Source organism: Rutilus rutilus (assembly GCF_951802725.1).
Source record: "Rutilus rutilus genome assembly, chromosome: 10".
Classification (NCBI taxonomy): domain Eukaryota; kingdom Metazoa; phylum Chordata; class Actinopteri; order Cypriniformes; family Leuciscidae; genus Rutilus; species Rutilus rutilus.
Genome location: NC_140215.1, coordinates 15,979,569 through 16,112,609, shown reverse-complemented (window position 1 = coordinate 16,112,609; position 133,041 = coordinate 15,979,569). Strand labels below are relative to the sequence as shown.

Genomic DNA, 133,041 nt, shown 5'->3' with positions numbered 1-133,041 from the left:
TCAATCTATAGCTTGATGGCTTTAATCAACCTTGCCTCGTGTATTTACAATAATAACACGCACCACATTTCTTCCTTCTTTTCCTCCATTGCCGTATATCTGATCTCACGTCATTTTCGCCGAACTCGCAAGACTTCCGATTAAAACTCCGCCTACTCAACAGGCGCAACACTTGAATAGAATACTGTACAACTATAATATTAAAACAAATGTAACTTGACCATGGCCTTTTGCACAAATATGATAACTCAGAATAGACTCTTGTGATGTGAGATACTTTATATAAATATTTCCCATTTTAGAAAGGTGTGTTTATTTATTTTTTGCTTAAAAAAAAGAGAGATTCCAATAATGACAGGCTGAAACTGCTGTTTCCTGCTGTCCTTGTCACTTCCTGGCATTTTGGTCCATGCAGTTGTTCACAGCAGCTTATAAGATAACCAAAAAACAAAAGTACTTTGCATTAATACTAAAATCTAGAGTGCCACTTTATATTAGATGTCTTTAACACAACATTTAAATCAATAATTTGATACAATGTGTTCATGTGTTCATACATGTTTTACATTGTACATTATTATAATGACCTGTAATTACATTTATAATTCCACTGTTGACCCTTCCCTTCCCTTTTAACCCATCATCAACACAAGCACATTGTACTTATTTGTTTTAATGTAAGTACATAGGGCCTAGTTAAAGACACCTAATATAAAGTGTGACCAAATCTAGCTTTTGTTAGATAATTAACCTGTTTGTGCTTGTGATAGAAATATTTTATGTAATGTGTATTTTCAACATTAAATGTACACAGAAACGCAGAATAAGGATGCTCAGGTCAAAGGCCATATATACTTAACCAAAAAGTGCTTAACACAGTATGAACGAACAGTCATATGACTAGCTCAGATCATTACAAACCAATCACCAGAACAAATCACAGTGAAGAAGACTTGAGTGACATTGATTTTGACTCAACTGTATGCTATAAATGTACATGTATCTTTCTATTCAGGAGACTCACTTGGTTGTTGTGGCCAGTGATCTCCCGGCCGTGAATAAAACTTCAGTTCTACAAAGAGCAACTTGAGAGTCGTGTCAGGTAGATGCTGCGCAGCTGAGAAACAGATCCTACGCTCAAAAGAAAACAAAAGAACATCTATGTGTGAGGTAGTATTAGAAGTACTAAAGATTCTATGCTCAAAAGACCACCGTAGAGACAGTGATAGAGTTGGAAGGCTATAGAGCCGCCCTCGGGGTGAGGCTGTACTCTGAGTTAGTATTCATTATCCTGTGTCGGACCAGCGTACACCTGAGAAGGATGGTGAGAGTGTATAGATGCTAAAGACCTGTGTGCTCATGTGTGATTGAGGTAGTGATAGTAGCTTCTTGACGGGACGCCGTCACCTTACTTCAGGGAAGTATTGTATTGTAATTCAGGGAATTACCTCGAGATACTGTAGTTATTATTTTTAACAACTGCAAGTTGTTTAAATTGTCTGTGGTGAAGAAGTCAGATTAAGTAGGTTGTATTCGTATTAAGAATTTCCACGACATGCTCAACCAACTAACTTTTGGGCTTGTAATAAACTTTGAATAAAAGAAAACTTGCCCTAGCTTATATACCATAGTCCGTCTGAATATACTCAAAACTGCTGAATGCACAGTCAGTTTAATCACCGTTCTATATTAATGTGCTGTTTTCAGTATCCAGGTTTCCATCCAAGGAATACATTTTTTTATTTTCTTTTGCGAAAAAAGTTTTAGCGCATCAAAATGTTTACTGAAATAGCTGATAGAAATTCTTAATTATTGATCAAATTTTGCAAATGTCGACAATCTTTTTACGTTTGACTTTAGAGCATAAATTCTTGATACTTAAAATGTCACGAAAAACTAGTTTGGAAACAATTGTCGAGAAAAAGGGCTTTAACCTGAACATTTCACTGAACCAATCTTTTTATGCACCCTAAAATACCGCATACTGTACATAAGCTGCCCTGTGTTCACTGTACATAAGCTGTGCCCTGAATTCACTTCTGTGTTGGTTTCAAGAGAGAGACAGGGAGGTTGCCGCTTGGTCCAAACCCATGGGCTTTGTCACATAAAGGCATTTACATGGACTATCAGATAATGTCCCAGTCCCACTTCTCCAGTATCTTCTGATTTCCTAATATATCCTAATTTAATAATAGGCCTATAATTCATGAAAATTGTAAGCAGTAAACTGGCGAATTTCAATTGTCTCGTTACTTTCTGCATTTTACAAAAATGTGGGATGCAAAAAATGCGTATACAACAAAACTTATGCAACAATGCAGTTTTTTATTTATTTAGGAATTACATCATTATGCACAATTTTAATGGTAAAAGGCCAATTAGATGGAAACTAGCTGGAGACAGCAAATTTCACAAACTTTTTTTTTTACGCATATTTACTTTGTCTACAACAAAACAGCACAAAAAGTGGATGGAAACTTGTTTATTGAAGTGCACACACATCACTTGCACACATGCAAGTGATGCAAGAGCAGAGAATATGCTGCACACACACAGAAACATTCAGCAGCACAGAAACTTATCAATGCTGCCCCATGACTTTTATTAATAAAATAGCTTAGCTACTGAATTGGGTTGTTACCAACATCTGGTGAAAATTTCATGTCAATAGCACCTTTGGAAATATATTTACTGAGAAAAATGGTGACGTGTTCAATACTTATTTCACCCGCTGTATATATCAATATTGTTTCCCTGTGGTGTAAAAATGTCTCCCAGGATCGATCAAATTATCTGAAATTCCAAATAGATTCTTATTTGTGAAACATGAGGCTTTCGGTCTGTAAAGCATTGCACCATTGGTGATGCAATGTTTTTTTGTTTTTTACAAAACAGGTCAACTTATTGCAGAATGTTTTTGAAAACTAATTGTAAGTCATTTTCGTTCCTCCAGTTTATATCACAAGATTGGCTTTAAGGCATGAAGTATCTTGTTCTGCTTGACTTCATAAATGTTGAGCACACTCTAGCACACTAGATCCTGCTGTTATTGCAGTGAGGACTCAGAAGCATTCATTCCCACACTAATTCTAGCAGGTTCACGCAGTCAGTGGGCAGGATAAAGTCCTTAGGGAATAGAAGAGACACGGCTGATCGCTCGAAGTTAAACCCAGGAGAACCAAACCTGACAAGCTGTCTGTATGATAGCAGAGGTTTCTTGAAAACCTGAAGACATGTCCTGAGAAATCCTTGATATGATGTGACTTCTTGCAATAAACACAATGAGGCCCAGACTAACAATTCATTGGTTCTATCCTTAAGATATTTCATTTTTATTTGATTGCTGCTATAAAGTGACATTCAAGGTCATACTTATGCAAATTTAAAGTTAGCCAAATGATTTCTCCCTAAAGTTTTTGACATTTTTCCTTTAACTGATATTTAAAGCATCTATATTTACTTGCATAAAACATTATTTTCTATAAGTTACTGCGGAAAAGGTATTCTTTTAAGCAAATATTCACGTAATTAGTGTAAACGCTTTCTAACAGTTACAAAGACTTTAAATGATGTCTAAAAACTCTTGTCACTTTTGGCAAACTAGAGCGATAAGGATTCAAATTACTCTGTCCCATGTAGATATGGTTTGTGCTACTTGTGGGAGTGAATCTAATACCCATTTCTTTCTGAGTAATCACTTATGTACTTCCTCATTAGCAAGTAATTGTTTTTTTTAAATGTTCTAAATCAATCATTTTAATATTGCAATGCTTTTGTATTCGAAACATCCCCACAGAATGTTGTATTGGGAAATTTGTATCATTACAGTTTTTCTGCAGTCATTTTTGTTATCAAATTGATTTGCATTTCCTCTACATATGCCAGGCAATTTGAGGATTTGGAGTGATTTGCAATGGGCCAGTGGGGCGGCTGTTATGGAGACAAGCTACAGAAGAAAAAAAAGCAGCTTTTACTGAAGAAAATTTGAGTGGTGCAAAAATACCATGATACTGTGGGTGATTGCTGAGGGGTTGCTTACATTTTCTTTGAATTGCATAAATGTTTCCTAGGGCATACTGATATTCTGGCTCCTAAAAAAATGTCTTGGTTTCCTCTATCAATTCAAGTCTATGGGATTTTTGGCAAATATTTTTGGTTGCTAGGAGTTTGCTTGGCAGCTTGTTTGTTTGGATGTTGCAAGGATGCTTTTGACGGTTGCTAGAGTGTTGCTATACAAATGCTACAGGTTTTAATGCATTGCTAGTTAATACACTAGTTTTTAGTGATAGATACTGTAAACAACATAATGAAGTTTAACTTAAGAAGTACCATCAATAAATAATCAGCAACACAAGAGGAAGAGATTAGCTGTTCATAGCAAAGAAAAAAAATCATGCTACATTAACAGAAAACAAAAGTATGTAAAAACATATCAAGTTGAAATATTAAAAGTTTTAATGGAAAAACTTGCCTTTGCCAACAAAACAATATTCACATGTAAATATAGGCTATATGAGGGGTGATACTGATTTTAATCAGTGCTGCTACTCCACATTACTTTCCGCTGACTGAGCTACTCATTTGAGCAGATTAATCAAATCCATAAATGCTTAAAGCTGGTCTGGAAGAACCAGTGCGCGCACGCGCACACACACACACACACACACACACATACATACATATGCTACTGTATAGCCTGTGGACAAGCATATAAAGTTCTCCAACTTGGGTGTCAGAACCCATTCCAGTGTACATATGCAATCTGTTTAAGAGTACACCATATTATTCTGTATAATGATTTTCAGCATTTCCAAAAAACAAATTAAATAAAAAATAACAACCCATAGCCTTCTTCAGATTACAGTGCACATGGTAGACCAAACAATGGCATTACCACATAACTAGGCTCAAGAGGGCTTGTTATATCATATCACACTGACAGCAATGGTATCTGCACAGGGTCCGAAATTAACTTTTTGGCTCACCTGCCACGGGGACTGGTAGATGAAAAAATCCACCAGCCAAGCATATTTTTTACCGGCCAAAATAATAAACAGCCCTTTTTTTTGTCACATACATTCATTTCAGTACTTTTAATTTAGATAATAAGGTAGGCATATTATGTTGAATACAAACATAAAAAATTGTCCAGAGCAAAATTTGAAATGTATAATAAATAAATAAAAAATAATTATTATATACTGTATATATATATATATATATATATATATATATATATATATATATATATATATATATATATATATATATATTGATCAAAATAAGAGAAATATATGAAATATTACTATCATTGGGGTGAAATCAAAGGTTTTTTTTTTGTCAGTTTTGTTTCCTGACTCGTGCAAGGGAAGGCAGAACGTACTCGGCTAAGTTACTTACGTAACCTCGGTTCCCTGAGAGATAAGGGAACGAGTATTGCGTTGCAAACGCTATGAGAAAACTAATTTTATCGAGAAAAGACCGGCCATGCATGGTGTGTAAAGCAGAAGCAGCCTGGCCAGCGGCGGAGTATGCACGATCCGCGAGTGCTGAAGACGCTCTGCACGGCTTTGATGAGCAGGACACAAATGGGCGGCGACCGCTTCTTCCAGTGGCGGGAGCTTCACATATCCTTTTTCCTCAGCGCCGTCAACAGATAGAGCGTTAACTGTACGTACACAGCGCCGCCGACTTGAGCTGCAAAGAAGCTCTGGCCGCCCTGTCAAGGACGCTTGTCAAAAAGTACGGGGAAGCTTGACGCTTGTTCGCTCTGAATAGTGAGTGCGCGCGCGCGGCCGGGGCTCACTCACTCACTCACTCACTCGCTCTCTCTCTCTCTCTCTCTCTCTCTCTCTCTCTCTCTCTCTCTCTCTCTCTCTCTCTCTCTCTCTCTCTCTGTTCGTTAGGAGGCAGAAGAGCGCGTGCGCGCTGACAATTTTATTATTTTGGTATGAACATTCACCCGCCACTGTGGCGGATAGCCTTTTGAGATATACTCGCCAAACGGAAAATCTACCCGCATTTGGCGCTTGGCGGGTGTTAATTTCGGACCCTGTATCTGCATACATTCATTTGTCTTGGGCTAAAGTATGACAGAGGTTTAAATATTTATAAAGTGTTTCCAGCCAAGTGGTTTAGATCAGAATGCACATTTTTATATGGAGAAAACACACTTACTTGGCGTGTTCCTGCCACTGTTTTTCTATAATATATGATAAAATTAAACGAATATAGGCTGAAGTCTCTATCACTCAGTAGCGTAACGAGCCAACACCGGGCCCTTATGCAGGATTATCAAGGCGGGCCCCCCACCACAGCACATGATGACGCAATGTCCACGAGTAGGCTACCATGAATAGGACAGTTTACACTGCAGGTCTTGATGCCCAATTCTGATTTGTTACCTTTATCCGATTTTTTCGATCGTCCGTTTACACGTTCTTTTAATTGTGACCCATATCCGATTCATGTGTTTACACTTGCCATACTATCTGAAACATCGCACATGCTTAAAGGGGGTTCTTGTACAGATGGACGTGAAATATGCTTGATGCAAGCTTTGCGATATAGCCTATGCGAAGTTCGCCAAACATCACCATGATTTTGAGGTGGAGGAGGACGAAAAGGGCCATGCGCATATGCTTCAGCGTTTTTCACGTTAAGCGTTTTAGAATGTCCCGTTATTGTGTGTGATTGAGTTCTCAGGACTGGTGGGAGCATATTGCGGCGGGCTTTAAGAGCAGAGGGTCCGAAATTTTAGGATGAGCAAGCCAACCTTTATGTTGTGTCAATGTTGTAGCCTACCCTCACCGCTCTGATGAGGGGAGATATATGTATATATTAATACAGGACACGGAGCTGCTGCTGCTTCACTTATCAGAGTCTGTTTTTTATACAATGTAAAACAGTTCAATCACTCTAGGTCAATCAATGCCAGCGCATCACTTCAAGAGTAATCACAATATACATGTAGCTGTTATATACAGTATTTTTCCTTTACTACTGTGTCCACAGATTAAGCATATGTACTATGAAATATTTACTGATAACATATAACATTTTACACGTGAATAAATCCTAAAAATGTGTTCATGTTTGCTAGAATTATTCTTTCTGATACATTTTTAGTACACTCATTTTCAAAGTCATTTGGCACTTACAACTTACTCATTGCATTATTTCACCAAAACACATCTTATTTGTGGACTTAGGCTACTCTAATATTGCGCCTTCTCTCTGAGACCGCATGGTCTCCAACACTAGCATGAAATGTATAACTAACACGCGTGACGCAGCACACAGACGTGACTTGAAGCGAACTTTTACATGTCCGTCATAACAGTAAACTTAAACACTTTAAACAATGTAGTTAACATTTCTTAAACTCTTACATGTCAAAAAACATACTCTCATTGCTTTTATGTAATTCATACCTGATGAGGGGAGATATATGTATATTAATACAGGACACGGAGCTGGTGCTGCTGCTTCACTTATCAGAGTCATATTGTTTGAGCAGCGCGCGTGCGCCCCCTCCTCAAGCAGGCGAACACTCCCAAAAGGTAAAAGCAATCAAATAATCGAACGATTGAGCAGGGAACATTAATCGTCAAAGAAATAACCACTAAAAAAAACATTTAAGAAATACATTCTCTTTTCGTCTCATCTTACATATCATATATTTATTTACTACTATTTATCTACTTATTTATTTACAATTACTTATCTACTTTTGTAACCACCACAATCAACGTTTGTCCACATTCCTTTGATATGTTGTGTCAACATTTATCCATGTTTCGTCGGGCCATCCCTTTGCAGATGCGCATCGGGGTTGCTCTCGTCATTAAACCGCGGGGACTTTGCCCAATGCCTCAGAAAATCTGATCTGCCTATTTACATGACAGTCGCATTGGCACATAGCCTACTGTATCTGATTTATTTCCACATATGAATGAGGCCTGAAACCGATCTTTAAATATCCGAATGCATGCACTTTTTTCCTGTTTACACTGTCATACAACACATCCGATCTGTGTCACATATGAGCAAAAAATCGGAATTGGGCCACATTTCACATAGGCTGCGTTTACACTTGGCATTAACATGCGATTGCGAACTGTATCCGGATGTTGTCCACATACACATTGAAGAGACAAGTGTAAACGCACTTCTGATCGGAATGTTATCCGATCAGCAAGTCCAGGTTCAGAGGTAGTCGAGGACGCATTGTGATCGGATCTCTGTGTAATGTAAACGCAATCCAGCATTCACAGGTGGACGTCACACAAAACCCCGCCCACTGTTATTATTCCCCCTCCTCTCTCCAGGAATTGCTGCATGTAGCTTTGTGGTTTTGGCATACGCAGTCGAGTGCGAAGTACATTGCAAATATACTGAAATGTTAGCCTTCATCTATGAAGGCAAACAATGTTTGTTGTTCTAATCTACAGTAATTTTCTTTTAATATAGTTTTTCTGTATAAAATAAAGTTATGTATAAAATGCAATATTTACAGTATTAGTCATTAAACAAACACTTAACATCAAGATACGTGAATGATAGGAAATACAAGCTTAGTATATAATTTAGAACATGTAAAAATATCCACAATAAAAGGCAATTGCTGTATACTCTAATATAACTTATTATTTTATACATTTACAATTACATTTTATCCAAAGTGACTTACCAATTAAGAGAACAATAGAAGAAACAAGTGCAGTGACAAGTCCCAGGTAGTCTAGCACAGTACACATAGCAATTTTATATATACACTCACCTAAAGGATTATTAGGAACACCATACTAATACTGTGTTTGACCCCCTTTTGCCTTCAGAACTGCCTTAATTCTACGTGGCATTGATTCAACAAGGTGCTGAAAGCATTCTTTAGAAATGTTGGCCCATATTGATAGGATAGCATCTTGCAGTTGATGGAGATTTGTGGGATGCACATCCAGGGCACGAAGCTCCCGTTCCACCACATCCCAAAGATGCTCTATTGGGTTGAGATCTGGTGACTGTGGGGGCCATTTTAGTACAGTGAACTCATTGTCATGTTCAAGAAACCAATTTGAAATGATTCGAGCTTTGTGACATGTTGCATTATCCTGCTGGAAGTAGCCATCAGAGGATGGGTACATGGTGGTCATAAAGGGATGGACATGGTCAGAAACAATGCTCAGGTAGGCCGTGGCATTTAAACGATGCCCAATTGGCACTAAGGGGCCTAAAGTGTGCCAAGAAAACATCCCACACACCATTACACCACCACCACCAGCCTGCACAGTGGTAACAAGGCATGATGGATCCATGTTCTCATTCTGTTTACGCCAAATTCTGACTCTACCATCTGAATGTCTCAACAGAAATCGAGACTCATCAGACCAGGCAACATTTTTCCAGTCTTCAACTGTCCAATTTTGGTGAGCTTGTGCAAATTGTAGCCTCTTTTTCCTATTTGTAGTGGAGATGAGTGGTACCCGGTGGGGTCTTCTGCTGTTGTAGCCCATCCGCCTCAAGGTTGTGCGTGTTGTGGCTTCACAAATGCTTTGCTGCATACCTCGGTTGTAACGAGTGGTTATTTCAGTCAAAGTTGCTCTTTAATCAGCTTGAATCAGTCGGCCCATTCTCCTCTGACCTCTAGCATCAACAAGGCATTTTCGCCCACAGGACTGTCGCATACTGGATGTTTTTCCCTTTTCACACCATTCTTTGTAAACCCTAGAAATGGTTGTGCGTGAAAATCCCAGTAACTGAGCAGATTGTGAAATACTCAGACCGGCCCGTCTGGCACCAACAACCATGCCACGATCAAAATTGCTTAAATCACCTTTCTTTCCCATTCTGACATTCAGTTTGGAGTTCAGGAGATTGTCTTGACCAGGACCACACCCCTAAATGCATTGAAGCAACTGCCATGTGATTGGTTGATTAGATAATTGCATTAATGAGAAATTGAACAGGTGTTCCTAATAATCCTTTAGGTGAGTGTGTGTATATATATATATATATATATATTAAAACAAAGATTTAGTATTATTGGGTCAAGTGTTTATGAAAAAGATGGATCTTTAGCAGTTTCTTGAAAATGTGTTGAGTTGGGCAGGTCATTCCACCAGCAGGAAACAGTCCAGGTAAAGGTCAGTGAAAGAGATTTTGTGTCTCTTTGGGATGATGGGACCACAAGACGTTCACTTGCATAACACAAGCTTCTGGAGACACATAGATCTGAAGCAGTGAGTTCAAGTCTTGCTGCAGCATCTGGATCAGTTGCAGAGGTTTGACTGATGCTGGAAGGCCTGCCAAGAGAGCATTACAATAGTCTAGTCTGGATAGAACAAGAGCTTAGACAAGGAGTTGTGTGGCTCCGATAGGAAGGGCCAGATCTTTCTGATGTTGTAAGGCAAATCAGCAGGATCAGCAGCAAGTATGGTTTGGCTGAAACCATAAACAGTTCTGTCTTGGCAAGGTTGAGTTGAAGGTGAAGGTAATTCATCCAGCAGGAATTTTCCATCAGGTAGGCTGATGCGAGCAGCAACCGTCAGATCCTCTGGCTGGAATGAAAGGTAGAGATATGTGTCATTAAGATAGTAGTGATAGTAAAAGACATGTTTCTAAATGACAGAGCCTAGTTACAATACAAAAAAAAAAACAATAGATGGGTGGAATCAAACACAATCGTGGTCTTACTGTAGCAAAACCAAACCTTGTGCAGCCACAGTGGCCTCACAAGGATCTAATGAATATTCACATGGGGAAATATGTAAAACAAATAATTTTTTGCCACTTTTAGTGCAATCATATGGAATCAGAAGACTCGGCCATTACGAATTTTTAAGTTACTTCTTCCCATAACTTGTTTGCCATGATCATCTGCTTTCCACATGACCTGAAATCTTTTTTTTTTTTTAAGAAAGAAAAAAGCATTTTTAAAACTCAGTATTACATTTACACATGTCAGAATATGTTCTACTGGGACAACGCAAAACCTCAACTGACTATGATCTGGAAGCTGAGCAGGAAAGGCTAACAGTAATGTTTTGAGCTGCCATGTGATTTTAGCTACATTTATAGAAAGTAAATGTATATGATTTACTGTCTTAGCTGCTTCAGTTACACCTAATAACTGTCCATTCATCTGGATCAATGCCATCTTCAAAACCAATGATTAAGTATCCTATGAAAAAGGCTGCCTATGATGACCCCCAGGCCATCAGAAATGTAGATAAGTTAATTTCTTCATCAGAACACAAACATTCTATCAATTTTTATTTACGCAGTAGTTTACTGAATTCGATTTCTTAACGGTCTTGATAGAGTTAGCCACATAAACCATTACGAAAATTAGCTATGATTTAACTACAAAGAAAAAAAACAAACATGGTAGGCCTATTTGTAGTAAAACTGTGTAAGAGACTCTTACCTCCTCAGCCGGTGATCGGTTGGCATCATGATGTCCGCTGTGACGAACCAGGCTCAAAAGGGCACTATTTCCGAACGGACTGACTGACAATCGGACTATAACTTATAATAATAATAATAATTCGTTACATTTATATAGCGCTTTTTCTGAGACCTCAAAGCGCTTTACATATGGAAGGGGGGAATCTCCTCAACCACCACCAATGTGCAGCATCCACTTGGATGATGCGACGGCAGCCATATTGCGCCAGAACGCCCACCACACACCAGCTTACTGGTGGAGAGGAGACAGAGCGATGAAGCCAATCAGTATATGGGGATGATTAGGAGGCCATGATGGACAGAGGCCAAGGGGCAGATTTGGCCTGGATGCTTATGTATGGGGGTGGTGTGGCGCAATGGATAAGACACATGCCTTTGGTGTGAGAGACCCGGGTTCGAATCCACTGTGAGACACCAATGTGCCAATGTGTCCCTGAGCAAGACACTTAACCCCTAGTTGCTCCAGAGGCGTGCGACCTCTGACATATATAGCAATTGTAAGTCGCTTTGGATAAAAGTGTCAGCTAAATGAATAGGCCTAAATGTATTCAAAGCTCCTGCTCACCCTTCTCTTGACGAATACGATTGCTTTGAACCACTGTTGATCACAATCCACTTCACGAGCGTAGACTTCAAATCTCCCGCTTGACCTTGACACAGATCCAAACTTGACGACAGATCAGCTAACTGTTGTGGGCGGGACTAAAACAACGGAAAAGTAATGGCGGATAATCTGCGTCATCGCGCGCGCGCACAAACACAACAGTCACACGCACACAAAGCCACACAATGTGCAGCAATGCAGATTTGCAAAAATATTCATAAAAGACATAAAATATACATGAAATTAGGGGAGAATAAGACAAATGGTGATCAAAATGAGCATCTATTTGCAAGACAAGATTAAAAGACTATAATAATTCAATAGGCCTGCCTACTGTTACTGTACTGTATGTACAAATATTTTTTAACCTTAAAACTCACTTTAACCCACATGCTTAATGATCTTCAAGGAAAACATGTTAAATGACTGCTGATTTCTGCAGTTATACCTTCTTTGCTTTGTTTTCTAATTTCACAGAAAGAAACTGTAAAATATTACTTAATATTTTATGTAAATTACACATAACTCTGTAAAAATACAGACAATTTCCTTTAAAAAAAAACATAACATTTATGCAAAATTCAAGCAATTACCTGTAAATTTAAAAGTGGACCTTTAAATTACAGCAAATTACACAGTAAAATAACAGGCATTCACTGTATAATGACAAACCGGTAAAATTCGGTAAAAAAATTTTTTTTTACAGTGCAGAGTAGAACTACATGTAGTTACATGGGTTACCATCCTGTAATTACGGTAATTATGACATAACATGAATGCAGCTAAAGTCCAGCCTGGTCTCAACAGCTGATTGGTCCATTGCTAATGAAACTTATGATAAAGTGAAAGTAACAACCCAAGACTGTCAGATTTTCTTTTGCATTTGAAATAAATTTTATTAAATTATTAAAATGCATCCTCTGGAAAAGAATATTACAGGAAGTGTAAGACATTTTGTACAGTACCCCACCCCCCCACCCATACCATAGACCTTAATACAATTATTTATCCTGAGCATTGCTCCACAGTCTACACAATTCATGCTTTTGAATTAAATAAATCATTTGATGACAAATTAAAACCAGTATTCAAAAATAAATTGTTGGCAGAGTAATAGAAAATCTAAAAACTCCAACATTCACATTGTCCATTTGGCAGTTTCGGAATTGCATGAGGCAACCAGAAATTGTATGTATCCACCATCAGCATTTCCAGGGCCGTGATGGGTGGAGCTGTCTTGCCATGAACATATCAATCTATGGCTGTTTACACTTGGCATTAACATGCGATCACCATGGTCTGGTCAAGCAGATCGGATCATAAGCCAATCAGGACACGGTGCGTAGGCTACACCATATCAAGTGGCTTCTGTATCTGGATAACAGATCGGATCTCGCATTCCTGCAAAAAAAAAAAAGGATGGCTCCAGTGCAAAGTCGACCTGAAGTGGTGGATTTTCTTTTAAAAACAGTTTTCAGTCGGGGTACATTTTACAAATCTCACAAAATGAGGAGGACGGAGCAAGTAGGCTACTAATAATGTGGATAGATGTCGTAATGGAAACGGTATAGAGTAGCCTATCCGAGAACGTTGCCAGCTGTGGTGGGAAAAATGTGTGTTCTTTACAGAAAATGAATGGTTCTGCAACTTTAGGGTGCGAAAGCAAACATTTCAGTATATTTGCTTGGTACTTCGCACTCGACTGTATCGCAAAACCACGCATGCACGTGCAGTATTTCCTGGAGGGAATAATGACAGTGGGCGGGGTTTTGTGTGACGCCCACCTGTGAATGCAGACACGATGGCTGGATTGCGTTTACATTACACTGAGATCCGATCACAATGCGTCCTCGACTACCTCCGAACCTGGACTCGCTGATCGGATAACATTCCGATCAGAAGCGCGTTTACACTTGTCTTTTCAATGTGTTTGTGGACAACATCCGGATACAGGTCGCATGTTAATGTCAAGTGTAAACGCAACCAATGTTAAAAACCGTCAGTCAAATGTGGCCCAATTCCGATTTTTTGCTGATTTGTGACAGAGATCGGATGTGTTCAATGACTGTGTAAACAGGAAAAAATCGCATGCATTCGGATATTTCGAGATTGGTTTCAGGCCTCATTCATATGTGGAAATAAATCAGATAGCCTACAGTAGGCTATGTGCCAATGCGACTGTCATGTAAACAGGCAGATCGGATTTTCTGAGGCATTAGGCAAAGTCTCCGCGGTTTAATGACGAGAGAACCCTCAACGCGCATCTGCAAAGGGACGGATGGCCCGACGAAATGTTGTGTCGTCGTAGGAGAGGAATGTGGACAAACGTTGACACAACATATCAAAGGTTGGCTTGCTCATCCTAAAATTTCGGACCCACTGCTCCTCGTTAAATCCAACATTTAAACACGTATGCTCCCACCAGTCCTGAGATCTCTCTCACACACAATAACTGAAGCATATGCGCAGACTGCAATGATGGCACTTTTCGTCCTCCTCCGCCTCAAATCATGGTGATGTTTGGCGAAAAATTCGGATAAAGGTAACAAATCAGAATTGGGCATTGGGCATTGGGCATTAAGACCTGCAGTGTAAACGAGGCCCATGTATTACAGATTGAGCAGGAAGTGTCCATTGTAGAGGTGCTGTTACCATTCACCGCAGAGTGCGCAGCAGGTGATACTGTCATTTTTGTTCTTTAACAAATGCCATGTCTGCTATTACACCCAATTTAGCTGACTATCACCGCACCATTCTCTACAGAGTTTCCTCGTCATCCTCCAGGCCACTGCTTGGCCTTGTGGGCAGGGATTCCTTCAGCAGGATGTCATCGACCTGTTTTGCACTGTCCTCCGGCTCCTCAGGTATAGATGGTGGCAAGCTGTCAGCATCTGAATTGAGCACATAGCCTGGCAAGGAGGCGTGTGTGCTGATAGTTGGCCCCCCGTTGCTGCGGTAGACTCGGCTGGAGAAGAGCGTGGTGGAACGGGTGCTTGGGCCTCCGGCAGCGAGCTGGGATTGACTGCTGGTGCTATTGTTGAGGCCAGTTAATACAGAGCCATAGCGGTAGCTCCCGCACACCACAGGGCCCTTCCAGTCGAATGCTAGGTTCCACCGCGTCCATGTCTTCTTGATCTCAGTCTGGACCTGAGGATCAGAGTTAGATGATGTAGAACAGTTAAAAGGGTGGTTGAATATGATTTCACTTTTCTAACTTTAGTTCAAGACAGAATATGCTAATCAATGACTAGAAGATAGCTACACATAAGCAACATAAATTCACCAACTAACCATTCAGAAATGTTGTCTACATGTCACTTCTTCTTGAGTCACTCCATCTTTCTGACTTTGGTTTGAACATAAAAGGCTTAAAGTTTTTTTTTTAATTTCCAGTGCATGTCTGTGTGAGGTAAAAGGACACGAGCTCTTGTAGCTCCGCCCTCTCTGTGCTGGGAGCAGCAGCTCATTTGCGCTTAAAGGAACAGACACAAAAACGGTGCGTTTTTGCTCACTCTCAAAAAGTGACAACTTTAACATGCTATAAAAAAATATCTGTGGGCTATTTTGAGCTAAAACTTCACATACACACTCAAATGTTTATTTTACATCTTGTGAAAAGGGCATTATACCACCCCTTTAATTCTGAAATGCATGGTGACTTTAAAAAGCATGGCCAAGAGCCTTACTGCTTTACAGTTTTTCTCAGTTGCTTTGGCTCAACTATCAAATGAGAATTTATTTTTACTCATCAGATTTGAATTTCTTATTGATTTATGCAAATTTCATATTTTTGACGTGTACGAAAGACTAAGAACAATTGTCTACAATTTGCACAATAACTTAACGCACATGGCTTGTTGATCAAAACTGATGAGTTGATTCTCAGTGAAATTATTAAACTCTTCACAACTTCTAAATATTCTTTCATCACATGCAAAATGATCCATTCAGTGATCAAAATTCTGTCAGACATGCATGAGAATAAGTATTCCATAAATATCTAACATGGCAAATAGTCTGCTATTTTAATGAAATAGGAAACATATATATGGAGTTTCGCCCAGCACAATTGCTACCATTTTTTAACATAGAGGAATGTCACAACCCTAAACAGCTACATTTGTGTTATTTTTGTAGAAATGTGTTTCATGTAAACTGAAAATTCAGTTAGGGGAAGAGTATAAGTGTGTGTAAAAATAAACAAGGAATTGTGAATTTTCAGTTTACATACACTGTAACAAATTTCTACAAAAACAAATGTACTGTATAAATACAAAAGTTAATTTTCTTTTGTGTACTACAGTATTGACTTTTCCTAGTATATTTTTTACCTTCTGTTGAAATCCGTATCTAAAAAGCTCAGTATGATACACAATAGCATTCAGCTAGACAAATCTGACATTCTTCTGTAGTATAAAAGCAGTTAGTGTCAACAAAAAGTAGAAAAAACATGAAATTTGTATATAACAAATATTTCCATGGTGAAAAAGCATCTAAACATTTTGACCAGAGTGGCTCACACGATGACAGAAACACTTTTTTATTTTGGTGGCATTGGCCAATTTTCTGACACAATAACTAGGTTTTGAAGCATGTATTAAATGTTTTGGGTGAGTTACTACATTTTGCAGGCATGTAATAGAGTTCTGATGTTCCAGCAAAAAGTTGTTACAATTGCACTTACAGTTCAGAGAATATTAAGACTGTTTCGAAAATGTCAAATGGAACTGAAAGTGATTTTTAAATTTCAGTTAAATTCCCAAATTTAATTTACAGACAGAAATAATGAAAGAGAGAAGAATGGATGACATTTATAGTCATCTTTCATATGTAATAAATTCATTTTTGTGCAGGGTGAAATAATCTTCATTTCCCAGAATGCATTACCTACATTGAATTGATTTGAATTATAGTTCAGTAAATTCCTCTTCCTGCCATTCCACTGGGTGTGGCCAATTCATTTCAAATTCACACTCAGGAATTGAAAAGGAGATGCTTCTTCAATTATGAAATTTGCACACCACAATTCTGGCATTCAACAACTACTAGACAGAGCAAAACAGATTACAGAACAATAACCTACCCTGACAGTGGGAATGGTTAACACTTAAAACTCCATGCTTGTTCCACCCACAGCTTTTTCTGACTGTTTAAAACTAACATTTGTTGTGCTAAAGCACTTAACAATTATAACAGGAGTATGTTTAAATTAATAACAATATGTTACATTGAGAAGAGGCCAAGTGATGCAGCCAATCAGCTTAAAAGGCATGAGTAGGAGGCTATGATGGATGGATGCCAAAGAGCAAATCTGGCCAGGATACCAGGGTTATACTCCTACTCTTTTTGAGAAGCACCCTGGGATTTCTGATGATCTCAGAGAGTCGAGACCAGTTTAACATCTGTACACTTGTCAGACACACTGCAGTGAGTCGCAGGCACCTGGTTTACGATTATTTGTGTAATGTGCACAAAATCACTAGCACAAATCAAGAAACTGATTCTTTAAATGTGACAGGGCAACCATTTTCAGTCTTAAGTGTGCAATTGTCCTAAAAACAATGTTTCTATATTCCCCTAATTATTGTGATTATAAAGCAGCTTTGCAATTCCTCACCTCTCCATTACAGTAGCAGTAGATGATAGACACAAAGAAGCCCTAAAAACAGAAACGGATGTTAGAAGGGCAACAGCAGGCAGTCTCAACACAGAGCAAATTTCTCAAACAGCTGACTGGGGTAAAAAAAAAAAAAACTCACAAATTAATCTTAAACCTACTTTTTTGTTGTTGAAGAATACACTTAATATTTAACTTTATAATTGCTTTATAAGCATATTTCTGCCCTCAGCCATTCGACACCCCCCATGGAAGAGAGGGGTGGGGTGAGCAAAGAGACATGCACCGAAACAGGTCACTGTGACCAAAGCTGTTTTTGAGGAGGTAAAAAGGGTGTTGTTTTACACAACCATTGAGGAATTTTAACCAAAGTATATTACAAACTTTACATGAACACCCTAAAGAATCATACCAACTTGTGGAAAATGGGCATCCGATGACCCCTTTAAACACTGATGAAAACACATCTATAAAAGACATTCATTTGAAAGTTTGGTGACTATTCAGATGATATCTTAGGTATTTAATTAATTACAGTTGACACTGGCCACCTGTTTAGTGTATATAAAAATAAATTAAATGCTTTTGCATTTTCCCAGTTCTATCGAATTGTGGCTGTGTTTCTGAAGATACTGTGGGCCCTATTTTAACGATCTCTAAACGCATGGTCTAAAGCTTAGGGCGCGGGCGTTTCCGAATCCACTTTTGCTAGTTAAACGACGGGAAAAATGGTCGGCGCATGGTCTAAAAGGGTTGTTCCTATTCTCATAATGAGTAATGGGTGTGTTTTGGGATTTACGTGCGTTAAACCAATCAGAGTCTCATCTCCCATTCCCTTTAAATACCAGTTGTGCTCGTGCCATGGCAGATTCGCTATTTACATGACTGAATTTGATAGTGGAAAGACCGAAGCCGTCTCCAGAGCGCAAACGGAACTGCTCGTGCGCGAGGTAAAAGTGTGCAAGCAGACCATCTATGGGACAAGCCGGATTCCACCATATCTTTATGTACACAATAATCTTTTGCATTGTAATCCTTTTATTTTAAATATTTGGCATGTTGAAATATGTCACCTAACTTTTTAAACGTGCAAATAAAACTCGTGAAATGCATGTTCTCTTTTGCATAGGCCTACAGCGTAATTAGTGTAACATTTAATTAAAGCACACACACACATATACACTCACCTAAAGGATTATTAGGAACACCTGTTCAATTTCTCATTAATGCAATTATCTAATCAACCAATCACATGGCAGTTGCTTCAATGCATTTAGGGGTGTGGTCCTGGTCAAGACAATCTCCTGAACTCCAAACTGAATGTCAGAATGGGAAAGAAAGGTGATTTAAGCAATTTTGAGCGTGGCATGGTTGTTGGTGCCAGGCGGGCCTGAGTATTTCACAATCTGCTCAGTTACTGGGATTTTCACGCACAACCATTTCTAGGGTTTACAAAGAATGGTGTGAAAAGGGAAAAACATCCAGTATGCAGCAGTCCTGTGGGCGAATGCCTTGCCCATGCCTTGTTGATGCTAGAGGTCAGAGGAGAATGGGCCGACTGATTCAAGCTGATAGAAGAGCAACTTTGACTGAAATAACCACTCGTTACAACCGAGGTATGCAGCAAAGCATTTGTGAAGCCACAACACGCACAACCTTGAGGCGGATGGGCTACAACAGCAGAAGACCCCACCGGGTACCACTCATCTCCACTACAAATAGGAAAAAGAGCAATTTGCACAAGATCACCAAAATTGGACAGTTGAAGACTGGAAAAATGTTGCCTGGTCTGATGAGTCTCGATTTCTGTTGAGACATTCAGATGGTAGAGTCAGAATTTGGCGTAAACAGAATGAGAACATGGATCCATCATGCCTTGTTACAACTGTGCAGGCTGGTGGTGGTGGTGTAATGGTGTGGGGGATGTTTTCTTGGCACACTTTAGGCCCCTTAGTGCCAATTGGGCATCGTTTAAATGCCACAGCCTACCTGAGCATTTTTTCTGACCATGTCCATCCCTTTATGACCACCATGTACCCATCCTCTGATGGCTACTTCCAGCAGGATAATGCACCATGTCACAAAGCTCGAATCATTTCAAACTGGTTTCTTGAACATGACAATGAGTTCACTGTACTAAAATGGCCCCCACAGTCACCAGATCTCAACCCAATAGAGCATCTTTGGGATGTGGTGGAACGGGAGCTTCGTGCCCTGGACGTGCATCCCACAAATCTCCATCAACTGCAAGATGCTATCCTATCAATATGGGCCAACATTTCTAAAGAATGCTTTCAGCACCTTGTTAAATCAATGCCACGTAGAATTAAGGCAGTTCTGAAGGCGAAAGGGGGTCAAACACATTAGTATGGTGTTCCTAATAATCCTTTAGGTGAGTGTATATATATATTATATGCTTTAATGAAATCTTACACTAATTAAGTTGTTTATTTATTTATTTGTATTTATTTGCACATTTAAAAACTTAGATGCCATATTTCAACTAGCTAGTTTGTATGTTGGTAAAGTATCGTGGAGTTAAAGCGTTCTTTCGAGCTATGAACCGCGTACATGTGACGTCATATGGGGCGGGGCAATGCGAATCTCCAAACTCCACCTGAGTCCGTTTTCGCCGCTGCCTTTTAGTCTGACTCCGTTTCGTCCGATGCCTTTATGTCTGATGCCTTTTTGTCTGAGGCTGTTTCATCTGATGCCTAATTGTACAAGACCTGACACATTGTTTTTCCTGAGACCTGAAGCTTTTCAGTCTAAGGAGCGATGCCGTTTTGTCCAATGACTGAAGCCTTTTAGTCTGAGGCATGATGCCTTGTCTTCATATGTCTGAGGTCTGAGGATGTCCTAAAATATACACTGTAGTACGGTCGTGTCATCCAGATAAAATCCTCTTAACCTAACCAGCACCTGTCATTTAAGACAGCCGAACATCTCAGACAAAATCAATGTGGTGTGTCATGAGATGTCAAGCACATTTAGAGTGCTGTGAATTGGATTGACCTGTCAGTTTATTTCTGTCTTAGGCATTACTTGAATGTTTTATTGCTTGCAGTTTGTGCAACAAGTATCTTCGTGTCAGCAAAATGATCATCAATATCTGTGGGTCCTTGTTACTTTTTAATTATATTTAATAGTAAATTGGTTAAATATCCTTGGTTAAATATCTGAGATTTTCCCAAAGAAACCTTTCCTTTGCTTTGCAATGTGAAAAATTAACAGTTTTTAAGAGAACATTACCATTAATTTCATATTTCATTATATTATGAACATATATCTTCCTCTATGATAGTTGTATATTTTAACAGTACAATAAATTATTTAATGCAAAAATAAATAAATAATAAGTTTCATTGCCAGAGCAGTTTTCATCAGTGGCTTGTTTTTCCTTCTTATTTTTTAAGTCTTTCTTCCAAATCAATAAGAAATCAAAGCAAAATACATGCACGTCATTTATATAAATAATGCTAAAATACAAATTTGAATTTATGATTTTTGGATTATCAAAAGAAACTCATATGAATCTTTACTTGTAGAGATCACTGATTACATTAGCTATTCATGCAATGAAAGCATAGTTTCCAAGTACCTGGAAAGAATTGAAGAACAGCTCACAATACATCCGCACCTCCCAGCCCAGACCGTCAAAGGTGTGTGGCATTCCAACAAACACAATGTAGTGCACCCCAAACACCAACACCAACACAAGCGTGGATTTGGCAAGCTTCCTGGACAAATAGAAATGAAAATGTTCTGTCAGTTAAAGGGAAGTTCACCAAAAAAATCTGTTATTTAATGACATGTATGAATTTCTTCTCTCTGTGGAACACAAAAACAGATTTTAAGGTGCAATCACATTTACCTTTGCACTGCAAAATTCAGCGGGTGAAATACTCTCATCTCAATAGCAATCTCCATGATCTGGAATTTCACATTAGGGAAATGAGGCAAAAAAAAATCCTCATGCTAATTCCCATTGGATTCAAGTTTGAACACGCAAATTTGCTTCATTTACTAATATAAATCTGCTTGGTTTGGAAGTGACTCTTTTTAATGAAATCTGAGAGCTTTCTGTACTCTCCATTGACAGCTATGCAACTATACCACTTTGACGCTTCAAAAAGTTTGCAAAACTAATCCTTATGAATTGAGAGATTTAGTCCAAAATTTGGACTTGGCTTTATGATGAACAGATTAAATTTAGACTTTTATTCACACATACCTCATACCAAACCTCATTGGTCCTTGCCGAAACTCAAACGTGCTGCGTTACACACAAGAATGAACCTCATTAGTTCTTGCGGAAGCTCAAATGTGCTGCGTAACACGAGAATGAACGTGTTGGATCTACTTTACTGCAAAGTTTCGCTAATGTGAACGCATCCTTAGGCAGAATTTTTAGGCTGCTATTTTCCATATTGCGAACGGGGACAGATGTTATTAAACTCCTCAAGACATAAAAGCACCATAAAATAGTCCATATGACTTGTGTGCTACATTTTTAAGTCTTCTGAAAGATGGTAGATTTGTGTCAGGAACAGACTGATACTGAAAACATAATTTGCTGAAAATCATCCCGCCACTGCAAAGTTATACAGCTTCAGATCACTAGGAATATAGGACACAATGGCTTTTATTGTGTGTTTTTTTTTTTGTCATTTGTGGAGATTGGCAGCATCTGTCCCCTACTCAATTCCATGCGAAACCAGTAAACAATCTAACATCTCCTTTTGTGTTCAACAGAAGAAAGAAAGTCATACAGATTTGGAATGACATGAGGGTGAATGATGACAGATATATAGTTTTTGGCTAAACTGCCCTGTATTAATGCACAGTTTCACTTAACACGTTTTGATCTCTGTGAGATATCTATGTAGGTTGATGATGCCAAGTACAGCATGAGACGTAGTTGTGATATTATAAATTCAAAAAGTTTGTCTTTAATCCTATTTTATGAAGGACACCCCACACGCCTCCGTGTGGCTTTAATCTGAACGAAGACAAGCGCGACATATTAATGGCTACGCCTTGCTTGCCCTGGAAGACAGGTAAAATGTCTTGCAAATAAGTCATGAAAAGAATCATGAAAAATAATTGGAAAAGAGCAATGCTAGAAGACTTGTAAATCCTCTTTTAATTGAAGCCCGGGTTAGTTTGATCAACCAAAGTGTTCCAGTAAAGGGATTGTCGTACCAAATAAGAGTCAAACGGTGTGACATGCGAGCGTACAAGCCAAGGTCATTCGCATTACAGATTTATTTCTATTTCAAATTGTGACAAGGAATCAGCCAGGGCTCTCTTTGGCTTAGCATAACGCACTGTTTGCAAACACGACTTGTCTGTGTCTTCATGTCTGCCCTACCAGCTGTGCAAGCTGACACCTGGGGCTCAGCATACCACTAATTAGCAGGGATACAGCAATAATCAAATTGATTACTGTTATTAGCGGTGCAAAATGACATCCATTGGCATTGTTTTGCTACAAACGGGAATCTTTTAAGGCGCATCCAGAATAACATGTTGACATGCCAAAGCCCGAATGTGCATTTGTAGGGTCTAAAAGCATCTATTCAAAGCCAGGTAAAAATGGAAGACAAAAACGTTTCTTTCCACATGTAAGAAGATCAAATACATAATATCCAGTGGCCTTAAAATGCGACACTGATTTCAGTACATGATGGAATGATGGAAAACACAACCTGAATCAAACCGTATAATGAGTAGGCGTAGGAAGGAAAGCTTGTTATCGCATCTCTTAGCCACAGGCAATTCTGCCTCCAAGCTGTGAGATGAAAGATTTTGCCTAAATTACATAAGGAAATAAATAGTTGCTGCAGGGACAGCTTCCACTCACAGCAATCTGATACCAGAGACGATGCCACTGTAATGACACCGACAATTCAGGCTGGTACAACACTGAATTCACAATTTCAAGGCACTTGAAAGCGTAAAAACCATTGCCCAGTGGAAATGGACGCACAAACCTGTACTGTTTCCGAGTATCGTATCTGCCTGCGTTGGTCTCGCGGATCTTGGTTGCGAGCACCCGCACGATATTCACGAACAGGATGAAGTTCAGCTGAAAAAGAGAGTGCAGAGAGAATGAACTGAGTAAAAGGTGACAGCTAATAAAATCCCTTCTGCCACCTAAACACAATTCATGCAATTTGTGTAACTGAAAAACTGTAATAAGGACTGATGACTAAGGATTTTATGCATTATGGATAACTGGACAATAAAGCCTGTCGCAGGAGGTCACCAGCAGATGACCGTACAAGTGATTTGCATGGCTGGCTTTTCCCAGCTTAGCTGCAGGATGTCATTTGAAAAATGCTCATTTCTGTCTGCTTAATCACAATGAGATGTCTGTGCATGAGATTTTGAGCTCAGTCCGAAATCAATAAGACAAACAAAAATGCATTCTGGGAGCAGAAAATAATGTTTAGGGTATAATTCAAGTTATGGTATTTGTAATTCAGCATTTCACAAACAAAAATGACTCATGCATTATTTGGTGTGTAAAGTTATTCTAATATTAATTTCTTTCGTTTTCTGTTTTGCATAAGTACTTATCAGCTAAAAAAAAGTGTTTTGAAAGCAAATAAAGCTAAGATTTAGATTGCTAGGCTGTGTCACGGTTCATAAATCCATTGTCTTCTTCTTGTCTCGTGTTCTGTTGTCATGTGTGTGTTGTGCATTGATTGTGTGGGCGGGTCGTCTGATCAGCGATCATCAACAATTAAGCTCATCACTCCCGTCACCAGCTGCAGCTCATCTCATCACCCCATAAATACTCACCGCTTTCTCATTTCCCCTGTCAGATCGTTGTATGTGGTTCCCGGTTGTGTTCCCAGTCTTCGTGTCGAGTTGTGCCTGCCTTGTTCCTGTTCTGTTCGTGTTCCCTTGGATTCTGGATTATTCGTCACCTGGGAGACTCACCGCACCACTTCACCGTCTGCACTGGATCGTCTGACCATCGGGGTCCCTGCGTTGCCACCCTGTGTCCGAGCTGTTATCTGTTCATTGTTCCGCCTTCTCAATAAATGAGTACACTTGCAATTGCTTCCTCATCTTTTACCGTTACAGAACGATCTGACCCTAAGCATGGAAGCAGCGAGTGGTTCTCCCAATCCGATGGAGGATTTCCTGAATCAGTGCATAAAGAGGATGGACACGCAGGAGAAGAATCTCCATGAGACAGCTCGCGCGGTTCAGGCTCTGGTAACGCAGGTGTCCGGGCTCACCCAGCAGCTACAACAACCACAGGTTCCCGCTGCGCCCCCCGCACCGCCGAATCCCCCACCACCACCAGCGGACCCATCCCAGTCAGAGCCCCGCCTGCCGGTTCCGGAGGCTTACGCAGGTGAACCCAGTTACTGCCGATCCTTTTTGACCAGATGTTCTATGCATTTTTCTCTGCAGCCCCATACCTTCCGCGACGAGCGAACCAAGGTCGCGTTTGTTCTGGCGCTTCTGACTGGGAAAGCGGCGCTTTGGGGAACGGCGGTGTGGGAGAACCAGGAAGAATGCTGTTCCTCGTTCCAAAGGCTCTCCGAAGAAATGAAACTGGTGTTCGACCGCTCCGTGTCCGGACGCGAGGCTGCCAGAGTACTAGCCGACCTTCAGCAAGGAGAGAGATCGGTATCTGACTTTTCGATCGAGTTTCGAACTCTGGCAGCCGAGAGCCAATGGAACGAGGAGGCGCAGTGGGACATGTTCCTGCATGGGCTGGCTGACCGCGTCCAACGAGAGATCTATGCCATGGACCTCCCGGCCAGATTGAGTGATCTCATTGCCCTGGCGATAAGAGTGGATGGTCGTCTTTCTCGAGCTGATCGACGTCTTCAGTTCCAGCGGGTCCCAGGAGGGATCGAGGGACAACGTTCCAGAGAGAGGGACGCGGTCAGCCCCGTCGAAGATCACGAGCCCATGCAGGTGGGTCGAGCCCGGCTTTCCCGGGAGGAGAAGGAGAGGCGGAGGTCCCAGGGCCTTTGCATGTACTGTGGAAGAGCGGGACATTTTGCTTACAGCTGTCCGTTAAAAGGCCCAGCCCGGCAGTAAATATGAGGCTACTGTCGGGTGGGATCTCTGCCGAGAAGACCTCATCCACATCTACTTTCCTCCCGGTAAGGCTCCGATGGTCCTCTCACCGTCACGACTGTCGAGCACTTCTGGACTCTGGGGCTGAAGGTAATTTCATGGACTACACTTTTGCACTCAGGTTTCAAATTCCTCTCAGATCCCTCACTCATCAGATTGCAGTACACGCACTCAACGGTCAAGAACTCCCCACCATTTCACTTGCCACCGAAGACATCACCCTCATCACATCAGGCAACCACACCGAAACCATCTCCTTTTACATCATGGACACTCCCCTTGCACCCGTCGTCCTTGGTCATCCCTGGCTCACCCGTCATAACCCCAAAGTGGACTGGTCATCACAGTCTGTGTCTTCGTGGAGTAGCTTTTGTCATAAGTCTTGTCTAGTGTCTGCCTGTCCGTCTGTTTCTGTCCCTGTGTTTCAGGAGGAGACAGTGGAGTTATCTAACGTGCCCGCGGAGTACCTGGACCTGAAGGAGGTGTTCAGTAAGTCTCGAGCTGCTTCGCTTCCTCCGCATCGTCCCTATGACTGTGCTATAGAGTTATTACCAGGTACGTCTCCGCCTAAGGGCAAGTTATATTCACTCTCTGTTCCGGAGAGAGAGGCCATGGAGAAATACATTTCTGATTCTCTAGCAACGGGGTTCATCCGTCCTTCCTCTTCTCCAGCGGGGGCGGGATTCTTTTTTGTGGGGAAGAAGGATGGGTCGCTGCGACCTTGTATTGACTACCGGGGGTTGAACAACATCACGGTAAAGAATACTTATCCTTTACCGTTGATGTCTTCAGCTTTCGAGAGGTTGCAGGGAGCATCTATCTTTACGAAATTGGATTTACGAAACGCTTATCATTTGGTCCGCATCAGGGAGGGGGATGAGTGGAAGACCGCTTTTAACACCCCCAGGGGGCACTTTGAATACTTGGTTATGCCTTTCGGCCTTTCCAACTCCCCAGCGGTCTTCCAGGCACTTGTCAATGACGTGTTACGAGACATGGTCGATCAGTTCATTTATGTCTACCTGGATGACATATTGATTTTTTCTTCGTCTCTCCAGGAACATGTGCAACACGTCCGACAAGTGCTTCAGAGGTTGCTAGAGAATGGGCTTTTTGTCAAGGCGGAGAAATGCGTTTTTCATGCACAGTCTGTTCCTTTCTTAGGTTACATCATCTCGGTTGAGGGAATGCGCATGGATCCTGAGAAGGTTAAGGCTGTGGTGGATTGGCCAAACCCAGATTCCCGTAAGGCCCTACTGAGGTTTCTGGGGTTCGCCAATTTTTACCGGCGTTTCATTCGCAACTTCAGCCAACTAGCCGCACCTCTGACCGCCTTGACCTCCCCCAGTACTACGTTCAGGTGGTCAGACGCAGCCTCGGCTGCGTTTGCCAAACTGAAGGGTTGCTTTGTTTCAGCCCCTATTCTGATAACCCCTGATCCATCACGTCAGTTCGTGGTAGAGGTCGATGCGTCAGAGGTGGGGGTAGGTGCAGTGTTATCCCAGCGTTCTCCTTCAGACGACAAGATGCATCCTTGCGCGTTTTTGTCACATCGTTTATCCCCTGCCGAACGTAATTATGACATTGGCAACAGGGAGTTGTTGGCAGTCAAGTTAGCATTGGAGGAGTGGCGCCACTGGTTAGAAGGGTCGGGGGTACCTTTTATCGTCTGGACCGATCACAAGAATTTGGAATACATTCGGACTGCTAAAAGATTGAACTCCAGGCAGGCTCGGTGGGCTCTTTTTTTCGGTCGTTTTGATTTTACTCTCTCGTACCGCCCGGGTTCTAAGAACATCAAACCCGATTCTTTATCGCGCATTTTTGACCGTTCCGAACGCCCGTCTACTCCCGAGTGCATTTTACCAGAGAATCTATTCATCTCTTCACTCACATGGGAGGTCGAATCGAAGGTCAAGAGGGCCTTAGAAGGGGTAACGCCTCCGACTCGTTGTCCACCGAACCGTTTATTTGTGCCTGAGGGTCTACGGTCCAGCGTTATTCAGTGGGGTCATTGCTCCAATGTGGCTTGCCATCCAGGAGTTAATCGTACTCAATTTTTAGTCAAGCAACGATTCTGGTGGCCTGGTATGGCTCGTGACGTTCACAGTTTTGTTTTGGCTTGTTCAGTCTGCGCCATGGGTAAGACTTCCAATCGGCCCCCGGATGGGTTACTTCAACCGCTGCCGGTGCCTTCGAGACCCTGGTCCCATATCGCTCTAGATTTTATCACCGCCCTCCCACCCTCCCAGGGTCACACGGTAGTTTTAACCGTGGTGGACCGGTTCTCGAAGGCGGCCCATTTCATTCCCTTGCCCAAATTACCCTCAGCCAAGGAGACAGCGTTGATTGTCGTTAACCACGTCTTTCGGCTTCATGGCCTGCCGACAGACGTGGTTTCTGACAGAGGACCCCAATTTGTGTCCAAATTTTGGAGAGAGTTTTGTAGACTTCTGGGGGCGACTGTCAGCCTGTCCTCCGGGTTCCATCCCCAGAGCAATGGTCAGACCGAACGAGCCAACCAAGATTTGGAAAGAACGTTGCGATGTTTAGTGTCCAAGAATCCTTCCTCTTGGAGTCAGCAACTGTCTATGGTGGAGTACGCCCACAACACGTTGCCAGTGTCATCCACGGGCCTATCACCGTTTGAGTGTAGTGTAGGGTACCAGCCACCTATTTTTCCTAGTCTGGAATCCGAAGTCGCGGTCCCCTCCGCCCACGCCTTTGTCCAGAGGTGTCACCACACTTGGACTAGAGCCCGTGAGACTCTACTCCAAGTGGGGGCACGCACCAAGGCCAAAGCCGATCGCCACCGGCGTAGGCCTCCCGTATATGTCGTCGGTTCCAAAGTGTGGCTTTCTACTAAGGACATTCCGCTCCGCTCCGTTTCCAATAAACTTGCACCCAAATTCATTGGCCCGTTCTCTGTCACTAAGATCATTAGTCCGGTGACAGTCCGCCTCAATCTTCCTCCAGTGTACAGGAGGATTCATCCCGTCTTTCATGTGTCTAAAATTAAGCCCGTTTTTTTTGCACGCATTAATCCGCCAGCCCCGGTTCCCCCCCCGCCGCGACTCGTAGATGGGGAAACTACTTATTCGGTTAATCGTGTTCTGGACTCGAGGCGAAGGGGACGCGGATTTCAGTACTTGGTGGACTGGGAAGGTTACGGTCCGGAGGAGAGAAGTTGGGTACCTGCTAGAGACATTCTGGATCACTCCCTTATCGATGATTACAATCGACAGGTAAGGGAGCCTGGGAACGCCAGGAGGCGTTCCTAGGGAGGGGGGTACTGTCACGGTTCATAAATCCATTGTCTTCTTCTTGTCTCGTGTTCTGTTGTCATGTGTGTGTTGTGCATTGATTGTGTGGGCGGGTCGTCTGATCAGCGATCATCAACAATTAAGCTCATCACTCCCGTCACCAGCTGCAGCTCATCTCATCACCCCATAAATACTCACCGCTTTCTCATTTCCCCTGTCAGATCGTTGTATGTGGTTCCCGGTTGTGTTCCCAGTCTTCGTGTCGAGTTGTGCCTGCCTTGTTCCTGTTCTGTTCGTGTTCCCTTGGATTCTGGATTATTCGTCACCTGGGAGACTCACCGCACCACTTCACCGTCTGCACTGGATCGTCTGACCATCGGGGTCCCTGCGTTGCCACCCTGTGTCCGAGCTGTTATCTGTTCATTGTTCCGCCTTCTCAATAAATGAGTACACTTGCAATTGCTTCCTCATCTTTTACCGTTACAGGCTGAGCATGAATAATTAATGAAGAAACATGAGTACAAACAAGCATCGGTATTATTGAACAACATGAATTATGATGCAAACTGATTGATTAATGAACACTGAAATGCCTCCAAAAGTACACAAAATTATTTAAAGCTATTACACTTCTTATAGCATTTCAAAACAACATTTCAGTAACCACAAAAGTCAGTCATTATATTGTAGATTTAAATATCAGAGGTATTAAAACTTGCTAATAAATGTTTTGCTGCAAGGGTGGCAAAAGACGATTTGTGCAAGATAAAGCTCAACAGACTGTGCTCTGAATACCGTATACAAATTAAAACTACACACACACTATACACAAAATAAAATTTAAATGTTCTTTACACAGAGAAAAAATTCTCTCAGTTCACTGAAAGGTTCTCTGGGAAACCAGAAATGGATCTTCTATGGTATCGCTGCGAAAACCACCTTTTGGAACCTTTATTTTTAAGAGTGTAGCAAAAGTACACATATTTCTATTCCTTAAAAAGATAAATGAGGACATTAACAGCACTGAAAGGACAAACTAAATGACTGTTTGCAGAAATATCTCTTTTTGATGAAAACAGGACAGGACTCAGGACTCACGGAGCTCTTCTCTGACATGCAACAGGAAAACAATGATGTTATTCCCAATCACGGCAATCACACATTTATCTGACCTCTTCTGCAGAATATTACCCCCATATGTACCATCTGTTCAGTGGGAGTATGGAAAAAAATGGAAATGTGCTTTAACAGTTTGCAACATTATGAATCATCATTGCCCAGATTTTACTCTCATTATACATCTGACTTTCCATTTTTAATTGTTATCCATCCATCCACAACGGCCACAATGGGATTGAATAATATTAATAGCGTTACATTATGTGTGTGTGTGTTGCATCAGAATATATTATGTTATCTCAGTATTTTAGAACTGTATATCAGCAATGAGGAGATTATTCAACGCTTAATTTTTGAGTGTGTGTAAATGTGTGAAATATCATCATCTCAATATCTGAGTAGATCAGCATGAAATGGGGCTAACGATTTTCGGTCTTATTTCATGGGCAAAATTGATGTAATTTAAAGTTAGAATCATCTCTTTAAAACCACAAACACCAACTTGTATCTCCTTGTGTGTGAAACTTGTAAAGAGTCCCACTGTGCTGCCTGGAGCAAGAAATCGTGCTGAGGCATATTTATCATCCCCATGGAATAATACATTTGCTTGATGTGCACAAAGAGATAAGTGAACAGTTGGATATAGGCCTACACGATAACATTTCTCACCAGTATGGAGATTATTTACAACTTCAACCACTGCAAACGAGTCTATTTACATATGCTATTTATCTATTTATAAGATCCACACATAACACAACCCTCAAATGTTTGATACTGTGATGCCATAAAAACTGCATGTATAATCCCCTATATAATACATTAAAATAAAAGATCTATTTAATTAACTTAAATTACATTTACAAATACAATGTTACAAAACCATATGGATATCAAAATTAAAAAGACCTACAACCACAAATTGGAATTCATGTACACAATTTAAGTGAAGGATGAGCGGAATGGTAGAGATGACCTAAACGACTTCAAAGGTTCTGTAAGATTCTTTTTTTTTTTTTTTTTGTACGATGAGGAATAAAACTAAACGTAATGTGTTCGATATCTATTCCACCAGCACCACAATTGCAATTACTGCAAGTAGTACTGTTTAATATTACAATAGCTATTTACAGTAAGTGTAAAATATGTAAATAGTGGTAGATACTATTTGCTCCAAGTAAAAAACTAAAACTATTATTTAAACTATTTGACAGATGCTATTCATACAAAGTGTAAAGCCTGTATTATCGTTGCCAACAAGGCTGACTATTTGCACTAAATGTTAATCAAGTTAACTATTCACTCAGTTGAATGTGGTAGTTCACCGTTAGCTAAACAGTAACTACTGTTTTTGCATGCCTGCCAGAGAACTAAACTATATACAGTTTCATAATTAATGTGAAACTATTCAATAACTAATGCAGGACAAATTAACGTTTTAAACACAACTTTCATTAACATTTAACCACTTACATAATCATTAAGTAATAATATGCTAATAAGTATTTTCATTAATACCTATTGTTAGAATAATGGTAACCCACTAGGTTAGGGTTGGGGTAATAGAATAAGTTGACATGTAGTTGCAAAGCTACTTATAGTCAACAGAATGTCTGGTAGGGACCATTGAAAAAAAGTGTACCCTGATTTCAAACACCAACCAAAATCACCTTAAACAGCAAGACAGTAATTTCTGAGAAAAGGTCTCGAGTCGCCACTTGGTTCATTTATTTATTTTTAAATGATGCAACTGCATTACCTTTTAAAGCTACGTTCACACTACACGCGACCAAGCGACGCGATACCATTCATTTTCAATGGGGAGCGGGAGACTTCCGGTGACACGCGCAGTCGCGACCGTTTGCGACTGGATGGGGCGTGTCTGGCGACGCGACAAAGTTGAGAAATGTTTAACTTTATGCAAATGAAGAGCGACTTTCGGGAGCGACAACCAATAGGAGTGAAGTCAGTGGAGCACACGTGATCCGTCACTCTTCAGTGCTGCGTCAGACCGAGGCAAGATGAATGAGAAGTTTATTTTAGCAGTCCGAAACTGTCCAATAATGTATGATATGTCTCCGTGTACATACAGTGGTACTCGCCGTGATGACTCCGAGCCTGAATGGTTTCGTGAACTCAGAACGACCAGTATTTGCCCATTTGCTGCAGTTAAATAGCTGCGATAGCACAGGGCACTCGCTGTTTCTCATTCATCTTTAATATTATGCATTTAATGTACTGATTCCATTTATATTTAGACTTTTCCTTCCAAAATGTTAGCTTGTAGAGGCAAGAAAACAGATTTGTTGTCTACAACATGGAGTAACATCTGTGAATGTCACTCACAAACATTACTAGGCAACCAGTAGTGGGAACGCCCACTAACGACCTCACCGCCAGCCACTGGCGACATGCAGCGACAAAATCGCTTGTAGTGTGAACGGGGCTTAAGTGTGATTTTTAAGTGTTCGAATACTTTTTGGGGCCACTGCACATCACTTGTATGCATGGCTGATATGAACTTGGCAGTTGACTGCTTCAGGTGTTAAACCAGTAAATCATCACTTAAATTTAACAGTGATGAATAAAACCCCTAGTTTTTAAATCAAAAAATCTTTTTTAAATGAACAGAATGAACTAGAATGGAGAACTTAGGTTAACGTGGGGACCCCCGCTGAGACACTTCAGTCTCTCTGACTGTGCCCATGTCTGAATCATGTTATCGCCTGCATCCAATAATTGACAAATCTGGAAGAAACACACACGCACACTCACATTGTAATTATGGTAATGTTCTTGCCAGTTCTTCTGACATTTGCCTTCTTTGGCAAAGTTCTTTTCATCTTGCAGTGTTGAATAACAGAAAAGAGAAAAGTTAGGCTGAAGTTAGACAATTTCTCCCTCCTCAGAGTAAATTGCCTCAGTCTTTGAACTGTTTCCCAGGCTGCCGCTTAGTTCTCACGCCGTGTTTATTAAGGGACTGACAGTTTTTCACATCGCTTTTACTCACCCCAATGGCTGTCAGAATGGGGACCTGGTAGATCCATTTGATGTTTCCTGCACTCAGCTCCCAGCATCTGAGCAGATAAAGACAGATTGAATGATAAATGAACCGGCACACATGGATTATGATGCGATGGATATTTTAAAAGGCATAGATCGAGTGGGAGAAAAGCAGATAGGTTTCCAGTCCCAGAGGCAGTGCTAACACAGTAATGATATACTGTACTTCACAGTACATACTGTGTAGATCAGGAGGACATAGTTTAGTATCTAGCTCTTTTTGAAGTCACTGACCCCCTCCTTCACTTTGAGTAAGCTCAGGCGCTTTATAAAACTCATTTCCATTTGTTTACCACCAATTTGTTACGCCATTCATAATCCAATTAGTAATGCTTACTATGATGTGCAGCTGAATGGATAATATGCCGTGCAGAGGATTTTGTCCATAAATAGGACATACAGTAAATACTCAGAGGGATGCTGAATGCATAGCCAGTCTGGAGCAAAACTAAAGAGTCATAATGAACATTTGTTAATAATTATATTCATTATAACTTGAATTGATTTTTATTATCCTCATTTAAATTACCTTTAGTGCCATAGACAGTTACTAAATATGGGCACTGCAGGCAGAGTATCATGTAATAGTCCACTCTACTTTCATGTAAAAGAACAAAGAAAGGAGTGAAAGGACTAATTAAAATGAGACTGAGTCAATGCTTTTTATATAACAATAGTAAATAAAAGACTTTGATGCAGAAAGACATCAACAGGGAAACACTGGAGAACACACTTGGCTCTTAAGGTAAGTTTTTTTTCTTAAGTTACTCATTTCTGAGAATCAGATATTACACACTGTTTAATGCATCAATTCTCTTGCATTTTACCTTCTTTAAAATGTTTTAGTGAAAAATATGCAGATAAATAACTGCTTATTAATTAGTATTGTTTACATAAATATTGTGTATTCATATAAATAATGAAACAAAACATTTTACTTCTTGCATTAAACAAGTTTAATCTACTTGGCAATGTTGCTGCTATATAGGTCAAAATTATGAAAAAAAAAAAACTTAAATATTGAGACGCATGTGGAATATCAAACACCCAGACAACATTTGCATTTAATAATTTGGCAGCCAGTGTGTTGTGATGCATTCAAGGTACACATTTTATCAGAACGTGTATTCCCTGATGACCTCCGCTTTGTAAGCGCAACCAGTTAAGCTACAGGAATGCAGATCAAGACTTGAGAGTACCTGTAATCTTCTTCACATTTGCTTTTCAGAGTGGAATATCTTATGGTTCTGCAGAAAGCCATTAACCCACCATCACTGAGAGCTGACAAATGTCAAGATACTTTACAGAGCTCTCACTTCTTGCCTTGCCAAACTGAGCATTTCATTTTTATTTTACTCAAGTGGAATAAAAGATCAGTGAGTCATAAAATATAAGCTATTTTTATCTTTAATAAGGAAGTTAATTCAAATAAATTAAAAGTTGGAAAATTCTAATTCATCATACAGTACTGTCAGTCTCAAAAACCATTTAGCATATTAAAAAGCAATCAGTATGATTGCTTTTATTATTGACACAATCTTGATTTACTGTATTTAGTTTATATTAGATTACTGAAAATACTAGTAATTCTTTTTCAAACATTTGAACCTGACCTGTTGCCATATATGCGCTTTACCCACCAAAGCTAATGATCTTCTGAGTGGCTTAGTGGGTGGCATCGGGGCCTTTAGGGACGATGTCGTACTACATACTCTTTCAACCCCCTCATATCAGAATATATGCTCATGTCTAATGTATCATTCCAATAAATCGTATTGCAAAATATCAATTTCAGAATCTGTGATATTGATTTAATATTATACCATATGACCCCTCTAAACATAACATGACTTTTTTTTTTTTTTTGAGATACAATAAAGATAAAGAGACAATCTGTGATAAGCTAAACTAGGCCACCTTAACAACACAAGTAACAAAAGAAACACCACAGCTAAACCAAAGCCTTATGTTTATAAAGAGTGTTCTCCCCAGAGAAGCAGCAAGTTGTTGCTTGAAGACATTTGCTTTTGTACCATGACTAACAGCCTGTAAGCTGCGAGAATACAAATTGTGCTCTCGATGGTAGTGAGACAAAGTGTTTGAAAATAAAACAGGGAAAAGATCACGCCTCTAATGCCCTTAATGGCATAGTCTTACATCAATCTGGCATGAAAACACTACTTCATTTAGATGATCTGGTGATAAATAGCTTGAACATAGAAGTGGTTATTTAACCTAAAAACAAAAACATTTACAGATCGAAGAGAAGTACTAACTGATCAAATTAGTTCACTATAACTAGAAAATGTGCCCTGCGTTGTCACGTCATCAATGAGCCATCAATGAAGACCTGAACTAGTGAGGGTTGAATATTTATGATATATTCATTATGTTGTTGATCATTTAAAATTAAACAATACCATGGCCATTTTAATGCACTTCTTTTATTTAGCTGGTTCAATTTTATTAGACTAGCTTTTTATTTGCTTAATAAATAAATAAAAGATTTTTACAGTACAATATTTTTTTTCCCTGGCATTAAACTTTTTGAATCTAGTAGGGCTGTTTCAAATGGTGGTAACTCTGATTAAAAAATAATAACGCTATAGATATCAAAAAGCTAAAAAAAAAAAAAATTAAAAAAGAGAGAGAGATATAATATATTTTTAGCTCTCTCACCAAGCCTTTTATGTTTTTTACCCACAATATTTTTCATGAACAGTGCCATACGAATGCCCTAGATGACATCTGCCATCATTTCTACAAAGACGATTAGGACAAGAGGTCAAGTCTATGAGAAAGAACACATGAAATCACCTTGCATCTGCCAGCGTTGCCCTGACAACTGCCCATGCAGCAACAAAAAGAGCAGGAACACCTGAAATGAAACACAGCACAGCATTTCAAGGAAGGAACTGCTAGCAAACATTTTACTGTAAGTGAAAACGATGGTAAAGGTTATATTATATATTTTTTATAATATTATAAGGTCACAGTCAAAAATTTTCATTATTTGAAAAATATGCTTCTGTTCACCATTTTGCACATACATATCTAAAGAGAGTAAACTGCGTAAAGTAATTTGAGAACTTATACTTGGCTTACATTGCATGCCTTCATATTATGTGGACTATCCAAACAAGAATGCAACAGTACTTTGTTTTCCTAATTTAGCATGCATTGCAGTAAGCCACAATAAATGACGCGAACAAAATCTAACATCATGTAAATGGATGTTAAAACATCTTAAAGATATTTGGGGAGGCACTGAAGCATGACCCTGATTTAATGCCTTCCCAGAGGTTCAGGAGCACCTGTGGTGGCTTGCACTCATAGATGGATATCCTGTAGAGTAATATTGATGAAAAATGCAGCTTGTTTACTTATTGCCAATGGACTGTTTTTCATTCTGAACGCTGGACGGGAAGAGCATCTTTTCTGTCTGGTACGTAGGAAACTTGATTGAATATTTGGTTTCTGACAAAATTGCTATTATTATTTTTTTCACTTTGAATGGTTTTTCTCGATTCACAATCAGCCTTTGAAATTGAAAGCTGATCAATACAGTGTTGGAGGTTTCACGCCTATACCTGGTGGCCAATCTTCATTGATTTCACATTCCATAATTAAGAGCAGAGTGTGAAGGTTGAATTAGCAGAGCAATAGCACAGCTGCACATAAAATATTGCAATCCACACAACATAATGGGAGACATATCAGAGTTGAAAAGAGAACAAATTGTTGGTGCGCGGAGCTCCACAGGGTCAGTATTCATGGTCGGGCTGCTATAGCCAATCCTTTGGTCACTCGTGCCAATGCCAAATCTACGTTTCATTGGTGCCAACAGTGTAAATCTTGAGCTGTGGACTATGTGAAACATGTATAGTTCTCTGATGAGTCCACCTTCACTGTCTTTCCCACATGGGAAAGTCTAACAACCACGCTGCATGAATTTAAGTCTAAACTCAAAACCCATTTGTTTAAACAGTATTATCAGTCATAACTCTGTATTACAGTCATAATGTTTCCTTTGTCTTTTGCATCTGACCTTTACTTCAACTGCCCACCTTCTATGCTGTCTGTAAATAGTTTTGTTTTTTGTTTCTGTTTGTATTCCAAATGTAATGCAATATGCAACTGCAATCGCTCATTTTTTGGACTGGGCAAAAGACAGTATGTAAAACTAAGTACAAAAAATTTATTTTATAGGCTACTCAATCAAAAAAGTAAACACACCTACAAGCCAAGTATACTTAATTATACTTTTAAGTATATCTCGAGTACAAGAATAGGCCAAATATACTTAGACTTTTCTGTCAGTATAAGTCAAATATACTTACGAGCAATTTTAAGTATATTTCTGAGAAGTACATAAAAAGTAGACTGAAAGTATACTTTCTTATTTTTAGTTTAAAAGAAGTAATGGCACACTTGAATAAACTTATTTTTTGTAAGAGCAGAGAGAAGCACGGTGGTGGATCAGTGATGGTTTGGGCTGCAGTATCATGGCATTCCCTACTGTACTTGATGGGCGCATCACTTCCAAGGACTACGGAACCATTCTGGAGGACCGTGTGCAATTAATGGTTCAAACATTGTACCCTGAAGGAGGTGCCGTGTATCAGCATGATAATGCGCGATACACAGCAAGATTTGTGACAGAATGGTTTGATGAACCTGAAAGTGAAGTTGAACATCTTCCATGGCCTGCACAGTCACCAGATCTAAATATTTTGAGCTACTTTGGGGTATTTTAGATGAGCAAGTCAGAAAATGTTCTCCTCCACCAGCATCACATAGTGGCCCGGCCACTATTCTGAAAGAGGAATGGCTCAAAAACCAAATGTTTCAGATGCATTGTCCAACCCCTGTATTTGTATGAACATAAGAAGATTCAACAACTGAGACATAAACAGAACAAATTTCACAAACATTTGACGAACAGAAATTGACTAATTGGTCCCTGAACAGAGATATCAAAGGTAGCAGTCAGTATGTGGTGTGGCCACCAGCTGCTTTAAGTACTACAGTCAGTGCTTACTTTGAGCTGGAAAATGTTCCGGAAAATGCCAGATTTTGGATTTTTGAGTTCTGGTATTAGTTTTTATACCACCCGGCATTAGCAAGTGCATTACATGGTGACAGTGTGTGCACACGTGTGAGACAGAGCGAGTGCGAGTTTATGCAGATGTATTTGGAGGTTATGTTTTGCTATTGGCCCTCAACATATATATATTTGACCAATCAGCTTTCTTAATTTCAAAATCACTCTCATTACTGCTTATTAGTTTGCACGCAGTGATCAGCGGAATGTTTGGAGTGTATATACCTGACAAATTATTTTAAAGTGACCTAAAGTAAAGGTTCCTAATTTTGTTTTGGACGTCTCCTACAAGTTTACATGCATCAAAGGTAAAAAAAAACACTTTCATTTTCTTATAATATACATTACACATCACCACATTGTTCAACGATTCTCATTTTTTCAGTGATTCTCAAACGACTCGACGGATCTTAAATTACGGACATTGCAGTTTATTGCTCTGGCCAGATCTGTGGGAATGTGGCATGTTCACGCAGGTGAGCAGGGACCCTGAGCATCTTTCTCCTGGTGTTTTTCAGAGTCAGTAGAAAGGTCTCTTTAGTGTCCTAATTTATTGGAACTGTGACATTAATTTTCTTCCACCTGTAAACCGTTGGTGTAAATAGGACTGTTCCAAAAGTGCATGTGTAATAACTGTATATGGTTCATTGAACAGTCATGAAAAACATTGCTTAAACACTTTTCAATAAAGATCTCTAAAGCTTATTTGGATTTTACAAAATTAACCTTTGCAGCTCATGTTTTCACATAATTTAATGTTTGAATGTGATGTGAAATAAACCGGAGATAGCTAAGTTTTTTATTGGTCTTCCCATTAACACAGATGGGGATGCTGAACATGCATGAAAACAAAAAGGCAGGATTTATCATGTGAACAGCGCAATAGCCAATCATAGCGCAATAAAGGCATTACCTCCTCTCACATGACACCCCCCGCCCCTCCCACCAGCAAACCCATGGCATGCTTACACTTTACTTACTCAAAAAAATGTACGAATATCACAAACACTGTTGAATAAACAGTATAAGGTAAGGCTAATAGCAGTCTAAAATTAGTTTTTCATAGTAAGTGTTTAAAAGTTAGTAAGTTGGTATGAGCCACTACAGTCATCAAAAAAAAAAAGTTGATAAAAGTGAAAATAAAGTGTTATTTTAGGTTAAGGTTACGGAAATACACATACATTTATTATAAAATATCCTGATGAATAACGAACATCATACCTGCATGCAATCCCTTCCCAGTTAAAAGATGGCAGTGAATTTGTTTAGCTCCGTTTTATGCAAACCATAACAATACAAAAATTTGTCTTTACAACAGTTTTCTGCTTTTGCAAAATCAATAATGATGATGTTATTCAACAAATTTTATTTTGAATTTATCTTAACAGCTTTGGTTAATCTTGAGTGGCTCAGCCAATAAACGAAAAAACGCTGCTTCCCACTGATGAGATGCATGGTTTAAACCTTGGTGAAACCAGGATCATATCATGCATATCAAGAAGCAAAACTGCCTGGATCTGAGGGTGAACATGTCAATCGAGGATGCTCTCCTCTCAGACAGCAGTTCCCATGGTGATGATGGGGTAACTGTGGGAGTCTGGGATTATTTAGTTGATATTATATGTGCCTTGACTCATTCTACATTATCTTTCACACCTTCATACATGACGACTTTGGATACGCTATACAACAGGGATAGGCAACTCCGGTCCTGGAGGGCCACTGCCCTGCAGAGTTTAGCTCCAACCCTAATTAAACACACCTGAACAAGGCAATCAAGGTTTTCAGGATTACTAGATAGATACAGGCAGGTGAGTTTTTATCAGGGCTGAAGCTAAACTCTGCAGGACAGTGGCCCTCCAGGACCGAAGTTGACTATCCCTGCTATACAACCTACTTTTCATTAGGACATTTCCTAGTAAATCTGGAAAAAGTAGGTGAGCAGTCAGTCTAAAATAAAACTGCATTTCTAATTGTATGAATATCCCACTATCACAGAATTTGTACTTTCATCCATCCATCCATCCATCCATCCATCCATCCATCTATCTACTGAATCCATTCTTAAAGGTACAGTCCACCAAAAATGCAGTTACCATTTACTCACGCTTATGTTGTTTCAGTGATTTTCTTTTATCGGTGGATTTTTTTTGAAGAATATTCATGCAGTTCTTTTTATACATCCAAGCCAGATAGTGACCAGGCGATGTCAAGCTAAAAAATCAAAATAAAACTACATTAAAAGTTGGGTTGTTTTAACCCAATGCTGGGTCAAATATGGACTAACCCAACGTTGGGTTAAAAAATGCAGTTTAATGCAAAAATGGACAAAAATGCAATTAAAAAATGGACAAATTGCATTGGTTACATTAAAAATGTAACCCAACGGCTGGGTTTGTCCATTTTTAAATTGCATTTTTAACCCAACGTTGGGTTAGTCCATATTTGACTCAACATTGGGTTAAAACAACCCAGCATTTTTTAGAGTGATAGTTTTCCATGACTTTTTTTAATTTAATCAATAATAAAATGTATATTTTTATCCCAAAAAATGGCATTTATCCCAAAATTTAATTTTGATATAGTGAATATAAAGTCTGTGATCTATTATTTTGTCAATATTTGACTATAGTGTAAATTGTCTCTCTAATTATATTTATTTCATCAGCATATTTTTGGAAATAATACAATAATCGAAATTAATCAAATAAATAATCCAAATACATTTAACTGGATCGAATCATAACCCAGCTTCAGATGTGCTCACAGCCAACCTGATAAACTCCTTTTCCATGGGGAAAAAAAAAACATGAATGTGGATATAAGTAGGCTAATTGACAAAAATGTCCTTTTCTGGCTGAATTATTCCTTTAGGCATTACAAGATATTAAGGAGCTCAAATCCACAACATGAATTACATCACTCATCCTTTGAAGATTGAAGATTTCCCCTCATTAACATTATTTTAACAGTATCAACATGACATTATTGTGTAGTACTTTCAAAGACTTAACCCGTAGGTCATTAATAAGCCATGCCTAACGCATTCAAGAGAATGTAGTGAGCAGCCGCTCCTAGAACAGGGAATCTGCATATCAAAGGTACCTCAATCTCTGCCCTTCCACTAGGAACACATCAAACAGGAATGACAAATAAATAAAGAACACTTCAACTTGAAACCACTTGAAAAGGAAGCAACCTCTCAAAACAAACTGCAGTGAGCTATCATTGTGCCGTTTCTCCGTGTGGGAGCGGAGGAAAGGGTATGAATGCCATTTGCTATAAATAATAGCTTATTGGTTTCCATGTCGAAATTTCTCAAAGGAATACATAAGATATATATTCAAAGGCAGGGGCATCTGTATGTTTTATGATGTTGGAAAATAGCACTTCTTTCCTAGATAAACAAGACCTTCACATGAATACACAAATAACAGCCAAGATCCCTGTTGAATTGTCTGCTGCTTTGACCATCATAATGAACTGAATACAGAGAATGGTCCTGCTGTCAACAGACAGTTGCTTCTTTAGTTCTTTATATGGTTAGTCATCACGTTCAAATCGGAAGGCTGATGAGAAATGACGTAATGAGACCTTGTTAACGTAGTTCTCAAATATCCCTGTAAGTTATTGCATCTGTGTGGTTTGATGGTGTGAAGGTTTAGCTGGCTGAAACAAGTGATATATTTAGAGCTCATTAAATCTCTCATAAAAAAATTAAAATAAACCTTGGTTGATTATTTCTTTAGCGTGTTTATCTTTTCAACAAAGGAATGTGTAATGAGAAACATAATTAATGACATAACGATATCAAGAAAATTAGCAGACTTGCCGTATATTTATTTCTACATGCATAAGAATATTTGAGGTCAAATATTTTAATATAAATATTTTAAAAAGGTAAAAGTATTATAAATATAGTATCCTAATTATAATAAATTCTAAAATATTTTTAGATGCTGTGACTAGTCACAAGTTATTTTTTATTTTAACTTTCACCACTTTTTATCAACTCTTTAACTTCACTAGTTCGTTTGGAATGGTCCACTGTCACACAGCAGACCATAATATTTCCAACAGTTAACCTCTCATATATATTATCCACTCAATTATAAAGTGGAGTCATTTTTCTCTTATTAACACAAAGTATTTTAATATTATGTGGGGGCATCAGACTGCACAACTAAATAAAATGAAATGTTAAGTAGCTCCAGATTACAAATTAAATTAGTTTTTCTAAGTCGATTTGATCAAAAGTAAGGTCAATGCCCTTGAAACAATTTACACAGCGATTTAAGCAGACTCTTCATTTAGCCAAACAGTTCAATTTCAGTTTATAATGAAGTATTGCATTCTTGTCAGCTAACACATTTATCACCAGCCATTACTCACATTAAAACTATATTAGTGTTCTCTACTGATTACATATTTAGCTATGAACACACTGCTTTACTACTGAAAAAAGCACATTTATCTAAAGTATATAATGAAGATAAATGATTCTGTATACTTCTGAAGATGTACTTATATCAAGCCTCACAATAATGTTTGAGCAAAGAATTTCCTCCACATAATACAGTGTTTTCTCAAGCTATAGGTTAAAGAAAAAAGCATTGAATATTGAGTGATGCTCAATAAACCTCTGCAGGCTATCTCTTGTGCATGGACAAAAAATGACTCCGTCATTAAAGCTGCATGGAGAGGGAGTGAAGAACTCCACCACTGGATCCAGAAATAGAGAATATAGTAGAGGGAGCACCATGTGATACAAAATACGTAATACTGCACAGATAATGATTTGTATGCTTAATTGAGCGGCTCTTTTGTTTTTTTTTCCCGCTACTCTATTTACTTCCTCCCTGTGGTTTCCGTCCTCTCTATTAATCTGTTCTCAGTAAACACCTCTTCTTGTTCTGCTCGCTCTTTCTCCAGGGTCCTCATTGTTGGTTTGCTCTGGGTTTTCACATGATGACATGTCCATTCATGGAAAAGTCAATTTAGTAAATTGCGTTTCCTGTGTGGTGCGTATATTCTTACGTACAATGTGATTTCATTTGTCAACATGCTATAGATCAGAGTACATTTCGTGGAGGGAAATATATATATTATAAATTCTAAATGCAGCTTTGGTAAGCATAAAACACACAAACACACACACACACACACGCACATGTGTGTGTGTGTGTGTGTGTGTGTGTCCAACAAAGGCAGCCAAAATTTAAATATGAGTGAAAAAAATGATTGGCCTTGTTCTTTGAGGAGAATACCAACTGTCATCCAACTGTCCATGAACAAAGCTATAAACCCAGCAGATCAAAACCAATAGCAGCAGCATTTATTTTACTAAGAAATGTTACAAACCCAACAGAAGCAGGAATATAAACAAATTGCCTCTTTTAGGAAATTTACTACCAAGACATTCAGTAGACATACTCACCCCAACCAATCAAAGTGAAGCCCCACAGGTATTTCGAGTCAGACAAGAAGGCCATGAAGATGAGACTATGCAGGTACAAGCCCTCCACCAGGATCCAGTAATAGTTTGTAGCCAGGAAATATATGAACAGCAAGACGGTCACTTTACAACCCATCTGAAAAAGAAGAGCGTAGCAAAAAAAGTCAACACCCATATCAAAACATGGCAGTTTCGATTATATAGAGCCAAATGTTTAGTTCATCAGTAAACATACTGACAGGGAAGCAATACTTCAGCTGTGACAAACTATTTCCTACTCGTGGTTGGAGGCCACCTCAAAAAAAGAGTTGAAACTAGTCCTCTGTTGAGGAGTCTGAGTTCAGACTGACATAAGAAAGAAGAGCAAAATGAACTAAGATGCCTTTGTTCTGTTTCTGTTATGGTACAATCCGTATAATCACATGGGCTTCTTTAGATCAAAGCAAAATTCATCTATAAGACTCTGTAATGTGCTCTTTTTGTTTAAACACTGCATCAATTGTGAACAAAAGGGCAGTAAGAGACTTTTTTTTTTACTTAATTTAAAGTTTCTGCAGAACACTAAAGTAGATATTATGAAGAATGCTTTGTGGACGGTTTCCACTAGAAACAAACATTGATGTATTATTTTAATTTAATACTGTGAAGCTGCTTTGATACAATCTGTATTGTGAAAAGCGCTATATAAATAAACTTGGCTTGACTTGACTTGACTTGACTTGACTTGACTTTAAATTTTGAATATCAAAACACCTTTGGCTTTCACTGTATGGCCAAAAAGAAAGAAAGAAAGGGTGAACTGTCAGATTTAAGTCTTCTCTTTTACATTCCGCTCATCGTCATGAATCCTCTTTTAGAATAATTTGCTCACTAACTTCATTTAAGATAACACTGTCAGTGTCAAATGACAGAAACACTCTTTAGGACAGTAGAAGTGTGACAAAATGACAACCTTTCACTACAGTCAGGTGACTGGCTGATGCTGTAGATAGAGAGCTGCACTTTAATGAAGCTATTAGCTCACTGCCATGACAGATCTGTGTGGTTAATGGCCATGAAGCATTTCCAGACCAATGAACTGAATTAAAAGGGATTTCACATCACAATCATTATCAAAGCTTACAGATGACGGATATTTCTCTCTTATTTTCTAGCCATCCTCAGCCTAGACTCTTCCACACAATCTTGGTATTGTCTCAGGCAACTTCTTGAAGATATACCAGGAATCTTTTTCAAGGACTCTTGAAAGACTTCCTATGTATGCTGGGAATAATGATAATTCTGGGGAGATTTTTTGAGGGAAATCAAAAGAACTGCTCCATTTCTATGGATATTCTCTTTGAATTAACTGATCGTGATGATTTGACAAGACAATCAGAGAAGATAAGTCTTCCGAACTTTCAAAGTCTTCTGATTTTGGTAAAGGGTAAAATGTGTTTCAAAAATGTTATATGGAAATTCTGTTATAATAAAAATAATGTTATCATTTTGTTTGTTTGTGGGTTTGTCATAAAGTGTTTGAGTGTTCCGTTTTAACAAGAAAGTAAAGTGTCAAAAAAATTACCAAACTAAACTGAAAAACAAATTTTGATTTTACTGTTTTAGGAATCTAAATATTTACCTTCTTAAAAGAAGAGCAACAGCTAGTCGTAAGATATCAAAGACACACAAAATGTTCTTGTTGCTGTATTATTTTTTAAATATATATCTTTATATGGAAACTACTGGCATGAAATAAAGTCTTTTTGTTTGTGAGTTTGGCAAGTATTTGAGTGTTTCAGTTTTGCCAAAAAATGGTCCCTCTGAACAAAAAAAAAAATCCTTTTAATTTTCAAATAATTTTGATTTAAAGAATTCAAACAGTCTGTAATTGTCTCACTGCCATCAAAGATTAGAAATAAGTTTATGTAACGACTGTAAAAAAATCTGTGGTAAAAAAACTTATGAACACATTGGTATTCCAAATATCCCATAAATACATTTCCAGTGGCACCTATATCGTCATGTCCTGTCAGTCATCTCAGTCAAAAGGTGTTGACAATGATATAAGATTACTGTATAGTATCATTGGAAGTCTAATGTGAGCATCAATAAAGTTCAAAAGAGTCTCAGTCAGTAATCCCAGACACAATCAGTCTATTACAGTCTATTGCACACAAAAAAACACTGTTAAATGTCATCAATTTAAAGGTATTAGATGTTGCACTGGGGTAAACTGGATTTAGATTTTTTTTTTACAACTGTCTATAAGCTCTTTCATTAAGAGGAAGTGATTGAATCCCAATTGTTTTCTTTTTAAATAAAGCAAGTAGCTTCTGGATTCTAGGGGAGGACACTTATTCACTTTCTTTTTCTGACTTTGGACATATAACAGTGAAGGGAGCAAAGAGGGGAAAAGTAGCTATAGCACAGGGAGCATTTTAGAAAACATTACCTGTGCTGTGGCACAGTTCAATCTACACTTGAAAAAGATCAGGAGAAGGACTCTTGAACACTTCAAAATATGAAAATAGATGATCAGTCAAGTTTAAGACTAGGCTCAGTTGGTTTGTCCGGTGTCTGAAAAAGACACAAAAAAGTATGTGTCTGTGGGATTGTTTTGCCCCTTGACAGACCACTAAGGATAGACAAATTCACCTCATAGTATATCTTGATTTGTATTTATACACTTGAGTTTATACACACTACTGTCTCATTTACAGGTTTTAGAAAGAAATACTTCTATTGTAACGTTTAGGTCCAGAGGAAGATGGACAAGATTCAAAAGGTCCAAAACAAAGGTATTTATTAAATAAGACAAACTCAGAAAAATCCACAGGATAAAGCAGAACAACACAGCGTGTAACACATAACAAAACTGAACAAAAGGAGGAACTAAAATGCAGAGTGATAATGAACTCAAGGGCGAACAGGTGTGCTAATTGAATGAGTGTCCTTGGAAACTACAGGCAGGAAATTAGAACAAAGGAAGCATGTGACTGAAGATAAACAAACTAAAAGCCCCTGAAAATGAAACTAACTAAACATAACTGTGACATCTATTTAGTGAGTACACATTAAATTGGGTACTATACGGTTATCCGGACCACACGTGACCACACGTAAATAATTTATCCGGGTTATCCGGACCATGTATATATGAGAAATAGGTGTGGTCTGGATAACCGTATAGTACCTTAAATTGTTTAAAAGTGACCGTAAAGATTGTTATAATGTTACAAAAGATTTCTATTTCAAATAAATGTTTTCAACTTTCTATTCACCAAAGGATCATGAAAAATGTACCACTGTTTTCACAAAAATATTAAGCAGCGAATAAGAAATGTTTCGTTTTTTAAGCACCAAATCAGCATATTAGAATGTGGAACTGAAGATTGCTGTTTATTACACCCTTTAACAGTTGTGCTGTGAGAGAAATTTGTTCATCCAGTGCCTTCTGGACATAATCAATAATAATGACTGTGAGGTCAAGATCTTTTGTTTAACGTTTCACATTACTGGGTGCAAAATACACTATATTGTATTGGGTACAATACAAAGTATTGGGACACCCCTCCAAATCACTGAATTCAGGTGTTCCAATCACTTCCATGGCCACAGATGTATAAAATCAAGCACCTAGGCATGCAGACTGCTTCTACAAACATTTGTGAAAGAATGGGTCGCTCTCAGGAGCTCAGTGAATTCAAGGGTGGTTCCGTGAAAGGTTGCCACCTGTGCAATAAGTCCATTCATGCAATTTCTTTACAACTAAATATTCCACGATGACATAAAATCACAGAGTGAGGTCAGCGCAGGCTGAGGCGCATAGTCAATAGCTACAGACCTCCAAACTTCGTGTGGCCTTCAGATTAGCTCAAGAACAGTGCGTAGAGAGTTTTAATGGAATGGGTTTCTATGGCCGAGCAGCTGCATCCAAGCCTTACATCACCAAGTGCAATGCAAAGCGTCGGATGCAGTGGTGTAAAACACGCCGCCACTGAAGCAGTGGAGACGTGTTCTCTGGGGGTGACGAGTCACGCTTCTCTGTCTGGCAATCCAATGGACGAGTCTGGGTTTGGCGGTTGCCAGGAGAATGGTACGTGCCTGACTGCATTGTGCCATGTGTAAAGTTTGGTGGAGGGGGGATTATGATGTGGGGTTGTTTTTCAGGGGTTGGACTTGGCCCCTTAGTTCCAGTGAAATGAAACACTTAATGTTTCAGCATACCAAGACATTTTGAACAATTTCATGCTCCCAACTTTGTGGGAACAGTTTGGGGATAGCCCCTTCCTGTTCCTGTGCACAAAGCAAGGTCCATAAAGACATGGATGAGCAAGTTTGGTGTGGATTAACTTGACTGGCCTGCACAGTGTCCTGACCTCAACCTGATAGAACACCTTTGGGATGAATAAGAGCGGAGACTGCGGGCCAGGTAATTCTCGTCCAACATTAGTGTCTGACCTCACAAATGCGCTTCTAGAAGAATGGTCAAAAATTCCCATAAACACACTCCTAAACCTTGTGGAAAGCCTTCCCAGAAGAGTTGAAGCTGTTATAGCTGCAAAGGGTGGGCCAACTCCATATTAAACTCTACGGATCAGATACAGATGCATAGCTATAGCCTTACACAGTTTATGAGTTAAAGACATGGGAAACATTGCATTTACGGTACATTTAATTATTTAGCATAAGCTTTTATCCAAAGGAACTTGAGGAGTACAATAGCAATTTTTTTTAAATAAATAGAAAAAATAGATAGAATAGAAAGTGATCTGGGTTAATGGGTCAAGTGCTGGCGAAAATAATGTGTTTTTAGCGGTTTCTTGAAAATGGACAAAGACTCAGCACCTCTGGTTGAGTTAGGCAGGTCATTCCGCCTGCAGGGACCAGTCAAAATAAAGGTCCGTGAAAGTGATTGTGTACCTCGCTGGGATGGCACCACATGTAAGTCTGTGGTGAGTAAGTCTGAATAGTAAGTTTAGGTATAGGGGTGAAGAGCAAGTGGTTGTTCAAACATCAGTGCCTTAAATTTGATTAGCTACATCATTTGCTTTACACCATGTCTAGACACGTAATGTCATCATGTAATGTTACATTTACATTGCTTCAAAAATAATACAGCAACAAACATATTTTGGAGAGGACTTCCGGGTTAAGGATGCAGTAAGACGTGTGTGTTTTAGCTCCGCTGACTTTCACTCAAATTTCATCAAAACAAGACAACAAAAAGTCCGAAAGGGATCTCAAAGCCTTTATAGTGTTGCATACGTCCAGTATAATTTGCAACCTGCTTTTCTAAATGCCGTCGAAGAAACAAGGAAAGAAAGATGCTGCTGAGGGAGAAAGTTCGACCGCGTGCGCGGGCGAGACGGAAGAGGTCTGCTCAACCGCGAGTAACGTTAGGCCTAATGACCCTGTGCTACTTGCAATTGAATCACTCCGAGTGGATTTGGGCAAGGTTAAAACTGATATTACAGAGAGCTTGAAAGGAGAGATGGCGATGCTGGAGAGGAAAATTGATGCGAAGTTTGATGTAATGCAGTTAACCATAAATGACCACCGTACAACTCTCGAACACCTTGAACAGACCGCTACGGTCAGATGCTGTTACGAAACTACAAGCCAAAGTTAAGAATCTGTCCGAGGAGGTGTCAGCACTAACGGAGAAGTGCATCGATCTGGAAGGCCGTTCTAAGAGACAAAATATAAGAATCGCGGGAGTCCGAGAAGGTTTGGAGAGCGGTCAAGGTGCCAGAGAATTTGTAGCTAAACTGCTCATGGAGGTGCTTGGACTAGATGAACTTCCTGTTCTGGACCGAGCGCACCGAGCTCTTAGATCCCGACCCGAGGACAGTGAACCGCCGCGCCACTTCATCGCTCGAGTGCATCATGGCCATATCATGGAAAGCATCATGCGCAAAGTGTCATCACAAAGAAAGCTAACCTTTAACGCTCGCTCCATCCAGATTTTCAGAGACTACCCTTCGGCTGTGGTCAAACGTCGAGCGGCCTTTGCCAGAGTACGACAGCTCCTTCGGGATAAACCTGGTGTGAAGTTTGGCATTCTGTATCCTGCGAAGCTGCGGGTGACGTACAGTGAGGGAGAGAAGCTTTTCACTGATGCGAACGAAGCATGGAAATTTGCAACCGAGCAGTTTGGGGCAGGAAAGTAGAATTTGAACAAGAACTCGAGAAGAATTCCTGTTGTTTTGTTGGAAGTTTCTTTAATTAGCGGACTAACGTTAGATGCTGGACCGTTGTGAAGTCTTTGAAAGGTAATATGCGGAGGTGGGCTTTTCTTTTCTACGTTTTATTTTTTAGCTTACTCTTTTCTTGCCTACAACTTCGTGGAAAGTTGTGCTGTACATTTGTTTCTGTAACAGCTAAACATGTTCTGTTATTATCTAATGTTTTGTTGGGAGGGTGGGTCGGTGCTAAAGGTTTCCACGGTAACAACTACCAGTGTAATTGGTTGGAGCAGTTTAGGATGTCTGTTATAATCACTGTTTATGTTTAATAATCTAAATGCAAAAGGGGCTTCACTGAATTTTTCAACCTGGAATGTTAAAGGACTGAATGAACCAGTTAAGAGGGGGAAAATACTATCTCATTTAAAATCACTGTCTTCGGATATTATGTTCCTGCAAGAGACTCATTTGAAACGCACTGCCCACGTTAGACTGAGGTGCAAGTGGATTGGACAAATATATCATTCCAATTTCTCTGCCAAATCTAGAGGCACAGCTATCCTTATTCGTAAAGGGGTTCCGTTTAAAAATAATCAAACTATTTCAGATAAAGAAGGGAGATATGTGATAGTTGTTGGAGAAGTATTTTCTGTGCCATTGACATTAGTCAATGTTTACGGACCAAACTGTGACAAACCTGAGTTTTTTAAAAAATTGTTTGACTTAATTCCTGATATTTCAGATACAAATCTCATAATTGGGGGTGATTTTAACTGTGTCCTAGACCCGTATTTGGACAAATCCTCCTCCACAAAAATAGTTAGTTCCAATTCAAGTAAATTTTTGAATGCATATATAACCAATTCTAATATGTTTGATGTGTGGAGACTTCTCTATCCGACGGATAGGGAATACTCTTTTCATTCCCAAGTCCATAATGTCTACACCCGAATAGATTATTTTATTCTGGATGCTAAACTTTTGCCCCAGGTATGTACGGCTAAATATCATAATATTGTTATCTCCGATCACAGCCCAGTTACTTTTTCTATTCAATTAGATAATATGGAGAAACCACAAAGAAACTGGAGGCTTAATTCTCATTTACTTACACATAAAGACTTTATCAATTACTTAAAACAGGAGATAAAATAATTTTTTGAATTCAATGACAAGCCTGACATGTCTATAGGGGTGATATGGGACACATTTAAAGCATACATTAGGGGCTGTATTATTTCCTATCAGGCATCTCAAAGAAAAAGAAGTAGAGCTGAATTAGAGGTATTGGAAATCAAAATTCGAGAATTAGATATTGAAAATGCTAAACATCCATGTATTGAAAAATATAAAGAAATTTGTGCACTTAAATACAAATTGAATCAAATTCTCTCTTCTAAAATTTCAAAATCCTTTCTTTATGTAAAGCAAAAATACTTTGAATTCGGTGATAAACCTCAGAAACTTTTAGCTCGACAACTCCGTAAAATTATATCTGAACGCACAATATACAAAATTAGATCAGACACAGGAGAAACTCTCACTTCTTCTAGGGATATAAATACTAGGTTCCAGACTTTTTATGAGGCATTATACTCATCCAAAGGATGTATAGACCCCTCAGTTATGGTTCAGTTTCTAGACCAACAGAATCTTCCCTCATTAAATCAAGAACAAGTTGACGAGTTAGGTGCAGACATTACTATTAAAGAAATATCAGATACTATAAAATCTCTAAAAGGCTGTAAAACTCCTGGTCCAGATGGATTTTGTAACGAATTCTATAAAGCCTATAATGATCTACTTTCACCTTATTTATCTAGGGTTTACAAACAGGCTTTTATAGATCAATCCCTGCCACCCTCTCTAGATGAGGCAATTATTATTGTAATCCCCAAAAAAGGAAGGAACCCAGAGGAACTGGGTTCTTATAGGCCGATCTCACTACTAAATACAGATCAAAAAATTCTGGCAAAAGCCTTGGCACATAGATTAAACAAAGTAATTAGAAATTTGGTGCACCCAGATCAAACCGGCTTCATACCAAAACGTAACTCTTTTTCTAATCTTAGGCGTCTCTTCAACATAATGTACTCCTCCAGAGGCCGGGCACAAGATTTAGCCATTCTGTCACTGGATGCGGAAAAGGCATTCGATCAAATTGAATGGCCTTACCTATTTGAGGTACTAAAGAAGTTTAATCTTGGAGAAAATTTCATTGCAATGATTAAATTGTTGTATTCTAGTCCATGTGCAAGAATTCTCACAAATCAAACAATATCCTCTCGTTTTAATCTATATAGAGGTACAAGACAGGGTTGCTCGCTGTCACCACTTTTGTTTGCTTTAGCGATTGAGCCCTTGGCTGAGGCCATTAGAGTCCATTCTGGTATCAAAGGTTATAAAACCAGAAATACTGATAATAAATTAGCGTTATATGCAGATGATATAATTTTATTTATTTCTGAGCCCAATAGCAGCATTCCAAATATCCTTAATTTGATTAATTTATATGGTACATTTGCAGGATATAAAATTAATTGGGAAAAAAGTGTGTTGATGCCAGTCACCATCAAAGATCCTTCTTGGCTTCATCACTTGCCCTTTAAGGTTGCTTCAGAACAATTCACATATCTAGGAATAGAGGTGACAAAAAAGTTTTCCAACTTAGTTGAGGCTAATTTTCATCCCCTGTTGGTTAAACTTAAATCCATGATCAAGTTCTGGAGAACTCTTCCCATTTCTCTTCTGGGCAGGGTAAATGCAATTAAGATGATATTTCTCCCACAATTTTTGTACATGGTACAGAACATTCCTGTATTTCTGCCCAAATCTTTTTTCAAAAAATTGGACTCTATACTGGTTCCTTTTGTCTGGGACTATAAAGTCCATAGGATTTCTAAGCAGCACCTATGTAAATCCAAGATACAGGGTGGGCTCGCCTTACCTAATTTTCTTTACTATTATTGGGCGGCAAACCTGAGGGTTTTGACTACATGGATAGATTCTACTATGTTAGGGGAGAGCTGGCTGATGCTGGAACAGGAGGAATGCTTCCCTTATTCCATTAACGCAATACTTCTATCACCCACAAGTATAGCTAGTTCACTTTATAATCACAATCCTGTTATTCATAATTCTATTCGTATTTGGAAACAGTTAAAGATGCATTTTAAATTCATCCAGATGTCTTTTCTGCTCTCTATCTCAGCTAACCCCTCCTTTTGCCCTTCGACGTTAGACAATGCATTTGAGATGTGGAAAAATTTAGGGCTACGAAGTATAGGGGATCTATATATTAATGGAAAATTTGCTTCCTTTCAACAGCTGTGTAAGAAATATAATATTCCTTCAAATAATTTCTTTAGGTACCTTCAAATTAGAGACTTTGTGAAGTCTAACATTTCTAATTATGTTACTGCCACGCCTATGTATCTGGATGCATTTTTGGAAAGACATCATAGAGATGGTAATACCATCTCCTCTCTGTACAAGGCTTTAGAACAGGTGAAAGGTCCTTCGATGGAGAAAATTAAATCGGCCTGGGAAGAGGAACTTGCAGTAGAAATTTCTAGTGAAATGTGGGAACGCAGTCTTGAACGTATCCACAGGTGTTCCATTAATGCAAGACATTGTCTTATTCAGTTTAAAGTGCTTCATAGGCTTCATTATTCCAAGTTTAAACTGAACAAAATATTTCCAGAGGTGTCTCCATTATGTGACAAATGTCAAATTTTAGATGCCAGCCTGTCTCATTGCTTTGTAATGTGTCCAAAATTACAAAGTTTCTGGGAAAAGATTTTCCAGGTTTTTTCAGATACATTGAACATATGTTTTGAACCAGATCCTATGTTAATTATATTTGGAGTTTCGGAAGAGTTTTTTAGACTTACACTGGTACAACAACATTTTGTTTCGTATGGTTTAATTTCTGCAAAAAAACTTATTCTTTTGTTTTGGAAGAAAAAGGAAGTTCCAACGATTAAACTATGGCTAACAGAGATGACTGGTACACTACATTTAGAAAGAATTAGGAGTGCTCTAAAAAACAAGATTTTGTTATTTGAAAAAATTTGGTCCCCTTTTATTTATTTTCTGCAAGCTAGTGATTAATGTTTACTATGCCTTCATAACCTGCTTTTACCACTGGATAGCACCTTTGGGTTGAATTTTTGGGTGGGTTTTTTTCTTTCATTCTTATTTGTCAGGATGTTAGTTTTATTTGTTTGCATAAAAAAAAGTGTAGTTACAAATGATTTTCTGCTGAAAGACCAAATAAAAACATTTAAACCATAACAAACATATTTTGTGTAGCTTTGATTTGTTACGACTGTTCCTCGTCCTTTAAGACTATTAGTCCAGAAAATAAACAGAATGTCATGGGGGTTGTATATATAGTAGACATGGAGGTGCAGCTTTAATTTAACAGACCTGAGAGGTCACTCAAAACCGCCTCACTCACAGATAATACGTTCATTTCGATTCGAACGTGACCAAAAGTGAGAGTGAAAAGTGAGAGTGAATGAGTTGTTTACTTAGTAATTAGTCCATCCATTACCAAGTCTGACCCATTTAGGCTGATTTGAAGAACATCTATAACAGGTGAGTGTTAGCAGATGGACAGCGTAACAGTCAATCACAGAAGCACTCCTCGTGACTTCTCTCCAATTTTATTCTGTACATATCTGCAAAAGCAAATCACGCTTTAAAACATACATTCCCAATCCTCAACCACACGATCAATAAAACAAAAGATCAAATCTTGTCTGTGCTGTGAGCAGGTTTCAGATGCACATGAAAAATCCTCATTGGATTTTGAATCTTTAACCTCCCCGTCTTCTCAGCCACTCATAGACTTTGTGACGAGAATATCTGTCCATCCAAATGTCATTGTATATATTAGGTGGTTGCATACTGGTCCAAAAGACTCAAAAGTGCCTCCCACTATGGCATTCTGGTCCCTAGATATGGCTTGGTCCCTTCATTGCAAGTCTATGGGATATTTAAACTTGATTTATTGCCTAGCAGGTGATAATCGTAAGTCTGATCACGTAGAAAAGGTAATAGAACACCTCTCCTCAACAAGCTGCACATTTGAGGCATCATTGAACCCAAATGCAGCAGGATGAGTTATGCACTATAGTTTTATAATATCAGGGATTAGGAGTTTGTTGAAATCCCTAAACACCAAGTATAATCAATAATAGTGATGCCTGCAACAGCAACTACTGATCAAATCTTAAGATATGATTTTTAGCTGTGCTTTCACTCCACACTTTTAGTCTGGATATATTGTAGGGTTACAGATATGATTGTTTGATAAGAATGTTGCTCTATAAGACCAACAAAGGGCGCTGATCCTGCAATACACTATACCCTTGGGGTCCATTAGATATCATTTTTAAAGCAGTTAATACTTTTATTCAGCAAAAGTGACAGTAAAGACTTTTATAATGTTACAAAAAATTTCAGAATCTGTTTGGACAAGTTTTTTCAACATTGATAATAATATGAAATGTTTCTTGAGCAGCAAATCAAAATATTAGAATGATTTCTGAATGATCATGTGACACAGAAGACCGGAGTAATGGCTGCTGAAAATTCAGCTTTGCATCACAGGAATAAATGACATTTTAAAATAGCAAAAAGTTATTTTAAATTGTAATAATGTTTCGCATTATTTCTGTATTTAATGTAATTTTGATCAAATAAATGCAGGCTTGGTAAGCATAAGAGACTTAAATCAAATAAAAAATCTTATTTCTGAAAATTTTAGCATAATTTGTGACTGTTGAGATTTCCTCCAAACTCTAAAAAAAGACATATGTGAGATTAACAAGGTCTACAGGATTTGTCAGGAAAAAAATTACAGTAACAGACAGATAAAAGTCTCCATTTGCTCTGCATTTGATCTCACAGTTTCTCCTTTAGGATTTTTCTATACAGTTTTATGATCCTCACTGTATAGTTAGAGATACCCATTAGCATACTGAATATTCATAACATAAAAAGGTATGTATCCTGATGTTTGAGTTTTCATTTACCACAAATATCCATAAATGTAGCGGAACATTTCTTGACTAATCAAAACATTATCTGTCATAAGTGATTTGAATAAACTATAATTACTGCATTTTATGTGCAAAACTAGCTATAATTACAGTGCTTTTTCCAACATTAGCTCTATATTCTGTCCACAGAGAGAGAGAGGTAAACAGCTTATGAATGAGAATGAGATGTTGGGTTTAATCAGTGTTCAATTTTTTTCAGTTCTCATTTATTCATCCAAACGTCGTTCCAAACCTGACTATCTTCACAAAAGGAAATTTTATCGAATATGATAGCTTTGTTTGAGGAACAAAAGTGAAGTCATTCAGTTTAATTCGTACTTATGCATGTGATGTGGCAAGTTTTAATATGTGTATACTCAAATGAGATTAGAGGGCTACGGTGGAAAGGAAGAAATATCGATCTGTTCCTCACACAACGCTATTGTATGGCTTTAAAGGTTTTAAAGATTTAGAATATCGTGCATGAGTCATACAGACTATTATGCATATACAGTACGACGTTTTTGCAACTTGGCAGCCCTTGTATGCTTTAAAGGTCCCTTGGCATGAAAATGTCACTTTATGAGGTTTTTTAACATTAATATGAGTTCCCCTAGCCTGCCTATGGTCCCCCAGTGGCTAGAAATGACGATAGGTGTAAACCAAGCCCTGGGTATCCTGCTCCGTCTTTGAGAAAATGAAAGCTCAGATGGGCCAATCTGGAATCTTCCCTATATGTCGTCATATGGGGAAAGGTTATCTCCCCTTTCTCTGCCCGCCCAGAGAATTTGGCCCGCCCATGAGAAAATGAGCTACGACCGTGAGATTGCGATATTGTTTTTTCCTTGAGAGACATCATGGCTTGCAAATGAGCGAAGCATGGCAGTTGCTCAGTGTTTGGATGTACATATGAACACAAAAGTATTTTTTTAGTTCCTTAATGTAATAATGGCAGAGGTCTGACTAATATAGTGGCGCTGGTTAGTGTCTACAAGTGATATTTTATATATATATATATATATGACAGAGTGGACAAGCAGGTGTTGAGTAGAGGTAAATCTTCAGGAGTAAATCATAGGTTATGTGTAACATGACTTCAATATACGTGGACATGGAGAACTTTGTCATTAAAAAATTAGCCAGAGTACAGTCTTCTCTAGTCTAAACTACAAAGATTCCTGATAAGGATGCTAATACAGCTTTAGAACGATAGCAAATCAGAGCAACATGAAAAGCCAACAACGTAGGCTCGCATTAGCTACATGATAATAACTGTAACAGCATACATAAACAAACCAACTAAAGTACCGTATCCAGACACAATGTTTTAAACTAACCATTCGGAGACGTCCTGCTGTAACCGCTGAGTTGCAACTTCTTCAGGTGCTTCTCCATCCGGATCAGATTCTGGGTCAAACTGGAAAGCTTGAATGACTGCGTGTCTACGAGCCATTGCGATACATCCACTGTAAACATCAGCGCATGGTACCGTGGCCGCAAGCTGGTCAAGACAACCCCCCCACCCTCCACCTTGCCCCGCCTCTCTCCTCCTCATTAGCATTTAAAGCTACAGAAATGCCACGTCCTAAGGAAAGCTCATTGTGGGACTAGCTCGTAGTGGCTGTAATTCTGCACCAAGGCTGAATTTCGGGAAAGAGACTTCAGATACAGTATTAGGGGACCACTAAGGCCTATATAAAAGCATCCAAAAAGCAGCATGTCATAGGACCTTTAATTAAATGGAAAAGTATAGCATGAACATTCTGCTAAATATCTTCTTTAATGCTCTACAGAAGCAAGAAAGTAAGGTGGGTTTTGAACGACATGAGGGTGATTAAATGATCACAAACTTTTCATTTTTAGGTTAACTATCACTTTAATGTTCTCTGCTGTTCTTACTTTCCCCCAAAGGAGTGCAACAACCCAGTGAAAGGAGCTGCTATTCTGAGTATGGACAATAACAGATGTATCAACTCAAGACACATGAAAGTGCCAGAAACTAAGAGTAACCTTGAGAGCTTCAGTGCTTCTGACAGATGATCAAAGAGGCGCTGGAGGAAAGCAAGGTGCAGATTATGTTGTCAATACACCTGGAGGATCTGAACAGCTCACCTGAATGTCTGAAACTTTTGTTCTGTCTTTTAAAATGCCCTAAAAATGTTTTACTGAAACAGCACTATTGACTGTGTAACTCTCTTCAGATCTCTTGATATCATCACCTTACATCACAAAAAAACTACTGTCCAATTTGGTTTAGAAGTAAATTGACTTCTATTCTTGTTGTATGACACAGATTCCAATTATTATTAATAATGGAAAATACTGAATGCAGCCTTTTCTTCAGTTCACACAATACTGAGAAAGGCAAATGGGTTGAAAATAATCATATTAGCTTAGGCATACAGAGTTAACTCAAGACTAATAAATGACAAAAATAACTAAAATTATAAAAATGATAATGCAATATCCAAAGACTCTATGAGTCACTCTAAATCCTCCCACAATACAGTATCATAATTTTGGACCAAGCATACACATTAGCTTACCAATAGCGATGTGCGAGACTATTCGACTAGTATGGCAAGCCGTTTAGCTTGAAATGTACCCAGCTTTATTCATTGTAATTGCATTTTTACTAGTAAGAATTAAATTATTGAGCTCTCTAATTCAGTTTTTACTATTAACAATTATTATTATTAAAGAGCTCTCTAACTGTAATTGTTCCAAGTAAGAATTGAATTGAGCTCTCTAATGTAATTCTTACTAGTAAAAATGCAAGCACGACGAGTCAGTACTGCCAATAATAATAATAATAAATATTATTATTATTATTATTATTATTATTATGCCTTGCATACCTAAATAAAAGCTGGCCTGAAAAAATATGAAAACCCAAATGTGAGCCTGGTGTTTACTTTGAGAAGTCCTCACAAAGATCCTTGATATGATGCAGAAAGCATATATACAGAGCAAATATTTGCCAAATTGGTTCTGCTGCCATACTGGTCCACTGAAGAAAATGGAAGGGCAGGAAATTTCCTGCATGTTCCTTTAAATGAGAAATTTGCCAGAGTAATAGCCACATATTGATGTGAGCATTTTGGCTCACTGACCTATAGAAACACAACACATACAACAAAATGGATCAAAGCAAAGCAGTTGTGCCTTTTAATCTCTGAAGACATAGTAGCGGCAACGCTTATGGTGCAAACAATGGATGCTAAACAACTGGTCGCAAAATCCTCCCTCAGATGTTGCCTCCATCGTACTTATCTCCTGCAATGCAGCTGTTTGAAGAAAAAGCTGAGGGCGCAGTCATTGAGTCTCCAGTATTGCCCGCAATGGGATACAGTTCGAGTCTGAGCGTAGGTGGGAATTGAATAATCATTTCCCACCCAAAAGACAGCAAATGGGGACAAGTGAGTTTTTTTTAACCTCTTTGCATGGATTGTTGAGGCTGGCCATATGGTGGGCGCAGAGTATAATAAAAACACTCAGACATGTTGTGTATGAGGTGGAGATTGGAGATAGAATAAAACAAAAGTCCTCCAGTTTGAGTATGACACACTGCACAGGATGAGACTGAGCACTTACAGCTTCTTGCAATCCAATAACATACTTCTAGCTTTGGCATTTCTTCCAAAAATGTCAGCGTCAAGACAGGTCACAACCTTGCACTAGCATTAAAATCAATATTCTCCACCATAATCAGAATTGAAGTCAAACCTCACCAAGATGTCATTTCATTCAGACCCAACTTGACCCCTTTCAATTTCCACTCTACTAGGCTTGTTTAACACTTCACTGTGCCTCAATGCAGTGTTCAAGCTGTTATGGATGACATTCTACAATGAGTTCTGCTTCTGGTCATTCAAGAGTTACTAATTCAAATGGCACATTTTGCACACAGCATGATACGGACAGTGTGTACCTGGAACAGACAGCAGATCATTTAGAAGAGTCCTATCTATCTATCTATCTATCTATCTATCTATCTATCTATCTATCTATCTATCTATCTATCTATCTATCTATCTATCTATCTATCTATCTTCAAATTTGTCACAGCTCATGGAATATGTGAAAAGGTTAAATTAATATTCAGGGTTACTTATAAATTAATATTAGAATAAAAGCTGAAACAATATATAATTTTAAATATAATTTAAATGTAATAACATAAAATATAATTTTAAACAATATTACCCAGCCCTAATATAATATAAATATTGATTACATAATCTAAAACCTAGCCACATGAGTTACTTGATAAATATTTACTAAAATACTCATGATGCATGAAAGAGTCAGATAGCGTTTGACTCACATACTGTGAAGTGTCCACTGGTGCCACATCCACAGCATTAGTGAAGTTATTCATGAGCACAGCGTCAAATTCCTGCAGCCCGGTACCAGTGTGCACCACGTGATCCTTCACAAAGATGCTGACGGCACGCAGCATGAAGGAAACAAACAGGTGCATGTGAATGTAGTTCCTAGTGCAGTGGAGACGTCTGAGGACACACAGAAATACATATGAGGTTTGTTAGGGCAGAGAATAGAAAAGATGGTAGACCTCAGATGCTAATGTGTATTCAGGGAAATGAGGAAAAGGAAAGTTTACATCAAAGGGATAGTTCACCCAAAAATTTAATTTCTGTCATTAATTACTCACCCTCATGTCGTTCCAAACCCGTAAGACCTTCGTCCTAATAGTCCATATGACTAGTACAGTGGTTCAACCTTAAAGGATTAGTTCACTTTCAAAAAATGTTTTGCTGATAATTTACTCACCCCGATGTCATCCAAGATATCCATGTCTTTCTTCAGTCGAAAAGAAATTAAGGTTTTTGAGGAAAACATTCCAGGATTTTTCTACACAGAATGGACTTCAATTGCAACCAACTATACCAATGTTCAAAGAAGGTTCAAATGTCCGTCTCAATGCAGCTTCAAAGTCTCTACATTTTTCAAAGTCATTTTCTAAAATAAAATAAAAATTATATACTTTTTACAGTTTTTCTCAGTCGCTTTGGTGCATTTCTCACATCACTATTTACATTTGCACAACAGTTAGTTCAACCTCCACAACATTTAGTCATGTGTGCACATCATAGTAGCAGTTTCTCATTCCTTCTGGCAAATTGCAAATGCTTTTGGACATGCATCAATTGCTTTCATACAACTCTCTGCTGTTTTATAACATTATCATTTGCTTATGTCATGTCAGTCAAAATTAACTATACTTGTGAATGCTGAATAGTCATTCCATATAAAACTAATAGTCCTCATTTCATTGCTTGAACTAGTTGTCAAAATCTGTCAAGCAAATTTTACACATTTAAAAAAAATTTTTTTTTTTTTTTTTGAAAATGTCTCCTAAATTGAACAATTTGCAATTGAGCTAGATATGATATTCGCTGTGATGTAGATGAAATTATGTGGCCAGACAGAGAGGAACGTCTGGATGTGCATGAATGATTACAGTACTATGTATGTTGTATGTTCAGTTCCAATATGTACTGCAATATTGTGTACAGTTGTGCACAGCTCTGCCCAAAGGGAGTTTATGTTTGTTGTAAATAAGGGTGTATTTTTTCTTTTGCACAATGCTGTGAACAAATTAGAATTGCAAAGAGCATATGCAGTAAAAATGTGAAACATACATATTCAGTGTCTTGTACTCAGTTACCTCACTAAATACAGTAATGTGTAACTTAACTGTATTTTTCAAATGGCTGTGCAAATAGTATATAGTGCTGTCTTGAGCATTTTCAGGTAGTGTCACCAAGATCTGACTTTTTTGCATTGGAAAACATTTACAGAGTAAACTGTCATAATGAAAACATGACAAAGCCATTTGACTATCAGTTCATAAACAGTTCATAAACAATGGTGTCAGGACTTTTCATCTTGATGACACTGACACTTTCATTGACATGAATACTTGCTTTTGAGGAATGAGCTATCCATTTTGAGCAAGTGACACGCTTTTGCAGGTTATCAACTAGGTTTTGCAGTTTGTACTAATTGTTTTGAGAACTGCATTAACTGTTGTGCAAATGTAAATAGTGATGTGAGAAATGCACCAAAGCGACTGAGAAAAACTGTAAGTTACACATTACTGTATTTAGTGAGGTAACTGAGTACAAGACACTGAATGTTTCACATTTTTACTGCATATGCTCTTTGCAATTCTAATTTGTTCACAGCATTGTGCAAAAGAAAAAATACACCCTTATTTACAACAAACATAAACTCCCTTTGGGTAGAGCTGTGCACAACTGTAAACAATATTGCAGTACATATTGGAACTGAACATACAACATATATAGTACTGTAATCATTCATTCACATCCAGACGTTCCTCATCAGTGAAAGCTGAGATTCACCTGAGAGAAATTGTTCAATTTAGGAGACATTTTCAGGAAAAATTTTTTTTTTAAAAATGTGTACAATTTGCTTGACAGATTTTGACAACTAGTTCAACATTTTTGTATGTAATGACTCAAGCAATGAAATGAGGACTATTAGTTTTATATGGAATGACTATTCAGCATTCACAAGTATAGTTAATTTTGACTGACATGACATAAGCAAATGATAATGTTATGAAACAGCAGAGAGTTGTATGAAAGCAATTGATGTATGTCCAAAAGCATTTGCAATTTGTTGGAAGGAATGAGAAACTGCTACTATGATGTGCATAAATGACTAAATGTTGTGGAGGTTGAACTAACTGTTGTGCAAATGTAAATAGTGATGTGAGAAATGCACCAAAGCGACTGAGAAAAACTGTAACCACAAATGCTCGTCGTGTACCATCTCTGAGATGTGCCACGCATTGCGTCATCACGTGGGATCGTGTAGAGACTTTGAAGCTGCACTGAGATGGACATTTTAACCTTCTTTGAACATTGGTATAGTTGGTTGCCATTGATGTCCATTCTGTGTAGAAAAATCCTGGAATGTTTTCCTCAAAAACCTTAATTTCTTTTCGACTGAAGAAAGAAACACATGGATATCTGAATACTTATTGTGCGCACCAAACTAAAATAACGGCTTTATTCAACAATTTCTTCTTTTCCATATCAGTCTCTGACACTGGTCACGTTGTAAACACAGTGCAGTGCTTCCATGTTCTGCGTCAGAACGCTGGCTTAGCATTGACCGGCTCCTGCATCAGCATCAAACGCATGCATCGTGGTGCTCATGTGAACAGCGGAAGAGAAGAAATTGTTGAATAAATTCTTTATTTTTTTCGCACAAAAAGTATTTAGTCACTTCATAACATTAAGGTTGAACTACTGTGGTCACATGGACTATTTTAACGATGTCTTTACTATCTTTCTGGGCCTTGAAAGTGGCAATAACGTTGCGCTCTCTCTCTCTCTCTCTCTCTCTCTCTCTCTCTCTCTCTCTCTCTCTCTCTCTCTCTCTCTCTCTCTCTCTCTCTCTCTCTCTCTCTCTCCCTATATATATATATATATATATATAGTGACAGGGGCAATATATTACTATATACTACACTCTATCACTATATATTGAACCTTCTGTTTCCCAGAAAGACCTGATCCTGATGCAATTCTGTGAAAACTGCACACTGGGAGATACTTTATTACAACACTGGTCTTAATGCACTGGAAATGGCAACAAATAAATTAATGAAAAGGATTATAATGGAGGTAGATAATAATCTACCTGTATAATAATCTCCATGTCATCATGCATATAAACAATCAAGTTAAAGCAAGACCGAGAAAAAAAAAATGCATTTCCCAGATCACACTACATTCATCATCAAAAGTGTAGCTGCAAGCTAGCACTGTCCAGCATAGTTTTGCAATGTTACATTGCCATCTGAGCTATAATGGTGCTGTTGGGTGACGTCACTTCTTGTTGACGTTCGAAGTTTTGTCAAACAAAACGGAGGCTAGCTCGACCCTCCCTCCCTCCTCCAAACTCTAGTCAGGCCAATCACATCGTGTATAGAGTCGGGGGGCGGGCTTAACATAATGACAGCAGAGTTGTGACGTTTCCGCGTGAATTCCCTGCTACTTGAAAACAAAGAAGATGGCTGCTGCTGCAGGCGAACAGCGGTCTTTCGAATCTGCTTTGGCCACGACTCTGGATGACTTGGAGTTAAGCTTTTCTTTGAGAAAAGAACAAAGAATGGCACTGAAGTCATTCTTAAAAAAGGAAGATATGTTTGTTTTGCCAAAAAGTTGAATCTATCAACTAGCTCCGCTGGTGGGAAAACACTCTGGTTGGTTGTAGCGCTATCCTATTGCGTGCAGAGGGAATTTGAAAGACAACCGTTAATCCCGCCCCTCGGATTGAGCCCTGCCAATGGTGTGTTCCCAGACCCAACATCTTGATGTGGGTCTGGCTTGTCAGGCTACTGATTCACATTTGTGCAATAACAGTCCGATAGAAATAGAAATACAGTATTAGGTATAAAAAAAACACTATTTAAAGCATCAGTTCAACTGTTTTCATGCAGTTTATGAGATGAAGTACAAACACACACAGTCAGTCAGTTACTTACCTAAAGTATCCAATAATAAAGATGGCCACTAGAAGAGAGCTGAAGGAAACTGCATAGCCTACTGTGTACATGATGTGCAGCCGTTCAAAAAAGACCTGCTGTGGGGTCAAAGAGGTGGTGCGTCAAGCCACCTATAAAGTGATCTCGGTCCATTGAAGACAACTGATGGTAATGTAGCTTACTCTCTTTTTGTTGGGCTCTGGGGATTTGATGCACTCTGTGTAGTTCACCCAGGTCTTGTTTGAACTCTCTGCAAGCACCCAGGAACCATTAGAGTCACACCTCCTGTAGGCATGTCCTGAAAGATTGACAAAGACTTTACTGGCTATGTTATGTATGCTGCCTATTATTATTTTATTTATTTTTTAAATAGTATACGAAACAGTACACATTATACATCAATAAAAAATTAAAACAGTGGTAAATGATAGTATATTAGAATGTCGGTAACCAAACAGTTCATGGGCTCCATTGACTTCCATAGTGTGCAAGGCAAGCAAGCAAGCAACTTTATTTATATAGCACATTTTCAAACAACAGACGTTGCCCCAAAGTGCTTTACAGAAGCGAAAACATTAAAATCCTATAACAAAGCAAACATAACTTATTCGAAAGCTGAAGAAAATAAATACGTTTTTAAATAAGACTTAAAAGTGGCAATTGATGGAGCTGACCTCACGTGGAATGGGAGACTATTCCAGAGTTTGGGACCTACCACAGGAAAAGCACAATCTCCTTTTGATTTTAAATAACAACGAGGGACCTTTAAAAGCCGTCGGTCTTTAAAAGGACCTGAGAACTCTAGAAGGAGAGTAGGGAATAATAAGATCACTGATGTACTGGAGGGTAAGGCCTGATAAGGCCTTGTAAACAAACAAGAGAACTTTAAAATCAATCCTGAATTTAACAGGAAGCCAATGTAAGGATTGCAGTACAGGGGTAATATGGTCTCTCTTTCTCACCCCCATTAAAAGCCTTGCTGCTGCATTTTGCACTAACTGTAAGCGGACTAGCATAGTCTGGGGGAGATCAATATGAGAATTACAATAATCAACCTTTGATGAGATAAAAGAGTGAACCACGATTTCCAAATCCTTACTGGATAGAAAATGTAAGGATTTTCTAATCTTACATTTTCTATCCATCAGTAAGGATAGAAAATGTAGTGTGGAAAAGAAATACTATGGAAGTCAATGGAGCCCCTCAACGGTTTGGTTACCCATATTCTACAAAATATCTTCTTTTGGGTTCAGCAAAAGACAGAAATTCATACAGATTTGGAACAACTTGAAGGTGAGTAAATTATTTTTTGGGTGAACTGTCCCTTCAAGTGCAACATATGCAGCGGAAATCTGTCATATAGGCGACATAAAATTATAATGATAACACTATTGTAAAAGAATGTTGTGTATTATTTGTACACCCATGTTTCAGCACGTTGTTACATGAGATACACCTTCATGACTATTAGTTCTTTTGTGCATTCGCTGCCTTTTGTTTTGTGCAATTTTAAGTTGTAATATTATGTTTATTTTGATTATATTTATATATATGATTTATTTATCTTATATAGGATGTGCTTGGTTAAGTTAATTAACGCGGTAGTAAAGCACTCATCTTTAACTTCAGCGCACACGACTCAAACAGCAATGCACGAGAGAGAGAAAAATGTTTCAAACCTGCATGGTTGAAGTCATAGATGTAAGTTGGGCAGAGGGTCTTGGTCAGAGCTCCAGGGAAGCCTTGCGGCCAACAGATAAGACCATCCCACTCTGGGACACATACACCAACTGAGAATAGAACAGTTTCAGTTGAAATTATCCAATCTTGCACCATAACGTGATACCGTATGAAAGTCTTGCACATTTTCATTCTTTCCAAACCATTAAAGTAAGATATTTTCACATATATAAACATAAAATGATCTGTAACACAGTCATACATCCTTTACTGTCACCAAATTAATTATATATGCTTTCCATTAAAAAAATAAAACTCTGTAAGAAATATCACTCATGGTATCAACTAAATACCTATGGGTGATGTTTTGTGTTGTGTGGATATTGCATTATATCCAACTGGCATGACCTAACATGAGCGCCCACGGGGTAACCCACACTGACACATCATGAAGAGGCAACAAGTGTGCTTGTCCAAGAAATTATGTATGCGTGTATAATATGTACGTATGTGTGTTTAATTAAATTGTAAATTCTGAACTTGGTCAATGTACTTATATTTTTTGCTAAAACAATTATACAATTTATAACCGTAAGAATGACTGTAATGATTTCTGTTGAAATAAAAACATGCTGAAGAAAAACAATGCAATTAACGCCAGACAGTTGATGAGTAAAGACGTTCAATAAATCACCGGTGGATTCAACAGAGTCAGTCCAGCAACCACAGATTTCTGATAACATCAGACCACAGAAGCAATGAAGCTTTAAGTTTGAAAACATTAGACCATGAAGTGCTTTCAAGTCTTGTGCTAGCCATGAAACACTAATTTACAATCCATTTTACTTTAATGTGACATTTCCAAGTGAAACAGGAAACGATGTAGGACTGGACTTAATTTCTCTGGTATTTTCAAACTTGTGTATTTAATTTATTTTTTTATTTTTTTGTGCTGTTGTTACAGTATAAAGCTGGGATCACATTAGCAAAATTTAATTGGCAAAAAAGGTCTATTTTCAATAGTGTAGCAATGAACAGTATAAAGCACAGCTCACACAAAAGTCACTTTCAAACCAAGCAGCTTTCTCTTTCTCAACGTTCCGAAATATGCTTTGGGGAATCTTTTGCCCTCAAACGAAATTAATGATCGCATGGATTCTTATTGAAATGACGCAAAAAAATCCTACTGAAATTTTTCATCTAAGAAAACTGTAAATTTGACCGTACATTAAGCTAATATAATTTAATGAAAGAGATGACAGCATATCTTTGAAACTTGGAAGGATGAGGAGCATGTTAAAACATTATTATTAACAACAAAGGTCTTCATTCATGGCAAAAAAGAAAAGATAAGAAATCCTAGTTTACTGTTTAATCATGTTAAAAGTAATGTACTTCCACTCAAAATGGCATACATTAAAAGATACATTTTAATTTGTCCCTCTTTAGAAAAATGTAAACCAATGAATTGTACCAGACTGTATTAAGTATATAAGGTCAGTTTGATTTTATGTTGACTTTTGTTGGAAAAAGTAAGTTCAGGAACCAAAAGAACAATATAAAAATCGCAATTATGCTAAACACTTCTCCTACTGAAAATTGGCTGTAATCAACTTCTCACGTGCCAGTTGAAAACTAAATATGCTGCACCCACATCCTTTGCACACCATTTCCTTCTACATAACATAATTGCTTTTTTCTCCTCGAATTACGTAAAACACTATAACCCATGACGTTAACATGAAAGGGAAATGGGAGTGAGCCAAGTTATATTATTGAGTTGCCAGGTCACTACGATGGCCAGGAAGGCCATTTTACAATGAGTCATCTCCAACAGAGCTTGTTTTTTCCTCTTCACATGTTCTGCCTTTTCACCTGTGTTAATAATGAAGCCAAATGAAACAGCAAACTGTGCAGTGAGTTTCACCTAACAAAGGTCTTGAAGGAGTCTTTTGGTCATACTTTTGTTTAATTTGTTACTATTTCTAGGTGAAATTGTGTGGTGCACAACAACATTAATGTGGAGAACTGAAACGGCCACTTAAAGTAACCCTAACATCAAAATAGACAATTCTTGTTTTTTTATGGAATATTGCAGTAAACTATTTATCAGTGCACGTCATTATTTTGTTTAAATTCATGTCCCCACGTAATCTTTAATCAAAATGATTTCCAACAACATCTATTCTCTGATGACGTGTTTACTGAAGCTTACTCACAGCAATAGCAAACAACCATCCTATAAATTCCCAATGAACAAAATCAAGTCCCGCCCTATATTTTTTCTTGTTTGTAGAGCCTTTTCACTCAGATATACGTCACAATATGGAAAAAAAAGTTTAACTTAGATATACGTCACAATAGGGAAAAAAAGTTTCACTCAGATATACAGTACGTCACAATAGGGGAAAAAAAGACTATCGCAACTTATGCCATTTCATGCTGACTTAAAGGAGTAGTTCACTTTCAAATGAAAATTAGTCCATGATTTACTCACCCTCAAGTCATCCTAGGTGCAGGCTATATGACTTTCTTCTTTCAGATTATGTTTGTTTATCCGTAAACTAGAATTTTACTTTGTAACGTGTTAAATATGAATATTTTTCTTACACAAACTCATCGTTTTGCTTCAGAAGGCCTTTATTAACCCACAGGAGCTGTTTGGAGTTCTTATATAATGGATGGATGCACGTTTTTGAGCTTCAATCTGTTGGTTGCAATCCACTGCCATTATAAAATTTGGTAGAGCCAGGATATTTTATTATATAACACTGATTGTATTCGTCTGAAAGAAGAAAGTCATATTCACCTAGGTTGGCTTGAGGGTGAGTCAATCATGGGCTAATTTTCATTTTAAAGTGAACTAATCCTTTAAATTTAAAACTGGGTAAAAAAACGTTCATCGGGAACAGTGCCTACCTGCTGGGTAGTCTGTGGAGACCTTCAGTAAGCACTGCAGCTTTGCATCCAGAAGCATCTGTACCTGTTCTTCAGCTGTAATCTCACCATCTTCACCAGCCTGTCCAAAAAAGGGCTCATTTTGTTTCTCCATTATGTACTAAATCTTCTGAAGCCATCAGATTTTTTTGTGTGAGGATGTCATTTACAAATGTCATTTGTATTTTCTGTAACACTTTATTTAGTCGGTCCACTTTAGACATTTTAAACAACTACATGTCAACTAACTCTCATTGAAATAAAGGGTTACACTTTATTTTAAGATGTCATTGTCACAGTGTAATTATATGTACTGAGTAATATTAATTAACAACATGTACTTAATTACTATAAGGTTAGGGTAGGATTAGGGTTTGGTTGAGGGTTGGTTGCATGTAATTATGCATGCTTTATTGTTATTACTATGATAAATAACATGTAACATATGTAACAAGGACACTGTAAAACAGAGTGTTACCAAATAAAGTGTATTTCAAGCATGGCCCATCAAGACACATTTGGGATCAATTATGCAAAATGTATTGATTCGCTGTTCCTCTCTCAAAGTTATCGTATTATGCATTTTTGTCATTACCTTTCACTTTTACTACATTTTTAGTATGGAAAAGAAAAGCTCTGACCCTTCGAGATTTAAAAAAATATATATATTCCTTATATGTTCCATGGAGGGGAAAAAAGTCATAAGGTTTGGAATGACATGAGAGTAAATGATGGCAGAATTTTAAGTTTAATTAAGTTTAATTCCCTTTATTTTTCAAAAGAATGGTGCATTATGTAAAACTGAGTGTGTGTGTTGGTGCGATTATCAAAGGGTTAGTGGTGACATTCTCTCTCTGTCTCATTTCTGGTTTCTTATTGAGTCTGCGAGGGAGTGTGAAGAGTTGAACTTCTAAATACCCTGAAGAGATGAAAGAAATTAAAAGATTCACTCTCTCTAATGATGAAAGAAAGGTTTTCAATTAGTGTAAAAGTGTATTAAAAGGGTATTGGATCTGTCATTTCTGCTTGATATTCTGCCTCAATTAAAGACATTTTCTCAGTCATGCAAAGTACAGATACATGTACAGTTTTGAGAGCTGTAAATTGGGCTTTGTTCAGGAGGATATTAAAATGCAGCATGTCATTTATTATGAAAAATAACGGGGGGGGGGGGCTGAATATAAATACATTTATTAATGTCTTACCTTCTAATTCTTTGCAATAAATACATTTGGAATTGACATTAGTCAAGGTAGATGTCGTATTTAATTTGAAATGCATGAAAGCAAAACTGGCTGTGAGGAAGTGCCTGTTCACTTGGATTTTAATGTCATACATTTTTAGGTTACATCTAAATTCACAATCAAGAACCTTCATGTTTACAGAGTGAACACAACACATTTGCCTCTCACTCCCGATTTCTCTCAACATGGGGACAGGAGAGGTGTCAGTCAATCAATGAGAAAACAAATACTTATTTGAAAAAAGTAACGCATTTAAGTAATGCATTTCTTTACTCATTATTTCCAAAAAAAAAAGTAATCAGATTATGTAACTTGACTTCTAATGCGTTACCCCCAACACTGGAGATGACCATAAGATAACACTACTCCAAACTTTTCTAAGCAATTTCTAAAGTACCTCGTCCACCACTTCCTTCATACTACTTTAAATACTGCACAGATATTATGTGCAAATTACTCAAATTAGCATAAAAATTATAGTGGGAGACTTTTAATCATTTGGGCTCAATGTGACTCAATGTGTGGGGAATTATACATCTATGATTACATTCGTATATCCTATAGCAGCTTAATGAAGTATGCGAGTGCACTCTCCGGTGGTAATAAAAATTAATAATAATCATGCAGCACTCTTGACATCATCAAGCGACACTGTGAGATACTGACAGTGTTCCAGTCAGATGGGCAAATATGCTTGTCCAATTCAAAATACCTAACAGATTCCAAACGTAGCAAAACATTTATGAAAAATGTATGAATGTATGTATGAAAAACATTCTGAGATTGATCCAGAGCCCCAGTTTCTGTAAATAAAAAAGTCTGAACACAAGCAGATTTGTCATAATTACAGCAGAAATACACAAAAATATTGTAGCATTTCAATATGAAATTTCAAAAGGGGGCATTTCAAAAGGATCAGAACCTCTGAATTAGATGTGCCACATTTTTAGATGATTCTCACAGGACAAGCACATTTACTCATGCATTCATGATTTACTAATTTGTTATAGTAACTTGTTGACAATGCAGTGGGAATAAGTTTTAGGTATATGAAAATAACAATTAACATGCAGCACACACTCAAACCCACAAGCTGACCCTCATGAAAAATAAATCTCACAAAGCATTCCCAGTTTAACTGTGATTTGCTGCTTATTACAGATGGTTAGGTTAAACAGTCCATGAATGAGCATCATTTTTTGCTGTTGTGAAGAAAGTGGCAACATATGCATAACCAGGTTTGTATGATATTGTGTATTGTTTTGCTGGATTATTTCTGTTTCCTGCAAACAATTTATTTGGTTTATTAATGCATGAACAAAAGCACAAGCCACTCAAGTTTTATGTCATTTCACCAGCACAGGTAGATTAATGACCACCAATGACAGAACAAAAAGTGAACAATCCGTCAACAACATATAATGGAATGCTAAAAAAAAAAAACATGAATGCATATTGTATGTATTCCATACTCACATGAGCAATTGTTACCATAAAGGTCTATTTCCACCCAATATGGTCAATTCAGTCATGTTAAATAAGTGACTTGCTGACTAATACCAATTTAGAAAAAAAAATAATAATATATATATATATATATTACAGTGCATGCAGTAGCAACTCTTTACAGTTTAGGGGAGAGGAAAATGGCTGTGAAACATTCCAAGCTTTCATCAACACCTCTACTATTGTATTTCACGTCTCAGAGGGATTAGGGATGGGGATTACAGAATTGATGAAAACACACACACACACACACACACACACAGCGCAAATAAGGCGTTTGTATGAAATGCTGTGTTCGAAATCTCACATTTACAGGTGCTCATTTTCAGCCAAATCGAGACGCAACATAAAGACGCCTAAGGTACCAAGTGAACCTGGACTACCCCAAGTGCCCCAACAAAAGAAAAAACAGAAGTCATGTAGACCTAAAGTCTTACCTGAGCATCAGCTAATGTCCAAAACAGAATCACTTTCGCGAAGTTCAATAGGAGGATATACCTCATCTTTCTGAGATGATGCTTTTGTCGAGATAACAGGCAGCCTTCTTCCTTTAAGACTTTGTGTATCTCCAGCGACCATGATCTAGTCATGTCGTAAGTGGAAAAACATAATGAAATTTCCCGAAATCTTTTCTTAAGTGTCTAATAAAATAGCACAGAAGCACGTGACGTCGTTGTTCTACGAAGTTCAAATTCGTTCACATCTCCTTCGCCTCGTAAAAGCAGCTTGAAAGTTTGCAAGTGTAGGCTACTCCATGAAGAAATCCCCTCGGCCAGTTCGGCTGACGGACTCAACGTGAGTGATATATGAGTGAGGCGCTTGAATGAATGAGAGACGCTCCTCCAGTCACAAACAGCAAGTTTCTCACTCTCACTATGGGCGGATCGATCTTGAAATATTGATAGTATAATATTACTGACGGTTTATCGCGAGGAAAGATCCTCCTCACGTCAACAATATTAACACAATGCGTTTTAACTAGTGCTACTTCTTCTTCTTCGAAAATGAATACGTATCACGAGCTTTGAAGAGAAGACAATGAATCATGTTAGCAAATTGTTGTGTAGGATAGGAACTATTTCTTCTTCCGCTCATCTCTCAACGCACATGACTACGGAGGCAGTGATAAGCAGAGCTCACTCGCTATGTCTTCAAAGAGTTGAGAGAGAAAAAGCAACATCTTCAACTTTCTTTCAAATAAGTTGTTAAATGATTAATCGCGTTCTGAAATGGTTGTTAATAAATAAAAGAAGTCTGATCATTTGCGATTTATTTAATGATAGCCTACTAATGGCCTTCAAATCATATTGTTAAACTGGTACTCAGTTTATCCTACTAAACTCCATTTAATTTTAATAGTTCTCTCAGAAAAATGTAATATCTGTTATTCCAAACTTGTATGATTTTCTTTCCTCTGTGGAACACTAAAACAGATGTGAACGCTATAGTGACTGACAGCCTCACTTTCATTGCATTCTTTTGCATACAATGAAGATCAGTTGCGCTCTACTGTAAGTCATTCAGCCAGGGAACAGGTGAGACAAGATTTTGTTGTGTTATGATTTACATGTAAACAAAAGTATATATTTATTACAATATGTTAAAAATGACCATAGTTTCCTTATCCCTAATACTGAACATTTTCAGGCATAATTTATGAGTAAAGCTATTTACAAAAAGTGCTATGCTCAGCTACAGTACCAGATGGCAAGATTAATAAGGTTCTTTAAAGAGGCAGGGTACTTCAGAGAACGGCATCCATAGAGTCTCTTTTGAGGCACACTGTGGGCTTTACAAATGATCAGAGATCTGTAGTTGTCAGGGTTTGGGTAAGTGGAAGTAGCGAGGACTCAAAAAATAAAACAAAACTACAACAAAAACAAGACTGGCCTCTGGCATAACTGGAAACACAAGGGAACATAGAACAATGAACCAGCACAGGACTGCAAACACAGGGAGACTAAATAGGGAAGCAAACAAAAGAGGGTAAGGAGGAGAGCAGGTGGGGCAAATTATTCAATAATCAGGTAACAAGATGAGAGGGGCTAGACAATTGACAGGAGAGCACATGGCACAAGGAAATACATGACAAGCCATGTGCTCACAACAAACCAGACTATACACAAACACATGACAAACCGGGAATGCCAGAGCTCTGTCACCAACCCAAGATGTAACCCAAAAGAAGTGACAGAACTCTGACATTAGTAGCCTATAGTGTAGGCTAATGGATCTGCTTTGGTATCAGAAAGATTGTTCAAACCCCAGGGAGGATAAGCTAAATGACTTGTAGGCTATAAGTAAAATAAGAGTAAGTTGTGCTGTGGATCTGTCCATGGTGCTGAAACATCAACTAGCAACTGCAGTTCCTAATTGACTGGTTATCTTATTTTCTTTTAGGGGCCGTTTACACAACACCGTTTTCACCTAAAAACGTGGAACTTTTGATGCGTTTTGGCCGTTCATTTACAAGACAACGGCATTTTGGGGGCCTGAAAAAGCAAACTTTTAAAAAACGGGTTTCAAAGTTCAAGTTTTAGAAAACTATACCGTTATTGTCTCCATGCAAACTACAAAAAAGCTCATTTGTGAAAACTGTGACATCATGAGCATGTGTATTACATGTTCAGTCTATAAGCACATAGTTTTTCTTTACAAAGTGACATCGCCCACTACTGGCCTGGCAGCAGAATACAGCGTTTTTAATCGTTTTCGCAGATGACAACGTTGATATCGTTGTCGCTTTTGTGTGAAACACGCAAAGGAAAGACTTTTCGGTTTTTAGTGCATCATTGTTGTGCAAACGCACCCCTATTCAGTACACTACAACTATTCCACATTTTAGTAAAATGAAGGTGAAAATAGCAGCTAACCTCTTACAAGGGGAAAGTATTAATGCATTAAATAAAAGAAACCCTGTGTAGTAAAACATGTAGTTAACCCATTAAAAAAAGAAATCCTGCAGAGCAAAACGCCAACACATTTTCTCACACATCACAGTTATTCAGAGGAACCCTGAGGATTCAGCATTACTCTTATCCCTTGGATTCGATCTGTTTAAAGAGGCAGCGACAGGCCACCGCTTAAACATTTCAGAGACTGAGCGAACACACATTCAGTTTTTCTCTTTGCTGTTAAACATGTATTTGACATGATCCAATTAAAGGTGGCTGAAAATACTTAATGAAAGACATGCTGCCTATCTGTGAAATGTTATGTGAATAAAAGCCACATTAGGGATGATGACAGCTAGGGAACAAATCAGCCTAATTTCTCTGTCAGGTTTGAGAAGACGTTCAATAAAACAATCTCAGTTCAATTACTTAGGGTCTCAGGTGGGGATCATTACTTTATATCATTCACAAACATAAAAAAGAAACATTTAATGCCCCCTGTATCTATTCTTTTGTCCAAATTCATATCAGTCAAATCACCATTAAAGGGATAGTTCACCCAAAAATGAAAATTCTGTCATCATTTACTCACCCTCAAGTTGTTACCTGTGTGAGTTTCTTTGTTCTGCTGAACACAAAGGAAGATATTTGGAAGAAAGTTTGTAATCAACAGATCTCGGTCCCCATTGACTACCATAGTATATTTTTTTCTTACTATGGAAGTCAATGGGGACCGAGATCTGTTGATTACAAACATTCTTCCAAATATCTTCCTTTGTGTTCAGCTGAACAAAGAAACTCACACAGGTTTGGAACAACTTGAGGGTGAGTAAATGATGACAGAATTTTCATTTTTGGGTGAACTATCCCTTTAATCATCAACACTGATATATAAACAATAAATGGAGAAAATAGTATGAAGACTCGAGTCCCTTTTTGTTAATAAAAGGCTGCTCAAAGAATATATAGCTGAATTGATTATTTTTTGCATTCATAAAAAATCTAGGAAGAGTGTCTGCATTTAAAAAAAAATTTTTTTAATTAATTTAATACACACTCTGCTTTCAACTTTCTTTGTGACACTGATGCAATTTTACATTTATTTATTTTAATCTAAAGGATTTACATTTAAATTAGCACAGATAAACAACTCTAACAAATTAAATGACAATCTCGTAACCATATTATGTTTCTAATTGATTGTACATTGAACTATCATTTCCTTTCCATTGAACGATAGTTCACGAACTTGTTCATATTTTGGGCGAACGTGAACTGAACGTACCGTAATATACTGCCTGATGAACGTTACTGTGAACTCGTTCATTCTGGTGTCTGTGAACGGCACGCTCTCTCAGTTTACAGTTTTTCTCAGTCGCTTTGGTGCATTTCTCACATCACTATTTACATTTGCACAACAGTTAGTTCAACCTCCACAACATTTAGTCATTTGTGCACATCATAGTAGCAGTTTCTCATTCCTTCCAACAAATTGCAAATGCTTTTGGACATGCATCAATTGCTTTCATACAACTCTCTGCTGTTTTATAACATTATCATTTGCTTATGTCATGTCAGTCAAAATTAACTATACTTGTGAATGCTGAATAGTCACTCCATATAAAACTAATAGTCCTCATTTCATTGCTTGAGTCGTTACATACAAAAATGTTGAACTAGTTGTCAAAATCTGTCAAGCAAATTTTACACATTTTTTTAAATATTTTTTTTTCCTGAAAATGTCTCCTAAATTGAACAATTTCTCTCAGGTGAATCTCAGCTTTCACTGATGAGGAACGTCTGGATGTGCATGAGTGATTACAGTACTATGTATGTCGTATGTTCCAATATGTACTGCAATATTGTTTACAGTTGTGCACAGCTCTACGCAAAGGGAGTTTATGTTTGTTGTAAATAAGGGTGTATTTTTTCTTTTGCACAATGCTGTGAACAAATTAGAATTGCAAAGAGCATATGCAGTAAAAATGTGAAACATACATATTCAGTGTCTTGTACTCAGTTACCTCACTAAATACAGTAATGTGTAAATTTACTGTATTTTTCAAATGGCTGTGCAAATAGTATATAGTGCTGTCTTGAGCATTTTTTAGGTAGTGTCACCAAGATCTGACTTTTTTGCATTGGAAAACATTTACAGAGTAAACTGTCATAATGAAGACATGACAAAGCCATTTGACTATCTTGTTCATAAACAATGGTGTCAGGACTTTTCATCTTGATGACACTGACACTTTCATTGACGTGAATACTTGCTTTTGAGGAATGAGCTATCCATTTTGAGAAAGTGACATGCTTTTGCAGGTTATCAACTAGGTTTTGCAGTTTGTACTAATTGTTTTGAGAACTGCATTACCTGTTGTGCAAATGTAAATAGTGATTTGAGAAATGCACCAAAGCGACTGAGAAAAACTGTAACTTCGTTTAATAGGGTGCCAGATTCTATAGAGACTTACAGGCGAAAACCAGCCTAAAACACACCGTAAACAGGCCTTAATATGTAGTGGAAAAAAACACCCAATCTGGCAACACCAACCACCAGTGTCGCACCGCCGCATGTAATCAAAACAAAAAGCAGCATGTAGGCGACAAAGCAGCAAGGAGGCGTCGTATGATCATTTAAACATTTAAATTTGTGAGTTTTATGACAAGGTCGGTGAGGATGGGACATTTTTTTCCAGGATTCCAGTATTCCTTTTTAGTATGTACTGAAATGGAAAATTATTAAAATTGAAAAACATTTGCACCTTAAGGACTACTGTCCTGTTTTTCTTTTAATAATTCCTCATTTAAAAAAGACCATTCAAGCAGCACGTTTTTAATAATTGCTGTCTGTGGTTCTATGGGCTGTGGCAATAATTTTGAAAAATAATAGCTTGTAGCAACATATGGGAAAAAAGAACTATGAACTAGTTCATTTTTGGAACTGTGAACTTAGTTAAAAAAAATTTAAGTATGAACTATGAACTGAACTAGTTCATTTTAAAATTTGTGAACTGAACTTTGAAATAGTTCATGTAGAAAGTGAACTTTCCCAACACTGCAAGTGGAGTAATGAGCTTCACAGCTTCACAAGCTTCCCTTGAAATAAGTTGTTGGAGATTCCTCATCTGATGCAATTACTACAAGAGACCATCCTACCAAAGCCTTTCTTCTGCAGACATTGACTCTGAAATGATTCATATGTTTGTCTTTTATCTGTTTGTGTCACTTGGCAAGTGAAAACATATACAGAGTGGTAAAAGTCCAAGGAAATGCTGAAAATATGGGATTCAGAACCTAATTTAAACACATAGGGCCCTATTTTAACGATCTGAAGCGCAAGTATCAAGCGCGAAACGCAAGTAACTTTGTGGGCGGGTCTTGGGCGCTGTTGCTATTATACCGGCGGGATAAATGACTCTTGCGCCCGACGCAAACAATGGGTTGGTCTGAAGTAGCTTCATTACTCATAGGTGTGGTTTGGGCATAACATGAAATAAACCAATCAGAGCGACATCTCACGTTCCCTTTAAGAGCAGGCGCGCTTGTTCCATGGCGGATTGCTATTATAACGGCGGATTTGCCAGGCGCAACCAGGAGCGGTTCACAGCCGAGGAGACCGACGTTCTCGTCAGGGCCGTAAAACACAGAGAAGTGACATTGTATGGGGATGGGAGAAACCCACCCAAATTAGCTTCGGTTAAACAGGCGTATAAAAATTTGGGTAAATGTGTAAGCTAGATTTATGCCTATTTTTTCACATCTTTATGGACACAACAATGATTTCCCTCGTGTGTTAATATTTTTCCTTGTAATAATGTATGGTTTTCTAAAAAGGAGAACTGCTGCGTCTGTGTGTAGATGAGATAAGCAAAGTGCATGCGCGTTGTGTACACGCTACATTGATTATGGCCAAGCATGCGCCCTTAAAATAGCATATGAATAACATGCCTTTAGACTAGGTTTTTCCTGGTCAGTGGCGGAATTGTTTTCTAAACCTGCAAAATAGCACCAGGGAACTTTTGCGCCGGAACACGCCTCCTCTTTGCGCTGAACCGCCCCCGGGAGCGCAAGTTAATTTCCTAATTTACCGACCGGAAAAGTCCGCTGTGTGCGGGTGCAAAATAGGAATGATATGCGTCGGTGTACAAAGTCAATTGCGCTGGGTGCAAGATAGGGCCCATAATGTTTAAGGACTTAAAACCGAAGAAACCTTATGATGAAGAAGAAATCTTAAAATCAAAAAGAAATATGTCAGACTCAAATACATTTTTTTTTACTTTGAACAAAAGGTTAGAGTTCATGCCTAAGTAAAATGTTAATCACCATTTTTCAATTCTTAAATGTACATTTTCCAATTAAGCTTCTACTCAAATTGTTATAAAAAAATATACTATGCAGTGAAAAAAGATTAAACTTGGGGAAAAAATTGAAAGATTTTCACTAGTGGTCTCAGACTTTGGGCTCCCACTCTTTGAGGTGCAAATAGCTCCAATACAAACCTACTACCAGCAGCACTGCAGCATGTAACTGGCACAGCGCTACTTCTTACACAGAGTCTTATAAGTCGAAGACTTTGTGTTTGGCTGGTAAAGGCAGCAGTGCTGAGAGAGATTTATGTGTGGAAAATCTCAAGTAGGGGATATGTCATATCTGTCTCTATCCAACTAAATCAGTTTTTACAAAAAAAAGCCCCCACTAGTTTATAGTTGGTCCAATTAATCAAAACGGCTCAGTTTTGCTTGAATTGCTTGAAAATGGCACATATTGTGAAAGGAGTTCAACATTTAGGATTTTCCTTGAATTGCTTTCTGTAATGCTCTTAGTTTGTATTACTTCCTAGCTGAAGCATACATCCATTTCACAAGACAATACCTCATTAGTGCATGTCTTCACAGCAACCTTGCAGCTTCTTTTCCCAAACATTTGACACTGTCTTTTTTAGTGTATAACAATGTTCATATTCACATTTTCACAGGGTCATTTTGATCAAACGGTCGAGAAGAGGACAATAACAAGCATGTGCTTGAAAGAACAGGCATTCATTTCATAAATGTTTTGTGCTTTTATAAATGCCGACATGTGTGGCTTTCAATATGCATACATACAAACAAGAACACAAACTGGAAAAAGCGTGCCAAGCAAGTGGGCCAACATCAAGTGCATGTAGCATCCTAAAGCACAAACAGAGACATGCTCCCAACTTATAGGGTGAAAAATTAACTAACTAAATAAATATATTAATTAATAAATAAATTATTAATCAACATATGACATATTAATAACCATAATTATTAAAATATAAATATAAAATAATACAAAAAGTATAACTGTTTAGAAGAATAGTCAGACTGCCATTGACTACAGAGATCTGTATAAGTATATCTCTATCACAGGTTTATCTCATAGCTGAAAAAAGAAAAGAAAAACACATAATTATATATATATATTTCTCTTACTATGGGGAAATTGATATGATAGACTTGCCTTCTTCATTAAATAGTCAGTATATTTACTCTGACTAGTTAGACATTTCTTAAAGGCTTTCTGATTGATTTCTTACTATTTGTTTAGGAATACGGCAGCCCCATCAAATGCCCAGAGGATGTTGTCTCATTTTATTGGCATCAACGGTACAACAGCAATGAAGGAGCCTCCACTGACTTTCTATAGAAAAGTCAAAAATTCTTTTATTTTTGTGTTTGTTCTACAGAAAAAATAAGTCACACTGCTTTGGAAAGACATGACGTAAGTAAATGATGACAATTTCCATTTTAGCTGAATTATGATGCTATGTAAGTGGTATGAATTATGAATAATTACTTAACAAGTGATTTGATTAAAAGTCGTGTCCTCAAGTAAAACTCTATAATTGCTCTATAATGCTAACATATCAACTAAACATATATTTGGCAATAGTTCAGCTGAAATGCCAGTCATGCTCCATGCTGATGTGTTTTAATGCTGAATTGTTATGTGTGGAGGTGAATTGTTTTTGTTATAAGGAAACACTTTCAATCTGTTGAAACTCAATTAAGAACTTTTGCATGATATAAATATATGATAACTCTGGAACTCAATCCCTTTGAGTCTCTGCATCATCTCCTCCATCTGTGCTTTCAAATTACTTTAATAAAAAATAGTACTATTTCTACCACCAACTCTTCTCTCTCTGCTTATCATGTAATATCTGCCTCTTAAAAGTTGGCTGATAGCTGATCTTGAGCTATAAAGGCATTTAATAAACCAAACATTTTCTATTATTAATGACAGATTATTCAAGACAGACATTAAATTAGCTATGCTGTGATACATTTCTTCATTGTGAGAAATGGTAATAACCTCCTAATTATAATCGCAATCACCTGCTCTAGGAAACAGTGTTGATCTCGTTCTACATTCAAAAAATGAAACATTTGATCTTGCTGGCAAACTCATGAAAGTAAATGTAAATTCCTAATTTGTCAAATGTCAAAGGCATTGAAAAAGTCTGTATAGCAGTGTGCAGAGCTGCTAGATGCATCCAAATCTGCAATGCATGCTAATTGGTAACTGCAGGGGAGTATTTTAATGTCTTTCTATAAATGGATTAGATTGATTGAGTTTCCTCACCAGATGTGATTGCTGCTGTTACTCACGGCCGTGGCAGGGACACACTTCTAATTTACCCATAACCTTCAATGATGAGGGCCAGCTTTCTGTCTTTGTTAGCATAATTGAATCTGTTCTTCTATGACCTCCAGAGGTTAAGATAGAAATTTCATTTCAACTCAGAAGCTCCATACATTATTTTAGATAAATAATATATTGGAATTAAATGTCAGATTAATCTTTCTCTGAAAGTTATGTTTCAAGATCTGGATAAAGTAAAAGCCAATTCCACAAGTGTTAGCAAATGCATCAACAAAAAAAAAAAAAAAAAGCAGATTTTTGCTTTATTTCCAGAGTCAATCATATGCTCCTTACGCACTAGAGTGCGCACATGCACACTCTTCAAAAACGGCACTTTAAATCTCTTGAAGGAGTGAATGAAATCCAGTGCGATTCGGACAGCCGCGCGTTGATCGGCTGTACACACTCGTTATTGCGGTGCAATGTGGGATAGAATGAGTGCACTCGATAATGTCCACTATGGTTTCGGACAACACTACCTCAAAGGCTGTTCCCTCAAATAATGCCCTATTTGAAGGTGGTGAATTGCCCTAATCTGGGAAATTTTTTACACTTCAGACTTCTGTGACATATTGCGATGTGTAACCAAAACATTAAATCCACACCCAATACCATTTAAAAAAAAACAGGATGTGTCCTAATCAAATCAAAAGAGAAAATTCAGATAACCCATTCATAAGAGAAATTATAGACATATTAGTGCTCTTATTGCAAGTCGTCTGAGAAAATCTGCAGCTTCCTAATGTGGGACAGTTATGTCCCCAATGTGGGACACTGAAAAATCTATGATAAAAGACCAAAAATGTAGAATAGTAAAATCTTATTTTATTTTAGATTCACTGTAGATTTAGGGTCATTCCATGCCCTGGCCAACAGTCTCAGCTGAGGGACCCCACCATCCTCAACAATCTGCCTATACTCCTCTATGGCTCCTCTCATCCTGTCCTGCCTCCACTGAATACGTTTCTTTCTCTTATCCTTTCCCTGTTTCTGCCTCTCTTTCTGTGTCTAACAATCTGTCCCTGTCTTTCTCACCTTTGCCATTGTGATCTGAAATCCATTTCATTGAATTAATCAGATGCATAAAATAAAGTGGAATTGCTTTATTGGTTTTCTACGGCATTTTTACATTCAGAGCTATTTTTCATTTTAAGTCAACTACCTACCTTTTACACACACATGACACACACACACACACACACACACACAGAGAGAGAGAGAGAGAGAGAGAGAGAGAGACAGACACACACACACGCGTATGTATGCATGAACACGCACACATACACACCAAAAAAAAGCCTTCAAACCGCCCTCCAAGAATAAAAAATACAGTCACATGACTGTAAAAATCTGCATTAACAGTATTGCATTACAAGACTAAAACCATGTAAATAACCATGTTTGTCCCACAAACCATGCCCCACCACACATTTTTGACTCATTGAAGTACTGTCCCGCATTAGGCTGATCAAGCTGTCCCGGATTTGGAAACCATACTTCCTAATGTGGAAGTATAAAAATAAAATATATAGTTTATACACACAAAGTTAGACTATTTTTTGATGGACAAACATTTCATAAGCAGATTAGGCTAAAAAGTAGCAGAATTGCTTTGTTTAAAATGCATTTAACTCCTTAATATCAAATTTGTTAAAACTGTATGTCACTGGTCACTGGCCTCTTCACACAAGGGGCCTCCTGTTTGATGATTGCTCCACCCTCAAAATATGATTGGACATTTGATAGGTCATTTGATTTTGATCACATGACACCACAGCTTTGTCTAACCCATAGTTTCATTGTCATTTATGTATTTATGGGGGACCTACAAACACTAGACCTTAGGTGTCCCACATTAGGCAGTGTCCCACATTAGGGCAATTCACCCCTATATGTGGCGATTTCGGATTCAGCCACTGTTGGAACTTCCCTGTTTCGGGAAACCATAGTGGACATTATCCACTCGTTTTTCCATCTTACTACTGGAGCTGACAGGTTGCTAAGTTTCAAATGATTATTAAACACAAACTAATGTATGCAAAAGTGGCAGCCTTTGAATGAGGGTATATAGAAGAAGATTTCGAACACAGCCACAGACTCGTTGAACTAACGGAACTTGCAATCAAAGTTGGTTAACAATGCTTTTGGGAAACGCACCCCAGAGTGACAAGTACAAGCAAAGCATTTCAAGTTTTTTCACACAGCATAATTCCTCTTGTTATTCAAAGCAAAACTATACTCCAAATTATAAATCAAGTCAGCGTTCTTGCACTTTTTACCAAGCTATATTTTTTACTACTTTGACATTCTCCCATAAAATAAGCTTGAGAGCATTCTCAGCAACACTCTATATGAGTTATTTTAATCAGATGTGGCCTATCCCCTTCATTATCACACTGTTTTTCTGCTGTGTAGGATTTGTTTTCTTTCACAGTCTTTTTAAAAGGCATCCTTGTTTACTTGTCCCATGAAACTTCTTTTTGTTGTCAGCTAGAAAATTATTCTTGGATGAGACTAGTTATTGCCTACCACAAAATATCATAAACTCTGTCCTGTTCTTTAAAAAAAAATTAACAAAGAAGGCTGGCTGAATAAAGCAAAGCAGATGTGAGAACAGTTTGCAAAGTTTGGCAAGAGGAAAAACAAAGTTCCTAATCTTGGAGAGTAAAACAAGCCTCGTCTTCAAACTTCTAAAAAGTTAATCCATTGAACACTCTCTTGCTCTCACTCTCTCTATACGCTTGACTAGAGCGAGCAATACTGTTATATGACAATTGGACTGCCTCAGCAAGGCTGCATTTAATTGATCAGAAGTGAGAGTAACGACATTTGATACAAAATCAACATTAATTCATATCAATTCTGTTCTTTTCTACTTTCAGTTTCCACAAAAATGGTCCTATAAGCAGAACAACTGATAATAAAAAATATTTCTTAAGCAGCAAATCAGCGTATTAGAATGATTTCTGAAGGATTACGTGACACTGAATACTGGAGTAACAGCTGCTGAAAATTCAGCTTATTAAAAGCTTATAAAAGGAAAAAAGTTTATTCTTTACATGGTGAAATATTTTTGTATATTTGCACTGCTAATGTGTGTGTGTGTGTGTGTGTGTGTGTGTGTGTGTGTGTGTGTGTGTGTGTGTGTGTGTGTGTGTGTGTGTGTGTGTGTACTGTACTGTACTGTTAGGGATAGTGTAAGGGGAACGAATATACAGTTTGTACAGTATAAAAATCATTATGTCCAAAATAGAAAGTACTTATTAAAAATTAAAACACAACACATTGCTGCTAAATAATTGGTGAGCCTCAAGTGCTGCTCAAATATCAAAGCTTTTCTACTTCCTCCAAACGGCTTTGTGGGTTATGCTAAACCAAACAGTTCCCGTAAACACTCAAGTTCCTGTGAGCATTAGACCCCATAGTATAATTTGTGCTGACATATATGCTCATTTGTATTCAAATGAATGGGAATGAAACTTCAAAATAACTCAAAGCTTCTCTGAGAGGAAGCATTAACATCTGATTAAGACTTATATATGGTGAAGTACGTGAAGGACAATGTTTATGTTCTACTATTTATCAGAAACTATTTCTGATTTACATGTCTTTAAACTGCACATTCAAACAAAACATTTGTGGTTGGTCACTTAAAATGCCAGGCAGACACTTCCTGTCTAAAGTGGCATTCAGATTGATTTGTAAGGACAAAGGCAGAGGTTAGTTATACAGGATGTGAGAATGTCTGGGATACAACAAAGCTGTTGTATGCAAATGAGCAGCAGCGACCAATGGGAAGAGACAAGTGTGGGCAAGACAGAGAAATGAGTGTTACTGAGAGCCATTTTATTGTTCTATATGATTTGGCTCAGCCCACGTACAATGATATAATAAAAAATGCATGAAGAACATCTCAAACATTGTCAGCATGAGCAAGTTTGATTCTTGCATTGATAATCATTCATCTTGTTCATTACATGATTTGCATTATGTTCTGTTGTAATTTGTATGCAAAGAAAATAAATGACAAAAATACAAACTTTAATCTTATTTTTACCTGCTATTTTATAATCAGATTTTCAAAGCTATTGCCATTCAAGCAACCTAAAAATATTGTTATAGCAGAAGGAATGCCTTCTCTAAAAATGCAGAAACCTGGTGACTTCCGATGATCAAATCCCTGTGTGGATGTTCTCGGCCGGAATCAGCTGAAATGCTGATAGCCAAAAGTCTGGTTATGCAATCCAAACATACACATATACAATCAAATGCTACAATGCATCTGGATTGCAGTGGTCATAGACATACTGAGATGTTTATCCTTGCTTATCATCCAAAATTCTGTGCAAAATAATAAAAAATGAAATATATTACACACTCATGGACCACTCTCTCTCTCTCTCTCTCATCCCCACTGGTGTTTTCAGAGGAAAACCAGTGACAGTCTGCCTTCAGATCAGCCAAGCAGGTAACTGTCAATCAAAGCAGCTAACACATCATGATGAAAGAAACCTTCCTTTTATCTGACTGATCTCAACTTTTCAAAGACTTCCAAAATTATTTTCCCATCCCTGACACACCTACTGAAAAAGAAGCCTGATCATAGCATACATCCATATTTTTGTAGATAGCCGAGATAAGACAAAAACATTTGGAGAATGAGGAAATGATGTTGTAGATATGACTTTGGGAGCGGAAATGCTATAAGGGTCTGGCTTTTGAAGAGATCACCAACTCTGCCAATACTGTTCAGTCCTTTCATCTTTGCTATGATCTGAATGTCTCTCTCAGGGTACCTCATTTCTGTGCGTACGTGTGATTCAGAGACTGAACGTACGCACAAAAAGCATGCGTACGCCTCTCTTCCAGATGTGAAATCTATAAATCGCAAATGATCTTGAAATTATGCTCAGCTGAATGGGTTGATCTTGCTGCCTAATTAATGTCATTAACATATCAAATAGAATCAGTCAATGTCCAAACCCTTTACTTGAGAATGGCGAGCTGCAAGAATAGCTTAGATTTCCAAATACCTGCAGTACACTGACGTCTCTGACGTAGCACTAAGCACTTTTCCATGTCAAGACCGTTTTTACATCTGAACGTTGGTGTGGATTTTAGCATACGCACACTCTAAGATCAAATCTGTAGGTTATGCACGTTTTATAAATGAGGTCCAATACGTATATGGGGTTTTCCCGTGACCCTCAAATAGGCCTTTTAAAATCAATGCTTGAAATGCCACCTACATAATCTAGTATTTAATTATATAGCTCACACATATTTTTAAATTATGTAATAAAGTATCTTTTTAGGTTTACACATGCACAAACAGCTGAATCTGTGCAAGCTCTTTTCTTAACTGATTTTTATAACATAGATCTGAAAAACACACTTGAGTTTGATGGTAATTATCAACAATTAAATACCCCCCCAAAAAAAAAAAAATCTGAACTGATTAATTAATTACACAGTTATTAAATAGTTATCGGTTGATTAAACATAATTCATTCTCAGCTGGTACTGTACTTTTGCAACATGGAGTCTAATTGATATTTTGGTTGGATATTATACCTGTAAAACCCTACAGTCTATTTGACTGTGACTGGTGAATTCAGTATAAAGCATATCTTATTAATTTTTTTGTTTGTTTTTTGTTTATTCCATAACATTCTCTTTTAAAGAACATTTATGCATCAAGCTAGATCTATAGTTTTCAGTTGGACGTAACAGTGAGATCATTAGCTGATATGGACTCAACTTGGCCTGACAAACATGTTGTGTTCTTGGCGGCTAGTCTCTGAAATTATATGATGTGCGTTTACACTGACAATGACATAAGGAAAATCAGTTAAGAAACAGTTACATAAGTTCCTGTGTATTATGTGTCCTGTATACCTTCAAAAACATTCTCTGGGAGCAGTTTATCTTCCCATCTCATTAATACTATCATTCAGACACATTTATCAGCCACAAAATTCTTACTCTTTCCTTAGTATTTTTCTTCTTTTTGAATTTTATTCAGCTGCTTGATGTTAATTTGCCTTCCAGGTAAAAGAAATACAAAATTATAAAGCATTAACTGAATAGGAGCACATCTTTCACAGCATAAAAGAAAGTACAATACCACAGGATTCAATGTTGAACTATATTATACTAAAGAGGACCTATTATGCAGCTTTTTACAAGATGTAAAATAAGTCTCTGATGTCAGGACACTCTGAAAATGTCTGTGAAAATGTGAAAGTCTGACAATAATGCCTACCGAGCCAGAGAATATGCTATAGAACAGGTGAGTAAAATGTGTTTGAAAGTGGCAAGATGAAAACCACTATTTTCTGTTTTAAACTTTCACATAGCATCTTAAAATTATAAATCAATCCAGATTTTGATTTTAAATTTTTTTTTTATAAAAACGGACACTTTTTTTTTTTCTAAATGCAATTAAGAAAATCCATTGAATCAATATAAAATCAATATTATTTGTCATATTTTAACTGTTGAAAATACACAACAAAGTAAGTTGATCCACATGACAGCCTCTGAACTTGGTCAATACTAATCTTATAGGCCTATACAGGCACTGACTTTTCCTCCTCCCGAGTGACTCATCTTCTTAATCTCCTCACGTAAATGATTAGATTTCGATGGCTTACGTTTCTTCCCCACCGCAGAAACACAGGTTCATCAATGCCGTCAAAAAAATGTATTCATTTTTTTGTTTGTTTGTTGATCACAAAGTACAAAGTAGATAAGGAAAATTAGGATGCCGGGTGTATACAAAGCACTGCGGTTACTGTTTACAAATCGTGGAATGGTGCGCTGTGATTGGTTGAGCAGATGTATGGCATTCTGCAGAGAAGGGAGCTGGCATTTGTTGGGGTTTTAATAACACAGCGGATATCACATTTTACGTAAAATTAAAAATTGACTTTTCAATACCGACCAGATACAATAGCCTACTGATTTTTGCGGGAACTAAAATTTTTTTTTTTAATGGCGTTTATCGCGTTTTGGAACCAAACTCTTCAGGTATAGTTTAGTTTAATTACAGTAGCCTATAACTTATGCTGTCATCTTGTCAGTATGCTAATGCATATGGGAAAATACAAAACAGGTTTTGCTAAAAAGTTGTTCCTCAGATGGATCAGTAGCAACAACTTATGCTGTCATCCTGTTACATCCAACAACAGAACACCAGGATTTCTTATGAGACATTGTTGTCGCAACAAGCTGATCAAGCTCGGAGAAAATGGTGGATAGCCTACAACTTGCTGAGGGCGGAAACTATGGTAATGCAGGACTGTCAGTCAGCGGCTGTGGGCGGGACCTGAGCAGTATGATGTCACACTGCTCAGAAATGGCAAATGACGGCAAATGAAATGGCTCAAAACGGAATGGCAACGTTCACACAATGCCAACACACATTTATGTCCAAACACCATGTAAAAGTGGATTTTGCATAATAGGTGCCCTTTAAGTTCATATAGGCCTATATATAGGCTATATATATATATATATAAATCTATATAAAATTCATAAATATATGTTTTGTCAGATAAATTAAATACTAATATATAAATTAACTGGTTATTATATCATTATGTTTTTATAATACATAACAAACTCTGTTATCACAAAATATCAATGTAGAAAGATCACATCTGACTCATGCTCTATTCGATACTTTCAGTTCATTCAACCATAACAACATTTCATAACAGCTGGCAATTATTCTTTTGTGGATTGAGGTACCTTTTCTTTTTTCCAAACCACTGAACCGAGTCGGGCTCATTTTTAATTCACAAAAACATATTTTGTAATGTATAGGCTACTGTCGATATGTATGACGTGATAATCACAATTACAACAATTACCACTGGGGAATGTTAAGCTCACACAGCAATTACTGTCAGTGTCACAAATTGACAGCTCAATCACTGCACGGATACTTCAGCTGTACTGTAATTTAACAGCCATCGACTCCATGTATTTATTCATGGACTGAGAAAAAAAACAAAAACTATAATTTTTCTAATGTTAACAGAACAGTACACGACACGTCCAATACACTGACACAAGTGCAGAAGCCCTTAGAATGGTAAACATACTAAGAACAAGGAAATGAACAGAAGCGAAACCAAACAACTTCCTACAAGCAATTTAAAACTTCTAATCCTCATTATGCATCAGCATTCTAGGCAATAACACAAGTCCCATACTTTAAACACCTAGTTTGATTCGAACTTTCTTCCTGACTGCACGATAATTGCAAGCCACGCTGTGTTGACTCAGTTGCTGTAGCAACACTCCATTAATCGCATGTGCAAGAAGTTGTTTGTTGGTGGAGGAGCTGCCATCTCTCCTCTCTTTTGTGCTTGGTGTTTTGCAATGGTGTTGTTCTCCTGCAATTAGTATAGAGCTGATTATGATGATATTGATAATGATATGTGGGCCTCGGATCAAGAACAAGGGTGTGGAGATGTTCTTTTGTAAACACTGTATGCTTTACTACAATTTAATTACAACTAAAATATACTTAGTACAAAATTAATTGTTTCAAAATAGCACACTTCAAGTTAACTAATTATTGACACACTTAAAGTATACTGATAAGTATACTTAGCATATTTTGTTTTTCACCAGGGTTAAGACAACCTTCAACCAGGTTGTAGTAGCTACTAATTATTGATAGCCTATAGGTAATTTAAATGTTTAAAGAACTTATGGAATTATAAGTACAGTTGTTGTTGTTGTTTTACTTTCTACCCTTCTGAAAGAACACAAACATTTAAACCAGCCTGGCCAAGCTCTGTTTAGCTGGATGGCTAGCTGGTCTCCCAGCTTGAACAGTTTAAAAGTGGCTTGGAGGGCCACTGTCCTGCAGAGCTTAGCTCCAACCCTGAAAAAAACTCACCTGTCTGTAGCTTTCTAGTTATACCCTGATTAACATGTTCATGTGTGTTTCATTAGGGTTGAAGCTTAACTATGCAGGACAGTGGCCCTCCAAGACCAAAGTTGTACAGTTCATCCCTGGCTTAAGTAAACTGCTGATCCAATTTGGTTCCTCCCCCTGACTGCAACTGTACATTCTCGTCGACAGACAAGACAATGGTGCAAGCCATCAAAGACCCATGTAGACTAACCACCCGGACTAGAGTTGCTCTCCAATACTTCCCACTCCAGCAGCGATACCAAGAACCTGTGCTGCACAACATCTGAAGCATAGCCTACTGTACCTGATTTTCTTACATTATTCACTGTAATTTCTTTTGTCCGGTTTCCTGGAAAAGAAGGACTGTAATGATAATAATTGTGTGCATATATGCTAAATGGAAATGTGTCATTATTTTCAGCTAAATGTCATAATACTGAGCATTCTTTCCATCTATATGTGTATCTCTGTCCATTCAATTTTTTGTTGTAAAATTATTTATTTACTTATCCATTTGTTGTGTCCAAATGGCCCGAAAATGCATGACCATAATTTCCCATGCCATTAACAGTGCTGCATGTTTGACTATTCAGGTGATGCTGTGCCCTAAAACACTGCATCTCAGAGCCAGGCTCATGACAGGTGCTCCTATGACAATGATGTACAACATCACCCTGGTGAAGAGAAGGGCCATGAAAATGTTTTAGGTAATGCATATATTCCCAGTGGCCTAAATCACCCAGACTTAATCATGCACATGCAGGCTCCCAAAGAGAGAAAAGAGGAAAGGGAAAAATGAATAACAAACAAACAATAAAATAGAAGTGAATGCCTTGACATTCAATTTTCATCAAAGTAAATGTCGAAGCAACATGCGCAAGCTTATTTTTTGCCAAGGGTTTATTCATGATGTTTTACAATGAATTCCAGATCAATCTGTACACAAATCAGTCCATCCTTTACTTTAAAAAAATAAAAGTAACAAAAGCTTTAAAAAAACAACCATTGGGCATTTCAATATAAAGACAGTAAGTATAATTACTTAAAGGGGTCATATAATGGTACATGCACTTTTACAAGTTGATTGTACTGAAATGTGTGTTGGCAGTGCCTGTACAAAACCATCATAAAATGATAAAAATCCATCCAGTGTTTTTTTTTTTTAATCTCCTTATATGTTTTCCCCTGTCTCAAATCAAGCCGTTCGACCTAGTGACGTCACACGGTCGGACGCCCCTCCCACGATTGTTGATTGACAGCAGCGTTTCAACACAGACCCACCCTCGCTCGTGAGCGAGCTGTCTGTCATCATAGTCTGCGCGTCATTGTTGATACGCTGGAGCACTGTCTATGAGCAGAATGGCGTCGAAGCGATTGTGGTGTTCTGTTCTTGGGTGCAATAAGGAACACAGCAGTCATTTTGATGTTCCTAAATCCGAACCGCTGAAGACGCAGTGGCTGAGTTTGTTTTTCGAAGGGAATATTCCCCACGATCAACGTCAATGCTTTCATGTTTGCGCGAATCATTTCACACACCATACTGCTTTACAAACGAGGGTCAGTATAAAGCTGGTTTTGCTAAGAAGCTGCTCCTGAAAAAAGGATCGGTACCAACTATTCGTGTTCCTGCTGCATCTCCAGAAGAAGAAGTGAGTGTAACGTTTTATTAACCTTTATATTAATATTTATATTAATCTTTGCAAATCGCTAGCACGCTTCACGATGAATGTGGCTAAGGTTTACACTCAGGGTACATTACGGCATGTATATCTATGTAAATTATATCTATGTAAATTATATTTCTATGTACGACATTCTCAATATAATTCATAATCCCACGTTTATAATGAACAACGCGTTATGGTTATTGTGTTATTATTTCAAACTGTGAGCAAAGCGCATTATCATTTAAAGACACATGCACTTAAACGGCGTGCTGAAAACAGCTGTTTTTGACCAGGTAAAATGAGTGTTTTCTTACAATACTAATGAGAATTTTTAATTAAAGTATATTACAAACTTTTAATTTAGACCCTAAAGAATCATATAAGCTTGTGCAAAAATGGCATTATATGACCCCTTTAATAATTTAAGCACAGTTAACATCAAAGAACTGTTTTGAAAATTTAGGTTGAATTTGGTAATGGTCAGAATAAAAATTTATTTGATTTTACTTAGTGTATCCTTTCATTTATATTCTAGTCTTGGTCAAGACCCACTGGAGTGCCTCTCAATGCTCTGATAAGAATCTCACAGGAACACCACACTTCAGCATTTTCAGATAATTTGCTAACGGACTCCAGCTTTTGCCTGAGAGAGTGGACACAGAGTAGCTCAACAGAAACGCACACTAATCTGTTATCACGTCAACCAAACAGCAACTCCTGCTAATGAAGTGTCAGTCCATTCAGAAAGACCTGACACCAGTCCAGTCAAAATAGAGATTGAAAATGTAGTAAATCCTTCTCTACAAGATTTTACTACAAGATAGGGACAAGTCCTTTTCTTAGTATGTTTTGGAATAAAAACATCACTGGCTGAAATTAAATGGCTTAAATTTTTCATCTTAGGGTGCATGATTTCCATAGGAAAGAAAAACAAATAATCCTTTTATATTTAAATTATTTCTCCAACAGCAATATGATTAAAAAGAGAGCATTTTGCTGCTCACATTTTTTCCTCTGAGAAAAAGTCCCTGCACATCGCATAAGTCTCCTCTGATTCAATAATAAGTTACCAAGATGTCAAAAGTCCAAGAAAGCTAAAGTGTAGTCAGAATGTTGTTGAAATTCTAAAATATATTTTTTCTTTCTAAAAAACTAAAATATTGATGTATATGCACATAATTCATTAACAAGTCTCTTGAGTAAGAACATGCACACACCAACAGAGATCTTCTATCTATTGTTTTCAATAATTGTTGAATAATTGTATCTATTGTTTATTGTATAGTCTAAAACCCTTGTGCTGCCAAGTGCAAGACATATTACAGATATGGTGTAAGTATGGATGTGATAGGGCTGACGAATTATGAGAGGAAAAAATACAACTGGTTAATTAATCACTTATCAAGATCCACTGTATGCTGAGTCTGTATTGAGAGAGTAAGCATAGACTAATGGACCTGGCTATGCTTTAGGACTGTTGAATGAAATGGAAGCAGTCAAACCCCAATGTGCAGCAGATGTCTGTTGCTCATTTTAGATTTATTTTAACTGTATACAGATATACAGTAATTATATTTATCATTATTTTATTAGGCTAATATCCACATTTTGAGTTAAAGTCAGCCTCTCTCCAGGTATTAGGAACAAAATGTCTAACTGCCAGATCAGGTAGGCCTAGTTCGGGAGAACGGATCACGGAAGAGTTGTCTGGAAGTTGGGTTCGGTATGATCTCAGTAATCAGAGTAGATTGCTGGAGTTATTTCACTGGTTCATCCAGAACTTATAAAATGACATTTGATGGGAAAAGACAACCACATGAATTTTTTTATGTGTGTATGTGATATTTATACAACTGGCTGGGTTAGGTTTTCTTTTTTTTTTAAATGAATACTGCACGCCATCTAGTGGTAACACTTGATTAGTTATTGGAGCACAGCCAATATTAATGCAAACGTTTGTGTTGTTGATGGTCTGTTTGGTTGATGGTTTGTCTTATTAAAGGGTCAGTTCACCCAAAAATGAAAATTCTGTCAGTAATTACTCACCCTCATGTTGTTCCAACCCCGTAAGACCTTCGTTCATCTTCGGAACACAAATTAAGATATTTTTGATTAAATCTGAGTGATTTACACAGACGCGCTACGCTTAAACACTACATGAAAAGACTCGAGGCCCGGAGAGAAGGAAATGAAAAGTGGAATAAAGTCGTTATTTTTGTTTGTTTTTGCGCACAAAAAGTATTCTCGTCGCTTTATAAACTTAAGATTGAGCCACTGGAGTCACTTGGACTATATTAATGATGTCTTTAATACATTTTCTGGGCCAGCAAGTTATAATGTCTTAGAAGCCTATGGAGGAGTGAGACAACACTCAGATTTAATCAAAAATATCTTAATTTGTGTTCTGAAGATGAACGAAGGTCTTACGGGGTTGGAACAACATGAGGGTGAGTAATTACTGACAGAATTTTCATTTTTGGGTGAACTAACCCTTTAAGGCTACATTACTTTTACAGAGGTTTACTTTGACTTGTTTTTACTTATTTTGACTTTTTGAAAGGAACTGAAAGAATAAAATATAAAATGTATTTTGCAAGGATGCTTGGAAATGATTAAAAGTGACAGTAAATCTTACAAAAAGATTTCTGTTTAAAATAAAAGCTGTTCTTTTAAACTTTCTATTCATCAAAGGATTGTGGAAAAATGCATCACAGTTTATACATTTTGATCAAATAAATTACAAAAAGTCAGTTTGCAAAAACAAACCAATTACTCTCCATTGTAATCGTTTTAATTTATCCAGATATGGGCCGTGTGTCTAATTTATTTGATCCATTTGCTTGATCTCAATACAAATGAGAAAACAAGAGACCTTGAGGAAGAACCTTTGGTTGACTACTGCAAACAGATTTCACATGCAATGAACAGAAGTTGAAGTCCTTCTGGTTATTTATTTGTCCTCCTGTTTCCTCATACCATAAGGTGTGTTCAAGAACTTCCCGGTTCAATCCATAAAACATCAATACATAAGCTTTATCAATCCATGTAGACCTAATACGTATCTTACTTCGTTATTCAGTTTTACAAAGAAAAAAACATAAACTGTTAGCTGTATTATTCATCTCCGATCTGAACTTGTGACTTTTGATATCAGGTGTATGTCAAACTCATGCAATAGTAATTCTTTTCAAACAAGGACTGCACATATTTGTTCACTGGACAAGACATGCAGGTGTATGTCTGCAAGAAATGTTGAGAACTGCAGTTTTGTGAAATGATTAATCACAGACCTTCCACTGCCAGTATATTTGTATGTGGGCTATAAAAACTTTTTCTAATAAAATGTTTCAGGAAATGTGTCTGTATCAGGAAGTTACAGGACATGTTAAATAGTAACTCAAGGAATAATGCCCACTGCTGTGGTGGACAAGCTGACTCATTTCACACACAAGTGTTTCTTGGAAGTGAAGCCAGACAATACAAAAACACAGATGACACTTGATAGACAATCACAAATCACTGAAACTCTGCTGAAGACTGTGTGTATTCATGATACTGCATTAAAGATTGAACAACTTGAGGAGAAAGTGAGCACTTCATCATGGTGAGTGAATGCAAAATGCCTTATGTTGAAAACATAAAAAAATTATAGGTTAATGATTTAGACTTACAAAAAAGAACCAGGAAATTACTTTATTTTTATTTTTTAATGGTACAGTATACAATATCATGGTATAAGTTAAAAGTTAAGTATCATAGTTTTTGGACAGCTCATCGGCTCGTCTTTCTGTGTCTGTTTGTCGTTTCTCTCGTCGATTTTGTTCACGACCGAATCTGTTTTTAGAATGAATATTGACAAAATTGTTCTGATTCACTTGTACTGATGTTTTTCATTTATTAGTGTTAAACTTTTTAAAGTGACAAGTGGGCTATTGCAAATTTTGTAAATTGAACTATATATCTCGTTCATGAAGAAACATGTTGTTCAGTTCGTCACGTGAATCGGTTGTGTAAATGATTCACTGAGTAATTTTTAACAAGCAAAAGGCCATTCAACTTCGAGTAAGTGAATGAATCTGAACAAATCTTTTTGGTGAATGGATTCAAAAGATTAGATCTATACATTTAATATACAAGATAATAGAAAAACGTTCTCCTCTGTGTATTTGTTTTTGAAAAGCAACAGAAAGCAATGGCAGGCCTGGAACTGAATTCAACTGACTGTCCTCCCATTGATGACTACATAAAGAGTTATTATCTGCCAGTGATGTATAGCATCATTTCTGTATTTGGATTTGTGGGAAACTTCCTGGCAGTCATCATTTACCTGGCAAAGCTCCGACCCTGGAAGAGCAGCAGCATTATAATGGTGAACCTGGCAATAGCTGATCTGCTGTATGCTTTGAGTTTACCTATGCTGGTCCAATTTTACATTACCGGAAACTGGATCTTAGGGGAGTTCATGTGTCGTTTCATTCGCTTCTGCTTCTACTATAACCTCTACGGCAGCATCCTCTTCCTCACCTGCCTCAGCATCTTCCGTTACGTCGCAGTTGTGCATCCATTGAAGGCTGCTGAGATCCGGAGGAAAAGATGGGGCATCTTGGCTTGTCTGGCTGTCTGGGCCGTTTCGCTGGTGGAGATCGGCCCAATGTTGGAGATGATTACTTTACGTCAAAAAAACAACATGACGCAATGCGTTGACTTCGCCAGTAATGATCCATTTGTGGTATGGTGGTACGGTTGGATACTTACGATGTTTGGATATGTGTTGCCATTGCTGGTGGTGTGCTGGAGCTACACTCACATTGCAGGTGCTCTGGGAAGCAGCATATCCAGAAACAGGCCGAGTCGTTCCCGGGTTCGCATACTTACCATTCTGATTCTGGTGGTGTTTGTGGTGTGCTTCTTGCCATATCATATCATGCGTGTACTGAGGGTGGATAGCCTGCGCAACGCTGGTGTGTCGTGCATGAAGAGAAGAGGCATCCATGCAGCCTACATCTTGTCACGACCCTTGGCGGGCCTCAACACCTTCTTCAACCTAGCGCTTTATACACTGGCAGGAGATAGGTTTCAACAGGCTCTCTGGAGTTTTGTGCACAGGGAACGTACGAGCAGCACCATATCTGTGATCCACACACCAAAAAACATGTCAAAGACAGACCTCTTGAGGATCTGATACACGGTGTCCTACATATTGTATGCTATACATTAGGTGTGTGTGTGTGTGTGTGTGTGTGTGTGTGTGTGTGTGTGTGTGTGTGTGTGTGTGTACTGTATTTACACACACTATACGTTTCAAAAGTTTGGGGTCAGTCATTTCCCATTACGTCTTCAGTGTCACATGTTCCTTCAGAAAACATTCTAACATGCTGATTTGGTGCTTAAGAAACATTTCTTAACATTATTAATATTTTTGTTAAAAGTGTAATGCATTTTTTTTTCAAGATTCTTTGAAAAAATACAAAGTTCAAAACACCAGCATTTATTTGAAATATATTTTGTAACATTAATGTTTTTTTCTGTCATTTTTGATCAATTCCATCCTTCCTAAAAAAATATTTTATTTATCTTACTGACCCCCAACTTTTGAACAGTAAGTGTATATATGTTTATTAGCATATAGTACATAGACTTGGAACAAAATGTTAAATAGTGGGTAATAGTGTTTTAACTGTATTACAGCTGCTTTGTGTATCTTGTGATGTAAATATTAAGAAATGTTTAAATGAACATATACACTGTATATATTACTGTCAAACAATAAGGTAACATGTATGCAAAAACCTATTTATTAAAATTTACACTTTTGGATTTTTGGTATGAGGTGCAAACTCAACAATATAAGGACACAAAATATGTGAACTATAATACGATAGATACACATAATATAGAAATGATTCTGGGTCATTTGGGTCAGATGCTTTCTATTCATTAAAAAAGTTCCTCCACTCGTCCATGAGCATTCATCCACTCTTGCTGGGAAATCTTCACTGACAAACACCCACATAAAACAAAACATCCTCTGAATACCTGAATGACTAATAATCTTCACAGACAAGGAAACACAACAGTATTTATGGGAAGCTATTTGACTCCCAGGAGTATGTCAGCTCAGTAGGCATGAGATTTGCAATAAGGAACTGTTTAGTCTAACATTTCTTTCAGTTCAATTAAAACATTGCTCTCTGTTCTTCAGTTGTGTTGCTCCATTGTGATGTCTATAAGGACTGTAAGAACCAACTCTTAAATTAGCTAAATCATTTTTCCAATGCCAAATACAGTAGACACCATCAGAACACAGACAGAAGACATCATACTGTAAAAGAACAACTAGTGTGCAGATGTCTAGTACTACTTTCTTTCATAAACTGTTTATTAACATTGTGAATTCGGACATTCTACTTTTTTTCTTACTATTTTTACTTTTACTATTTTTTCTTAATAGTAGGAAAGTAAACATATTTGGAAGCAGCCTATCACTTGTAAACCATGCAGAAAGGGCCACTGAACTAAACTTTTATAAAAGATTTGAGTCAGAAAGATCAAGAAAATTTGCTCCACTGTTATCACAGTAAATCAAACTAACAAAACAAATCTCTGCACCAAAACACACTTACACAAATGCCAGGTGTCACTAAAACTGTCACTAAAAAGACACTAAAAAACCTGTGTTCTGAAAATATATTTCTGACAGTTAGCCTACCTAACAATTAGATGACACCATTTCTGTCAAACACTTTGAAGGCACGCACAGGATATGTCACTGCAGACCATGAGAAGAAAAATGGTTTTCAGGTGACCGGTGGATGAATCAGGCATTGTCTAATAATATGACATCTTTTCATTCTGCCAAATTACATGAAATGCCTCATTTCCTAGTGCGGGTGAAAAATCATGACCTTTCTCTAGGTCACTCCAACTCTTTCTGTTAAAGGTGCACTAATGTTTCTCAGTTGCCGATTTCATTTTAAAAATAGGCCTACCTATAATCAGATTTGTATTGGTCAAAAAAGTTTGCGTATTTTAAGTTTATGCAGTGTTAAATTAAATAAACCCACATTTTATGAGTAATCAATGCAGAAATGCATTTTTAAAGGGCTCAAGCACAGCATTCCTCATTATAACATTGGTGGAGCATCTCTGCCCTCTAGTGGTTGAATCACAAACACTGTTGAGATTTTACCCACAGTTGCCCCAACATGTATTTAAATGCCACACTCTCTGTAAAACACATTTACATTACAGTAGATACAAAATATCAAACAAAATGGCACCTGCAACCAGATGATGCCAGACCAGAAGCTAAAACTTCACTGAAAATTCATGTGAAATGAACAATCTTATTGCTCTTCACCCCCGGGTCAATATAATTATGCATTTGAGAGAAATATGATATATTTTTCTGAGCATCACTGTTAAATAAGGGGTCATAAGGGGTTATTTTTAATATCATATTGCACTTAAGTGAACAAAGCAATTAAAATACATTGCAACACTGATATTTCAGAACACACACACATACACACAAAAACTTGCATTGGTATACAAACCTCTTTTGGCCACACAATAAAGGCTAAGGTAATAAAACAAAAAATACAATTAGCAGCACAGATTCAAGTTTAAAAAAATAAATAAAAATAATATGGAACAGCATATACAATGAAAACAAAACATTCCACTTTACAGTCTTTTTCTCTCTTTTTTGGTCTAAAATCATATATTTCTGGTAATGCATTCCAAAACTTTAAATTGTAAATGTAGCATTCCTATGTTCTCCATAACCACAATGAGCAATACAGACAGTTTATTTGCTTTTATGTATAGAAAAATAAAAATAAATGTGAATGTGTTTACATCTTTTATTCATTTGCACACAGCATCTGTGGATATATTTTTTAAAAGGTGCTACAAAGTACAGACCAGAAACTTTTTTTTTTTTCTTTTTTTTTTTTTTACCACCAGTGGTTCATGTCATGTGACTTGGAAGTTCTGGCTTCAGAAATATTCTCCCAGACAGTAAAAGTTTTAATGAGGACTACAGAAATGTGTGAAACAGCACCGAGGACGAAACAAATACCGACCCGTTGATTTAATCTTCCTGAAACTCTCTTGCAGCGTAATGCAGTTCCATACTGGATTTATCTATTGTACAAACATTCCTAAAATCTTTATATTGCTCCATTCCAAGTCAAACATGAGCTGAAGTATTATAACATCATAATTAGACAAGCAATTGAAGTATGAACAAATGGGTGCAATTTTGTGACTTCTTTTTTTGTGATGTGATTTTTATTTCACCATTAGAGGGCCTACAAATGTGTGTTTTCACATTTCATCTGTTCATTCATTATTTGCATGGCCTCTCATGTTATTAGCATTGTGTTTTTAAGTTAATTTTCACTTTTAACACACAATCTCAATCTCAAAAAGAGTTGTAAAACAATTAATTAATCTGAAAATCATTAAGCTGAAGTCCACTTCTTACAGTTACGGCTTAGGGAACAGGATGGGTTTGTTTTATTTTGGTTTGTTCACACTTTTATTTGCAATTATAAAACATGGAGAATACCACTCTCACTGTCTTATTTTGTATAAAAAACAGTTGTGCAACTCATTCTCAAATAAATCATGTGACAAAAAAGAAAAGATTTTTTAAAATCTCTTACAGTAGCAACTGCAACATTTCTCTGCTCCTATGTCACAGATGAGGCTCTTGTTGTGGTGGTGTCTGCTAACCCTGAATTGCACAACATATCATTGAGAAACTACAGATTCTCAGTACAGACTGTCTCCGTGCTGCAAGTTTGATTCTTTAAAAAAAAAAGAAAAAAAAAAAGAAAAAAAAAGAGAGCTCAGAGAGTGTCTTCTGAGAATCTCTACTGGCAACAGGCCTTGGCATTAAAAACTTGTCTGCATTTTTTTTCCATTCACTATCTCTAGCTGTTTTTGAATGCAAGAACACAGCTTGAGTGTACACCCCTCACATTGTAGAGTTGTACCTATATAATACTCTGTGGTGTAGGGTTTGTTCCTTCGCAACAATGTTGCTTGGCGAATAAGCACAGATCCACCTTTTTCAGCTTTAGGATTGCAGTCTATGTACATTGCAGTCTTGATTTCATTGCAAAAGAATCTGCAGAAAACTTGAGAAACCACACTGTAAAAAAAAATTCTCAGTCAGTATTTTTGTCATGACTCTCAAAACAAGATAAAAATGCAAAAAGTGTTTGCTTACTGTAATGAATAAATGTAATGTGAAAATGTTAGTTGCTAACAAGCTGCTGCATTTCATTGGTTCTGGACTTGTACTCTGCACAATGACAGTAAGCTGAACCTATAACCTACACTACCGTTGAAAAGTTTGGGGAAAGTAAGATTTTGAATTAATTTTTTTAAAGAAACTTTTATTCAACAAGTACATATTTCATTGATCAAAAGTGAGAGTAAACATTTATAATGTTACAAAAGATTTATATTTCAAATGGCTTTCTATTCATCACAGAATCTATCATGTTTGGTTTTGTTTTGTTTTTAATTAAACATTTAAATAATGAATAAATACAACATCAATCCTTCTTTCAAAATGCTTTTGTCTTACCCTGACTCACTATGGTAAGCCTGTTATATAACTGTGTTTCTATTTTAGACCGGGCAGAATGGTTTTCGCAGGAAATTGTGTAGGCTACGTATGTCGTGTACGTTCATCACTCATCTGCGCGTCTCGTCCACTGATCTTTGTAAAGAACATTTATATTGATCAGTGATCTCATCACATCCGTAAATAGAGAAAAGTTTCTCCAGCTATGGTGTGAGAGTGGCATAGGTAAGTTGTCGTAACGTGTGAAAGGGTGACATGGACAAAGCTAAATCTTTCCGGGGAATCACCCTTTAAAAAAAAAAAAAAAAAAAAAAAAAAAACCCACAGAACAGAGAGTTGACAGCTGGCAAAAAGAGAACGTTCGTCATAAAACGAGAATCAAGACTGGCTTGGCTTTTGGAGATGGCGAGACCTGGGGATTTTAAATGTTGTAAAAATTACTCAACAGGCGAGTAATAAGAGCCAGAGCCGAAGCACAACCAAAACAATGTTCTTTTGCAAAATGCATGCACTTAAAGTTCACCCAAAAGTGAAAATTAGCCCATGATTTACTCACCCTGCAGTCATTCTAGGTGTATATGACATTCTTCTTTCAGACGAATACAATCAGAGTAATATTAAAAAATGTCCTGGCTCTTCCAAGCTTTATAATGGTAGTGAATGGCTGTTTCTGTTTTGAAGCCCATCAAAGTGCATCTATCCATCATAAAAGTGCTCCACGTGGCTCCGGGGGGTTAATAAAGGCCTTCTGAAGCGATGCGTTTGTGTAAGGAAAATACCTATATTTAAAACTTTCTAAATTATAATCACTAGCTTCAGACAGACGGCCGTACGCATCGATTTACGATGGAAGACTAATGCCGCGTTCCAGGCAACCTGTAACCCGTGTTTTTCCAACTCGTAACTGGGAGTACATCGTTCCAGGCAACCTGTAACCCGTGTTTTTCCAACCTTATACCCGTGAAAGTGCACTGGGACGGCAGTCAAACCCGTGACTTCCCACCCGTGAACTCGTACTAGATCGATGTACTCCCAGTTATGAGTTGGAAAAACACGGGTTACAGGTTGCCTGGAACGCGGCATTACCCCTGACCCGACGCACAACGTAATGACAAAAGTGAAAGCTCAGAGGAAGAGCAAAACAAAACACCAGTCACATATTAGACATTTTGAAGAGAAAAGTCAGAGGATTTCTATATAATAGAAGAGGAGCTTCAGTTTGTTGCACTGCCCTATTTGTTTAAACCGCGAGAGGCGTTTAAGCTTATGATACACCTATATCCTACGTCATATATGCGTCACGGGTTACTCTTGTGGCACAAGACTTGCATAGTATGCGTGCGGTCGTCTGGCGGAAGCTAGTTATTTTAGATGATAAAGTTATAAATATAGGTATTTTTCTAACAATAACCCATGGCTTCTCTTAAGAAGGCCTATTTTAACCGGAGCCGTGTGGAGCACTTTTATGATGGACAGATGCACTTTTACGGATTTCAAAACATAACGGCAATTCACTGCCATTATAAGGCTTGGAAGAGCCAGGACTTTTTTTTTTATATAACTGTCATATACACCTATAGGATGACTTCAGGGTGAGTAAATCATGGGCTAATTTTAATTTTTGGGTGAACTATCCCTTTACTATATAAGAAACTTCTTTCAAAAACATTAAAAATCTTACCAACCCCAAACTTTTGAATGGCAGATTTAGATATATATATATTTTTTTAATTCAGCTGTGCCATCACAGGAATAAATTACACTTTAAAATATATTAAAATAGACAAAAATTGCAGGTATGTATCTTCAAATTAAAGTTTTCTCAACCAATTTTTGCTTTGTCGATTTAAGCATAAATTATCACTCAATTTTATTTGATTCTATGCTAAAAACTAGAAAAGTGATTAATTCTAAATATATTCTTTAAAAAGAACTCTTTAGATCATATTTACTATATAACACAAGACAAAAATACTGCTCAAGGCAATGATTTTTTGCAGTGCAACAGGCTTCACGACAAAAGAAACTCATTAGAATGCTAAAGTTCAAAATGTGACCTACTCTTCCTCAAGTGGTCCATTATGTATTAGCCTATGTAGTGCATGTTTCCAAGAGATATCACCAACGGACCACTTGGCTGGCATAGTCCTCAGTTGTGGTGACCTGAGGTTGGTTTTCCCCACTGGGCTGTTTGCTCTGGTTGACTCGGCGCTCCCTAAGCCAGCGTCTCTCTTCCCGCCTCTTCAATCTCTCCTCCTGCCGCTCACGTTGGCGGATGAACTGGTATCTCTGCAGGAAGAGGTCCTTGGCAAACTCGTACAACTGCATATCCAGGAAATTCAGTTGCTCTATGCGGCTGCGCATGTCGTCGCGCAGCTCCACGTTGGCGGCGCGCGTGCTGTTGATCTGCGTAAAGGCTGAGATGAACCGCAGACGGAAAGTGCGCTCGAACAGGTACTGCGTCTTGCGCTGGAACTCCGTCAGGCCATAGAAGGCCATGTTCTTCAGGTTACTCTTAGCGCTGGCCAAGAGAATGGGGTTCCGTTCGCTCTCGTTCATGGTGGAGAGGTTGTAGCAGCCCACCAGGCTGAGATCGGCCAGCATGCGCACCTGCCGGTTGTTGGCCAGGTTTGAAGGGCAGTCCATGAACTCGTTTAAAGTGACCCCCGACCAGTCGTCTCCGTTATAGCAGGTGGGCAGCTCGTCCTGTGTGGGAGAGCGGCCATCACACATGTGAAGGGAAGTCTTCCAGGTGGCACCGCGCTGCACGTGCTTCCATTCGCTCAGGTAACGTGACACAGGGTCTCGCAGCATGGTGATATAGTAGAAGTTCCTGGAATGATAATCACAACGTTACTTCAATAAAGTTATAATTTTATTTTCTCTTTTACAATTTAGTTTGTAATTCATGTTGTAGAAAAAGGCATTAAAGTCTCTGAGTAATGTTAAAGGTGCAGTCTGTAACAATGTCGAAATAGGTAGCCTACTGCAGTCCAAATTCAAAATATCGGAGATCATTGTTTCTCCCGCCACCTGCTCCTCAGACTCCTCAGACTGGACGGTGCTCACACAGGTTGCCAGTTTGAGCACACGCAACAGGAACGAGCGCAAATGACAATATCAATTGGCAAATTGGCAGTGCAGTATCACACAGACCAAAACAAAAACAAACATTCCAGCCTGGAAACGCTCATTTCAAAGTAAAATAACTGGCTGTAGAAGTGTTTTTCAGAGAAACGAGTGTGTGAACTTATAGAATGTTTCCTCAATATATGCAAACATATTATGGTATTTGTATGCTTTAGTAGAGTGAAAAAAGTTACACACAGCACCTTTAAAGGAGAACTCCGGTCAATTTTAACATTGAGCTCATTTTTTTGTACATTTGGAGTGCTGTCAGTACAGAGAACAACGACAAAAATCGGTGTTGCCTACACCGTGTTATCCTCGTTTTAAAATTTGCACCCTGTTGACTTCAATGGGGCAAGTTTTAAACCTGCTTTTAGCCTCTTAACATCCTTGATGTGTCATTACAAGTGCACAGGTCATGTGAGTGATTCCTTCTGAGTGAACGCGGGTGAATTTGACTGCAGTAGATGTGAAAGATATTAATAAAAATGATGTTTATTCAGCCAGCGCACATACCTGTATTTACATCCTGTTTTGGGTCGAAGTCCACAGTAGTCGATTGTCGAGTTCACGCGCGTACTACGCGTTTAGTACAGGTACTAAACCTATGCGCGTGAACTCGACAATCGATTACTGTGGACTTCGACCGAAAACAGGATGTAAATACAGGTATGTGCGCTGGCTGAATAAACATCATTTTTTATATATTTCTTTCACATCTACTGCAGTCAGATTCACCCGTGTTCACTCCGAAGGAATCACTCACATGACCTGTGCACTTGTAATGACACATCAAGGATGTTAAGAGCCTAAAAGCAGGTTTAAAACTTGCCCCATTGAAGTCAACAGGGTGCAAATTTTAAAACGAGGATAACACGGTGTAGGCAACACCGATTTTTGTCGTTGTTCTCTGTACTGACAGCACTCCAAATGTACAAAAAAATGAGCTCAATGTTAAAATTGACCGGAGTTCTCCTTTAACTTAACTACAGGCTAGGCCTGCAGGATTTGTGGACAAAATCTTCTATTCTTCTGATAAAAGATTTGCTGTGCTTTTTTGTTGACGTTATGATAAACGCTTCTCATAATAAGTATGGGAAGGTTGGTGCATGTCGCATTCCCAAATGCGTGTTAAAGCAAATTTGTTATAGGACAAAACATGAACATCTCAATGAGTAACATTAACCACAGGTTTCATTTTACTAATAAACTGAAAAGTGTTTTAAGTGTGGGACTCAATGGACTAAATTGCTAAATGTAACGTAAAAACATACTTTATTTATATATTGCTAAACTACAATTTGTCAGGCGTACACTTGGATCATTGTGGTATTTCAAGTCCTTTTAGCAACTTGCTAGCAATTTAATTAGCAATTTATGTTTTTGAACAAAAGTTTCTTCAAGTACCATAAAAAACAGACTTTGTGTTACTCATTACTGAAAACTAAAATAGAAAAATGAGTATTTAAAAAAACTACTCTAAAAACCCACAGGAAATTCCAGTGGGTATCAATAGAGAATTAGCCTTTCTGGTAAGCAAATTAGCATAATGAATAAACAGCCCTATTCTGCAGAGCTTTGTGTGTTATTATTTTTAATGAAAATGATAAAACGTTGTCAACCGGTCATCTAACCTCAACATTTCAGTCATGCAATGTAGGCTAATCCAATAGCACTTTCAGCAGAGCGGCTGCAAAATGGAACATATTCTTTTTACACGCATCACTGCGTCTCTTACAGAGAAAGACCATCTTCTCAATCCTTGTAAGCCAGAGGACAGCCACAGAAGAGTGAAAAAAAATTAAACATGTCTCAATTAATTCGTCTTCAGCAGTGCAGCACGGAGGACATTTGTAGGTTAAATAGTGATATACAGAATAAATTACTTCAAATTTAAGAAATCAATGTGAATACACTACTCACACTATTTATACAACAAAAAAGGCATAAGTATGCAAATTAGGACACACCTAATAGCTTTTCCTACTAGTTTAGCATAGCACCAAATTTTCCATTCCCAACCCATTTTACGGAGACCACAATAGGCCAGATAGGCAACAACTTAACGGACGTACCCACAACTTATTAATTTGTACCCTTCATTTTAGGAAAATTGTGGCAACGTTGTACTCATTTTAGTTTAGTTAAATCATGGCCACAATTTAAATAAAATGAGGGAGCAAATTAGTACAATGTGGGCACAATTTAACAAGAACAAGGAAACAAATTAATAAAATGTAGCCATGAATACAAAAGTTGAGTGAACGTTCTTAATTTGGTTTTCACAGACACATTCTGGGGACAATTGAGACTTATATTACATCTTGTAAAAAGGGGCATAACAGGTGCCCTTTAAAGATTATGAAGACAAATTTCTTTATTTGGAATAACATCCACAGTGAATCATTCACAATACAGCAGGAAAGTGCATTAAAAAATTCAAATTGTATTTGTTCGATTTACCTAAATGTAAAAATTTCTATTAACAGAAGTTACAGCTGTATTTGATGCTGTAAAGAACAGACAAAGGTATAGCCAAAGATTCAGTAAATAAGATCACAACTGTTATATTTTGCGCTTACGTTTGAAAAACACATGAGGGAACAGATGCCACCAAAGTGTCATTAGCAGCAGGCCGATGCGTTAATGAAGAGAGAGGAACTAGGCACAGTCATGGTCTGATGGAGAATGGGACTGAAGCAGGTGGCGACTGCCTCTGTGCTGGGAAGAATAGTGAATGAGGCAGTTCTGATGTTCCCCCAGAGATGACAGACGCCTGGGATAGAGAACGCAGCTTCTCTCTCACCTTCTCTGACTTCTCTGAGCTTTCAAGGGCTTTTGACTGAAGTGTACTTCTGACCAGATAGTTTGTGTTTTCTAGTAATCTGGAACTCATTTAATACCAGTCCATGTCAGTCAATGATCTGCAAGATTTATATTACAGTTTAAAAGTGAACATTTGGCCCAATGTTGTTTTAGTATTACTGTATATAGCCTACTACAGTATAATACTATATGTACTATTATAGCATTTATTAATATTTTGAATTCACTTCTTATTTTTATATTTTACATTTTTGAAATTATAAATGCTGAAATGTGTGACCAGCACTGACAAAATGAGTCGCAATGAGCACATTTTCAAAAATGAGTTATTGTTATTTTCATTTGTTGGAATCAGACAAAAATGAAAAAAGTTTTCTGAAGGTTCCAAAACAAAATCACCTAGCACCCATACCTTAAAATCCCTGGTAATGGCACTACATTTGGCACACATTTGACACACCAAGTCAAAACCAAATATCTACAGGAAAAATATATTCAACTTTTTTTCCCATGATACCACAATTTTTTTTTAAATTAACATTAATGAAACAGACCGCCTATATATTAAGACCTACTGTTCCACACGTATATAATATAATGTTATACACCAGATGTTTTCCCCAACAGTTAACCAAACGTTCACTTTAAGACATAAAAGATGATGTCTGTGTGAATACTCGCCAGGACAGATCTTTTGAAATACTGTAATTCTGTGTAGGCTATATGTGTATATCTGGATCATCAATTCGGTCAGTCAATTTTGTTTACATCAGCATGAGTTTGAAAATCACATTTCATTGGTTCAGACTCATGCCATCAAGAATTCGATATGAATATTCGCAAAGTTGGAATGCTGCGCTTTAAATCGATACCAAACTTGTTTTGCAGAGGGGAAGTGCCAGTCGTCGAGAAGCAAGCAGAGAAGTTGTTTTAGTTAAGGATAATGCTAACACTTTACAATAAGGTTCATTAGTTAACAACCTTAGTTAACATGAACTAACAATGAACAATACTTCTTCAGCATTTATTAATCTTATTTAATATTAATCTCAGCATTTACTAATACTAATGGACAGTCTCGATCGCACCCTTCGCCAGTAGGGTGGCGATCTCCGTACGCATGATCTGGGCGTTGGGATGCTCTAGCCAGGCTCCCAAGAACTGTACCAGCGGGGTCACATGAACCACGGTGTGGGGGCACAGTCATAAGCCGCGTCCTGACAGAGGAGGCCAGGGAAGGACCAGCCTTCCACGGGGGCCTGCTCTGACAGGGGTCTGGCGACAGAGGGGGACGAGAGTGGCAAGGCAATCCATGGCCTCTTGGGGCTCGGAGGAAGGGGCATCAGTTCTTAGAAGACAAAATATTCTCCCCCGGCCCTCCACTGGGGGAAGGAGTGGTCCTGCTACCAGCTCCTGAGAAGAACTGAGCCCTAACTCCAAGCTGCCCATCTCAGGAGTGCTGCTTAGCCTGGCGTTTGGACGGCTTAGGGGCGGAGACGGGTGGTGCCACCCTCCTGTAACCTCCTCCTGCTCGGGGCCGGTGAAGGCTCGAGGGGAGGAGCCGCAGGGAGGCGGCCTCGGCGGGAAGCAGACTAAGGAAACCGCTCGTACGGATGACCGTCGGTGCAGAAGTGCCTCAGTATGCTTCTGGGGGTTCGAAGACTGTTCTTTGGTGCCACTCCAACCAATGCTTTCAGCTGCCCGGGAAAGCATGGCCGTTAGCTCTGGATCTGACTCGGCTAACGCTGGCACTCCCGAGGGAGGCAACGCAGTCGAATCCTCATTCCAGTGGAATCGAGCCCGCCTTGTGATGCTGTGAATGACATGACATCATCCGCCGGAGCCCCGAATGAAAACACTGGGTCTCCGAGAGGAACCAGGCACACACGGAAGCTGCACGGTTTGCGATGTGGAGGGGTGCGTGGCCCGAGGAATGACTCGTCGGTTATTGTGCCACACCGTAACCCTCAGATCACCCTGGCCACCAGCCAAAGTATCCCCTCTCGAGGAAGAGATAGATTGGGGTGTGGCAGAGGGGACTGGGGCAGAGGTGAAGCGCCCAGGGAGAAGCACACACACTGTCAGCAGATCACTGCACAGATCAGCAGCAGGCAATGTGATCTCGCTGGAACGCGCCGTTCTTAAAGTTCTTATTTGTAAATTAATCTGGATTTGAGAAATTATACTGAAAAGAAAGATATTAGATGCATCAGTTTTAAATTCCTATGTGAGAATACATTAAACTACAAAGAATGGAGAGGAATACATAGAAGTGATGCTCGTATTTGTAACTGTATAAGTGGAAAATCAGTAGCTAGCATTACACGATGATGTTGTTGTGTGGGAGAGGAGACGTGTCAGGGTTTAGCAGCACACACACATACAGTATAGAGGGGTGTCGGGCTTTAGGGAGTGATTAGAACCCTGCCGGCAGCAGCTGTATTCTGCTCGTCTTTCAGAGTGGGTGGAGTGCAGACACTCCCTCATTAGCCTGTCCCAGGGACACAAGCACATGCAGGAAGTGGTGTCAGAACAAGCCGACTGCAAAAAAGGTCATAGTGAGCACCATCAGTGTCACAGTATATTAGCCTCAAACGGCTCCAGCCTGGCCCTTTACCTCAGCCAATCAAAGCCCAGGCGCAATTGTGGTGAGCCACTGAATTGTGCTTATTACTTTCTGCTCGATAATACGCATTTGAGTCATAGCCCACAAACATTCCACGAAGCACCCATTTCTGCCCACAAAATGTCTTAGAATATACTGCCTGTCTCTCTTGACTTATAGTAGGAATAATTGGAAAAAAAAAGTGATATTAATTTAAAATTAAATAAATAACTGACACTTATGTTGTCACTGAATTACAGCCAAACAAAATGATCATATTACAGAAATGTTAGGAAAATACTTGTTTAATTCAAATAATTATTAATTGCTATATGTATAGCACTTTTCACATTAAACATTAATATTAAATAATATATATATATATATATATATATAAAATGTAAAAAATAAAATAAATCATTAAATCCCCTTGAGATCCTTGGAACCAAGTTTGTCCCCCTGCACTAATAGTTTTTAAATCTCCTTTATGAATACATGTTGGATGCATATGGACTCTTTCATTATACACTATACCGTTCAAAAGTTTGTGGTCATTAAAATCTGAAGTTTTTTGGCTTTTAGTATCAATATGTTAGTTTTACTGTTATCTATAAGCTAGTGTGCTCAAAAACAATGATAAAATTCACATATAAAAGATATAAGCATTCAAAACTTACAGTCTCTCACTTCTGCCGATATGGATCAATGATTTTGATGACATCACTCTGCACTTCAGCTTCTCATCAGCTTCTCTGTCCAATCACATGCACTCTAGATTTTAAAGCATCCTACCCCCAATCAGACGCTGAAGCTACGGCTAAAATCGGTCACTTGTTCACACATTTACTATTTTCTACATGGTGAAGGGCATAGGGAACGATTCAGACAGTGTAAATGTTTTCTTTACTTTTAAGAAATAAAAGTTTTATTTCTTAAAAATATGTTTAAACAATACTGTATGTAAATGTAAAAAAAAATATATACCTGGTTTGGAATTAACATGAGGTTATATAGTTTTGAGTGAATTATTTCTTTAAGGAAAGTTTGCAGCAAACAAGTAAAAATAGCCCAGTCGTTCATCTAAAGTAGACCCAGGCAAATGTGTTTAGAGATTACTTGAGGTTTACCAAATGTCTGAAATCAGAAGCCGAGTGAAGCTCTTTAAATCCAGGGAGAGCAATCGTGGAGTGGAACAATGTGTCTCAATAACACTCGGTTGTCAATTGACTAGAGGCGACCTGCCAAACACAGCTCAGCACAGCAGATTTCAGAGTGCAGTAACTACAGGAAGCATGACAACAGGTGAGACTGAAGAGATGAAATGTCACAGAGCATTAATGAGTGACTCCTATGAGGATCTGCAAATAGACACGCAATGTTCAAACTAATGTGGACCCTTGGTTTCAAATGAAAACACTAAAAGTGCTACACATGGGGAAAAATAACATCATTAATATCTCAATTGTCTCCTATACAGTACTGAGATTAAACCGAGAGCAAATGGAGCGTTTCGCTTGCATCTTCTGCCTCTCAGATTGTTCTATGCACCATCATTTTAAAGCTTTATATTGTAATTAAATAACTCAATTAAATCTCCTGAACTATGAAAGAGCAAGTTTTATACTACTCAACTATGTGCAATCAACCGAATAAAGTAGAGCACCAAACAGGAACAAAAAAGTACTTTCTAGCATTATGCTAACTGAAACACTCCAGATAGAGATCTCCATTCTCTAGCTGTGTCAGTTTCAGAACTATGTGTTTTAAAAGCCTGTAATTAGCCACAATGGTGCAATCACGCTCTGCTATTGTCTATCCAATTACATGCTACCAAAGAGAGCCAAATATATGTAGCCAAACTATATGCTTGATACTAACAGAGGGTTTAACTTTCTCTTTTGACCTGGCAAACGCTTGCTGATGAGGAAAAAGGATTGAAAAAGCCCAGTCTTTTGTCTGTTGCTTGAAGTGTTGTGACTTTTTAAGTGGCCTTATCAGCTAAGAGAGAAAGAGAAACAGACCAGAGGAGGCATTTTATAGCTTAGTTATTACTTTTTGTATGATACAGCAGTTTGATTCAGCTGCAAAGCACCTGTTTTTCTGCAGTAAAATCTCCTCAAACTCAGATGTGCACATCTTTTAATGTCTGGCCTTGCTGCATCAGATGCAGTGAAGTTCACAGCCGTCACACACACATGAACACCAGCAGAACACAAAAATACACACACAAACATCTGTAGGGCCTAAATAGGGTGAGGCTTCAAAGAGCAATGTATCCTACCAAAAAAACGGACTATTTTCACTTTTTGTACTGTGGAATTATTGAAAATGTGTGTGCACAAAAGGTGGTAATAATATGGTCATGGCTTGGAGCAGACTGGTAGGAAACTGAAGTCCTGCACTTTGGGTAGGAAATGAGTTTAATAATTCAAGGGTCTGTCTTATTCTTTATTAATGTTATGATGAAAACTAATATGTTGGCCAATATCATAAATCAATGCAGTTTTTGTCTGTTTTTGTATAAACATATTCAATGTTTTACATGCTGCAAATCAGACATCAAAATAGTAGAGTACAATGTACAAACACAAAGTTCTGTCATGAAACTCTAGATGGCGCAGGCTGATAGGTCCTTAACTCAATCTGCTTTCAATCACATCATTCTCTATAGGGCACAGCTGATTGGTTCCTGCTGTATCAGTAGGCAATGAACTCACGTGCTCAACCTTCAAATACTTGGTCAGCGTCTGCTATAGCTTTCAGAAGCCTTCCCCAGCTCCACCTGTATAGATCTGCTACAGGTATTCATGTATGCTATTGTGCAGCAACAGCATGTCTTGCTCAAAGCAGCGTGTTATGTATGTAAGTCCTGTACTTGCTCAGCAGCAGCATAGCAGATTCCACCAAGACCAAACATATTAACTGGTTATTACCTATTCCACCAAACATTAACTGGTTATTACCTTTGAAAACCTGCCATAAAAAAAATATAGTATTAGTATTAGTATATATATAGTACTGTGCAAAAGTCTTAGGCATGTTAATATCACTTTACAGCATTTTAACACAAGTGCCAATACTTTTCAATGTACTGTAGCTTTGCAGGAAGGTTTCTTCAAGCATCTTGGAGACGTTCCCACAGTTCTTCTGGATTTAGTTTGTCTCAGTTTTATCTGTTTCTTCATGTAATATGGAGGGGGGATATTAACATGCCTAAGACTTTTGCACAGTACTGTATACAATGTTTCAAATATGCAGTATTTTGCACAGTCAAAACCTTTGAACCTTTGAACACAGTTTGTCCAAAGACTTTTCAGTCGATTGTCTGTTGACAAAAGTATCTGACACATCCGTTGCAATTGTGACAGTAAAAAATTTTGCTTAGGGTGATTTGTCTTCTCCAGTCACCTAGGAAAGCTGATGTTTTTACAGTGCACAGTTTGCAGAGACAGCATTACGATTGAGGCTGAGAATGCACTCAGCACCTCTGTTGACTTCTGCCCTTTCCTCATTCAGTTTTCTTCCTGTGTCTCACAGCCATCAGTTATCCCGTGGGACCTCAGACCTTTCCTCTAAAGGTTGCTGGATTAATCACGCCTCTGATTCTGCTGTATTTCGCACAAATCTGCCCCCCCCCCCCCCTCCACTTCTATCTCTTTTCCTCCGCTCTGCATCCATCTATCTCTTATTCTGTCACTGTCCCCGTCTCCGGTTCTTTTGCCTTAATTATTGGTATCAGATATGACATTTTGTCTCAGTACAAGGATATTTTCGGTGAAATTATATTGGACCAGAGGATAAACCTACGGATAAGGAGGATATTTCAGTGCTGTCTGAGGCAAAGAACAGAGGATAATAACTTTAATGAAAATAAAAATGATTTTCCTTGTAAATAAACTTGAGCTCAGATCTGTATCAGTAATGAAGACACAGTAGCAGAAAAAGATATGCATTTTCACGACAAAAAATAATAATAATCTGAGTATCCATTTTATCAGTGATATCTTTCCTGTCTCCTTTTCAGGTTTGAAGACCAAAAGAACCAGGAAAAGTAAAAAAAAAAAAAAAAATCTTAATAGTTTCTGTATTATTGTGTTGGGTTTGTATTCAACAGATATTGAACAATCTATCAATTCTGCAGGTCAGTATGGAAACTCAACATGCAAAAAGTTCTGCACACTGTTTCAAAATTGGAAGGCCTGCCATTAACAAAGTTCCCTTAAAAGTCTGCATGAAACCGAAATTGTGATAGTCTTTTATTCCCTATTGTGACATATCCGAGTGAAACAGCTTCTCGAACAAGAAAAAATGTATAGGGCGTGACTTGATTTTGTCCATTGAAAATTGATTGGATGGTTGTGGTTTGTTATTGCTGTGATCTCATGTGACTGACAGGTTATCCCGCCCTCACGCCAGTAAACACATCATCAGAGAAGAGATGTTGTTGCAAGAGGCTGGGGAAATTATATTAAAGGGAATACAGATTCACTAGTTCACACTTACAAATAAGTCAGATAGAATAAAAGCATATTTGGCATGCTGTCCGAGGAGAGGGCTCCGGGCTCGGTATTCGGCCCGAACCCAGAGAACTCCCCCCGTATTCCTGGCTGTAAAAGATTGAGGAGTCGGGGTGGTGGAGGGATGCTGGAAAACTGTCAAGGAATATTAGGTGAGTTGACAGAGTGGATATATATATACTTCTTGCCATGCTGATTAGGGTAGACATAATTGTTTGATGACGAGTAGATTGGATTGATTATTTGAACGTGCTCCTCCCGAACTTTGTTTATAAAACATCATTTAATAAAAAAAAAATGTGCATGGATAAATTATTCATAATAAACAATGCATTAAAAACAATTAATGGTGACTTTAACCGTTCTTTAATTAATATTTTGGCTCATTTATGTTTTCAGATATCAATAGAGTGTACTGTCAGATCTGTTTATCAAAGCAAAAAAAGGAGACAAAAAAAATAGTTTTCTGTTATCTTTCATATTTCACTACCAACAAAATGGCCCAAAAGCATAAATAAACAAATAATGGGAAATGGGAACACTAAATTATCTGTAAATCATAGTATAAACAAATATAGTAAAAATATTTAATAAAATAGTTATTGTACACCACCAAGCTACAAACATCTGACTGAAGAAATTTCCCAGATACCTTAAGATAGCTTCCACAACTACAAAAAAAGAATAATTTCCAGTCCAGTTTGTCAACTATACATCGTTGTGCTTTGTCTTCGTCAAATGGTTTAGGGCTGTTGAATTTTCATTGTTCTTCTAAATGTTGTGTTAAGCAGTCAAAAGGTTTTTATTCGGTAGATCTGCGCTTGCCTCTGGTGGATCCTCAGGCCAAACAGCAGCTGTAATCCCAATACAGTTCCCCAGCACTCCTTCCCTCCGGCCAGAAACTGCATTACCATCTACAGTACATGCTCAGCGAAGTTCAAATGATGAAGAAAACACAGTCCGAAGCAAACGAGGGCATACAAGGTATAGAGTCAACATAACATGGCCATTGTAACCCATTTGACTTACACAATGTGACATATTTAGTGAAACACGATATACAACAACAAAAAATGACTGCATCATGAAAATTTATATACCGTGGTCAGAGGGGACCGATGACATCAGCCAAAACAGAAAATGTTTTAAGAGGAAGAGCAAGTTACAGTGGGGAGAACAAGTTTTTGATACACTGCCGATTTTGCAGGTTTTCCTACTTACAAAGCATGTAGAGGCCTGTAATTTTGATCATGTACACTTCAACTGTAAGAGATGGAATCTAAAACAAAAATCCAGAAAATCACATTGTATGATTTTTAAATAATTAATTTGCATTTTATTGCATGACATAAGTATTTGATCACCTACCAACCAGTATGAATTCTGGCTCTCAAAGACCTGTTAGTTTTTCTTTAAGAAGCCCTCCTGTTCTCCACTCATTACTTGTATTAACTGCACCTGTTTGAACTTGTTACCTGTATAAAAGACACCTGTCCACACACTCAATCAAACAGACTCCAACCTCTCCACAATGGCCAAGACCAGAGAGCTGTGTAAGGACATCAGGGATAAAATTGTAGACCTGCACAAGGCTGGGATGGGCTACAGGACAATAGGCAAGCAGCTTGGTGAGAAGGCAACAACTGTTGGCGCAATTATTAGAAAATGGAAGAAGTTCAAGAAGACGGTCAATCTCCCTCGGTCTGGGGCACCATGCAAGATCTCAACTCGTGGGGCATCAATGATCATGAGGAAGGTGAGGGATCAGCCTAGAACTACACGGCAAGACCTGGTCAATGACCTGAAGAGAGCTGGGACCACAGTCTCAAAGAAAACCATTAGTAACACACTACGCCGTCATGGATTAAAATCCTGCAGCGCACGCAAGGTCCCCCGGCTCAAGCCAGCGCATGTCCAGGCCCGTCTGAAGTTTGCCAATGACCATCTGGATGATCAAGAGGAGGAATGGGAGAAGGTCACGTGGTCTGATGAGACAAAAATAGAGCTTTTTGGTCTAAACTCCACTCGCTGTGTTTGGAGGAAGAAGAAAGATGAGTACAACCCCAAGAACACCATCCCAATCGTGAAGCATGGAGGTGGAAACATCATTCTTTGGGGATGCTTTTCTGCAAAGGGGACAGGACGACTGCACCGTATTGAGGGGAGGATGGATGGGGCCATGTATCGCGAGATCTTGGCCAACAACCTCCTTCCATCAGTAAGAGCAGCTGAAGACGGGTCGTTGTCATGCTGGAAGACCCAGCCACGACCCGTCTTCAGTGCTCTTACTGATGAAACATAGAGCCAGGGCAACTAAGGAGTGGCTCCGTAAGAAGCATCTCAAGGTCCTGGAGTGGCCTAGCCAGTCTCCAGACCTGAACCCATTAGAAAATCTTTGGAGGGAGCTGAAAGTCCGTATTGCCCAGCGACAGCCCCGAAACCTGAAGGATCTGGAGAAGGTCTGTATGGAGGAGTGGGCCAAAATCCCTGCTGCAGTGTGTGCAAACCTGGTCAAGAACTACAGGAAACATATGATCTCTGTAATTGCAAACAAAGGTTTCTGTACCAAATATTAAGTTCTGCTTTTCTGATGTATCAAATACTTATGTCATGCAATAAAATGCTAATTAATTACTTAAAAATCATACAATGTGATTTTCTGGATTTTTGTTTTAGATTCCGTCACTCACAGTTGAAGAGTACCTATAAAAATGACAGACTTCTACATGCTTTGTAAGTGGGAAAACCTGCAAAATTGGCAGTGTATCAAATACTTGTTCTCCCCACTGTATATCTTAATAAATATTTTTTACTACAAAGACAGTTTTTCTTTAGCATAACATGCAGCACAATCGCCCTCAATAGAATCAAGACATGAAAATGATTTTTAGACTTAAGTGTAAGGATGATGGATACAAGGGGTAACGCAAAAGTAATGCATATTAAAGAAGTCATTGCACTTAAGATTTCACATTCTGCAGTGACATTATAATAGACATGCTGCCCTAACAGCAGAAATGACATTCACAATCCTGTCTAAATATCATTAGTGCTCTTTCTGGAACGCAGATACAAAGGGAACCATATAAAAAAGAAAACTGACAGCATTTTTCCTTGCACAATAAAGTTTGTATATATTGTAATGTCTCCTAAAAGCTCCAATTAACAGTTTCAGATGAATGTTAAAGAGAAATCTTGACAAAACGGTTCTTCTTTTAGTGCATTTGAATTAGCATATGGTTATAATTTATGGTTACTGCTGAGAGCTTCTGTCAGGTTTTACTGGGATAAAGTGAATATATATACTGAAAGTTTGGGGTAAGTAAGATTTTTGTAAGAAAATACTTTTATCAAGGATGCATTAAATTGGTCAACAGTGATTTATATTTCAAATAAATGCTGTACTTTTAAACTTTCTATTCATCAAAGAATCCTGAAAAAAAAAGCATCACGGATGTATCACAAAAATATTAAGCAGCATAACTGGTTTCAACATTAATAATAATAAGATACTGAAGTAATGGCTGAAAAATATCTGTTTTGCCATCGTAGGGGTAAACATTTGAAAATATATTACACAGTGTTGGGTAAGTTACTCTAAATTACTTTCTCTAAAAAAGTATTGCATTACTTATAACTATAATTACTTTCTAAATCCCATATCAACCTCGACCAGTTGAAGGATAGACATGAAACTGCTCTTTTAATTCTTCCAAATAAATAATATAAATTTGCATAAATGATTCTTGAACTAATCAAAGTATTTAAAGGAAGAAGGCCACATTAAAAACATCCATTTTAACATGAAATTACATTTTGATGCTAAATCCACTATTGTTCAAAAAAGAATTGTTCAATCTATACAGTATTTAATGCAATTACATCAGAAGTAACTATATTAAATTACAGAAAAATTAAGAAAATTCCTTACTTTGCTTTTTAACATGGAAAACAGTACTTTTAAATTTGAATATTGCATTAGAGACTTCTATCAAAAACATAAAAAGATAAATAAATAAAAAATCTTACCCCAAGACCCCAAACTTTTGAACATGTAATAATAAATATGTATGTTAGGCAATGATCATATTTTAATCTTTGTGCAAATAATTCTGTGAAATCATCCAATTAAGTATGTGAGTTTATGATGAGAGGATCTAATATGAAGGATACCCCTCATCCATCATATTAGATCAGAACTGCATCATGTGTGCATATGTTGCCCAAGATATAATTCTGGCAGGTCACGTTAGTCAGGCTTGCATCAGCTGACTCTCAGCTGATCCACTTCTACATTAGGAATACAACGCCTATCACAGTATCCCCATATATATATAAGTCCATTCAGTATTATCAATAACACGTACATTTATCAAAGAAATATTCTTCGTTTTTTATTTGAAATATTGTTTTATTAGGCTGCCAACTTACCCCAGTTATCAGGGAATTGTTTATTACACTATTTCAAAAGCAATTTAGCCCTTACATTAAATTCTCATAAATGTCTTGAAAAACCGAATGGTATTTAATAACCAAAAGAGAGTTACATTTTGCTATTAAACTTTCAAACTGACTGAAGGTGTTTTATTTTCTACTCGTACTTATCCTCTTTATTGCAGTTTAAAAAGGCATAACAAATCTAATGAGCCATCTGGCAAATGGAAAATGACACATACATGAGAAAATATGGAATCTGTGCCCATCTGCAAAATAATGGTTGATCCCATGATGCTGTCCCTAAGTAAAAGTTTCCCAAAATAAAAATACTCTGATAAACTACAGACACTTAAAATATTTTGTTAAGTACAGTAACAAAGTAAAAAATACTTTGTTCACCACTGCTAAATATTCAACATTTTCATTAGTCATCTGTACATCTTTGCAACTTAAATCATGACACAAGTCAGATGGAACTAACCTGACACATTCAGATCGACTGAATTGTGGATACAAATGTACTCAACATGCGCTCATCAGTTTCTTCTCTATAGTCTTACACTGAAACAGTAATGCGCTCGTTTCTGCTGCTCTGCAATCTTCTCCCGTTGTCGCTCTTGACAGAATGGAGTGAGAGCCTGGAAACATGCATTATTTGTAACGGATATCATTCCCTAATGGTGCCTGTACTCCCTCTGGCAGACCATAATGGACCGTTTTCCAGACTCTCTGAATCTCCTTCTGTCTCTTTGATAGTGACGGAATGGGGACGGCATGTCACCTGGGAAGAAACAAGAGGAACGAGGGGTCCTTCATTTAATTGTCAGGAAGCTGGCATTAAGGTTAGTTGACATGGTGCGCATACTGAAAATGGCACTCGCTGGCAGTTACAATGCAGCAAGAAAAACCTGCCCTTCGGCCCAAGAGCATCACGACAACTGCATCACTGCTCAGAGCACATAAAGGTGGACCGGGTACTCTTCTCCGGCTGAAACAAAAACCAACCTAAATATGTCTAAGCTTGCTATTCTTAGCGGATATCCTAGTCTGTTATGGTTTGATGGTTTTTGGGCACTAGACCAGCTGGCTGACCAACTTACACCAGCCGGACCATCAAGACCACAGCAGGGCTGAAAGTCCATGTTCTTTGACTCATCCTGCCTATTTAAGTCATAATTAAAGAAATAGTTCCATTAAAACATTTAAATTGTGTCATTATTTACTATCATTATTTACTGTCATTATTTAATACATTCATGTCATCCCAAACCTTATATGACTTTCTTCTTACAAAAGTAGATATTAAAGTAAGCAATAAAGTAATGCATACAATAAAAGTAAACAGGGCCCAATCAATGTTGTTTTGAACCCCTGTTTTCATATGTACAAAAACCTTTGAAATCTTTTTGAGGGAATGATGGTGAGCAAAAAATGACAGATTTTTTTTTTTTTTTCGGTAAACTGTCACTTTAAAGTTTATTTTAAAGCAATTAGGGCTGCACAATATATCGAAATATCACAAATGTATATATCGCAATATGCATATCGCAACAGCTTGCAATAACTGGGGTCATGAACAAAAGAAAAAGAGAAAATCACTCACTCTTGGCTGAATAACTTTTGTAGCTTTAATAAGAATCAGTATATATTTAATTTATACAGTGAAAACTAAGAAGTGTTTTATTTTTACATTTGATTATTCAGTTTCTAATGTTAAATAAACCTAATGTAGGCCTATCTGAAACCATAAACCCCGTGGTTTACACTGATGTTAAAATAACACTTACGCTTCAGTAAAACACTGCTGTTCACTTTCAGTTGTAGGGATGGTTTCTTGTCACAAAAATAATGTGAAACACGTATGTAGGTTATATAATTTTAAATATATTTTAAAGATAATTTAAGTTTATTTTACACACTTTAAGCATTATCGTATCGCATAATGAATATTGCATTATTTAATGAGTTATCGCATATCGCATTTTTCTTCGATATCGTGCAGCCCTAAAAGCAATTGCATGTTTGTCAGCAAAGATGGTTCAGGTTTGTATTCTCCAAATCGTAGGAGCACAGAGAAAATAAGACAATGTGAATGCCTTCAGTACATACATACAGTATTGTGCTCCCTTTGAGAGGAAATAACAAGTCGGCTTTTGTGTGAAACACAGGAAAGCACTCAATACGGTGATGACATACTTTTGGTTCTGGAGGCTCTCAACACCACCAGTCCGTTTTTAGAGACTCAAATCTTCTCAAGTTTTCAAAAAGAACTGGAAATGGATCAGCCATAAATCAAACCAAGTCAAGTATTACATGTTAATCGTGAGAGGTGTCACACCCACTTCCAGTTGTAATAATCCACCAAATCAAGTTCCTTAATCTACTTTGATCCACCATGAATGAAAAACAGGCATTTTTGTCATCACTACTGAGTAGTATCAAATAATTTAGATATAAAAAGACTGTGCATGTTACTTATAAATGGCAGAATAAGTCCCGCCTTCAAACTAAAAGAGCCAAGTCATCACGTCACTGCAGCTGTCGTTAGTCAATGGGTGCTTCTCATTTCTACTGTGTGCATCCTCATTTCCTTTCCTCGCTTCCTCTCCTTGCGTCTTAGCTCCACCCCCTTAGGATGCGAGGGAAGGCTGCAAGAAAAGAAAATGAGGATGTAGGAATCGAAGGAAAGCTTATTTGTATATTGGAATATTCTAGATCAATCGAGCGTCACTTCATAGCGTCTTCAGCTGCGCTCAGAGGATCTGCCCTTATGCTGTTAAGGTTTGGATATTTAAGGAATTCTTAATAAATAATAATAACGCAAGATGCCCTTTTGAAATATGAGAGATGTGTGGTTTATTTAAACTGCAAAGGAAAAGCATCAATTAAAATGATTGTGACAGATGTGAAGGGGGAGGAAATTTTATACGTGCATCAGGTTTGTATGTGCAACTTTGATCGGTTTCCGGGTCACAGGCTGGAGGACGGAGGAACAAGGACGATCAATTTGAGTATTTAGAAGCACCCAGTGTTTTGAGACGCTAGCTTAGGCCTGCACATGCACATTTTGTATGTCATCACGTGTATTGTTTTACAATAAATTTTAACATGAATAAAACAAAACATAGTGAAAACACAAAATAAAACAAAAAATAATGCATGAAGCTTTTTTTTAAAGCAGAGGGTCTGTTCTTTCTTTTGATATTTTGCATGTTCAGATATTCATACAACAAAATATTCTGGTGGCCATGACATTTTTTTGAGAAAATGATCAAAAATGCTAGCGGTGGCTGGCAACTTTTTTTATAAACCACTGGCGGGGAAAGAGTTAATCAAATTTTTATGTCTCCCCATTGTTTAAGGCATCATTATGACCTTAAATCACAGCTGATATTTGCACATTTTACCAGAAAAGACTGTCCATTTTAAATGTGCATATCTGATTAAGGTTGATTTTGTTGAATTTTAGACTAGCATATAAGTAAATAAGCATATTTAGACACCTTAAAGCTAACAGACATGGAACATCCACAAGAATTACAATTTTAATTTCATAGGGTTCTTAATGATGTCTCAAACCCATTCTTTGTTGTGCGGAAACATGAATGTAATGACCTCACTGGTCATTTAGGTCCACTGAGGTCAAGGCAGGAAAATTAATTTGGCACATTTCACAGAGCAGCAGGTACTTCCTCTGATTAAGTTTAGCTTCTCTCAGCATCACCAAAAAGCCAAGTATTTGCAAGCATTGTATTTGAAGCATTCCTTCTGCGCGAGAATCAATATCTTTGCTTAGAGAGAGAGAGAAAGAGAGAGAGAGAGAGAGAGAGAGAGAGAGAAGGATTAAAGAGGTTTAATCTGAGATCTGCGGCTCAGCCGCATGTCTCTGTTTCCTGCCAAATCTGTGGAACAGCAGAGCGCATGGAAGGGGCTAATCTCCATCCTACCGTTAGGGAGGGGGTGTCTGTGCGTGTGGCTTTATTATAGCTACAGTTTGGGATTCCTCAGAAGTTGGGTAAATCTGACCAAACCTCTATCTGGGGACATCTTTAATTGAAAAAAAACATTAAGAAAGAAAGAAAGAAAGAAAGAAAGAAAGAAAGAAAGAAAGAAAGAAAGAAAGAAAGAAAGAAAGAAAGAAAGAAAGAAAGAAAGAAAGAAAGAAAGAAAGAAAGAATATGTCACATTGGGTGGCTGTAATGAAAGCGCACGATGATGAAGATATTCAAATAGACTTTTAATCTAAGAATCAAAACAATAAACAGGAGAATTACTCAACCCAACCACTTTAACACTGACATTAAACAATCCCATATAAAAAGAATGTCTAGGTTACTAATGTAACCCCCGTTCCCTGAAGGAGGGAACAGAGATGTTACGTCGGACTGATGTCATGGGGTCTCGCCTGGGAGCCCAATAACCTCCAAGTGGTTACTAAACAAGCCAATGAACATTGGTCAGTGAGATTTGCATGCCGAGTCACACCCACCTGGACATACGGGTATAAATAAGACAGGCATTACTCACTTCATTCATGTTTTGCTGAGGAGCCGAGACAGGATCCCGGCCATTCAGCGGTGGTTCAGGGCTGTGGCAGGGGGGACGTAACGTCTCCGTTCCCTCCTTCATGGAACAGGGGTTACATTAACAACCTAGACGTTCCCATTCAGTCAGTTATGTTCGACGTTACGTCGGACTGACGTCATGGAATCCCAATGGAAAGCGCCATAGCCACTGAACTGTGTTACGAGTGTTGGAGATGCAGATGCTGCCAAGCTACGGCGTGCCCTTTTGAGAACTGCTCTCACAATGTCGTAACGTACCCAGTAGCCTACCCCAAGTAAGCCCACGTGGGATACCAAATGGGATGGAAGGGACAGGACTTACTCTGGGGATGGTCGTAGCTTCTGTGACATTTCATGGGGAGAGTGCTTCTGATCTCAATTCCTACTGTTTTTCAGCCATGACCAGTGTTGTTAACACTGGGGAAGTGTGCCAAGTCCAGTGGAGAGGGTAACGTGGGGTGGCTACACATATGGACTTACACGTGGGGCAGAGCTACATATGGAAGATCTCTGCGGTAGACAATACACATATGGGATTACCGAGGGGGAATCACATCATATGGGCATCGAGTCCAGTACAAGGGTTTACCGGCCAGGCATGCACACGAGTACTATAGGCCTGGCGACTACCGAAGGATGCTGGGGGAACTCGATTCAGGGTTCGCCAAGAGGGGAACTCACCTGAAGAGCAAGTATGCGCTGGTATCCCCCTGTTAGAGGGGACTGACGCTGCAAGCGAGACACCAAGCCAGCCTTTCTGTATATTTTACCTGTTTGTACCCAACACACGGAAAGAAACCAGCTCCACTCGGAGATTGTAGAATCTCGTGAATGTGTTAGGTGTGGCCCAGCCTGCAGCTTGGCAAATGTCTGGCAGAGAGGCGCTGTGCACCAACGCCCAGGAAGAAGCAACACCCAGAGTGGAGTCCCCCTCACTCCAAGGGGGCACGGCTCGCCTTGGGACTGGTACGCCAAGCGAAGACTGAGTACAGAAGCGAAATGAAATTGAGCGGAAGTAAGAAGTCTGACGTAGTCAGGCTAGGGAAAGAGTAGATTTGAAGTAAATTTTTATGTACACTACACGTGGACACAAAAATTCAGATACTCAGAATTAGGAACATATCTGTTTTCTTTATAAATCAATATTTTCAAACAATGCAAGTCAATAAGACAGTATGTAAAATTATGTGAAAAAAGTATTTAATAGGCTACTCAATCAAAAGAGTAAACACAACTTTATGCCAAGTATACTTAGGATACTTAATTATACTTTTAAGTATATCTCGATCAAAAGATTGAGTACAAGAATAGGCCAAATATACATAGACTTTTCTGTCAGTATAAGTCAAGTACTTAATTTTAAGTATATTTCTGAGAAGGACATACAGTACAGTATATTTCTGAGAAGTACTGTAGACTGAAGTAGTAGTAGTAGAATGAAAGAATACTTTCTTAATTTTAGTTTAATTATACTAATAGCACACTTCTTTTTCGTAAGGGTGAGCAAACAGATTGATTCCTGAATATAATTTCATTTTATTACACTTTATTCATTGGAAACAGCCTTTAGTGCTAGTGGTGATACTATTGATTACTCTTTACATCTGATATGATAACCACATACAGTATTTATAATTCATAAGTGCCCATTCTCTGACATGCACACTTTCAGAATTTTATCATAGATGATATGCAGCTCATGTTCTCCAACAAACTCACACTTGTAGTCCAAAGAAAGGTTGAATTGTATGTCCTTCCCAGAAGGAAGCCTCAAGCAAATGTGGTAAAACCCAACTTTCTCTGCTCATAATTTCAAGTTGCTACCCTCTCTCTGACCCTTATAATTAAATGGGCACTCAGGTAGTTTCTTGCATAACCAAAATGTTCTGCACAAAAAAAAAAAACTAAAAAAAAAACAGGACCAAACAAATCCACCCAACATAATAATAATTAGCAGAATATAACTTCAGGGCTATAAAAAGGGATGTTCGCATGTGGCTGTCAAAACCACATGCAGAAAAATAATGTTCCTAACAGTATACACACCCACTTCCTCAATCTCCCTGCTGAAAATAACAGCTTAAACCAGCCTAAGATATAGTTAGCTGGTCTCCAAGCCAGGCAAAGCTGGTCTGGTTGGTGGGTTTTAGAGAGGTTTTGAGCAATTGTCAGCTGATCAGGCAGACTATCTTAAACTATCTAACAGATAAACAGAAGAACAACCTTTAGTAGTTACAAAGTAAAAACAACATACATCTCCCATCTGGGCGTAGACTCAAGAATTCCTATGGCTAGAAAAAAAATATATACAAAAAAAGAGTTTGTTCCAATGGAAACCATCTCTTTCAACCATTTCTTTTTCACTTAAGACTCTCAAACATCATTCAAAATTTAGTAAAGGTTTTATTATATCCATGTGAGAACATTTCTGATGGCAGGACAAATGGATTTGGGATTTGGTATAAAAATTGGTGAGAAAAAATATTTTTGGTGTTTAAACTACAAACAACTAAACAGATTTGTGTAGGATACACCAAAAGTTAAAATGTGTAGTGCCTGTGTTAAAGTTGCCGACCCTGCATGAGTGAATTACAAACAAGTAAAACATTCTCTCACAGATAAAGAGTCCGAGACTGTGGCCCACAACACAAGTCATTGATAATGAGATGCTATGTTAAACACTGCAGTTATTGATGTTGTGTGGAGCTGTTGGGATTCAGGGATAAGCGATTTGTCCCTGCGAGCTTGTCGCCCTGACTGCACAGAATACAAAAGGCATGAGTGGGGCCAAAAATCTGATTGTGACAAATGAAGGCGGTTTCAAGGTGTTCGCTGACATTCCCTTTGGAGCACTCAGATGTGCCCGGGCTGGCCCTTGCTGTATGCTCTCTGAATGACGATCTGCATCTGTATGGCTGAATTCAAATGAAGAAACAACTTCTTAAATGGCTGAGCGGATCTATGGCCACCCTGTTGATTAGATCTCTGTATTAGAGCTGCATGATTCATCTAAATGAAAACAAAACTTGATATGGCTTAGAGTGATTATCTAATCGCTGTGATTTAATAAATATATGCACTGCATGTTTTGAAGTAAAGCGCAGCACTGTGTTCTTTTACACACAAGCAGCTCATGATACTGCGTTTTCAGTGTCTCAGAGCGTTCACAGTAAATGCTGCTCTATAAACTAATTTCTTCATCTAGTTTGGGTTTCCTCAACATGCATTTGCGAACACAACCGGCAATCATCTTCCCAAACCTGTAATGAGAAGAGCTTATAAATGAGCTGTTGTCTAAGAGAAGCCTTTAAGGGTTATGCGATTTTCCAGCGCCACCTACAGTATGTACATATTACAGTATGTACTGTAAAGTTATATTATTATTTTTTAGTACTCAAATACTTTTTTATTTTACAGTGAAATATTATTATTATTAGTAGTAGTAGTATATAGTCTTATTTGATATATAATCACAAAATCTCTGGCCAAATTGTGCAGTCATTGAGTCATTAAGAAAAAAAAGTACTAATAAAAAAAGCATTTTAATAATACTTTTTTTTTTTTTTGCAATCACAAATTTGATCAGAAAGCTGATAGCAGATTTTTCCCCAAATTATGCAGTCCTACACTGTATGATACATTACATAGTTACAGGATTGATTCATGGTTGAGATATGATACGATTCTTTGTAAAGATAAAATGTAAACAAAACAAAGGGGATTTACTGAATCACTGTAAAAAAAAAAAAAAATTTAAATCCTAAACCAAGTTATCTCTATGCCTGCATCCCCCCCACCCACATACCCACATGACACATGCCAACCCCTAAAATAAACACGTCTTCCTCACTGTCCTCTCCTTCGTGAGCAGAACTTTCAGTGGCAGCCTGCAGGAGGAAATGATGTCTGTGCTGCTCGACTGTGTCCTTGAGCCAGACTGGATCTGACTCCTCCGAGCCTAATTACCTCAGAACATCCCATGCTGCAGAGCACTTCTTTAACCGCCCTCTCCTCTGTCTTTCTCCTATAGAGAACTCTGTTTTGCTTTGCTATTATTTTCTTGTCTTGACTAAGCTATTGTAATCTGTTCCTATGGGAGAGGTAAATGTTGTTTATCACCACTGCGCAAATCCACAGCCGCACAAATGAATGTTTTGTGAAAGGACTTATTTTGTGAAAGTTTACTTATTAATAACCTCCACATCTGAGCTGTCTGTTTATCTTTTGCTTTGTTTCTTTTTGTGTCGTGACTTGTGTGTGTTTCCCGTCTATTTACTATTTTTAATTAAACAAATGTCCAGTTTTCATCATAGCCTTTCAAAATATGGACATATAAATTTGGCAAAATGTGCAGTATGGAGCAGAGCACATTGCAAGGAATACTGTCTCCCACAATGCACTGCGCTTAAAGGAGAACTCCGGTCAATTTTAACATTGAGCTCATTTTTTTGTACATTTGGAGTGCTGTCAGTACAGAGAACAACGACAAAAATCGGTGTTGCCTACACCGTGTTATCCTCGTTTTAAAATTTGCACCCTGTTGACTTCAATGGGGCAAGTTTTAAACCTGCTTTTAGCCTCTTAACATCCTTGATGTGTCATTACAAGTGCACAGGTCATGTGAGTGATTCCTTCGGAGTGAACGCGGGTGAATCTGACTGCAGTAGATGTGAAAGAAATATATAAAAAATGATGTTTATTCAGCCAGCGCACATACCTGTATTTACATCCTGTTTTCGGTCGAAGTCCACAGTAGTCGATTGTCGAGTTCACGCGCATAGGTTTAGTACCTATGATCACGCGCGTGAACTCGACAATCGACTACTGTGGACTTCGACCGAAAACAGGAAGAAAATACAGGTATGTGCGCTGGCTGAATTAACATCACTTTTATTAATATCTTTCACATCTACTGCAGTCAGATTCACCGTGTTCACTCTGAAGGAATCACTCACATGGCTGTGCACTTGTAATGACACATCAAGGATGTTAAGAGGCTAAAAGCAGGTTTAAAACTTGCCCCATTGAAGTCAACAGGGTGCAAATTTTAAAAAGAGGATAACACGGTGTAGGCAACACCGATTTTTGTCGTTGTTCTCTGTACTGACAGCACTCCAAATGTACAAAAAAATTAGCTCAATGTTAAAATTGACCGGAGTTCTCCTTTAACTTGACCATTTCCAGAGTGAAAAATAAACTAAAGTAACACCCACCATGATTTTTACCATTATTCTTCAGGACACATTATGTGATCAGGCTGCCACAATCAGCAACTTAATTTCTGAGATGATAACAGTGCCACTCACAGAAATAAACTAAACGAACAGCATTTTAAGATTTCTCGAAAGTGCATTTTTTTCGTTGTGCAAAACTTTTTTAATGAGAAAAACTTTACTGAGTGCATCTTTATTTAGGGAATGATTGTGTTAAATTAAGGCTCTGGAGACAAATCTTGTGATCCAGTAAACAAAACCCTAGCAGGAACAATGTATATACCCTATTCAGCTGTTAAGTATAATTAAAAACTTTATTAATAGTGGGATTACTGCGGAAGCTTCAGCAGACCTAATTACAATTCTTGTAACCCCAAATGAGTTTATCGTCCCTGACACAATTCAGTACACCGTCAACAGTTCATTCAGGGAGCCAAACATTTACTCCCTGATGCAATGGGAGTTGCTCCTTTTCTTCACAGTGATGCAAAACTTCATACAAATTAGAAGCAATGCAGTAACTAACTACCAGTGGGAGTGCATTTTTGGGTGAACTTTGAAATGGATGTATGGCACAATTTAAATCACTTTTTTTCTATTTTAATATATTTTAAATGTAATTAATTCCTTCTAAGGCAAAGCTGAATTTTCAGCAGCCATTACTCTGGTCTTCAGTCACATGATTCTTCAGAAATCATTCTAAAATGCTGATTTGGAGCTCAAGAAAAATGTATTATTACTATCAATGGTTCAAAAGAATAGCATTTATTTGAAATAGACATCTTTTGTAACATTATAAATGTCTTTACTGTCACTTTCGATCAATTTAACGTGTCCTTGATGAATAAAAGTTTTCTTTTTTAAATATATATATTATTTTTTTAAACAACCCACAACTTTTCAAACAGTACATATAAAAGCTCAAAGCCAAGTGATGAGCATCAGACAAGACCAGTTTTCTCAGGAAAACCCTACCTGAGCCACAGACACCAGTTTCAGCCCACGCTGCCATGTATTAAGAATTAATACGGCTCATCTGTCTATTGATTTGCTGGCCGTGAATTACTGGTCCAGCTTTGATGTCATTCTAATGCCACTGTATGAAAGATTCCAGATAAAATTATGGAAGCTTTGGTACATAAGCTCGTTATTTCAGGGGATTACTGGGACCGAAGCTGAACGATCGTTTTCATTCTCTGTTGCAAAAACTGGATTACCTCTCTACGATTCTCCCCCCTTCCCCGGCGAAATCTAGAACTCATATTTGATTTCCTATTGCGGTCGTGAACTTTCTTCAGTCTGCAAAAAAGAGAAAGCTGAAGCGTGCGTGTGAGTGAAACTAGGATTTCCCAACTAACAAATAACACTCCCCAAACAACTTCCACATCATAATTAAAAAATCATGTCAGAATATTTATCACCTGTTCTCATATATCATAGATATGTACTTAGGAAGTGACATTGTTTTCTTGTGAATAATGAAACACCTTCCTCATCTGATGTTGTTGATTTACAAGAAGTGGATTTAAAGAGGCTGTCATGAAATTTTTTGTATTCTGGAAAAGATAATGACATGCCCAATTCCACACAATCTAATACACATTTTTCAGTCCTCTTCCTTTTTCAAAGATCAGCCTTAATGGTTGTCAAAGTATGAATCATTAACTCTAGCCGCCTCACATTTTAATTACTAGTTAGTTCCAATTAATGATGAAACAGCCCAGTCTCACAAGGGAAACTTTGCTGTAGGGATATTTAACTGCAAACCCGTCAAAACGACACTTGTATTTGGATGTATTGGATAACATTATTGTATACAAAACATAATTTTACTGTTTAGTGTAAGAAAAAAAAAAAAAAAAAGCATACTCAATGTAGGAAAAAGCACATAAACTTAGTTGCTCATCCTAATTCCAAAACAAAAATCCCTTTTTTGGGAAAAGTTCCAACATTCCATCAAACTCTGAACGTTCACTTTTTAGGAGTTGTTAAAAGGATCAGCTTTGCCACTCAGCCGATGTGTTGAAATGCATAAGTGTGAACGCAGAGTGCATAAATATACATAATTTGCAGCTCATCTGTATATTTGTGTACAGTGATGACAGAGGATGGTGCGCTGCATGCAAGTAAGGTTTGACGGCCTTGGGCAGTGCAGAGAACTGTGACGCCGATCCCCTCTCCTGTGAGCGGGAGATAATCCTGATGCATGCTGGAGACCTGGATGATTCCACAGCCCTGCAGAGCTGGACCGCAGCCCAAACACAAACTCACGCTCAAACACACCATCAAGAATGCAAATAAATACACAGATAAACGCTGTAAACACAGTTTTTCACCTGCATGCTCACACCAATAAAAAATAAATCACATAAACAAACATAAAAAAGTAAAATACTCGCCATTTGAGTGGGAATATAACACCGCTGTCTGTGCATCTGCCATGTGTTTCCATTGCCGCCACATGAGGTGTGATTCTCATGAGAGAGATTTGTGTGTGTGTGGGAAGCCGAGAGCCAACAGTGATGGTTCCTCCTTACCTCATTACACAAAAAAACATCTCAGCTAACAGTCAGCAAGACAACAATGCCACTGCTGATATATTCTCCTATTTTCAGCTCTAACCTGCATCCCTTGTTCCTTCATATATTTATTTCCATTTTATGGCCTAGGTGACATTTACTTTCCAGCCCCTGCCTGGTATGATTGTGATTTGTGTGTAATTATAGAAAATATGTGGGCCGAAATTGGTCTTTTCCACAAAAGTAACTTAAACTGGGAGATCTTTCTCTGATATTAATAGTTTAATCTGATTACTTCCCTCAAATGTTCCGGTAATTGATTTGAAACGTAATATCTCGCATCAAATTGATCCGTGCTCAGTCCCCATGATGATGCTCTCCAGAAATTGTGTGTCAGTGCTGTCCTCAAAAAACATAATCAATACCAGAGAGGAACTGAATCCGTCGATCTATAAAACATCTTGAGCAGGGCTGGAATCGATAGTCCTTCAGTTGGATTAGAGGTTATACCACAGAACGGTCCCAAACCGCTAAAATGAACGCCAGTGAACAAGGACCAGAACAATCAACTGCATCAATCAACCAATTAAGTAATCAATCAACCTGTTACATATTCGAGGCAAATGAAATTAAATCGTCACACTGCAATTCACCAGTGGTCATGAATGTGATTGTTTCCTCAGGACAAACGTGACTGGATGGATGCAATAAGAAACAGTAACCATAGAAACTGAAGAAATGCTCTGTAAAATGCTAATTACTAACTGGCACCTGGGTTTGGCTGATCTATGATTTATCTCTAATTAACATTGTTCAGAAGTTAGAAAAGCTGGGGCGTCCTATTCAGGAAGTGTCTCACTAATTTTCAATTAATTTACATTTACACGACAACGGCATTTTGGGGGCCTGAAAATGCAAGCTTTTGAAAACGGGTTTCAAAGTGCAAGGTTTAAAAACGATACCGTTATCGTCTGCACGTAAACAAAAACGCAAATTTGTGAAAACGGTGACATCCAACTACTAGCCTGGCATGCATAACACTGCATTTTTAGTTGTTTTCGTGGATCCGTGTGAAGGGGGATCGTTTTGACAATGTTGTCGTCTGTACGCAAAAAAGCAGTTACTTTAGTACATTGGTGTCGTGTAAACTTACCCTTAGCAGCTAAGCCCTTTTCGGACGGGACTAGTTTCACAGGGGGACGTTAGAGAAATTTCTGTTTCACACGACCTCTGTAAAAATTCCAGAGCAAATTACCTACTGTTTTTCGTCAAACTCGGCGGTCCTCAGAGAAATCTAATCCCGTCCGAATGCGAATGTCTGTGATTGCCGAAAATTTTCCAAAACGCTTTTTCTTGTGTGTTTTGGTCAACGTGAACTACCGTACAATCTCTCGCTATTGCGCCGGTATTCAAGTTTCTGCTTTTTGCGCACCGATAATGGATGTAGATGTGTTCGGTACACTGCGAAGAAATTAAAAAAAAGAAATCAACAAGAAGAGCCAAATCACGTAAACTGT

At 38.0% G+C, this 133,041-nt stretch overlaps 3 protein-coding genes across 4 annotated transcripts in view; 1 reads left to right on the top strand and 2 right to left on the bottom strand.

The window, feature by feature from the left end:
• Positions 1-14,663: 14,663 nt before the first annotated feature.
• pth2ra (parathyroid hormone 2 receptor a) lies at positions 14,664-72,709 on the bottom strand. The gene is made up of 13 exons (XM_084421738.1): positions 72,379-72,709; positions 69,174-69,273; positions 66,254-66,364; positions 64,757-64,872; positions 64,575-64,672; positions 60,354-60,540; positions 43,789-43,942; positions 36,065-36,125; positions 33,195-33,261; positions 23,687-23,781; positions 21,292-21,430; positions 17,691-17,732; positions 14,664-15,220 (listed from the first exon to the last, which is right to left on the bottom strand). Exons 1-13 carry the CDS (start codon positions 72,529-72,531, stop codon positions 14,831-14,833), a joined length of 1,713 nt encoding a protein of 570 aa, XP_084277864.1. The 5' UTR covers positions 72,532-72,709; the 3' UTR covers positions 14,664-14,830.
• Positions 72,710-95,612: 22,903 nt separating this feature from the next.
• LOC311299002 (2-oxoglutarate receptor 1) lies at positions 95,613-97,291 on the top strand (the record flags this gene model as incomplete). The annotated part of the gene is made up of 2 exons (XM_084422384.1): positions 95,613-95,713; positions 96,290-97,291. The coding sequence occupies exons 1-2, from the start codon at positions 95,711-95,713 to the stop codon at positions 97,289-97,291; spliced, it is 1,005 nt and encodes a 334-aa protein (XP_084278510.1). The 5' UTR covers positions 95,613-95,710.
• A 1,700-nt stretch (positions 97,292-98,991) lies between these two features.
• Positions 98,992-133,041, bottom strand: part of hs6st3b (heparan sulfate 6-O-sulfotransferase 3b) — a gene marked incomplete at its 5' end in the record, with an annotated part of 71,787 nt that continues 37,737 nt past the window's right edge. Inside the window, 2 exons of one of the 2 annotated variants that reach the window (XR_014628976.1) lie at positions 98,992-101,272; positions 103,775-104,546. Coding sequence is in view for 1 of the 2 variants with exons in the window: in XM_084421737.1 (XP_084277863.1) it covers positions 103,832-104,546 (715 nt within the window). Of the gene's footprint in view, positions 101,273-103,608; positions 104,547-133,041 lie in introns of those variants that run through there. The other variant, XM_084421737.1, reaches the window with a different exon arrangement.

Bases quoted from the DNA above. Each gene is read 5' to 3' on its own strand.
- pth2ra (XM_084421738.1), bottom strand. From the start codon at position 72,531: ATGACTAGATCATGGTCGCTGGAGATACACAAAGTCTTAAAGGAAGAA. The intron at 60,541-64,574 runs GTAAGTAACTGA...GTGTGTCCTCAG, and splicing joins TTTATTATTGGATACTTTAG to ACGTCTCCACTGCACTAGGA. The intron at 33,262-36,064 runs GTGATTTCATGT...TTATCTGCTCAG, and splicing joins GCAACGCTGGCAGATGCAAG to ATGCTGGGAGCTGAGTGCAG.